General features: G+C 38.3%; 6 protein-coding genes, 3 long non-coding RNA genes and 2 other non-coding genes across 16 annotated transcripts; 8 read left to right on the top strand and 3 right to left on the bottom strand.

The window, feature by feature from the left end:
• Positions 1 to 4,958: 4,958 nt before the first annotated feature.
• On the top strand, positions 4,959 to 6,731 carry LOC127082106 (protein FAR1-RELATED SEQUENCE 5). The gene is made up of 3 exons (XM_051022334.1): positions 4,959 to 5,354; positions 5,473 to 6,644; positions 6,728 to 6,731. Exons 1-3 carry the CDS (start codon positions 4,959 to 4,961, stop codon positions 6,729 to 6,731), a joined length of 1,572 nt encoding a protein of 523 aa, XP_050878291.1.
• Positions 6,732 to 36,575: 29,844 nt separating this feature from the next.
• Positions 36,576 to 36,682, top strand: LOC127089450 (small nucleolar RNA R71). The gene has a single exon (XR_007791046.1). It is a non-coding gene; the product is annotated as a small nucleolar RNA R71 (small nucleolar RNA).
• A 2,969-nt stretch (positions 36,683 to 39,651) lies between these two features.
• Positions 39,652 to 40,629, top strand: LOC127086503 (protein NDR1). The gene has a single exon (XM_051027277.1). It carries the CDS (start codon positions 39,865 to 39,867, stop codon positions 40,498 to 40,500), a length of 636 nt encoding a protein of 211 aa, XP_050883234.1. The 5' UTR covers positions 39,652 to 39,864; the 3' UTR covers positions 40,501 to 40,629.
• Positions 40,630 to 72,836: 32,207 nt separating this feature from the next.
• On the top strand, positions 72,837 to 77,108 carry LOC127086501 (pentatricopeptide repeat-containing protein At4g04790, mitochondrial). Of its 2 annotated transcripts, none has more exons than XM_051027275.1 (9): positions 72,837 to 73,176; positions 73,332 to 73,379; positions 74,289 to 74,915; positions 75,402 to 75,578; positions 75,776 to 75,840; positions 76,091 to 76,198; positions 76,412 to 76,539; positions 76,633 to 76,711; positions 76,817 to 77,108. In XM_051027275.1, exons 1-9 carry the CDS (start codon positions 73,008 to 73,010, stop codon positions 76,979 to 76,981), a joined length of 1,566 nt encoding a protein of 521 aa, XP_050883232.1. In that variant the 5' UTR covers positions 72,837 to 73,007; the 3' UTR covers positions 76,982 to 77,108. The 2 variants fall into 2 exon arrangements, with proteins under 2 accessions (XP_050883232.1, XP_050883231.1); XM_051027274.1 differs by having other exon boundaries at positions 72,838 to 73,176; positions 75,402 to 75,581.
• A 71-nt stretch (positions 77,109 to 77,179) lies between these two features.
• LOC127086502 (protein CHLORORESPIRATORY REDUCTION 41, chloroplastic) lies at positions 77,180 to 77,936 on the bottom strand. Its single transcript, XM_051027276.1, has one exon. It carries the CDS (start codon positions 77,867 to 77,869, stop codon positions 77,255 to 77,257), a length of 615 nt encoding a protein of 204 aa, XP_050883233.1. The 5' UTR covers positions 77,870 to 77,936; the 3' UTR covers positions 77,180 to 77,254.
• Positions 77,937 to 79,206: 1,270 nt separating this feature from the next.
• Positions 79,207 to 99,001, top strand: LOC127086500 (zinc finger BED domain-containing protein DAYSLEEPER). Of its 4 annotated transcripts, none has more exons than XR_007789498.1 (8): positions 79,207 to 79,536; positions 79,639 to 79,704; positions 79,845 to 79,922; positions 81,641 to 81,714; positions 81,814 to 81,863; positions 81,942 to 82,078; positions 82,248 to 82,344; positions 82,434 to 82,839. XR_007789498.1 is itself a non-coding variant. In XM_051027272.1 (8 exons), the coding sequence occupies exons 6-8, from the start codon at positions 82,248 to 82,250 to the stop codon at positions 98,639 to 98,641; spliced, it is 723 nt and encodes a 240-aa protein (XP_050883229.1). In that variant the 5' UTR covers positions 79,207 to 79,536; positions 79,639 to 79,704; positions 81,641 to 81,714; positions 81,814 to 81,863; positions 81,942 to 82,078; the 3' UTR covers positions 98,642 to 99,001. The 4 variants fall into 4 exon arrangements, 3 of the variants coding, with proteins under 3 accessions (XP_050883229.1, XP_050883228.1, XP_050883230.1); XM_051027272.1 differs by lacking the exon at positions 79,845 to 79,922 and adding an exon at positions 98,427 to 99,001 and having other exon boundaries at positions 82,434 to 82,844; XM_051027271.1 differs by lacking the exon at positions 81,641 to 81,714 and adding an exon at positions 98,427 to 99,001 and having other exon boundaries at positions 82,434 to 82,844.
• On the top strand, positions 98,682 to 125,880 carry LOC127082103 (zinc finger BED domain-containing protein RICESLEEPER 1-like). The gene is made up of 3 exons (XM_051022332.1): positions 98,682 to 99,188; positions 125,384 to 125,751; positions 125,841 to 125,880. The coding sequence occupies exons 1-3, from the start codon at positions 98,682 to 98,684 to the stop codon at positions 125,878 to 125,880; spliced, it is 915 nt and encodes a 304-aa protein (XP_050878289.1).
• A 98-nt stretch (positions 125,881 to 125,978) lies between these two features.
• Positions 125,979 to 127,066, top strand: LOC127086499 (uncharacterized). Its single transcript, XR_007789497.1, has 5 exons — positions 125,979 to 126,062; positions 126,166 to 126,232; positions 126,302 to 126,636; positions 126,715 to 126,805; positions 127,006 to 127,066. It is a non-coding gene; the product is annotated as an uncharacterized LOC127086499 (long non-coding RNA).
• Positions 127,067 to 127,216: 150 nt separating this feature from the next.
• On the top strand, positions 127,217 to 127,961 carry LOC127086497 (uncharacterized). Of its 2 annotated transcripts, XR_007789495.1 has the most exons (3): positions 127,217 to 127,307; positions 127,508 to 127,597; positions 127,702 to 127,961. It is a non-coding gene; the product is annotated as an uncharacterized LOC127086497 (long non-coding RNA). The 2 variants fall into 2 exon arrangements; XR_007789494.1 differs by lacking the exon at positions 127,217 to 127,307 and having other exon boundaries at positions 127,402 to 127,597.
• LOC127086498 (uncharacterized) lies at positions 127,722 to 128,276 on the bottom strand. The gene is made up of 2 exons (XR_007789496.1): positions 128,090 to 128,276; positions 127,722 to 127,992 (listed from the first exon to the last, which is right to left on the bottom strand). It is a non-coding gene; the product is annotated as an uncharacterized LOC127086498 (long non-coding RNA).
• Positions 128,277 to 134,843: 6,567 nt separating this feature from the next.
• Positions 134,844 to 134,950, bottom strand: LOC127088653 (small nucleolar RNA R71). Its single transcript, XR_007790480.1, has one exon. It is a non-coding gene; the product is annotated as a small nucleolar RNA R71 (small nucleolar RNA).
• Between the last annotated feature and the right edge of the window lie 9,229 nt (positions 134,951 to 144,179).

Below are 144,179 nucleotides of genomic sequence, written 5' to 3'. Positions count from 1 at the left end.
TGTTGTGCTCTATTGGCATGAGCTATGATAAGATACATGCATGTCCAAACGATTGCGTTTTGTTTCGAAATGAGTATGCATCGTTAAATGAGTGTCCTAAATGCGGTGTCTCGCGATATAAGAACAAATTGTCTCCAGCAAAAGTCTTGTGGTATTTTCCTGTTATTCCGAGATTTAGACGCATGTTTCGTAGTGAAACCGATTCAAGACACTTGACCTGGCATGCAGATGAAAGAATTATAGATGGAAAGTATCGACATCCGGCAGATTCACCACAGTGGTTGAAAATTGATAATGATTATCCTGAATTTGGAGAAGAATCAAGAAACCTTCGCTTGGCATTATCTACTGATGGAATGAACCCACACGGTATCCAGAGTATCTCACACAGTACATGGCCTGTGATTATTATGATTTATAACCTACCTCCATGGCTATGTATGAAGCGTAAGTACATGATGTTGTCTATGTTGATTTCTGGACCTAAACAACCAGGGAATGACATAGACGTGTACTTGAAGCCCTTAATTGAAGATTTAAAGATTTTGTGGGAGACCGGTGTGGAGGTTTATGATGGATATAGGAAAGAAAGTTTCAACTTGAGGGCGATGTTGTTTGGCACAATTAATGATTTTCCAGCATACGGAAATCTATCAGGGTATAGCATAAAAGGTCAATGTGCGTGTCCTATTTGTGAAGATAAAACAGATTGGAAGCGCTTGGAGTTTGGTCAGAAGAATGTCTTTCTCGGTCATCAGAGATTCTTAAATTCAAATCATCACTACCGTGGATGGAGAAAGGCGTTCAATGGAGAGACAGAACAAGGCAGAGCTCCACATATATTGACGGGTGATCAAATTTTTGAAAAGGTGAAAGATTTGGATACTCAGTTTGGCAAGCCTTTTGCCCACACACTTATCAAAAGTGGGTGGAAGAAGAGGTCAGTTTTTTTTGAATTGCCGTATTGGAAGTCCTTGTATGTGAGACATTTTCTTGATGTTATGCATATTGAAAAAAATGTATTTGAAAGTGTTATTGGCACGTTACTCAATATACAAGGAAAGTCTAAGGATGGCCTTAAGGCAAGAAAGGACTTGATAGCGATGGGAATAAGAACTGAATTAGGACCCTTGAAGAAAGGAAAACGAACATATCTACCGCCTGCTGCTTATACTCTATCTAGAAAGGAGAAAAAAACATTGTGTAAGTTTCTAAGTGAAGTTAAAGTTCCAGAAGGGTACTCTTCAGATATTAGAAGACTTGTGTCTATGAAAGACCTCAAGTTAAAGAGTTTAAAGACCCATGATTGCCATGTTATAATGAAACATTTTCTCCCAATAGGTATACGTTCTATTCTTCCAGAAAAAGTAAGAAGCTCTATAACTAAGTTGTGTTCTTTCTTCAAGTCAATTTGCAGTAAGGTGATCGATCCTGCGATCTTACCAATGTTGCAAAAAGAAATCGTTATTACTTTGTGTGAGCTTGAAATGTTTTTTCCTCCATCATTTTTTGACATAATGGTACATCTAGTTGTTCATCTTGTGAAAGAGACACAATTGTATGGACCAGCTTATATGAGATGGATGTACCCTGTTGAACGTTATATGAAAATATTAAAAGGGTACGTGAAGAACCGAAGTCGACCAGAAGGTTGTATGGTTGAAAGATACATTGTTGAAGAAGCGATTGAGTTTTGTACTGAATATTTGTCTAATGTTCAGTCAATCGGACTCCCCAAGTCTCAGCTTGTCGAAAAGAAAGAAGGAAAAAATCTAATTGGAAATAAAATCGTGGCAGTATCAAGGGTCGAACGGGATCAAGTGCATTTGTATGTTCTGCACAATGAGAATGAGGTTGAGCCGTATGTTGAAATTCACAAGGATGTTCTCCGAGGTTTAAATCCCAATAGAAATGAAAATTGGATAGTACGAGAGCACAATCGATGTTTTATACCTTGGTTTAAGGATCATATTTATTCAAAGTATTATTCAGATCCCGCTTCAATAACAGAAAGGTTGAGATGCTTAGCATATGGTCCAAGTTTCCATGTTTTTTCTTATAGCGCATACGCGATTAATGGATACATATTTTATACCAAAGAACAAGATGATAAAAGTACTATGCAGAATAGTGGTGTCACCGTGGTAGCTGAAGCAATGCACATATCAAGTGTGAAGGACTTAAACCCCAAATTTGCAAATCTGTCGTATTTTGGTGTTATCGAGCGCATTTGGGTGTTTGATTATGAGAAGTTTCAGATTCCTATATTTGGTTGCAAGTGGGTTGAAAATAATAACGGCATTCGAATGGATAAGTCAGGATTTTTGCAAGTGGATCTTAATAGGGTGGGATACAAAGATGAGTCTTTTATTCTAGCCTCTCAAGCTAGACAAGTGTTCTATGTCAATGATCCGAAAAGTACGAAATGGTCTATAGTTCTTTTTTCCAACAAAGTAATTGATGAAAACACTGGAGATCAAGGTGATATTGATGTTGAGATTGAATCGTTTACCAGAAATGATCAAGATGAGAATATTATATCAAATGATTCATATATTAGAAATGATCATAATGAGGGTATTTGGATCAATCCAACCGTCCGTGTTGTTAAGAGACATGTAGAACATATTCCAACCAAGAAAAGAAAGAGAACTTAGTGAAAAAGGTACAGGTCAAATGATTTTAATTGTTTTCTTTATTATAGGTAAAATGGCTTTTATTACAGCAAATCGAGTCAGTTGCATCAAAAAAAAGGTATAAACACAATTATATGATATTTATGCATAGAAAATGTTAATTCTTGATCTTATACTTCACCTAACTAATTTTATGATATTTTAGGTTCATGCTATTGATATTGAACAAAAAGAGGTTGTTGCTAAGAAGACTGCGGCTAGCAAAAAAAACATACATCTCAGAGATGCTTTTGCTACTTAGTTTTATTTCTTTTTAAGTTATGAATTGGTTGTATATTTAGAATCTTTAGAAGTTAAACGATTATATATCAGTGGATTGTTGTATATGTATGGATTGTTGTATATAAGGCTTGTTGAATGCAATGTGTGAAAAAGGGCTTCAAATTATACAGTTTTAGGTGTACTGCTTCAATATACAGGTTGTCTAAAATAAATAAAAAAATATAGCGCTTTTTAAAAAAAAAATTAAATAACCACCCACTTTAGAGGGCGCTTTCCAAAATAAGCGCCCTCTAAACCCTTTAAATTTCCACTTTATAGGGCGCTTTCTAGTAAAAGCGCCCTCTAAACCCTTAAAAGTTTCCACTTTAGAGGGCGCTTTCTTTAAAAAGCGCCCTCTAAAGTAGCCCTTAAAGGGCTTAAAGAGCCACTTTAGAGAGCGCTTTCACCAGAAAAAAAAGCGCTGTCTTTACCTATGCCAGCGCCAGATTAGAGGACGCTTTAAAGCGCTGTTATAGGCTAAAAAAAGCGCCCTCTTTTCCCTTATTTGGCGTAGTGATAATTTCAAGCTATCTAGCGGGAAAGTCAAATCAAATACTCAATAAAGTTGCAATTCAAGTTGCACGGTATTGAGAAGCACTTTAACTCCACTGAGCACATTCAAATAAGACTATGATATCCAATCATAATATTCAAACGGAGAAGTTTCTCTTTTCAGGAAGAAGAAAAATCCCGAAGTCTAGTAAACTCATCATTCATCTAAACTCAACCTATCAATCAAGATTTAAAGTGTATGTTTGAGGAAGGCAGTTCTTTAAATTTTCACAGGCCATGTTTGTTTTGCGTGCCGTTGGATGAGGGCGGTTCTAAAACTGTCGCAGCCTCTGTTTCTTGGTCTGTAATTTTGCGCCATACGGGGAGGGCGGTTTTAAAACTGCCGCAGCCTCTGTTTCTTGGTCTGTATTTTGTGCGCTATAGGGGGAAGGCGGTTCAAAACCGTCACATTCTGTGACAACCGTCGTAATAAATGAAAGAGGACGGTTCATTATTATTACCTTTTCAACGACAATTCTCTTTTTACCTATAATATTCTTAACTATTTATTGCATTCGTTTTACTTTTTCTCTCCGTATAATAATTATCTAGGAATAATTTTGATAAAATACAATTTATAATATCTTGAATTTTGTAAGTGATTCTTAAAAAGGAATAAAAAAAATTTCAAAAAAGAAACATTTAAAAAGGAACGGAGTATATATATATATATATATATATATATATATATATATATATATATATATATATATATATATATATATATATATATATATATATATATATATATATAGATATATATATATTATATATATATATATATATATATATATATGAGATTAATTGGAATACACTATCAGTGTAAAACTATTTTACACTATCATCTAATTAAAACTATTCATTTTGACATATAAGCATGTAACTAAAAATAAATATAATAATAATTATTAAATCATAATAATAACAATTTCTCCACGTTTCTCTCTTTCACTTTCTTCTTTCACGTTTCTCTCACTCTCTTTCTCTTTCTTCTTCCACTTTTCTCTCACTCCCTTTATTTCTCATTCCAGTTACATCTATTATTTTTCCTCCACTCCATCCATCTATTCAAAATTGATCTTTATACTTTCACAAATTTTATCTCACAAACTATATTTGCAAATCTCTACATACATGAGGTTAAACCCTACACTAATAATATTTTCTTCTTTTTTATGATTGTCTGACTTTCCAATTTTTTCTTGTTTTTTTTTTCTTTTAATATTAAATTTAAGTAGACTAATTTATGAACTTATACTGATTGTTGAAACTTTATAAAATTTAAAGCAATGGTAGCTTGAGTTTTAACAAATAATATGGGATTTGATTAAAAGAGAAAGATATAAGTATTGTATTCAATTTTACTAGCTTTACTAATGCAATATTATTTTTGTTATCATGTTTAACAGTTGTGTAAATATTATTTGTATTATTATAACAGATTAAGAGATGCAAAACATACATGAAGATTCAACCATACTTAGCTCTGATGACATGCTTGAAAGTGTTGTTGGTATTGATCCTCTCAATAGCATACTACCAACAGAGCCTCCCTTAGAGCCATACGAAGGAATGGAGTTTGCATCAATTGAAGAGACGAGAATTTACTACATAAGGTATGCTAAGAATACAAGTTTTAGTTTTCGTATGGGTCGTGTTATTAAATCAAGAACAAATGGTATGATAATAGGTCGAGAATTTCTCTGTTCAAAGGAGGGATTTCAGGCAAAAAAATATGTGAAAGAAGAAAGTAATAGTATTATCGTACACGATGAAACAAGGGTAGGATGCAAGGCAATGTTGTATTTAAAGAAAAATGGAGAAATATGGATTGTTTTAAGATTTGTAAGAGAGCATAATCATGAACTATTTTCTCCTAAAAGTTCACAGTTTCTTCGAGTACATAGAAAGAAGACTAATGTGCAAAAAAAACTTATTGATGTGTTGCATGATTCTGGTTTAGGCCCTATCTGTCTTATGTACTGAAAGTGGTGGTGTTGATAATGTTAGATTTAGTCCACAAGATGTTATCAATTACTTAACTGAAAAGAGACAAAAAAAGTTAGAAAATGGAGATGCTCAAATGATGTTATCATATTTTAAAAGTTGTCAATTGAAGAATCCTGCATTTTTCTATGCATTTCAAATGGACGCTGAAGGAAGATTAGCAAATTGTTTTTGGGTTGATTCAAGGTCCAAAATGGCATATAAATACTTTGGTGATGTTGTTACTTTTGATCTGACGCATTTGACAAATAAATATAAAATGCCTTTTGTTCCATTCACAGGAGTTAATCATCATCAACAATCCATTCTTTTTGGTTGTGCTCTATTATGGGATGAAACTATAGAGAGTTTTTTTTTGTTGCTAAGTACTTGGTTAGAAGCAATCAGTGGAATTTCTTCTAAAACTATCATCACCGATCAAGATGTTGCTATTAGTAATGTAGTTGCAAAGGTATTTCTAAAGGTTAATCATCATTATTACATGTGGCATATTGAGAAAAATGTTCCTGAATACTTGAATCGTGTCTATCATGAACATGGTGAATTTAAAAATCAATTTTACAAGTGCATCCACCAATCTACCACTGTTGAAGAATTTGATTCTGATTGGGAAGCAATGATTGATAAATATGGATTACAAGATAATCAATGGCTAAACAAGACATTCTCCATTCGAGAAAAATGGATTCCTGCTTATGTACGTCACAATTTTTGTGCAGGAATGTCTACCACTCAAAGGAGTGAAAGTATGAATAAATATTTTAAGGATTTTTTGAATTCAAGTACTTCATTAAGCCAATTTGTGACACAATATGAAAAAGCTCTTGATGCACGTTACAACAAGGAAAGAGAGAAGACTTTCAAAACAAGAAATTCAAAGTCACTTTTACGAACTTTATATCCCATGGAAGAAGAAACTTCAAAAATTTATACAAGAAAAATGTTTAGAATATTTCAAGATGTTAACATAGCTTTGCATGACCCTCCACTTATAGCAACTAAAGGACGTCCGCAGACTTTGCGAATGAAAAGTAGTTTGGAGATGGTCAGAAAAGGTTCCTCTACTTGTAGTTATTGCATGAAAAAGGGTCATACTAAGCCTAAATGTCCAAATTTAAATCAAACAAGGTATCTTAAAATTACATGTACATGTCTTCTCATTTTTTTATCATGTTAATTTTATTCACTAACAACATACTTATGATTTTTAGGTGATAAATTCAATTTTCAAACTCTATTTTGAAACTTCTATATTGTTGGTTGATTAAGAGGTAATAGTTTTTTCTAATGTTACTAGTTTTGCTTATATTTATACTAGTGTTAATTTTAATAATTAATTGTCTTCATATTATAACTGAAGGTTTTTATTCAAGTCATGCTTTATCAAGCCTTTTAGAACAGGAAAATTCAACAAGTTGCTTCTATGCTCTTTGGAGACTTCATCGTAGCCTTATTTAAGTTGTTGACATTTTGCACTTACTATTTTACTCTACGGTTATTTTTGTGTTTAGATCAAATGGTCTTTTGTTGTTTTTTTTTTATGTTGGAGTCTATGAGGGATTAGAGAAACATTTCTCATTCTTTATAAAGTTATGTGCTTATCCATTTATTCTTAACTTTTGAATTTTTTTCAAATTTTGTCTAATATTGAATGTTTTTATGTAGAGAGATCGTTAATTTTTATTTTCTTTTTCATGCTCAATCTATAGAGATAATTTATTATATCTTTCTTTTTAATCAAATCTCATATTATTTGTTAAAACTCAAGCTACCATTGCTTTAAATTTTATAAAGTTTCAACAATCAGTATAAGTTCATAAATTATTCTACTTAAATTTAATATTAAAAGAAAAAAAAACAAGAAAAAATTGGAAAGTCAGACAATCATGAAAAAGAAGAAAATATTATTAGTGTAGGGTTTAACCTCATGTATGTAGAGATTTGCAAATATAGTTTGTGAGATAAAATTTGTGAAAGTATAAAGATCAATTTTGAATAGATGAATGGAGTGGGGGAAGAATAATAGATGTAACTGAAATGAGAAATAAAGGGAGTGAGAGAAAAGTGGAAGAAGAAAGAGAAAGAGAGTGAAAGAAACGTGAAAGAAGAAAGTGAAAGAGAGAAACGTGGAGAAATTGTTATTATTATAATTTAATAATTATTATTATATTTATTTTTAATTACATGCTTATGTGTCAAAATGAATAGTTTTAATTGGATGATAGTGTAAAATGGTTTTACACTGGTAGTGTATTCCAATTAATCTATATATATATCTATATATATATATATATATATATATATATATATATATATATATATATATATATATATATATATATATATATATTATATATATATATATATATATATATAGAGAGAGAGAGAGAGAGAGAGAGAGAATCCTTTTTTTCTTGTCTTAAACACTCAAGATATTTTATTAATTGAACTTTCAATAAATAATTTTTAGGGATAAGATTAAGACAGTAGGTTAAGATGAGCCTGGATAAATTCTGATGCGATCTTTTTATCCTTCTTTTATAATTTTTTTGTTTATTCTATTTTTTCACTATTTTATCTTAACTTTTTTTTGTAATGCAATTCTTTTTCAAGAACATATAATTTAATATTAATCACAATTTTTAAATATCCCAACCCATCTCTTCTTTTTTATTTTGAGTCACTTGTTCAACACTTTTCCTTTAGTCTCAGATGTACTAAAATTCTTGATAGAAGTCGTTGACTATTTTACGAACTGTGTTAAATTAGAGGCCTGAGCAAAGATCACATCATCCAAAATACTAAAAAAATTTAAAGGAAATATTTTGGCTAGGTATGAGATCCCTCATGATGGCGTGAAAGATAATGGAACACAATACATAGACAAGAATTTGAAGAAATTGCTAGAGGATGTGAAAGTCAAGCAACACTTCACATTAGTTAGGCATCTACAAACGAACGGGTAAAGGGAGCAGCAAACAGAGTTCTTATGATGGGATTGAAAAAAAAGGCTCGAAGCAGCTAAAGAAAACTGGGTGGAGGAACTCCTACATGTTCTTCCGGCCTATAGAACCACAAATTATTCAACAACATGAAAAGCACCCTTACGACTCACTTATGGGACTAAAGTTGTCATCCCTACCGAGATAGGGGAACTGAGTTGGAGAACAACGCACCTCTAACTAGAGGAAGACAAAGCACAAGACATTCGGGGAGAGTTAGACTTTCTAGAAGAAAATATAACCTTTGACGCTCTCACAAGTAACTTCCTGAAACAAACAACCATGGTCAGGTTCAACAAGAGAGTCCGACCTCGAGAGTTCCTTCCTAATGATATGATGTTAAAACATGCCAACAATGATGGAAATAATACCAAATGTGGGAATCTTGTAGGAAATGGGGAGGAACCATACATGATCAAGGATAGCACAGGAAATGGAGCGCACACTTTAGAGATCTTACATAGAGAATCAATCTCAAAGATGTGGAATGCTACCAAGCTCAAGCCGTATTTTAGCTAAGCCTTCCCCAAGTCGTACGGATGCGAATTGAAAATAATTATTTGATGTAATACAATGATAAGAGTAATGCAATGACTTTTGTTGAATTATATAATTTTGTTTTCCAAGTGAAGAACAATGATGTATGATTAACAAGGCGAACGAAGTCGCTGCTAGAACACCCCCTTCTTGGTAGTTAGCCACTATATAATACAGGCGAGGAAACACTGGAGACGTCAGTTTCGAACCAGGTTTTCACCTAAGGGCATAGAAGGGGAACTAACCTTTAGTCGGGCACGGTCCCAAGAGATGTCAAAGCAAAGCGAACATCCATCTCGTCCATGTTGCTGATGCATTGATTTAAAATCCTGGAAGACTATAAAATGAAATAAAATTGTGAAAGACCATGTGATGAAGTAAAATCATGGAAGTCTAGATGATGAAATAAAATTGTAAGAGATTATGATGGAATAAAATCGTGCAAAGTCAAATAGTGAACACAACTAAAAATGCACAAGGATGAGAGCGAATCTAAGCCATCTAATGGAAGAAAGTAGATTAATTATAAAGAAAAATCACGAGATATCAAAGAAATATTTTTACAATGAAACCAACAATAAATTATAAATATTAATCAGCAAGAGCAATAAGACTCATTCCTCATCACCCAGTAATTCCCCCTTCACGACTTCCTTCTCTAGATCATGTTCTTCCCGAAATCTCCACTTTGGGGGAAAATAACTCCACCTGATTTAAGCCATTTTGAAATGAATCATATGTTGCATGGATATTTTCATTGAGAAAGTCTCTGAGCTTCTTCTTCACCTCTTCCAAACGGTCTACATAAGCTCTCACCTCATTGAAACATTCATCTTTCTCTTTTTATAAGGCAGTCTCAACCTCCCTAACATTAGAAGAAGAAGAAGTCAGTGTTGGGCATGTGACTCCATACACAAGGGGGTGAATTGTGGATTTCAGAAAAATAATAGTATGAAAAAGTTTTATGATTATTTTTAGAGTTTAAAAACATTTTTAAAATGTTGTAGGCATTAGCTGAGGAAATTAAGAATGCAGAAAATAAGGAGTTAAGGGAAACATAAATAACACCAGAAATTATAGAGGTTAGGTAAAAAAGGAAAGTCATAATCCTCTCTCCAAGATTTGATCTTGAGAGTATCCAATAATGCTTAGGAGCTCTTTGTAGGTTAAACTCTTTGAACCCTCTTATACAAGGAAAAATGAAGTTTTTGGCTAACTTCCATCAAAATAACAAATAGTGGAGAGAAGTGGTTAGTCTTCCTTCCAAAAAAAAGCTTTTGACCATGTTGATCTCGAACCAAAGAAAGCGTTTGATCAGGCTGAGCTTACAAACTGAAACGGTGACTCAGAACCTAAATCACCAAACTAAAGCATTTAAAGGGTTTAACTTTAAAATAAAACAAACACTCATTTATGGATAAATTATTAAACCAATATAAAAATATTCCTTGGTGAATTTACAATTATACTTTGTCTAGAATACAAAATTCCTCTATAAACAATGTGACTTTCTCGAAAGTGCTACGGCTGAAATATGTGAGAAAAAGTTAAAAATATTTTTTAGAGAGAGAGGAGTGAGATAGAATGTTCATGTTTCTAGATGTGAAATTGTGAAGGGAAGAGACTCTATTTATAGGGTAGAAGTGAGCATAAAAAGGAAATATTCTTGAGAGAGAAAGTTGAAAGTATTTTAGAGAGAGGAATGAGATATAATGTTCACTTTTCTAGATGTGAAATTATAAAAGGAAGAGCCTTTATTTATAAGGTTGAGGTGAGCATAAAAAAGGAAATCTTGTTGGGCCAAAAATAATGTGTCAATTGATTGACACATTGCTCAAATCGATTGAAAGCCCAAAAAATTAGCGATTGTAAAAGTTAAACAGGAAAAAAAATATCCAGAGACGTTGTCGTTCATTAAGAAGTTGTCACTAACGTTTAAGGACAACTTTTGTAGTGACCCGGTCGATTAGGTATGAGTGTCAATCAATTGAATAGTATAACATTTGTCCAAAATCATTCAGACAGATCCTGATTCAATTCACACGACTCCAAAACATTTTTAGGGATATTTTCTTAAGAAGTAAAGGCTTAAAAATCTATTTGTGTGTGTGTGATTTATTCGTATAACTTAACGAAAATCCCTTTGTGTTTTTACAATACACAGTTCACTCAGACATGATAGAACGAGCTTTCACACTTCCTCTATTTTACACATTGAAGCTTAAGACTTTTCAAGTAAACCATTCATATGGACACTTTCTTGAATCTTCTTAAAGACGTGGCTTGATATTTATTCCAGTTGATTACCATCCTCATAGGATCAAACCCTAACTTCTACTTGCATCTTTAACCATTTTGTTATACTTTCTTGACTCAAAAATTGCATTTAGGTTGTAACAAAAAATATTCTACAAGTTTCTATTTAAGTTATCATCGTCAAGTTTTCATCATCAAAAGCATATTGACAAAGGAAAACCATGACGGATCTTTTTGGCTTTGATCACTAGTCTTTAATACCTTAAAAAACATGTTTCCACAGTCAGGGCTTCTCGAACTTCTCCCAACTCTTTCTCGGCATTGCTTAAAGTTTTTACCTTCTCTTCCAATTACCTATTATCATATCCCAAAATTTATCCTACCTCCTCATTCAATTCTCCTGCCTTATGGTTTTGTTCATTTGATCATGCATTTAGGTCATCCATCAACATTTTCATATTGTAACAAATTCAAGCCAAAGGTTCAATAATAATGGATTTATTCAGTTTAAGTGGATTTTTAAGGAAAATATTATTTGATGATTATTCGGGTTTATTTCCCATATTACTTGTACTACGAATCATCTCTTTATTTGAGATTCATGGTTATCAGAGGGATTGAAATGATTGTTACTTAGTTCGGAAGTTTGCTTGAATTCAAAGGAAAAGACAAAGTTGAAATAAAAGGAAGATTTCATTCATTTTATAGAAAATTCCTGGTACAATACATATGTATTGAGATACAAATCAAAAGAATGGATTACAAGGAGATAGGGTAAAAAAATACATCTTTTGGGTACATATGTCTTTCTGGTCAAATAGTTTACTTTTTGGTCAACTATTGACTTTTGGTTGATTGTTGACCATTGACTCGATTTTAACTCCAGAATTTTCCTAGACTTATTCTAAAAGCATTGATCAAGATATTCATCATCATTCATCACAAATTACTTATGTCGTGATTATGTCAAGTGCTAATTTTCAACAAATTATATCTTCCATCAAGCTTCACTTCCATGGTTTGTTCTTCACTTTTCAATGTTGCTTCAAGTTTTTTTTTCCACCATAATGCTCACTTTACTACAAGGAAAAAGTAGGATCAAGTTAAACATTCATATCATGAAGTAAAATCATCCAAAAAGTCATGAAAAACTCAAGGAAAGTTTGAAAATCATGCACTATGTAAAAAATTCAATACTTGTTTTTCAACACTTTCCAACATTGATTCATTCCCAAAAAAAATCAGAATTTGATCCATGAGTTTACACCATTCAAATGTGCTTAATTTTACTAGAAAATAACTTCTCAAAAGCACTTAAAGTTATGGATTAAGTCACTCAAAATTCAAGACAAAAGTGGTGAAAAACCAAAGGCAAAAGCATCTAAATTCAAGTTAATTACTAGTGACCCTTTGCCTTACATCCTAAATTGGTACTTATTCAAAATTCCAATACTTCTACCTCTAACTAACTCATTCCTCACAAAACCCTCAATTACCCAATTAACCCTTATCTACCCTAACTATCAAACTAACACAATACTTCCAAACAAACACAAATCCCAACTTCCATTTTTTCATTCAATCCTAACCATTCTTAACAATTAATCCAAGAGTTGAAATTAGTGATCTGAAACTAAATCCTAAATTAATTTCTCACCATTAATAAACCTCTTACTTGGATCACGATCCAATGGTGTTCATTCACTTGTCAAGCCTATATAAACATGTCATTTCCCACAATTTAGGGGGTTAACTAAGATAAATATTTGAATCATCTTTTTCCATTATTTTTCCTCGAGTTCTCTCTATTTTCTCCACTCCCTAATTATCACCAAAGTTCATATTCATCAACATTTATCAATTCACATTGAAGTTCTAAATTTGGTGGAACTTGGCCACAATCTAATTTCAACCAATCATCAAGCAAGTTTCAACAAGATCATCAACAATCATCATTCAAAGTTCATCAATTCAACCGTATTCATCAATATTCTACATTTAAGATTCATCTTCTATATTCATTCATCATCAAAAAAGTAATCATCAAGCTTGGAAGTTAATTGGATTAAATGAGCTTATTCTTGATATATTTCGAGTTTCTCTTCGGCACCCCGATTCTCAACACTAATCGGGGCAAACCTCTGCTTCGTCGGTAATCCTTAATCTCTTCCACACCCTTTCCATGAATTATGGATTTTTGTTTGTTGATTAATTTAAGCCACGGTTGAGAATTAGCTTATTGGAATAATCACTTATTTTGACATAGGACACATAAACATGAAAATAGTGGTTCCTTAATTCTCAAATATTATTAACATATGAATACATCACTAGAAGTGATTTTTTTTCATGATAATGCAAATCGATCGATTCTTTATACACTTTGCTCTTCGCCTTTTTGCCTGATTCTTTAACATTCATGGCTCATTTGCAAAATAACGTGTATGAGTGTAGTTTTTAGCGTAATGAATTAGCAGCTTCTTCCATTCTTCCAGGACTCCTTTATATAGGAAGTTAAAAGATCTGTTGGAGGGTAGAAATGGAAATGTAAATTGTAGTTGTCTCTTTGTGTAACAGTTTGCATATAGGAGACAAAATGGTACAATAGTATTGTCCTTAGCCTACAAAGTCAGCATAGTGAAGGGAATGGTGATCTTGTAAAATCTTGAAGGTTGGCAATCCTTCAGAGGCTCTTCAATCAGAGTCACAATCAGAAGCTTTAGCACAAACGTTCATAAGAATTGTTGCCTATAAGAGTATTCTAGAACTTGACAGTATATTGTAAAGCACTTGTATCTCTTCAGAGTCAGAGTGTGTTGATTCCAGAATATGATGATGTCATACGTCGGTGCTTCAGAGTCAGAACTTGTTAGCAAAAGCTACACACTAAATAAAAATCATTAGTGTACAAAATTGTTCTCTAAGAAACAATGCAATGTGATCCTCAAATATTATAAAAGCTTTAGTACCAAATCTTGTTCTTACAACTTTTGCAAAAGCTTCTCAAATATTTTGGATATGAAGTGTGATCCTCCAATACTTATGACTAACCTTGGTACACCAAATCTAGGGAAAATATTGTTCTTAAACATTTTAATTACCACTTGTGCAACATTTGTGTCGTACTCCAAATTTTGACCACCATTCTCCTAACCTAAGGTTTAGATCACTAACATGTCCAGAGCCCGTGTGAGTCATCTGATCAACCCCCAATGACCTAAAAAAGTCAAAATGTGGGTCATTTTGATTTTTCTGATCCATCTTGATTTACTGTTCATTTAGGAGATTCTGGGGTTAATTTAAATTAACATTTTGTTTTTTAATTAGGTTAATATTAATTAAATATTAATTTATTAATAAAACCAATTAATTTTTATTAGTTTGTAATTAATAGAATATTGACTAATTAGTTAATTTAATTAGATTTTTTGATTATTTTTAATTAGGTTAATGAGTTAATTAGGTTAATTTTATTATTATTGGTCAAATTTATTATTATTGTGTTTGAGGGTTTGTCAAGGGTTGACCGAGCCAACCCCAAGCCCAATCCAATTGGGTCAAACGAACAACCCAAGTCCAAGTCAACTGGGTCAATATTGACCCAAATCCACCACTGAATCGGGTCAAGTCCATGACCCGGATTCATCCCCAATTATCCTTAACCCTAAACCCTAATTGGTGCGCATGAGAAAAACTGAGTGAATCAAAAGCTTACAATTTTAATTCAATCAAAAATTTCCATTAATAAAATTCAGATTCATTACATATTACAATTTATAAAGGAATCTAACTATATACAATCAAATCCTAAAACCCTAATAGAATCAAAATCTAATTACAATCAAATCAAATCTAATCAGATTACAAATTACCTAAAACAATCAATCAATTTAAGTTTCTAAACCTAATTCTAACATATAAGTAACTAAACCCAATTCAAAAGAAGGAGAGAGAAAAATAGAAAAAAGAAACCTAAGTGCTAAATTGTTTCTGCAACAACTCTGAAACATTCACTAAAAGTTCCATTCACGTAGTAATTAGGGTTTCAAATTAAAATCCTAATTCCTTTGAGTTAGACCTTTAGCATTAATCAGAGACACCTGCAAAAGAAGAAAGAAGGAGAATAGAGAGGATAAACAGAGGAACCAGAGCAAGGAAAAGGAGAGGAGGGGGCGCAACTTAAATTAGACACGACATGAGAGGTAGGGTTTTTCTTTTGAACATTAAATATATGATGCTATCTGATTTTTGTTTGATTGTTATTTAGAATTTAGTTTAGGGTTTCAAAAAAATTGGTTTGTTTGATTTGGGGTTTGAATTTTTTATTAGGGTTAAAAGGGTTCTGATTTAAGGATTACGGGTTGTTTGATGTAATTTTGGGTAAGGTTTAGAGGTTTATGGGTAGGTAAGGGTTATGGTTCAGAGGTTGAAGATGAACATTCATCATGTTTATGATGAAGGTCTGGGTTTTAGGTTGAGAGAAGTTATTAGGGTTTATCAAGTTTAGGCTAGGGTTCATTAGGTTAGGGTTAGGGTTCGTAAGAACCTAGTTAAGGTTCATCTAGGTAGTGTATTAGGGTTATGGTTCTAATGGTTTAAAGTTAGGATTTCTGGGTTTGAGGGATTTTTAGGTTGGTTAAAGGTTTGCAGGTTCCGGTTGAGTATCAACTAGAAACCTGGGGATATTAGTGGTTTAGGGGGTGGTGTCTGGGTGGATTGGTGGCCGGAGGGAGAAAGATTGAGAGAATAAGAGAGAGTGTATGAGGGAACAGAGAGAGAGATGGGAAATAAATTAGAGCTTCTAAAGGGAATTTCTATTTATACCTCTCCCAAATAGATCCACGCCACGCTTATGTGGTTGATCCTAAGCTAATTGTCTCGCTGACTCACTTGGACCATTGTACGTACGTATGTATCGTGTTCCCTTGTTGAATTTGCATCACAATCCTTCGGTATACATACTGTGAACAGTAATCAACATTCCACATGAGCCTTCTGATCATGATCATGAGGTCCCGAGAGAGTCAATTGTTGACTTTCTCCCTTCGTGGGCTCTCTCCAACAGTGGGCCTCAATGAAAGTGAGCATCTCTCCCCTTGCTTTTCACACACCCAATCCCTTGCACATTACTATTATAGGGAAATATACACCCCTGCATTTTAATTATTTATTTAATTTCTTGATTTTATTTTCTTAATAAATTATTTTATTAGGTTAATTAAGTTAGGATTAATTTTAGTAATTCCATTTAAATAGGTTAATAACAAATTTTTATTAATTAAGGGTTTATTTTATTTTAATCAATAAATAAAAAATACAAAAACATGTTTTATAATTAGGTTTTTTAGGATAGTTTTATGATTAATTTTAGGACTAACATTTAAACATTATTAAGGTTAATTAGGGTTTAATCAAAATAATATTAATCTTTATTTTGCTAATTGATTTTGCTTAATATTTTCTCTATTAAAATTAATTATGCATACATAAAATTTAATTTAATTCTAATTAAATTAATTCTAACATCTTTCCAATTAACAAATTAACTAAAATTAAATCCACACATTCAAATCTTAAGTTTCTGCCCTTGTGCATTGAGACATTTTCAAATCAAATATTTTCTCTGCCCCCAATGTATTAAGAATCTTTTCAAGATCTAAAATCAAACAAACAAACAAACATTTTTTAGAAGAACTATGGTGCTCTGATCCTCCATTAAACATGAAGGTGCATAGGCATAGAGTCGTAGCACTCTAGCGAGTACAATAGCCAAAAAAAATTCTTTGTCCTTCTTCATTAATCAAACTTTTTTTCTCTGAATAATAACTTAATCCCTTGAAAATAAATACCTTAAGCAAATAATAAATAACATAAGCAAACATTCCCTTAGAAACACACACTAACCCCAGAACTAGAGAAGGATCCCATTGAGTACAATGGAGGTGAGGGGTGTCTAATACCTCCCCCTTGCTTAACCAACTCTCAAACTTTAGCCACTCCCCTTATAGGAGAGGTGATGACCTCTATCCATTTAGATACGTAATTTAATGCCACGAGTTTGTACTTGTTTCCCATTGAGGATGGGAAAGGACCCATGAAATCAATTCCCCAAACATCAAATACCTCTACTTCTAAAATGTTATTTAATGGCATCTTGTCTCGGCAGAAAATGTTTCTAGTGCATTAGCAACAGTCACAGTTCACGACTATAGCATGGACATCGTGCCATATGTTAGGCCAGTTAAGGCCTGCTTGAAGGATTTTAGGACATGTCTTTGATGTACTACCATGCCCTTCATAAGGAGAGGCGTGTTAGTGGTTCATGATACTCTGAATCTCCTCCTCGGGAACATAGCAGCGAAAGATAACGTCGGATCCTCTTTTAAAAATGAGGGGTTCATCCTAATATAATTGTTTTAAATCACGGAAGAATTTCTTTTTCTGTTGGTAAGTCATATCTGGAGGTAGGACCCACCAAAGTAATCTTGGCTTCGCATCTTTCTTGCTCAATAAGTATCTTATAGAAACATGGTCTATGTAAATAATGATTTTAGCTTCTACTAAGTAAGAACGAAATTTTTCAACAACGAATACCACAGCTAAGAAGTCCTTTTTGATTGTGTCATAATTCATTTGAGTTATATCCAGGGTTCTACTTGCATAATAAATGACATGTAGTTTCTTATCTTTCCGTTGTCCTAGAACAACACCTACGACGTAATCACTTGCATCGCAGATGATTTCAAATGGTTGACTATAATCAGGAGGTTGCATGATAGGGACATAGATCAAGGTGTGTTTAAGGAGATTAAATGACTCAAGGCATTTTTCATCGAAGATAAATTCAACGTCTTTCATCAAGAGATTGGTTAAAGGTTTAGTGATCTTGGAGAAATCCTTAATAAAACGTCGATAGAAGCCGGCGTGTCTAAGAAAACTTTGGACTTCTCTTACCTTCTTGGGTGGTTGGAGGTTCTCAATAACTTCTATTTTTTCTTTTTCAACCTCTATTCCTCTCTCATATACTATGTGTTCTAAGAATATACCTTCTTTTACCATGAAATGACATTTTTCCCAATTAAGGACTAAGTTAACCTTCACGCACCTTTCTAGTACTTTTTCTAAATTAGCAAGGCATTATTAAAAGCTTAATCTGTATATGGAAAAGTTATTAAAAAATACTTCCATGATATCATCTAGGAAGTCTATGGATATTGCCATCATACATCTCTGGAAAGTTGCGGAAGCATTGCATAATCCAAATGGCATTCAACGGTAAGCAAATGTTCCATAAGGACATGTGAAGGTAGCCTTCTCCTGGTCATCTGGATGACTTGGTATTTGGAAAAATCCTGAGTAACCGTCTAAGTAACAAAAATATGAGTTCTATCCAAAATTTCAAGCATTTGATCAATGAACGAAAGGGAGAAATGGTCCTTTCGGGTTGCTTTGTTTAGCTTTTTATAACCAATACACATTCTCCATCCATTATCTATGTGTTTAGATACATATTATCCCTTTTCATTATGAACTACTGTAACACCTCATTTCTTAGGTACGATATGCACTGGACTAAACCATTAACTATCTGAGATCGGATAAACTATTCCAGCTTCAAGCAGTTTCAATACTTCCTTATATCACCCATGATAGCATTAATCCTCCTTTGATGCTCTCTATATGCTTTAGAGTCCTCTTCTAGCATAATTTTATGCATACACACATAGGGGATTATCCCTTTCAGATCAGAAATATTGTAGCCTAAAGTAGTATGATACTTTTTTAACACTACCAAGAGTTTCTTAGTCTCGTCTTTATAATTCGATGCATACACACAGAGGGGATTATCCCTTTCAGATCAAAAATATTGTAGCCTAAAGTAGTATGATACTTTTTAACACTACCAAGAGTTTCTTAGCATAATTCGATGCATACACACAGAGGGGATTATCCCTTTCAGATCAAAAATATTGTAGCCTAAAGTAGTATGATACTTTTTTAACACTACCAAGAGTTTCTTAGTCTCGTCTTTATAAAGATCAACATTAACTATAATTGGAAGATCAAGCCATCCATATAGAAACTTGTATCTTAGATTTTTGAGTAGTACTTTAAGTTCTACGGAAGGTTGCTTAGGGCTTGGCATATGATCAAGTGTAAGTGCAAGACATTTTCTTAAGCTATCATCAGTATATGGGCGATCATATTCAGTCACCTCTTCTTCTAGCATAACTTTAGTTGGAAGTTTGATCAATCCCTTAATAGGTGTTGTCATACGGTGAACTGACTTTAATGTGTTTTTTAATTGCAATGTCGCGGTTAGCAAGAGTCGCCACCGACTTTTCTTTTATCCCATAAGGAAAGGTGGAAAAGAACAGGAAAGACCTTAATTTAGATTCTTAGGTTCGGGAGGTACATTATACAAAGGGAAGGTGTTAGCACCCTTTGTATCCATGGTTACCCATGGGCTCTTAATTGCTCAATCATTTATGTTTTTCTAGCTTGAAAAAAAAGTGTTTGAGAAATGTGTGGAAAATGTTTTGAAAAGGAGAATTTAACTTTGTAATGATTCTCGTATGAATGTATACAAAGTGGTTATCTCGTTTAGTTTTGAAAGTCGTTTAGAAAAATAAAACTCGACAATGATCCTAGTACGGATGTATGCCAAGTGGTGATTTTCTAAAAAGGATGTTTTGAAATGTGGGAGGTGCGTGCGAAAAATATTTTAGGTTATGAATAAGCAATTAAGAGTTATACCTGTCCGAGGTCTTTACGGGCATTTCCTATCCTTATGAGGGTAAAACTGTCCTTACTATTGAGAAGTAAGTAGTTTTATCCTTTGGATGTAGAAGGGTCATCGAAGGGTCATTGATCGGTCATCGAAGGCAACAGTTGTGAGGATACCTTAGCATTCGAAGGGACTATCATCATTTAACCGTAGGCTACACCGAAGGGTCATCGAGGGACAAAGGCAACATTCGAGGGACTATGATGATTTAACCGAAGGGTCTTTGCTAAGTGCATCCCCACATTCGCGGGACATGACCGTAATACCGTAATATCGTAGGGTAACAAAGAGAGGTCCAAGATCACTTATTTAAAGGCAAAGTCTTACAATTAATTAGATAGCCGTAATCGATTAAGTAATTAGGTGCACATTAAAATCGATGAAATCAATACATTAAAATCAGCTAGGTAATTTAGGGTGGGTCTCCACATTAAAATTAATACATCAAAATCAGTTAAGTGATGTAAGGTGAATCTCCATAAGGGTAGCCCACACATAAAGTGGGATACCTAGCCGGCCGTTTCCTCGGGAATATGTAAGCCTTTACACAATTCAACACACGGGTTAGAGCATCGAGATAAAGTACAATTTGAAAATTGCGCCACAAAATAAACACGACAGTCATAAACTCAGGCCAAATGATGCAGAATTATAATAAATCTTGGTTAGATAGACATAAGGCAGAACAGAAAAGAAACAAAACAGCCACTGTCCCATTCGCTCCTGCTTCGCCTAGCGAAGGCTTAGCGAGTGCTCGCTACAGGCTCGCTTAGCGATGTGCTAGCGAGCGGCTACGGGTTTTGAGTTTGACAGCAGCATGATCTCCGGAACCCTGAACTTTATGGCATTGAATTACAGGAATAGCATGGACAAACATTCAGGATATTCAGGCATACTTAAATTCACATGTGAAATCAAATTACATATCCGAAAATTTAATCATGATGCCTTATGTATGTAGAGATTACCGATTAAAAGCATAAAACAGTAGTGATGCGCAAACCTGTTTGCAACTGAGCTACGATGTTGAAAGGACTGACCACTCTTGGTATCGGATGGAGTTGGGCGGCGGTAGCTTCGGCGCGGATGAGCGACCTTCAGGGTTTCTTTACTCATAATATCCTAAGTTGATCTCCAGGGTTTCTATGCTAGGGTTTCCGTCCGTCTTCGTCCGTCTATTTTCGTGACTGAAGCTTGGCTATTTATAGTGATTGTGGTGACCTAACGGGCTCAGAATGAAGCCCGAAAATTCTGATACATCGCAAGCTTCGCTAGGCGAAGGATTTGCTCGCCTAGCGAGCAGGCCATTTGTGACCTAATGGGCTCAGAATGAAGCCCAACAATTCTGGTATTCGCAAGCTTCGCTAGGCGAAGGATTTGCTCGCCTAGCGAGCAGGCCAGTTTGAGTCATTTTCTGGATTGGGCCCCTTGTGAGTTGGGCCTTTGTTCTTTTAAGGTCAGTGCCTTGCAGAATAAGTTGGAGTGCTTCGAGAAATGTTTTGCAAGATTAATGGGCAAATTTTGGGGTATGACAGCTGCCCCTGTTCAATATTCTTGAACCGAGAGAGTTAGAATGGTATGTACGCCATTCGCGGTCTGGAGGTGGAAGATTATTGAACACTAGAATGCCCCAAAATTTTACACTTGTCGATTAGTCTTGATGGAGATGGGCTTAGAGATGCCATCGGGGAAGTTTGATGACGGAAGATCAGATGGATCATATGCTGCTGTGAATAAAGGATCAGGATGGATCGTATGCTAGATCGCATCCGAGTAGCAGAACGAGTTATCCATTAGGCTGGTGACTTCGCTGGGGAGGAAAGGTCAGAATGGATCGTACGCTAGATCGTATCTGAGTTGAAGATCCAAATGGGTCGTACGTTAGACCGTATTGGAGTTGCAGAATGAGCCGTACGTTAGGCTGTATCTGAAGCAGAAAGTAGTCATACGCTAGACTACACCCCGGAATGTACCGTACGCTAGGCAGCATCTGAGGATTTGAGTATCCAAATGGGTCGTACGTTAGACCGTATTGGAGTTGCTGAAGGTCAGAATGGATCGTACGTTAGATCATATCTGAGGCAGAAAGTAGTCGTACGCTAGACTACACCCCGGAATGTACCGTACGCTAGGCAGCATCTGAGGATTTGAGTATCCAAATGGGTCGTACGTTAGACCGTATTGGAGTTGCAGAAGGTCAGAATGGATCGTACGTTAGATCATATCTGAGGCAGAAAGTAGTCGTACGCTAGACTACACCCCGGAATGTACCGTACGCTAGGCAGCATCTGAGGATTTGAGTATCCAAATGGGTCGTACGTTAGACCGTATTGGAGTTGCTGAATGAGCCGTACGTTAGGCTGTATCTGAAGAAGAAAGTAGTCGTACGCTAGACTACACCCCAGAATGTACCGTATGCTAGGCAGCATCTGAGGATTTGAAGATCCAAATGGGTCGTACGTTAGACCGTATTGGAGTAGTTGAAGGTCAGAATGGATCGTACGTTAGATCGTATCTGGGTTGAAGGAGTCATATGTTGGGCTGAATCAGAATGAACCGTACGCTAGGCTGTATCTGATAATATTTGTTGTTGTATTCGCAATGAATATCCGGGGTGGGCTTAGAGATGCCACCATCAGGAGAATGTCAGAACGTTCGTCAGAATGGATATCCATCTGAATTCTATCTGAAAAATGTGTCTGAATCTTGGATGTGATCAGGAGGATAATTAACCTGAACAATAAAGTTAATTTCGTGCAATGTCATGATGCATGAGATGCAAACGTTGTATGCGTGCGTGTGCTGCGAAATGATGTAATGAATGAATGCTGCGTCTGAACGTTCTTCCAGGGGACTCCACTGGGGAAATAAATCTCAGTCTTCTGGTCGGAGATATTTGTATTGATGACCCTGTCTCAGCTGGGGGTATTTGATTTTTATCTGATGGCAAAAACATTCGGCAGAGCTTGGCCGGGGTAGAAAAGATGACCAGTTGGTCTAGTGATGCCAATTTCTTCGGGAGAATAACTGGCGTTGCCGGGGAATCGAATTAGCAACGGATTCATTGGGAAGCGTGATTAGACCTTCTCCTCGATCCTGAAGTCGTATAGTAATTGCTATTACTATTCTAGGCATGCATTTTTTGGTAAACATTGATCATATTCAAATGCATAAATCAATTCAAATTAAATCAATGGACATTTACGCAAACAAAACAGAAAAGTAAAAACGAAATCATCTTTTTGGAAATGACATTGTATTGATTTCGAAAAAGGGCCTATAAACAGGCAATTTGTGTACAAAGAGACAGAAATCCTAGTAAGAGGAAATTGTCAAGAAAACAAAGAGAAAGCTATGCAGAAAAAGTCCTATTGATATTAGCTCCGCTACTGTCATTATGTCTTTAAGCATCTCATCTCCTGCTGTCGGATGGAAGTAATTAGCTTGTTCAGTCCTTTGAACTTGGTGGAAGCTGACTGAGAACGGAACATAGTCATACGCTTTAATCCTTAATTTTTGCCTGGACCGCCTTTTCAGGTTTTCAGTCCACCAGAATACCCTTTTTTGCCCAAGCCGCCTTTTCAGGTTTTCGACTTGCCGGGTGTACATTTTTATATGTTTATCCCTAATTTTTGCCCGAACCCTCTTGGTTCGCCGGGATGCCCTTACTTTTGCCTAGGTACGTCGACCTAGCGGGTCTTTTTTATGCGTAGTATTTTTTGACTATGTCTGCGTTCACGGGATGCGGGAAATCCTCGCCATCCATCGTAGCAAGCATCATGGCTCCACCAGAGAATACCTTCTTAACTACAAATGGCCCTTCGTATGTGGGAGTCCATTTGCCTCTGGGATCACCTTGTGGTAGAATGATACGCTTGATCACCAAGTCGCCAAGTCGGTACACCTGTCTCTTGACTCTTTTGTTAAATGCCTGGGTCATGCGCTTCTGATATATCTGCCCATGACAAACAGCCGCAAGTCTCTTCTCATCAATCAAATTTATCTGATCGAGCCGAGTCTGAATCCATTCATCCTCATCTAAGCCCGCCTCTTTCATGATTCTTAGAGAGGGAATCTGAACTTCCACTGGTAAAACGGCTTCCATTCCGTAGACTAACGAGAACGGAGTTACCCCTGTCGAAGTGCGTACTGAAGTGCGATAACCATGGAGAGCAAACGGTAACATCTCGTGCCAGTCTTTGTACGTTACTATCATCTTTTGTATGATCTTCTTGATATTCTTATTAGCAGCTTCCACGGCGCCGTTCATCTTTGGCCGGTACGGAGAGGAATTATGGTGTTTTATTTTGAACTGCGTGCAGAGTTCAGTAATCATCTTGTTGTTCAGATTAGTACCATTGTCAGTGATAATTCTTTCAGGGATGCCATACCGACAAATGAGACTATTCTTGATGAACCGTGCCACCACATTCTTGGTGACAGAAGCGAATGAGGCTGCCTCTACCCACTTTGTAAAGTAATCAATAGCAACGAGGATGAAACGATGTCCGTTAGAAGCAGTAGGTTTAATCTCTCCAATCATATCGATGCCCCACATTGCAAAGGGCCAAGGTGTTGTCAACACGTTCAATGGAGCAGGAGGCACATGTACTTTATCCGCATAGATCTGACACTTGTGGCAGGTTCTGGAGTGATGGTGGCAATCAGCTTCCATGGTAGACCAATAATACCCTGATCTCAGGATCTTCTTGGCCATTGTATGTCCACTAGAATGGGTCCCGAAAATACCGTCATGCATGTCTTCCATAATCCTTTCTGCTTCTTTTTTATCCACACAGCGAAGCAAAGTTGAATCATGATTACGTTTGTATAATACTCCATTACTCAGAAAGAATTTAGCGGAGAACTTCCTCAGGAATTTCCTGTCATTGATGGATGCCCCTTTAGGGTATTCCGGAGCTTCTAAATATCTTTTTACTTCGTGGAACCAAGGTTTCTCCTGTACTCCCTCGGTATTAAGTTCATAACAATATGCTGGTTCATCTAATCGTTCAATAGTGATCCTGGGAGCTCCACTGTCCCATCTGACTCTGAACATAGATGACATGGTAGCCAATGCGTCTGCCAATTGATTCTCTTCTCGTGGAATATGTTCAAATGTAATTCCTTCAAAGTATGGGATTAACGTCATCACCCGTTCTCGATAGGGGATGAGATTCGGATGTTTAGTGTCCCATTCTCCTTTGATCTGACTGATTACTAATGCTGAGTCTCCATACACACTCAAAAACTTGATTCGCGGGTCTATAGCAGCCTTGAGTCCCAAAATACATGCTTCATACTCAGCCATATTATTGGTACAATGAAAACATAGTCTAGCAGTGAAAGGTGTATGGTAACCCCCGGGAGAAATGATTACAACACCAACGCCATTGCCCAATGCATTAGAAGATCCATCAAAAACCATAGTCCATCGGGATCCCAGTTCAGGTCCTTCATCCGGTCCAGGTTTTTCATAATCAGTAACAAGCATGACATCCTCATCTGGGAACTCAAAATTCATAGATTGGTAATCATCCACCGCCTGATGAGCTAAATGATCAGCTAGCACGCTTCCTTTGATTGCTTTCTGGGTAGTATATTGGATATCATACTCTGTTAAAATCATTTGCCATCTTACTATTCTTCCGGAGAGAGCAGGTTTCTTAAATATGTATTTGATAGGATCCATCTTAGAAATCAACAAAGTGGTATGATTCAACATGTACTGTCTTAGTCGGCGAGCAGCCCAAGCCAAAGCACAGCAAGTTTTCTCGAGCAGTGAGTATCTTGTTTCACAGTCGGTAAACTTTTTGCTAAGGTAGTATATGGCATGCTCTTTTCGACCAGACTTGTCATGTTGCCCCAACACACACCCCATTGAATTTTCTAACACGGTCAAATACATGATTAGAGGTCTTCCTTCAACTAGTGGTATCAGGATCGGAGGTTCTTGGAGATATTTCTTCATTTTGTCAAAAGCTTCTTGGCATTCATCATTCCATATCATCTCTTGATTCTTCCTCAGTAGTTTGAAGATGGGTTTGCAGGTAGCAGTTAAATGGGAGATAAACCGGGCGATGTAATTCAAACGTCCCAAGAAACCTCTGACTTCTTTATCTGTACGGGGAACTGGCATTTCTTGAATAGCTCTCACCTTAGCCGGGTCAACCTCAATTCCTTTACCACTGACAATAAAGCCCAAGAGTTTACCGGATCTTACCCCAAAGGTGCATTTGTTCGGATTCAATCTCAACCTATATTTCTTCAACCTCTCGAACAATTTGTACAAATGGTCGAGATGTTCTTCTTCAGTATGAGATCTGGCTATCATGTCATCCACATATACTTCTATTTCATGATGAATCATATCATGGAACAAAACCACCATAGCACGCTGGTACGTGGCCCCGGCGTTCTTTAAACCGAATGGCATTACTTTGTAACAGAAAGTGCCCCATTGCGTCACAAACGTAGTTTTCTCCATGTCCTCAGGCGCCATCTTAATCTGGTTATAACCTGAGAAGCCGTCCATGAACGAGAATACCTTGTGTTGAGCGGTGTTGTCTACCAGAACATCAATGTGCGGGAGTGGGAAGTCATCTTTGGGACTCGCTTTATTCAAATCTCTGTAATCTACGCACATTCGCACCTTACCATCCTTCTTCGGCACTGGTACCACATTAGCAACCCATTGAGGATAAGAAGTAACGGCTAGAAAACCGGCATTGAATTGTTTCATAACTTCGGCTTTGATTTTCTCAGACATTTCAGGACGCATGCGGCGAACCTTTTGCTTAACAGGACGACAATCTTCCTTCATTGGCAAACGATGCACAACTATATCAGTGTCCAGTCCTGGCATGTCTTCATAAGACCAAGCAAAAATCTCTACGTAGTCATGTAACATCTGAATCAATCTTTCTTTGATACTGTTTTCCAAGCCTGCTCCTATTTTGACTTCTTTCTTGTCTACTTCAGTACCCAGGTTTACAATCTCAATTGATTCCTCATGCGGCTGTGTAGTCTTTTCTTCTTGCAGTAACAGTCTGGCAAGTTCTCCAGGTACTTCACAATCTTCCTCACTTCCATCCTTGGCTTGGTAGATCGGATTTTCAAAGTCATAGTGAACAGTAGCGGAATTATTATCAAGAGGATCCAGAGTGGATACGGATCTGCAATTTGTTACGTGAGTGTGTGTAAGAAAGCATAGCTTGTTTGAAAGCTGACAGGAAAGATAAAGAGCGCAATATTTGAATGCAAAAAGTCCATTGATTTATTGAATGTGAATATGCTTATGAAAATGACAAAACCCTTAACAAATTAGCTATTGTGCCCCGGGCATAGACACAATGCTTTAAGAAGTTCAATAAAAAAAACTAAAAAAAATTGCAATACTAAATAGACAATAACAATTACTCCTGACTAAAGGTAATCGGGATAGTGTCTTCAGCCTTCCAATTATTGATTCCGTCACCAATTGTTGGGAAAATCCAGCTATCCAGGTCGCAATCGCTATTAGCATCTTCTACAGCATTGATTTGATCTTTGACCATCTTTTCAGAGTTAAATCCCAGACCAGATTTATCAGACTTGTAGGGTACGTTGATCAGTTGACCCCAACCAGTACGACCACCATTTTCGACCACAGCTTGAGCATCTTTCATAGAAATCATGGCAGGAGGAGCTCGAATAACCTCGGGCACAAGGGGAGTTGGCTTAAGGACAGGACTGGGCGGAGGAACCGCTTCAAATGACTGAGAAGGAGTCTCAAAGAATTCACCATCCATCTCAACGTATCTGAAGGTATGCACACTACTGACAATATACTCTTCTTCCCCACACACAGTGACGATCTTACCCTCTATTGGATATCTCAGCTTTTGATGGAGAGACGAAGCTACAGCACTTTCCCCGTGAATCCAAGGGCGTCCCAACAAGCAGGAATAGGTAGGACGAATGTTCATTACATGAAAGGTAGTGTCGAAGACTTGAGGTCCTATCTTGATAGGGAGAACCACTTCACCATGGACAACACTCTTCGCACCATCGTAAGCACGCACCACAATGTCACTAGGCTTCAGTTCAATGCTCTTGCAGTCAAGTTTATCGAGCACGGCTTTCGGTAGCACATTCAAAGAAGAGCCATTATCGATCAACACATGAGACAAGGTGATCCCCTTACACTCAATGGAGATATGCAGAGCTTTATTGTGATTCTTCCCTGCTGGTGTCAGGTCAGCATTGGAAAAGCCTAGGCCATTGTCAACAGTCAGGCTAGCAACATAGTTCTCGAACTGATCGACGGAGGTCTCCTGAGGTACATGAGCAGTCTTCAAGAATTTTATCAAGGCATTGGCATGAGATTCAGAAGATAACAACAAGGATAACATCGAGATCTTAGACGGGGTATGCCCCAACTGTTCTACCACATCAAAATCACTCTTGCGGATGATTTTCAGCACTTCTTCCATTTCTTGTTTGGCAACATCTTCAGTAGTAACTTCGACCGGTGTCTCTGACTGAGAAGGGTTAACTGGTTCCTTTCCCCGGTTTTCGGGGGCCGGAGGTTAGATCTCTGGAGAAAAGATCCTTCCGCTTCGAGTAATTCTACTAGTCCCAACAATGTCAACGTCACCAGAATTAGCAGAATTATTATCTTGCTTTACACCATGGATGTAAACATCACCTCCATAATTCCACGGAATGGCTTTGCTTGAGGAATATGGTATTGGGCCAGGTGCAGTAATGATTAGGGGAGCTACCCTGGGCTCAGCAGTAATCTTCACAGGCGCTCTAGTAGCGGTAATCTTCACTGGAACCTTGGACCTAACAATCACAGATACTTCTTCAATAGTGTTTTCCACCTTAGGACTCCTTTCAAAGAGAATTGTATGATCATCTATCAGCCGTTGAATACCATTCCTCAATTTCAGGCAATCATTGGGTCGGAATAGACAGAGATCGCAATTTTCAGCACAACCTGGAAATAAACCAGCTTGCAATAAATTCTTCTTGACGATCAGGAGAGAAGATGTTAAATCCGCTACAGTAGTAATGAGAGAATCGTCATCGACGGCATTAACAGCCTTGTCATGATTAGGCATAGGTGCAGTGATGACATTAGGAGTCTCCGGAGGCTCAAATTCAATTTCCCCAGCGTCGATCATATCCTGAATTTTGTTCTTCAACAACCAACAATCGTTTGTATCATGCCCGGGGCTATCGGAGTGATATGCACACCTGGCATTGGGATTATAACGAGGCGAAGTAGTGTTGACATTTGCAGGAGGACCTCTGAGAGTGATTAAGTTTGCCTTTAGCATACTTTGCAGTGCTTGTGCTAAAGTCATATTGATCTTGGTAAACTGCCTTCTTGGTCTGTCTTGTCTGTGCTGGAAGTTTTGAGCTGGCGGGGCTGCAATTGTAACTACTCCAATGGCATGGTCACTATTTTTCTTATTACGACTCCTTTGACCGTACACAGCATTTGATTCATTCTTCCCCTGATAGGACTTTTTGCTGCTTGCAGAGGTAGCCGCCTGTATCTTTCCACTTCGAATGCCGCTCTTCACCCGTTCACCTGTCAATATAAGTTCAGTGAAACCTGATGAAGAACTTCCCAGTAGATGGCTGTAGAATGGGCCAGTCAGTGTACCCATGAACATGTCTACTAATTCTCGATCAATCATAGGGGGTTTGACTCTGCCAGCCAAATCTCTCCATTTTTGGGCATATTCTTTGAAGCTTTCTTTAGATCCCATAGTCATATTCTGCAACTGTAGCCGAGTAGGCGCTAGTTCAGAGTTATACTGGTAGTGCTTGTAGAAAGCTGTTGCTAAATCAGTCCAGGTGCGGATGTTAGAACTTTCGAGCTGATAATACCATTCCAACTGAGTGCCAGACAGACTTTCTTGGAAGAAATGGATCCATAGCTTCCTATCAGGGGTATACGGCTGAATCTTTCTCACATAAGCTCTCAGGTGCATCTGAGGACAAGACGCACCATCGTACTTAGTGAAAGTGGGGATCTTGAATTTGCGAGGGATGACCACATCAGAGACCAGTCCCAAACTTTCGAAATCCAGACCGGGCGCCTTCTGACCCTCCATAGCTAGCATACGTTCTTCCAACAACTTGTACTTGCCATCTCTTGGAGAGTACTGTTCCTTCTCATAATCTTCATCGTCGTCCTCAGAGTTGAAGAGATCAACATCCTCCTCTCCTGAATCATTTTCTGTCTCCTCTTCTTGCTCTTTCGGAAGTCTAATCTTGACTCCTGCAGCCTGTCCTTTACGCCTTCTTCCCGGGTTAATGTAACTCACAGGTTTCGGGTCTTTCTTCTTCTCGAGCAAGAGAGCCTTCAGTTCTTCCTGCCCCTTGGACAAGCTCAGCATCATCTCCTGGAATTGAGCATTCTGAGCTTGGAGATCTTTGACAGTTTGTTCGAGAGCCATTTTTTTGTTTGCAATAGGAAGACCGTGAGAATATTGATCTTTTGGAATACCTGTTATGCAATGTTATGTTATGCTATGCAATGTATGAAATGTTTTCAAGGACTCCTGGAATTTAACTTTGCGTAAACCACCCAAAAGAGGGAAGCTTTTATTAATAATTTCTTTAATCAATGTTCATTACAAGGAAAAAATAAAAGCTCAAGTCTCCCAGGGGCGGCTTCTTTTTGGGCGAAGATAGGTATTGAGTCTTCGTTCCTCATTAAGCTGGCTGGTAAGCTCTAATACTTTCTTCCTTTCTGCAACAAACTGAGTCTCAAAAGTATCCCTTTCCTCTCTTAACTGGGTCCAGGATCTCTTTAATTCTTCAACATCGGTAGGCATATCAGGATAAGGAATGATCTGAGGAGTACCTCCTTCAACTTCTGGTTCAACAATCAATGGTCCGACCGCAAGATATGGCATGACAAGTTCACGAGCTCTGGCGCGTACCCATCTGAGATAAGGCTCCATAGGAATAGAATTTTTCTGTCCTAAAGTGCTTCTTTTCACCATGCCCCAAGCTCGTACAAACCTTTGACGGAGACCTTGAGAGTCGTCGTCATAGTCAAACACAGTGCCTTGAATAATTACCTCATGTGGACCATCTCTTCGAGCATACCCAAACTGACGTAGGGCTAAAGCTGGGTTATAGGTAATACCCCCTCTTATCCCCAGGAGTGGTACATTAGAGAATTCTCCACAACGGTCGATGAGGATAACATTTTCTCTGAGATTAGAACACCAACGGATGTCTGAATGGGAGAGTGTCATTATCCTTTGAGACCATTTCAGATTTTGATCATTCTTCAAGACCGATTGAGGAAGGTGCGAAATAAACCACCTAGACAATAAAGGTATGCAGCACATGAGAGTCCCTTGCCTTTTCATAGTACGAGTGTGAAGGGAATGCAAGATGTCTCCAAGCAAGGTAGACACAGGGTTATGAGTGAGAAATATCTTAATAGCATTCATGTCTATGAATTGGTCCGGATTAGGGAATAACACCAAACCATAGATTAGTAATGCTAGGACATCTTCAAAAGCATGGACATCCATGACTTTTAAAGATTCTCGGGCCTTATTTATCAGAAATTTGGCAAGTAAACCCTTAACTCCACTTCTTGTTACCCAATTAATTTCAATGTCGGACTTTGTCATGTGTAAAGCTGCGGCAACTTCTTCAGATTTCGGAATCTTTTCTAAACCACTGAAAGGTGTTTGATCAAGAATAGGTATCCCAAGTAACTTGGAAAATTCTTCTAATGTGGGTACCAACTGATAATCTGGGAAGGTGAAGCAATGATGTTTAGGATCGAAGAACTGGAATAGAACTCTCATCATATCTTCTTTGAAACCAGTGGTAACCAAATTGAGGAGAGAACCATGTTTCTTGATGAACTGAGCATGATCGGGAAGTTCTGACACTAAATCCTTGAGTTGAGGAGAGATTGCTACAAGATTAATCCGGATAGTCTTCCTGGAAGCCATAACCTGTTTAATAGAGCAAAGCTAAATCCCTAAGTCCTTGAAATGGTTAGTACAATGCCATGATGTTATAATGTTATGATGTTATGTAAATAACAAGCACCAAGCAAGTCACACAACAATCATTCCTATGTTTTAAGGCTTGCATGAGTTCCATAGGTAAATACCCTCCCCACTGAAGTTTGGTTGGTTCAACCTGTCCTAGAATAATAACCGGGTTCTAGAAGGATCTCTAATCATTGACCTTTCTTTAAGTCCACTTCAGTGCAACACCAAGTGGTTGACCGAAGCTTCCCTAAAGTCCAATCTCAAAGAGTGTAGTATCGAGTATCAACCAACCCCAGTCGGAACCGAAGTCAGTTATCTCACTACTTTCTAATGGCTAGGATGAGTCAATTAGGGTTCTAAAGGTCTGGTTAATGCTTTGATGACACCACGTGGAAGCCAAATTTTTTCTCAAGTAAACATGAGGAACATCAGGACATCCAAAGTGTCACATTAACCGTAGCCATCATTTTAACCATTCCAGTATACGCCGGATAGTCGTGATGATCTATTGCTACTTACCTAAGGTACACTAGATCCGAGTGTAGGATCTTTCACTCAACAATACCCTTAAAAGAAGGAACAATTAGGAAAACATACATGATTTTTTTAAGGTGACCTCTCTTTGTACGTCCCCAGCAGAGTCGCCAGTTCTGTCATACGGTGAACTGACTTTAATGTGTTTTTTAATCGCAATGTCGCGGTTAGCAAGAGTCGCCACCGACTTTTCTTTTATCCCATAAGGAAAGGTGGAAAAGAACAGGAAAGACCTTAATTTAGATTCTTAGGTTCGGGAGGTACATTATACAAAGGGAAGGTGTTAGCACCCTTTGTATCCATGGTTACCCATGGGCTCTTAATTGCTCAATCATTTATGTTTTTCTAGCTTGAAAAAAAAGTGTTTGAGAAATGTGTGGAAAATGTTTTGAAAAGGAGAATTTAACTTTGTAATGATTCTCGTATGAATGTATACAAAGTGGTTATCTCGTTTAGTTTTGAAAGTCGTTTAGAAAAATATAACTCGGCAATGATCCTAGTACGGATGTATGCCAAGTGGTGATTTTCTAAAAAGGATGTTTTGAAATGTGGGAGGTGCGTGCGAAAAATATTTTAGGTTATGAATAAGCAATTAAGAGTTATACCTGTCCGAGGTCTTTACGGGCATTTCCTATCCTTATGAGGGTAAAACTATCCTTACTATTGAGAAGTAAGTAGTTTTATCCTTTGGATGTAGAAGGGTCATCGAAGGGTCATTGATCGGTCATCGAAGGCAACAGTTGTGAGGATACCTTAGCATTCGAAGGGACTATCATCATTTAACCGTAGGCTACACCGAAGGGTCATCGAGGGACAAAGGCAACATTCGAGGGACTATGATGATTTAACCTAAGGGTCTTTTCTAAGTGCATCCCCATATTCGCGGGACATGACCGTAATACCGTAATATCGTAGGGTAACAAAGAGAGGTCTAAGATCACTTATTTAAAGGCAAAGTCTTACAATTAATTAGATATCCGTAATCGATTAAGTAATTAGGTCCACATTAAAATCGATGAAATCAATACATTAAAATCAGCTAGGTAATTTAGGGTGGGTCTCCACATTAAAATTAATACATCAAAATCAGTTAAGTGATGTAAGGTGAATCTCCATAAGGGTAGCCCACACATAAAGTGGGATACCTAGCCGGCCGTTTCCTCGGGAATATGTAAGCCTTTACACAATTCAACACACGGGTTAGAGCATCGAGATAAAGTACAATTTGAAAATTGCGCCACAAAATAAACACAACAGTCATAAACTCAGGCCAAATGATGCAAAATTATAATAAATCTTGGTTAGATAGACATAAGGCAGAACAGAAAAGAAACAAAACAGCCACTGTCCCATTCGCTCCTGCTTCGCCTAGCGAAGGCTTAGCGAGTGCTCGCTACAGGCTCACTTAGCGATGTGCTAGCGAGCGGCTACGGGTTTTGAGTTTGACAGCAGCATGATCTCCGGAACCCTGAACTTTATGGCATTGAATTACAGGAATAGCATGGACAAACATTCAGGATATTCAGGCATACTTAAATTCACATGTGAAATCAAATTACATATCCGAAAATTTAATCATGATGCCTTATGTATGTAGAGATTACCGATTAAAAGCATAAAACAGTAGTGATGCGCAAACCTGTTTGCAACTGAGCTACGATGTTGAAAGGACTGACCACTCTTGGTATCGGATGGAGTTGGGCAGCGGTAGCTTCGGCGCGGATCAGCGGCCTTCAGGGTTTCTTTACTCAGAATACCCTAAGTTGATCTCCAGGGTTTCTATGCCATGGTTTCCGTCCGTCTTCGTCCGTCTATTTTCGTGACTGAAGCTTGGCTATTTATAGTGATTGTGGTGACCTAACGGGCTCAGAATGAAGCCCGAAAATTCTGATACATCGCAAGCTTCACTAGGCGAAGGATTTGCTCGCCTAGCGAGCAGGCCATTTGTGACCTAATGGGCTCAGAATGAAGCCCAACAATTCTGGTATTCGCAAGCTTCGCTAGGCGAAGGATTTGCTCGCCTAGCGAGCAGGCCAGTTTGAGTCATTTTCTGGATTGGGCCCCTTGTGAGTTGGGCCTTTGTTCTTTTAAGGTCAGTGCCTTGCAGAATAAGTTGGAGTGCTTCGAGAAATGTTTTGCAAGATTAATGGGCAAATTTTGGGGTATGACAGGTGTCGATCGTTTAGATGCTAATTGTTTTATGTATTTGTCAATAATATCTATGAAATAATAGGTGTCATCTATAGTTGGATCTTTGAGAAATTGGTAAAGAATAAACTCAATTTTCTCTTCACCTACTTCGAATGTTAGTTTCCCTCGTTTTACATCTATTATCGCACCGACAGTGGCTAAGAAAGGTATACCAAATATGATAGGTATATTAGAGTCTTCCTTTATATTCATTACTATGAAATCCGTAGGAGTATAGAATTGGCCAATGCACACTAGAATACTTTTCAGCATTCCTACAGGGTATTTAATGGAGCGATTGGCTAACTGAAGGGACATCTTCATAGGTCTTAAGTATCATAAGTTTAACTTCTCACAAATCGAAAGAGACATTATACTTATGCTAGCTCCTAAGTCATAAAGTGCCTTGTCGATGACAAACTTTTCTATCACACATGAAATAGAAAAACTACCAGGGTCTTTCAGTTTTTGGGGCATGTTGTTTTGGATAATGGCGCTACACTCTACAGTGAGTTCCATTGTCTCGACATCTTCAAGTTTCTTTTTATTGGACACGGTTTCCTTTAAGAACTTGGCTTAAGAGGGAATTTGTGTAATGGCTTCTGTGAAAGTTATAGTAATATGAAGTTTCTTTGAAGATCTATGAATTTCTTGAATTGGCCCTCTTTCTTTGATTTGGCGAGTCTTTGAGGGTATGGTACTTTTGGTTTATAAGGAGGTGGAGGCACATATGACTTCTCTTTTTCAAAGGTATCATTGGTTTTGGTTGTCTCCTCATTATCAGCTTTTTGTGGTTCTTCCTGGCTCTCATTAGCCACTTTTTCTAGTTCGCTCTCAACTTTCCTATACACCGGATGTTCTGAAACTCATGGGTCAACAGGCCCATCTAGTTTCGTCCCACTTCGTAGTGTGATGGCATTATAATGGCTTTTAGGGTTGGGTCGAGGTTGGCCTGGAAATGTGCCAGCATGAGCAGTAGCATCCGCCTGTTGCTGGGCTACTTGAGAGATTTATGTCTCAAGCATCTTGCTATGTGTAGCCATCGCGTCAACCTTGTTCACCAATTGTTTCACCAGCTCATTTATGTAAACATTTTGGTTCATAAATTATTTATTTTGCTGGATTTGAGTTGCGATGAAGTTCTCCATTATAAGTTCCAAATTTTATTTTTTAGGAGTGGATGGAGCAGCGGTAGCTCCCTTTTTGGAAACTTTGAGGCGTTGTTGGTGATGGGATGGGAGAAAACAACGTCGTGTTGTTTTTGTAGGAAAAATTTGGATGATTTCTCCATCCAGGATTATAAGTGTTTGAATATGGATTTCCTTACGCATAGTTAACTTGGTTTGACACAGTCCTTGTAAAAAGCTGACAATCAGTGGTGACATGTCCTTGGATTCCATAAATCTCACAGTTATTAGTCACACCAGTTATAGTAGATGGATGGGTAATGGTTAATTTGTTGATCTTTTGAGTGAGTGCATCGACCTTAGCACTCACATGGTCTAAGCCATTTACTTCGAATATGCCTCACTTCTATAGTGTTTTCTCTACTTGAGCATGTTCATTTCCCCATTGATAATTGTACTGAACCATGTTCTCAATAAGCTTGTAAGCTTCATTAAAGGGTTTATCCAATAAATTGCCACCAACTGCAGCGTTTATGATCATTCTTGTGTTGTAAAGTAGACCATTATAGGATGTATGGATGATCAGCCATTTCTCTAGACCGTGATAAGGACATAGTCCCATCATGTCCTTATATCGTTCACAAGCTTCAAAAAGTGATTCTCCTTCTGTCTGTCTGAACGTAGTTATGTGATTTCTTAGCACTGTTGTTTTGCTCGGAGGAAAATATCTAGCTAAAAATGCATTTTTTAGTTTGTTCCAAGTGGTGATGGAGTTTGTAGGTAAAGATTGTAGCCAAGCTCTAGCTCTATCTCTTAGGGAAAAAGAAAATAAACGTAAGTGAATTGCTTCTGAATTTACGTTATTACTCTTTATCGTGTCTGCATATTGTACAAACACTGACAGATGAAGATTTTGATCCTCAGTGGGATTTCCTGAGAACTGGTTTTGTTTCACAATTTGTAACAGAGAAGGTTTCCATTCGAAGTTGTTCACCTGGATTACAGGTGAAACAATGCTTGAGTGTACCTCGTCTTGAGATGGGACTGCGAAATCCTTAAGAGGATGGTTATTTGGTTCAGCCATAGGATCAAATATGGCTCTAAGCTCTCATATTCGACGTTTGAGGTGAATGAAATGCTCGTTTCAGGAATAAGTTCTTCTAACTCGTCTCTAGTTGAGCGACTATTGGACATACATCCGATAGAAGGGAAAAATATAAAATACTTTAGTTTATACGTTTCTACAACAAAATCACAATATTAACTGTTGGTCCCCGACAATGGCGCCAAAAACTTGATGTGTGTTATTCACAAGTGCACTGAACAATTAATTATAGTATAAAAAATGTCGAACACATAGAGACCAATATCAACCTATTGTGATCTTTTGTCTCTTTGTAAATCTAAGGCTATCGAGAAATATTTTGTTTTAAGACGGATCTAAAAAACTAGTTTGGAAATTAAATTAAATGGAGATCGGAATGTAATTTTCGGGTGTCTTCGGGATTCAGATAAATTTAAGCACTTCGTTTGATTTTAAAAATCATTTTTGGAGGAATAAATAATTTAAAAACACTACTCATTTTCGCGTAGCCTGTGTTATGTTTCGAAGCCGTAGTTGTTTGTTGTCGCTCCGCAAGTTACAATTTCGAAACAATTTTTGAAAACCGATAAGTCCAATTAATTAATAAAGCGATGTCACTATTTTTAGAAATTAAAAACTCAAATTTTATGATCGGATACCGCTTTCACACTTTCGCGCTGAAATCGGTATCTGAGTGTTTTTGCTGTCGCGCAAAGCTTTTGACTTTTTGAAATAAAATTTAGAACCAAAAAATTATTTTAATATTGAAAATTAGTGTTGTTTATTTTACCGAATCCCACCGAAACGAAGGTCCTCACATCTCGAACTTTAAGAGCTTAGCCGAACATAATTACAAGAAACATATTGTTGTAAAATAAATTTATCAAACTAAACATAAAATAATTCAAGTAGAAACTTAATAAAAATAAAAACAGTAATATATATATATATAGAGAGAGATAGATATAGATATAGATATAGATATATAAGATAGCAATATCAATAAAAATAAAAACTCAAAACAATAACAACATAAATAATAGAAATTTAAAATTAAAGTAGAAAATTAAAGCAAGTAAGTAAAATAAAACCTGTTAATAATAGCTGAAATAAAATTGATTTTGGAATTAAAATTGTAAAACGATTCCGGCAAGACTGTTGTAATGTTGATCCAAGCACACCACAAATTCCTAATACTAAGATGCAGCAGTCCATCAATGTTAGAAACTACTGATTTTACAATAATGAAATTTTTACCTAAAAATAAATGTTGTAAAACTTGGATGATGAAAAACTAAGACTCATGGCTATTTATAAAGTTGGAAATTAATGAATAGAGTTTGAAGTCGTGTAGGAGTGAGAGAGATATCAGCAAAAATGGGAGAAGACTGAGTCTGACTGTTGTTATTTTTCTTGCGGCAAAGTCCATGGCGGATGTCATGGCCTCATGGCGAACGCCATGAGAGCAAATTTGGTAGAACGCGGGTTTGAAGGTCCATGGAGAACGCCATGGTCTCATGGCGAACACCATGAGTGCTGAATGTCACCCTTTTTGCTTTTCCTTTATGTTGAATTATCGTCATGACAAACTCCATGAGTGCAGAACTAGCCTTTTTTCTCCGTTCTTTGCCATTTCTGTCCTGATTTCTCGCACGGATGTTCCTTCTTGGAAAATACCCGAAACAAACACAATATACCAGCATAAAACCATAAAAAAGAAATAAAATGGACTAAAATTTCATGTGTATCGAGTTGAAAACATTATACGTTTCGTGGTTATCATGGATTCGAAGAACGAAAGAGTTTGAAATACTCATTGACCGACTCTCAATTGAGCGGGTTTTGCTGCGAAAGATTGCATAGAGATGCCACTAAGACTCAGTCGTCTTATGTTTGAGGAAGAGGAATCAAATCTTAACAGATTCAACAATGGAGACAGCGATTTCCCATTAAACGGTGAAGCGAGTGATTTTGGATGCCTTTATGGTTGATGAACTGAAGAAGGATCTGTTGAAAAGGGAGTTGAGATTCGAGGAAGAAGATAAAGAAACAAAGATCTAAACTTCTAAGAAATGAGATTTGAATATCTAAATTAGAGAAGATCTAAACGCAGGAATCAGATTTTGATTTGGATAAATGACACCAATATTTTATGGTGAAATCATAATTATTCAGTAATTGATAACGTAGTACTTGTTACAATTAACTTGAATTTCCACTATAGTAGAAAAAGAATTCAAATATAAGATTAACACTTCCATACCCAAATTAATAAATAGTAAAAACTTTTAATTGAATATTGAATAGCTCCTTTTAACCGGACTTAAATTATCTTTGTACTAAAGTTTAAATTACCTTCTTTTTTTTATACAAATTACACTCTTCTTTTAACCGGACTTATCTTACTATATTATGAATTACACTCTCTTTACCTGATAAATACCAAAGAATTTAAAGAAAAAAGTTAAAAATAATAAAATTGGGATCACACGGCAATAATGGCTACGTACATGTTGAGCTTGCATTACTCTGATTTAACCTACTAGTAGCATTAATATCCAGACAGAACTTTCTTTTTAACATTTTTCAATTTCAATCATAATATAAGACATAAAAATGAAAATGCACGTTCAAGTAAATGACGCATGAAAAACATGGAAACTTCCTAGTTCACATCCCAAAACCACAGATAAAACTAACCAACCCTTAGATCTTCCCAGAAACTAAATAAACACGCACCTTTTCTCTCTCACTTAAACTAGACAGTTCGTGTTTTCTAAGGTTCTTCCGACCACCTTAAAATGATGGCGAAACACGACAGCTGCTGTTCGTGTTGCTCAGGCTTTATAATAACCATGGGCCTAACTGCTCTCTTCATATGGCTCAGCATTCGAGTCGACGAGCCCAAATGTTACATCGACTATATTTACGTTCCTGCCCTTAACAAAACACTCAATTCCACTTCAAACTCCACTATCCTCTTCACTCTAAAACTCGTTAACCCCAACAAAGACAAAGGCATCCAATACGACGCCGTTCAGCTCCGTTTCGGTCTTTTCTTAGATCTCAACACTACTCGCTTACTCGGTAACACCACCGTCGACAGATTCTATCAGGGACATGAGAAAAAGGCTAGGAAGCCCGGCTCGGTGAACGGCGTTGGGAATTTGACGGAAACTGTTAACGGAAAGAGTCATATTCGGGTGGATTTTGGGACGGCGGTGAAGTATAAGATCTTGTTGTGGTATACGAAACGGGATCAGTTGTGGGGAGGGGCAAATGTGGAAATTGGAGATTCCGGTGAGAAAGTGTATAAGAAAGCTGTTAGACTTGGGAACTCGCCGGTGTTAGTTGAGTCCGGCGCGTTGAAACTGTACGGAGGCTATCGTGCGCTTCTGATATTTTGCGTTGGGTTCGCTGCTCTTGGGTTGACTTGACTTGGACGAAGTTTACTTATCATAGATGGACTCTAGTATTTGTACTTTTATTATATTATATTATATTTTATATGTATTATGTTTTTCTTTTTTTTAAGACGTAATATATATTTTAGTTTTTTAACTTAATTTAATTTAATGTTTTGTTTTAATTTTTTAATTAAAAATGATATAAGTTAGTTTTTTAATTTCGTTTCCTTTATCTTATTTAGTTAATTTGATCATAAAAATATTAAATTTTAATCCATGAACATAAATATGAGTCAATCATATGTATTTAAAATCTGATGAATTATTTAAATTAGGAGGATTTTATTTTAATCTTTGAAAACAAAAATTTGTATCAATCGCCGAGCTGTCACGTCACATCATCATAATTTATTATTTCTTTTGTTAGAAATTGACAGAAATAATCAAATAGTCCAACATAAATGAAATTAAGAGAATAATTCATAACATTTCTTAATTAAGAGACTGAAGCAGAATAATAAATTAAATTAAATGTCTGGATGATTAATTAAGACAAAATAACATCATGGTTAATCAAAACACGCCACCTACTCGTCTTCAACCTTGGCCATGCATCAGAACGAGACTACAAACCCTAATCCCGACTCCAACATGCCATATTCTTCCTCAAATAACTTCCTCATCTCTCCACCAAATTAAATGAAGTTTGAAACAAAAATGGAGTACACAAATAATATAACAGCATGTCATATTCAGTTTTCAAAAATGGACAAAGGAACAAGGAGAAAAGTGAGTATGAACATACGGGTTTAAACGTATCCACACATTAATCAAACAAAGTTGTACACAAAAATATGAGCCTAGCTCCATTATTCACTCAAGAGTGGATCTTTCAGATGCATATGAATGAGCTTAAGCATGATAAATGGCTAGCAGGAAGAAGCATAAAGTGAGGAAAACTTACCTAATGGAGAATGTCCACTACACCTTGGATTCTTGGAGAAGGAAGATGAACAAGACCAGTAGGAAGATGATGTGCAATGGTGAGTTAGGTAAAGGCTCAAGAGCAGCTTCAAAAATGGAGAAAAAATATATGAGAATGAAAAAGTTCATATCTGATATGCTTCTATTTTGCCTCTTTCCAACGTTCCTCTATAGGTTTTGAGAATGAAAAAACCTTGTATATGAGCCCTAAGTGAGGGCATAAGGGTCAACACACTTGGTCAAGTTGTTATCCCAATTTTGGACAAAATCAAAATGAGAGGGAGTAAGGTATGCACCCTGCATTTTGGATGTGTTTGAGGTGAGTTATGTGTCGTTTTAGGGAGTTGAAATGAAGTGGAATAAGGCCAGAACTCGTGGGGACTTGGGGGAAAGTGGAAAGAGGGGGAAGGACAAATGGAACATTTCCATATTTGGCCCAATTGAGGAAACATGTACATGCATGCAAAAGATGTACTGCTTGGTCATAAAAGGCATGGAAGGAGGTGTGGCATGCGTGTGGGAGAGCTATGTTATAAGCAAATGACAAAACAATGCACAAAATCAATGATACTCATGATATTGGGAATTAGGGATCAACAATGTTCAAACCATCATAAATCCATGGTTCCTTGGCCAAATGAAGAAAACTAGGGCTCTTTGGAAAGAGGAAAGGGAGATGAACAAGTTTCATGTTGAAGTCGAATTGAAACAAGGCTTTGAGGTCCCTCAAAAATGGCCACGAAAACAACAACTTGAAACTGCATGCATTCATGCAAATTATAGGTCATTTGGCAATTTTGAGGTCCTAACTTGGCAGCTCAATAACTTGCTCATTAAGCCATCAAATGAGAAACTTTTTGAAGCAAAAATGTAGAGGGGAATGTGATCTACAACTTTCATGTTGAAATAAAATTAAAATGAAACTTGCATCTAGGTGAAAAATGGCCATGAATTTGGTTGCTTGAAACTGACTAAACTCTTAACAAAATTTCACTAAGTATAAAACCAAATTATCAAGTTAAGGTCATGACTTTAGAAGATGATATTTTCAGTTGTAGTCAACCAAATGAGGATTTCTTAGAACCATTGGAAAGAGGAAACTTTGTGATACAATTTTCATGTTGAAAATATCTTAAAATGGAGCTTGAATCTGTGTGAAACATGGCCATGGAGTTGACTGAAATTATTTGTAAAATTGCCCAAAATAATAACCTTCCTTTGAAACCCTAATTCCCAATTTTGGTAACTTTCCATAATTCTTGATTTTTGAGGAATCTCTTGACTTTTCTTGATAAAATTTTAACCATAGACCATATTTGACTTGTGGAACACAATTTTGACCAAAAAAGTTGACTTTTTAATCTGCTCAGTTGACTTTTCCCCTATTAAATCAAACCATTGATCATCTGAGCAATTGAACTTCTTCTGAATAGAATTGATGGCCAATCTTCTAAACATAGACACTTAGGGACACAAAATACCATGGAATCAAGTCTTGCTCAAAAAATTAGAAATTAACTGATTTTATCACAAACCCTAATTTCAGTCCCAAAAGATAGGAGATGAGTGCAAATCTTCAAAAGCTTGATTCCCCTAGGGAAAATGGAAAAACTTGTGAGCAAATATGTCTTGTATAATGACAAGATGAAGATGAATAAAAAATGGGTCCATGGGTATGCCACACATCTGAGATAATCAACATTCCTAGCTCAGGGACCAAAGATATGAGAGTGTGATCAACTTCCATTCTCTTGCAATTCTCAATCAATTGATGAAGTAATGGACCATTTTAGATGTCTTAGGGCATAAGAAAACCCTTGTAGCTTGAGTGGTCATGAAGTTGAGGATATTTCACCCTCCTTGCATTGATTGTCACTTCTCTTTCTTCTAAAGCTTGAAGAAGGTCATAAGAGAGATGCCTTGATCCCATAACCATGGAAACAATGCTATGCATGAATGTATATGATGATAAAACATAAGTCAATTAGTGTTAAAAAGAAGAGAGTAAATTTTGCAACAGATGGGTCTGCATGGTTAGCAGTTAGCACTTCAACGATCATGTCAGTTCAATATTCAAGATAAATATAGTGAAACTGAAAATCACAGATTGTGTACCTTGCTTTTAGAATGCGAATTGTTTATATCTTGGATCGAGTATATTGGACTTGAAATGGATTGAATCTTGGACGATCTTTTGGTCAATTTTGAACAAATATATAAATCATGTATTGAATTTAAAATAATTAATTAAAATTTTAAAATTATATTAGATGAATTGAATTCATGAATAATTAATGGATTATATTTAATCCATTAAATGATAATTTTTATTATGAATGAATTAGATGAGTTATTGAATAAATAGATTGACTCAATGAACGAGTGGATCCAATTGTCACTTCTATATGTATAATAAGAAAACGTCTCCCAGCCATAACTAATAGACATTCAGAGGGTCCGATTCCAAAATAAAAAAGGAAGATCAGAAGAACTTCTTTGCTTTGCAACAAACCATCACATTTCAATAATGAATATTAAGAGTTTCCTTAAAGGTGAACGAAAACTTCAAAAAAGAATAAGAAGAAAAGTCTTATATGACACATTTTAATACTTCATTTGTTCTATAATGAGTGATTTAGTTGATCATTTCATATATATTAAGAAAAATGAATAAATAAAAGAGAGAGCATAATATTTTTACTAAAGTGTCTTTGTCAAATATTAAGAATGATAAAAATAATATTAAAGGATAAAATTTAAAAATTATATTAAAAATTAAAATAAATCATTTAATTTAGGACACTCTTTTATTTCAAATAAATCACTCATTATAAGAGTAACTAATATTAAGTTTTCTCAAAAAAAAAAATGAAAACTTCAACAAAATGAACAACATAATGTAACACAAAACATACATAATAATTGCAGTATCAACTTGTTTTTTAATAAACTATCCTAAACAAAAGATAACGTAATAATAATTAGACAAAACATACATAATAATTACATTATCAATTTTTTTAATATACATAATATATACTATACAAAAGAAAAGGATGATGCAGTAAAAATTTAAATTAATGATATCACATAATAAAATATTTTTATTAAATGAATACATCTCCATTAAATCCTATATATAATATCTATGCGAGTATCTTATAAATAAGATGGAGAGAATACTAAATAGTATATAAAAATAAATAAATAGAGAAGTGATTATGTGCCAGTTTGTTTTTACTTTAAAAAGATTATATAAAAAATTTGTATTTTTGAAAAAGATTCTATAAAACGTTTTTTAAGATATTATTTGTTTTTTTAAAATTGTTTTTTATAAATTAAAAGACTAATTTTGATATGCTATAAAATAAACATACATTATTGAAGATTAAAACACAGTCAAAATCGTAATTTTTTCAAAAACAATTTTTATGAAAAACTATTTGAAATAACTTAATTAAGTGATTTTTTAAAATTTCAATATTTATAAAAAAAGTTTCGATAAAATGAAAAAATGATAAAATATCTAAACATTTTAATAATAATTATTCAAACCAAATTTTTATTTGAAGTATTTATGAAAAAATTATTTGTAAACTTTTTTTACACCAAAATATGTAACATTATAAAAATGATTTTTTAAAAAGGCAAAACAAAAGGGTCCTATATTAAAAAAACACTAAAAATGTACTTGGAGAAATAATTGAAATTTTTTAAGAAATTTAATAACCAATTCAAATTATTCAATTGAAATTCATTTATTTTTAATTTTTTTTATTTGGATGGAGTATTAAAATGATTCATTGTTAAATTATTGATGTCATTTTCATAAAATTTAAAAAATTTAGGCCAAATTTAAAACATGAAAAATAAAGACCCATTTACAATTTTTTAAAATTATTAGAGATTTATTTACAATTTTTAAAAAAATTTAAAAATGAATTTGAATTTTTCATTAAATATGAGAAATATCTTGCAAAATTTAAAATTTTAATAAATAATTTAACATTTTAAATTTGGATGAGTAATTTCAAATTCTTTATTTTTGAAATTTCTTAAATTCAACTGAAATAAAATACGTTATAAAAATTTCTATATTTTTTATCCGAGCAATAGAATTGATTTTTTTTATCAAAATAACCCAGATTTTCAAACAAAATCTCTAAATAACTCACTTTTTAGATTATTTCCCAAAGTACTCCATTTTGAAGAGTTGGCGCCAGATGAATTGGCGTCTGCTCTTTAACTTAGAGAGGTGGCGTCAATTGGATTGGCTAGTGCACCTAGTGTTGTCAATCCAATTGGCACCTGTGTGTTAATTTACAAAGGAGACGCTAATTTGTCTGACACCTATGTGTGTTTCGTAATTTTTTTTGAAAAACAATGTACATTTTAGATAAAAATCGAAATCGGACTAATTGATATTAATATTAATATGTGTTTACACAAAAAGACTAATGTTGTTGACCGGGATGACCTAACCGACCTCCGGTCCCACATCCCTTAGCTACCCGAACGCGTGGCCCTAACCCACGTTGATGATTCACCAAGTGTTTGAGTATCCGAGGGCCCAGGAACATCACCGCCAACTACAGGAGATTGCCTAAGATATTCAGACAAATCTGTGTAGTCTTGTGTATGTATTAAAGCGCTACCGCCATAGCTGAGTTCATGACCCATGCCAGAGTAGTTAGGTTGTGTTTGAGTTATTGGAGGGCGACCGGGACGATTGAAGGGCGACATTGGTGTGAATGATGCGTTGAGGAAATGTTGAAATGATTGTTGTGGTGTTTGGTAGCCATATGGTTGATGCATGTTTTGATTTTAGGATGTTTGGGCTTCTTGACTATAGTATGAGGAGGGACGGTTAATGTTAAATGATCGTTGGGTGCTTTGGCTAAGGCGGTTATGGTAGGGTGATGTGTTGGGTGCATAACGATGTTAGGTGTCTTGATGATGATCTACTTGTTGGTGGTGGTACGGGGTATGCTCTTGGTATTGTGGTTGGGTGTTTGGCATGTTAGGATTGTAGGTTTGTATGTTTGTGGAACGAAAATTTTGATGGATATGGGGTTGCGAGTAACCGGTCTGACAATGTTCTTCGGGGTTAGATGTTGAACCTTCTTGTGTGTAAGTTACCTGGTATGGGTCGTATAGGTACATATCCTCGGAGAGGAGCTCAAATCCAACCGATATGTACCAAGCCATATAACTACGACTTGGTTTTTGTTCGGTTGGCATCACAACGTCAGTTAAGACATGGTCTTGTCGGTGCTTCCATTTTCGACACTCAGGTCTAGCGAAGCTTTGTCAAGGGTTAAAGTTCCATTGGTCATTAACTTTTCGTAGATGCCATTCTCCGAGGTTTGTCGGGGATTCTGGGATGTGTTGAAGCATACCGAACTGCAATTTAACACGATCACTATGATACATCTCCACATTGGTGAATCTTATGATCGGTGTGCATGCAGTCCAAACAGATGTGTCTTGTTTGTTGATTTCATGGTCATGATCCAAGTTTAGATATGGACGTCAAATGAACTGAAATGTGAACATATATTAGATTATAAATTTGTTAGAATAAATTAACAAATTATTACGAGTTAATTAGGTTAATGGCAATACATTTGTTGGTCTAAGGTGATCCAAGAGATTGTGATGTTGGGTAAGTGTATAAGACATCTGTTGTAACTCATACCACGTGTCGACCATCTACACCATAAAAGTAAATATGTTATTTAGATATAATAATCGGTAAAGCAAGTAAATATAGCCCAACTGTAACTTCTTATTCTATCTACATGTCTTAGTAAAGGTAAATACATAACATGTATACTAGAATCACTACCTTCGGGAAATAAAAATAAACCAATTAAAAGCATAATATAACACTTAGTTTTTATTATTTGAGCCTCTTCGATAGAATTTTCATCTAACCGTAAGCTATTGTAATATGCCTTAAGGCGTGAAGGGAGTATACCTTGACCTCTCGAGTTATCATCTAACAAGTCAACATCCAAGAGGTCCATGCAAATTGAATTTGCATAGTTGGTTTTACCATTTACTGCCTTACCCTCGATAGGCAGTCCCAATAATATGTAGACATCTTCTAACATTACGGTACATTCATCTGTTGGAAACCAGAATGTGTGTGTCTCGGGACGTCATCTTTCACATAAAGCAAGAATAAATTTAGCACCAACCGACCAAGACATTATTTTGATTACATGTCCAAAATAGGATAGTTTGACATAAGGTTGAATCACCGCGTTCATGTGAACAAATTCACGGACACGAGTTTGAAACCCAGAAACATCCTAACAAATAAACAATAAAATAAGTTACCGCATAAAAAATTGTGTTAGAAAAATAATACAAGAAGTAAACACTTACATAAGTTGCTATGTTTGCAATTGTGCCTATATGCGATTCACCTACAGTGAGTAGAGACATCGTGTCGTAGTGTTGCAGATGAAACAATGGTTGTTGCAGATGAAAGAGTGGCTATTGCATGTGTAGAAGTGATTGTTGCTGATGAAGAAGTGATTATTGCATGACTATATATAATGAGAGGCATGCATAAGTTTGCATGCATGGAAACTTGAGCATGTATGTTAGCGCCAATTGGTTTGGCGTGCACATGTACTTGATGCAAGCTAGCACCAAATAGACTGGTGCTACCTAGGTCATGGCAGGTTGCATGTGTCATACCCCAAAATTTGCCTGTTAATTTTTATATACTTTCAACAGATTCAAATGGGGTCTATTCATTCTTTAAAACATTAATCTCAAAGGAACAAAAATCCAGCGCACAGGCCACCAAATCCAGAAGATGACCTGAACTGTCATGCTCGCTAGGCGAAGCCCACGCTTCCTCCTTCGCTCCAGCGAACCTTGTTGATTTTGCTACTGGAATGCTCGCTACCTGCTCGCCTAGCGAGTAAGTACTAGTTGTGCTTTTATCCAAGTCTGGGAGTATTCGCTGGAACACTCGCTGAGTGCTCGCCTAGCGAACCCTTCGCTAGCTCACTCGCCTAGCGAAGCTTGCGGATATACAAAAATTCTGGGCCTGAATTGCCTTCAGTCTGAGCCCACCAAAACACAAAAATCAGCTATAAATTCCAGAACTTCATTTGAAAAAAGGAGATCAGAAAAACAAGGGAGAAAACCCTAGAAGCTAATTCAGAGAACTCATCGGCACAAAGGTTACCTCCGCCAACCCTATCAGGCATAAACCCTAAGATTGCTCTGCAAACCCAACGGTGTAACTCAACTTCGTTCGATCCCTCCAATCAGGTTTGCCCTATTCCCACTACTCTATGCTCCCAATTTGAAATTTCTAAATGTATGAGGCATTATGGTTGAATTTGGAAAGCCGAATATCGTTAGGTTTTGCATGTGGGTTTAGATGTGCATATATATGTAAAATAATACTTTGAATATTCGATTACGTAATTTCTGTAATGGATGCCATAGGGTTTGGGGTTTCCGAAATCGTACCAGTATCAAAGAAGAACCCAGAACCCGCAGTCGTTCGCTAGCACCTCGCTAAGCGAACATGTAGCGGGGGTTCGCCAGGCCTTCGCTAGGCGAGGCAGTAGCGAACATGACAATAGCTAATTTTTTCTGTTTGCATTCTGATCTGTTTTGTATTTGTTTAACATGTTTTCTATTGCGTTTACACGCTGTTTTCCTGACACTATTATTGCTATGATTCTTTTGTTCGGTGCAACTCTTGATTGCACCCCATCCTGTTATTCTAACATGTTTGCTGAGTTTTTGTAAGGGCTCTCATGATTCTCGAAGAGATAGCTCGGTATTCCACTTTATTTGTGGGATACCATTGTGGAGATTTATTTTGATTACTTGGCTAATTACATTGCCTTCGAATACGTGATCTTATCCCTCTTTTTATTGCCTTACGATATTACGGTCATGTCCCGCGAATGTGGGGATACCCTTAGCAAAGAGCCTTTCGATTAAATCATCATCATCCCTAAATAGATAAGTCATAGTCCCTTCGATCAAAAGGTCAATGTCCCTACGAGATAGACCTTGTCCCTCGAACGTTGCCTTCGAATATATGACTTTGTCCCTCAATGACCCTTCGTTGTAGCCTACGATTAAATGATGATCGTCCCTTCGAATGCTAAGGTATCCTTACAAATGTTGCCTTCAATGACCAATCGACGACCCCACGATGTCCCTTTACATCCAAAGGATAAGACTACTTACTTCTCAATAGTAAGGACAGTTTTACCCTCCTAAGGATAGGAAATACCTATAAAGACCTTGGTTAGGTATAACTCTTAAATGCTTGCTCACAGCTTAAAATACTTTTCACACCTCACACTTTTCAAAACATCCTTTATAAAATCACCACTTGGTATACATTCGCACCAGAATCATCACCGAGTTATATTTTTCTAAACATCTTTCAAAATCAAACGAGATAAACACTTTGTATACATTCGTACAAGAATCATTACAAAGTTAAACTCTCCTTTCAAAACATTTTCGAAACACACCACATTTCTCAAACACTTTCTCAAACAAGGAAAACATAAGTGAGTTAAGCAATTAAGAGCCCATGGATAACCATGGATACAAAGGGTGCTAACACATTCCCTTTGTATAATGTACCTCCCGAACTCAAAATATAATCAAGGTCTTTCCTGTTATTTTCCGCCTTTCCTTATTGGATAAAAGAAAAGTCGGTGGCGACTCTTGCTATCCGCAACATTGCTTTTCAAAGCAAAAACATAAAGTCAGTTCACCGTATCACAGAACTGGCGACTCTGCTGGGGATTCTTAAAAAGAGAGGTTACCTTAAAGATAAGATCACTTATGTTTTCGAATTGTTTCTTTGTCTGATTTACTTTTAAGGGATTGTTTGGGTATTCTATGCTTGAGTGAAAGATCCTACACCCGGATCTAGTGTACCTTAGGTAAGTAGCAAGAGATCATCGCGACTGTCCGGCGTATACTGGAATGGTTAAAATGATGGCTACGGTTAATGTGACACTTTGGATGTCCCGATGTTCCTCATGTTTACTTGAGGAAAAATTTGGCGTCTGCGTGGTGTCATCAAAGCATTAACCAGACCTTTAGAATCCTAATTGACTCATCCTAGCCATTAGAAAGTAGTGAGATAACTGACTTCGGTTCCGACTGGGGTTGGTTGATACTCGATACTACACTCTTTGAGATTGGACTTTAGGGAAATTTTGGTCAATCGCTTGGTGTTGCACTGAAGTGGACTTAAGGAAAGGTCAATGATTTGAGATCCTTCTAGAACCCGGTTACTATTCTAGGACAAGTTGAACCAACCAAACTTCAGTGGGGAGGGTACTTACCGATGGAACTCATGCAAGCCTTAAAACCTAGGGATAATTGCGGTGTGACGTGTTTGTGTTTGTTACTTACTTAACATCATGACATCATAACATCATAACATCATGACATCATGGCATTGTACTAACCATTTCGAGGACTTAGGGATTTAACTTTATTCTGTTTAATCAGGCTATGGCTTCCAGGAAGACCATCTGGATCAATTTTGTAGCAATCTCTCCTCAACTCAAGGATTTAGTGTCAGAACTTTCCGATCATGCTCGGTTCATCCAGAAACATGGTCATCTCCTCAAATTACCACCGGGTTCAAGGAAGATATGATGAAAGTTTTATTCCAGTTCTTCGATCCTAAACATCATTGCTTCACCTTCCCAGATTATCAGTTGGTACCCATATTAGAAGAATTTTCCAAGTTGCTCGGGATACCTATCCTTGATCAAACACCTTTCAGTGGTTTAGAAAAGATTCTGAGGTCTGAAGAGGTTGTCGCGGCTTTACACATGACAAAGTCCGACATTGAAACTAATTGGGTAACAAGAAGTGAAGTTAAGGGTTTACTTGCCAAATTTCTGATAAATAAGGCCTGAGAATTCCTAAAAGCTAGGAATGTCCATGCTTTCGAAGATGTTCTAGCCTTACTAATCTATGGTTTGGTGCTATTTCCTAATCCGGATCAATTCATAGACATGAATGCTGTTAAGATATTTCTTACTCATAACCCTGTGCCCACCTTGCTTGGAGACATTTTGCATTCCCTTCACACCCGTACTATGAAAAGGCAAGGGACTCTCATGTGCTGCATACTTTATTATCTAGGTGGTTTATTTCGCACCTTCCTCAATCAGTCTTGAAGAATAAGAAAATTTTAAAATGGTCTCAAAGGATAATGTCGCTCTCCCATTCAAACATCCATTGGTGTCCCCAACCCAAAGAAAATGTTATCATCATTGACCGTTGTGGAGAATTCTCTAACGTACCACTCCTGGGGATAAGAGGAGGTATTACTTATAATCCTGCTTTAGCCCTACGTCAATTTGGTTATGCTTGAAGAGATGGTCCACATGAAATAATAATCTAAGGCACTGTGTTTGACTATGACAATGATTCTCAAGGTCTCCGTCAAAGGTTTGTACGAGCTTGGGGCATGGTGAAAAGAAGTACTTTAGGACAGAAAAACTCTATTCCTATGGAACCTTATCTCAGATGGGTACGCGCCAGAGCTTGTGAGCTTATCATGCCATATCTTGCAATCGGACCTCTGATTGTTGAACCAAAAGTTTAAGGGGGTACCCCTCAGATCATTCCTTATCCAGATATGCCTACCAATGTTGAAGAATTGAAGAAATCTTGGATCCAGTTGAGGGAGGAAAGGGATACTTTTGAAGCTCAGTTATGTGCTGAGAGGAAGAAAGTATTAGAGCTCACCAGCCAGCTTAAGGAGGAACGAAGTCTCAATGCATACCTCCGCCCAAAAAGAAGCCGCCCCTGGGAGACTTGAGCTTTCATTTTTTTTTCTTGTAATGAACATTGATTAAAGAAATTATTAATAAAAGTTCCCCTTTTTGGTGGTTTACGCAAAGTTAAATTCCAAAAGTCCTTGAAAACATTTCATACATTGCATAGCATAACATAACATTGCATAACAGGTACTCTAAAAGGATCAATGTTCTCACGGTCTTCCTCCTAATCAGGAAAATGGCTCTTGAACAAACTGTCAAGGATCTCCAGGCTCAGAATGCTCAATTCCAGGAGATGATCTTGAACTTATCCAAGGGGCAGGAGGAACTGAAGACTTTATTGCTCGAGAAGAAGAAAGACAAGAAGCCTGTGAGTTACATTAACCCGGGAAGAAGGCAGTTTACCAAGATCAATATGACTTTAGCACAAGCACTGCAGGGTATGCTAAAAGCAAATTTAATTACCCTCAGAGATCCTCCTGCAAATCCCAACACTACTTCTCCTTGTTATAATCCCAATGCTAGGTATGCATATCACTCTGATAGCCCCGGGCACGATACAAACGATTGTTGGTTGTTGAAGAATAAGATTCAGGATATGATCGACGCTGGAGAGATTGATTTTGATCCTCCGGAGACTCCTAATGTCATCACTGCTCCTCTGCCTAATCATGACAAGACTGTTAATGTTGTAGAAGATGCTGATAGAGATTGCGACTTGGATAACTGGATTTTCCCTACGATTGGTGACGGAATCAATAATTGGAAGGCTGAAGACATTATCCCGATTTCCTTTAGTCAGGAGTAATTGTTATTGCTATTTTAGTGTTTCAAATTTTGTAATTTTTTAAAGCATTGTGTCTATACCTGGGGCACAATAGCTAATTTTTCAAGGGTTTTGTCATTTTCATAAGCATATTCACATTCAATAAATCAATGGATCTTTTGCATTCAAATATTGCGCTCTTTATCTTTCCTGTCATCTTTCAAATAAGCTATGTTTTCTTACACACACTCACATAACCAATTGCAGATCCATATCCACTCTGGATCCTGTTGATAATAATTCTGCTACTGTTAATTATGCCTTTGAAAATCCGATCTACCAAGCCGAGGATGGAAGTGAGGAAGATTGCGAAGTACCGGAAGAGCTTGCCAGACTGTTACTGCAAGAAGAAAAGACTATACAACCGCATGAGGAATCAATTGAAATTGTAAATCTGGGTACTGAAGTAGACAAGAAAGAAGTCAAAATAGGAGCAGGCTTGGAAAACAGTGTCAAAGAAAGATTGATTCAGATGTTACATGACTATGTAGAGATTTTTGCTTGGTCTTATGAAGACATGCCAGGACTGGATACTGATATAGTAGTACATCGTTTGCCGATGAAGGAAGATTGTCATCCTGTTAAGCAAAAGGTTCGTCGCATGCGTCCTGAAATGTCTGAGAAAATCAAAGTCGAGGTTATGAAACAATTTGATGCAGGTTTTCTAGCTGTTACTTCTTATCCTCAATGGGTCGCTAATGTGGTACCAGTACCAAAGAAGGATGGTAAGGTGCGAATGTGTGTAGATTACAAAGATTTGAATAAAGCAAGTCCCAAAGATGACTTTCCACTTCCGCACATTGATGTTCTGGTAGATAACACCGCTCAACACAAGGTATTCTCATTCATGGATGGATTCTCAAGTTATAACCAGATTAAGATGGCACCTGAAGACATGGAGAAAACTACGTTTGTGACGCAATGGGGCACTTTCTGTTACAAAGTAATGCCATTCGGTTTAAAGAATGCAGAGGCAACATACCAGCGTGCTATGGTGGTTTTGTTCCATGATATGATCCATCATGAAATAGAGGTATATGTGGATGACATGATAGCCAGATCTCATACTGAAGAAGAACATCTCAATAATTTATACAAACTGTTTGAGAGGTTGAAGAAATACAAGTTGAGATTGAACCCGAACAAATGCACCTTTGGAGTAAGATCCGGTAAACTCTTGGGCTTTATTGTCAGTGGTAAAGGAATTGAGGTTGACCCGGCTAAGGTGAGAGCTATTCAAGAAATGCCAGTTCCCCGTACAGATAAAAAAGTCAGAGGTTTCTTGGGACGCTTGAATTACATTGCCCGATTTATCTCCCATTTGACTGCTACTTGCAAACCCATCTTCAAATTACTGAGGAAAAATCAAGAGATAATATGGAATGATGAATGTCAAGAAGCTTTTGACCAAATCAAGAAGTATCTCCAAGAACCTCCAATTCTGATGCCACCAGTTGAAGGAAGACCTCTAATCATGTATTTGACCGTGTTAGAAAATTCAATGGGGTGTGTGCTAGGGCAACATGATGAGTCTGGTCGAAAAGAGCATGCAATATACTACCTTAGCAAAAAGTTTACCGACTGTGAAACAAGATACTCACTGCTTGAGAAAACTTGTTGTGCTTTGGCTTGGGCTGCTCGCCGACTAAGACAGTATATGTTGAATCATACCACTTTATTGATTTCTAAGATGGATCCTATCAAATATATATTTGAAAAACCTGCTCTCTCTGGAAGAATAGCAAGATGGCAGATGATTTTAACAAAGTATGACATCCAGTATACTACCCAGAGAGCAATCAAAGGAAGCGTGGTAGCTGATCATTTGGCTCATCAAGCGATTGATGATTACCAATCTATGAATTTTGAGTTCCCTGATGAGGATGTTATGCTTGTTACTGATTATGAAGAACCTGGATCGGATGAAGGACCCGAACTGGGATCCTGATGGACTATGGTTTTTGATGGATCTTCTAATGCATTGGGCAATGGTGTTGGTGTTGTAATTATTTCTCCCAAGGGTTGCCATACGCCTTTCACTGCTAGACTATATTTTGATTGTACCAATAATATGGCTGAGTATGAAGCATGTATTTTGGGACTCAGAGCTGCTATAGACCTGAGAATCAAGTTTTTTGAGTGTGTACGGAGACTCAACCTTGGTAATCAGTCAGATCAAAGGAGAATGGGACACTAAACATCCGGTCAAAGCGTATCATTCTACCACAAGGTGATCCTAGAGGCAAATGGATCCCACATACGAAGGGTCATTTGTAGTTAAGAAGGTATTCTCTGGTGGAGCCATGATTCTTGCTACAATGGATGTCGAAGATTTCCCGCATCCCGTGAACGCGGACATAGTTAAAAAATACTACGCATTAAAGAGACCCGCTAGGTTGACATATCTAGGCAAAAGTAAGGGCATCCCGGCGAACCAAAAGGGTTCGGGCAAAAATTAGGGATAAACATATAAAAATGTACACCCGGCAAGTCGAAAACCTGAAAAGGCGGCTTGGGCAAAAAAGGGTATCCTGGTGGACTGAAAACCTGAAAAGGTGGTTCAGGCAAAAATTAGGGATTAAAGCGTATGACTATGTCCCGTTCTCGATCAGCCTCACCAAAGTCAAAGGGACTGAGCAAGCCAATCACTTCCATTCGACAGCAAGGGATGAGATGCTTGAAGGCATAATAGCAGTAGTAGAATTTAAATCAATAGGACTTTTTCTCATAGCTGTTTTTTCTTTGCTTTCTTGACAATTTCCTCTTACTAGGATTTCTGTCTCCTTGTATTAAAATTGTCTGTTTATAGGCCCTCTTTCAAAATCAATACAATTTTATTTCCAAAAAGATACTTTTGTTTTACTTTCTCCGTTTTGTTCGCATAAACGTCCATTGATTTAATTCGAATTAATATATGCATGTGAATATGATTGATGTTTGCCGGTAAAAAATGCATAAAATAGAAATAGCAATTACTAAAAGACTTTAGGATCGAGGATAAGGTCTAACCATGCTTTCCAACAAATCCGGTTGCAAATCCTATTCCCCAGCAAAACCAGTCATTCCTAGAAGAAATTGGCACCACTAGACAGACTGATCATCTTTGTTATCCCCAGTCAGGTTCTGTTGAATATTTCTACCATCAGACATAAATCAAATATCCCCAGCTAAGAAAGGGTCATCGATACAAATGTCTCCAATCAGAATATCGGGATTTATTTTCCCATGGCAAAAAATTTCAGACACATAATTCATTCATACATCATTCCATAGCATATGCACGCATGCAATGTTCGCATTTATTTTCAAGAGCATAAAACATCTCATGCATCATAACATGGCATGAGGCTAACTTTTTTGTAGGTTAATTATCCTCCTGATACAGTCAAAATAAAGATTCATTCATACGGATCTTTATCAATTACATTCAAGATTCAGATACATCTTTCAGATATAATCCATATGAATATTCATTTTGACAAGCATTCTGATATCCTCCTAATGATGGCATCTTTAAGCCCATCCCAGATATTTATTGCAAATACAACATATACAAATATTATCAGATATAGCCTAACGTACAGCTCATTCTGATTCAGCCTAACGTATGGCTCCTTCAATTGTTCCAATACGGTCTAGCGTACAACCCATTTGGATACTCATCCCCTCAGATACTGCCTAGCGTATGGTACATTCTGAAATGTAGTCTAGCATATGACTACCCCTTTTATCATCAGATACAGCCTAACGGACGGCTCATTCTGCAACTCAGATACGATCTAGCGTACGATCCATTCTGATTTCTACTTCTCCAAATACAGCCTAACGGACGGCTCATTCTGCTACTCAGATACTACCTAGCATACGGTACATTCTGAAATGTAGTCTAGCGTACGACTACTTTTTATCTCAGATACAGCCTAATGGACGGCTCATTCTGCTACTCAGATACGATCTAGCATATGATCCATTCTGATCTTTCATCCTCAGATACAGCCTAATGGACGACTCATTCTGCAACTCAGATACGATCTAGCGTATGATCCATTCTGATCTTTCATCCCCAGTGAAGTCATCAGCCTAATGGATGACTCATTCTACTACTCAGATACGATCTAGCATACGATCCATTCTGATCTTTACTTCTCCAGATACAGCCTAACGGACGGCTCATTCTACTACTCAGATACGATCTAGCATACGATCCATTCTGATCTTTATTTCTCCAGATACAGCCTAACAGACGGCTCACTCTGTTACTCAGATACGGTCTAGCGTATGACCCATTCTGATCCTTATCTCATCAGGTTCAGCTCACCCTAATATCACCTAATGGATGACTCATTATACGGTCTAGCGTACGACCCAATGTGACACCCATGTCTTCAGATATGGTTTAATATACGATGCACTCTGAAGCTCTCATCATCAAACTTTCTGGATGGCATCTTTAAGCCCATCTCCATCAAGACTATCTTTTAATTAACAAGCGCAAATTTCCAGGGCATTCTAAGTGTTCAATAATCTTCCACCTCCAGATCACGAATGGCGTACATACCATTCTAATTCTCTCGGTTTAAGAATATTGAACAGGGGCAGTTGTCATACCCCAAAATTTGCCTGTTAATTTTTATATACTTTCAACAGATTCAAATGGGGTCTATTCATTCTTCAAAACATTAATCTCAAAGGAACAAAAATCCAGCGCACAGACCACCAAATCCAGAAGATGACCTGAACTGTCATGCTCGCTAGGCGAGCAAAACCTTCGCTAGGCGAAGCCCACGCTTCCTCCTTCGCTCCAGCGAACCTTGTTGATTTTGCTACTGGAATGCTCACTACCTGCTCGCCTAGCGAGTAAGTACTAGTTGTGCTTTTATCCAAGTCTAGGAGTATTCGCTGGAACACTCGCTGAGTGCTCGCCTAGCGAACCCTTCGCTAGCTCACTCGCCTAGCGAAGCTTGCGGATATACAAAAATTCTGGGCCTGAATTGCCTTCAGTCTGAGCCCACCAAGACACAAAAATCAGCTATAAATTCCAGAACTTCATTTAAAAAAAGGAGATCAGAAAAACAAGGGAGAAAACCCTAGAAGCTAATTCAGAGAACTCATCGGCACAAAGGTTACCTCCGCCAACCCTATCAGGCATAAACCCTAAGATTGCTCTGCAAACCCAACGGTGTAACTCAACTTCGTTCGATCCCTCCGATCAGGTTTGCCCTATTCCCACTACTCTATGCTCCCAATTTGAAATTTCTAAATGTATGAGGCATTATGGTTGAATTTGGAAAGGCGAATATCGTTAGGTTTTGCATGTGGGTTTAGATGTGCATATATATGTAAAATAATACTTTGAATATTCGATTACGTAATTTCTGTAATGGATGCCATAGGGTTTGGGGTTTCCGAAATCGTACAAGTATCAAAGAAGAACCCAAAACCCGCAGTCGTTCGCTAGCACCTCGCTAAGCGAACATGTAGCGGGGGTTCGCCAGGCCTTCGCTAGGCGAGGCAGTAGCGAACATGACAATAGCTAATTTTTTCTGTTTGCATTCTGATATGTTCTGTATTTGTTTGACATGTTTTCTATTGCGTTTACACGCTGTTTGCCTGACACTATTATTGCTATGATTCTTTTGTTCGGTGCAACTCTTGATTGCACCCCATCCTGTTATTCTAACATGTTTGCTGAGTTTTTGTAAGGGCTCCCATGATTCTCGAAGAGATAGCTTGGTATTCCACTTTATTTGTGGGATACCATTGTGGAGATTTATTCTGATTACTTGGCTAATTACATTGCCTTCGAATACGTGATCTTATCCCTCTTTTTATTGCCTTAAGATATTACGGTCATGTCCCGCGAATGTGGGGATACCCTTAGCAAAGACCCTTTCGATTAAATCATCATCATCCCTAAACAGATAAGTCATAGTCCCTTCGATCAAAAGGTCAATGTCCCTACGAGATAGACCTTGTCCCTCGAACGCTACCTTCGAATATATGACTTTGTCCCTCGATGACCCTTCGTTGTAGCCTACGATTAAATGATGATCGTCCCTTCGAATGCTAAGGTATCTGTCATACCCCAAAATTTGCCCATTAATATTTCAAGACATTTTTCAAGGCATTCTGACTCATTTTTATGACACTGATCTTAAAGGAACAAAGGCCCAGCTCACGAATGGCCCAATCCAGAAAATGGCCCAAACTGGCCTGTTCGCTACCAGCTCGCCTAGCGAACGTTACGTTCGCTACCAGCTCGCCTAGCGAACGTTCGCTACGCGTTCGCTACCAGCTCGCCTAGCGAGGCTGACAGACAACAAAAAAATTTCGGGCTTCGTTCTGAGCCCATTAGGTCATGAAAAAGGGCATTATAAATACCAGCACTTCAGTAATGAAAAGAGAACGCAAAAAGGAAAAGGAGAACCCTAGCAAGCAAACCCTAGCGCTCACAGACGGAAAACCCTGAAGGAAAAGCCGGCGGCCGCAAAGCTACCTCCGTCCAACTCAATCCGGCTCGCCAATTCAGCATTACCACTCCATTGCAAACAGGTTTGCACTACTATTATCACTTTATTTTCTTAATTTGCATGTGATACCGCTTTATGTTCGTAACTTGCATGTGACATTATAATTGAATTCATAAACATATTTGAGGTTTTGCATGTGAATTTAAGTGTGCCTGAATATTGTGAATGTTGAACCATGTAATTATGTGTTGGATGCCATAAGCCATGCTGCAGGTTGAAGTCATACTATTCTGAAATTCAAAACCCGCAGCCGCTCGCTAGCACATCGCTAAGCGAGCATGTAGCGAGTATTCGCTAGGCCTTCGCTAGGCGAGGCAGGCGCGAACCTGACAGTAGCCAGCTTTTCTGTTATGACTTTTCATTCATGTTTTATCATAGCCAGGCATTGTTTATTTGATCCTATTACTGTTGTGATTTCTTTTGCGGTGTAATCCTCGATTGCACCCTGATTTGGTATGCTAACCCGTTTGTTGAATTTTGCAAAGGTTCATATGTCCCAGAAAAAAAGACCGCCGTTAGGTCTTCCACTTTATTTGTGGGATACCCTTGTGGAGGCTCACCCTAAATTGCTTAATTAATTTTAATGTGTTAATTTTAATAATTAATTTTAATAATTAATTTTAATGTATTAATTTTAATGTATTATTTTTATGTATTGATTTTAATATGGAGATTCATCATAATCACCTAATTAACTTTAAAATGCGGCCTTTAAATATGTGATCTTGGACCTCTCTTTTGCCTTATGATATTACGGTATTACGGTCATGTCCCGCAAATGTGGGGATACACTCAGCAATGGCCCTTCGATTAAATCATCATAAAATAAATCATGGTCCCTCGGATGTTGCCTTCGAAAATACGATTTTGTCCCTCGATGACCCTTCGGTGTAGCCTACGGTTAAATGATGATCGTCCCTTCGAATGCTAAGGTATCCTTACAACTGTTGCCTTCAATGACCTATCGATGACCCTACGATGACCCTTAAACATCCAAAGGGTAAAATTACTTACTCCTCAATAGTAAGGACAGTTTTACCCTCATAAGGATAGGAAATGCCCATAACGACCTTAGGAAGGTATAACTCTCAATTACTGGATCATAACCTAAAATACTTTTTACACCTCACACATTTCTAAACTATTTTTTTAAACAATTTTCAAAACTAAACGAGATAACCACTTTGTATATATTCATACAAGAATCATTACAAAGTTAAATTCTCTTTTCAAACATTTTTCAAGCAATTCACCGACACTTTTTCAGACAAAAAGATAAGTGATCCAGCAATTAAGAGCCCATGGATAACCATGGATACAAAGGGTGCTAACACCTTCCCTTTGTATAATGTACCTCCCGAACCCAAAATCTATTGAGGTCTTTCCTGTTCTTTTCCACCTTTCCTTATTGGATAAAAGAAAAGTCGGTGGCGACTCTTGCTATCCGCGACATTGCGATAAAAAGCAAAACACCCCAAGTCAGTTCACCGTATGACAGAACTGGCGACTCTGCTGGGGACACTTTAAAAAGAGAGGTTACCTTAAAAAACAAGATCACTTATTTAAAATTGTCTGATTTACTTTTAAGGGATTGCTTGGGTATTCTTGAGTGAAAGATCCTACACCCGGATCTAATGTACCTTAGGTAAGTAGCAATAGATCATCGCGACTATCCGGCGTATACTGGAATGGTTAAAATGATGGCTACGGTTAATGTGACACTTTGGATGTCCTGATGTTCCTCATGTTTACTTGAGGAAAAATTTGGCATTCGCGTGGTGTCATCAAAGCATTAACCAGACCTTTAGAACCCTAATTGACTCATCCTAGCCATTAGAAAGTAGTGAGATAACTGACTTCGGTTCCGACTGGGGTTGGTTGAGACTCGATACTACACTCTTTGAGATTGGACTTTAGGGAAGCTTCGGTCAACCACTTGGTGTTGCACTGAAGTGGACTTGAAGGAAGGTCAATGATTGGAGATCCTTTTAGAACCCGGTTACTATTCTAGGACAGGTTGAACCAACTAAACTTCAGTAGGGAGGGTACTTACCTATGGAACTCATGCAAGCCTTAAAACCTAGGAATGATGGTTGTGTGACTTGCTTGTGCTTGTTATTTATTTAACCTCATAACATCATAACATCATAACATCATGACATCATAACATTGTACTAACCATTTCAAGGACTTAGGGATTTAACTTTGCTCTGTTTTGTATGAAAAAAAAAACAAAAAAAAACAAAAAAAAAACAAAAAAAAAAGTTTCCCTTTTCGGTAGTTTATGCAAAGTTAAATTCCAAAAGGCCTTGAAAACATTTCATGCATTGCATAGCATAACATAGCATAACAGGTACTCTAAAGGGATCAGTGTTCTCACGGTTTTCCTCCACACAGAAAAATGGACCTCGAACAAACTGTCAAGGATCTCCATGCTCAGAATGCTCAACTCCAGGAGATGATCTTGAACTTATCCAGGGGGCAGGAGGAACTGAAAGCTCTCTTGCTCGAGAAAAAGAAAGACAAGAAAGCTGTGAGTTACATTAACCCGGGAAGAAGGCTTAAAGGACAGGCTGCGGGAATCAAAATCAGAATTCCGAAGGATCAAGAAGAGGAAACAGAGACAGATTCAGAAGATGAGAATGCTGATCCTTTCAACCCTGAGGATGACGATGAAGATTACGAGAATGAACAGTACTCTCCAAAAGATGGCAAGTACAAGTTGCTGGAAGAACGCATGCTAGCTATGGAAGGTCAGAAGGCGCCCGGTCTGGATTTTGAAAGTTTGGGTCTAGTCTCCGATGTGATCATTCCTCGCAAATTCAAGGTCCCCGCTTTCACTCAGTATGATGGGGCATCTTGTCCTCAGATGCATCTGAGAGCTTACGTGAGAAAGATTCAGCCGTATACCACTAATAAGAAGCTCTGGATCCATTTCTTCCAAGAGAGTCTGTCTGGCACACAATTGGAGTGGTATTATCAGCTCGAGAGCTCTGACATCCACACATGGACTGATTTAGCAACTGCTTTCTATAAACAGTACCAGTATAATTCTGAACTAGCACCTACTCGGCTACAGTTGCAGAATATGACTATGGGATCTAAAGAAAGTTTCAAAGAATATGCTCAAAAGTGGAGAGATTTGGCTGGCAGAGTCAAACCCCCTATGACTGATCGAGAATTAGTGGACATGTTCATGAGCACACTGACTGGCCCATTCTACAGCCATCTATTGAGGAGTTCCTCATTGGGTTTCACTGAACTTATATTAACAGGTGAACATGTTGAAAGTGGCATTCGAAGTGGGAAGATACAGGCGACTATCTTTGATCCTCCGGAGACTCCTAATGGCATCACTGCCCCTCTGCCTAATCATGACGAGACTGTCAATGCTGTGGAAGATACTGATAACGATTATGACTTGGATAACATTTTCCCAACAATTGGTGACGGACCCAATAATTGGAAGGCTGAAGACACTATCCCGATTTCCTTTAGTCAGGAGTAATTGTTATTGCTATTTTTGTGTTTCAAAGCATTGTGTCTATACCCGGGGCATAATAGCTAATTTTTCAAGGGTTTTGTCATTTCATAAGCATATTCATATTCAATAAATCAATGGACTTTTTGCATTCAAATATTGCGCTCTTTATCTTTCCTGTCATTTTTTTCAAAACAAGCTATGTTTTCTTGCACACACGCACGTAACAAATCGCAGATCCATATCCACTCTGGATCCTGTTGATAGTAATTCCGCTACTGTTCATTATGACTTTGAAAATCCGATCTACCAAGCCGAGGATGGAAGTGAGGAAGATTGTGAAGTCCCTGGAGAACTTGCCCGACTACTGCAAGAAGAAAAGACTATACAGCCGCATGAGGAATCAATTGAAATTGTAAATTTGGGTACTTAAATAAACAAGAAAGAAGTCAGAGGTTTCTGGGGGCACTCGAATTACATTGCCTGATCCATTCCACACTTGACTGCTACCTGCAAACCCATCTTCAAATTACTAAAAAAAGAAAAAATCAAGAGATGGTATGGAATGATGAATGATAAAATCAAGAAGTATCTCCAATAACCTCCAATTCTGATGCTGCCAGTCGAAGGAAGACCTCTAATCATGTATTTGGCCGTGTTAGAAAATTCAATAAGGTGTGCTGGGGCAACATTACGAGTCTGGTCGAAAAGAGCATGTCATACACTGCCTTAGCAAAAGGTACCGACTGTGAAACAAGATACTCACAGCTCGAGAAAGCTTGCTGCGCTTTGGCCTAGGCTGCTCGCCGACTAAGACAGTATATGTTGAATCATACCACTTTATTGATTTATAAGATGGATTCTATCAAATATCTACTTGAGAAACCTGCTGTCTCCTGAGAGAGTTATCACTGATAATGGTGCTAAACTGAACTCTACACGCAGTTCAAAATAAAGCACCATAACTCTTCTCCGTACCGGCCAAAGACGAACGGCGCCGTGGAGGCTGCTAACAATATCAAGAATATAACAGTAACATACAAAGACCGGCAGGAGATGTTACCTTTTGCTCTTCATGGTTACCGCACTTCGACAGGGGCAACCCCTTTCTCTTTAGTCTATGGAATGGAAGCCGTTTTACCAGTGGAAGTTCAGATTCCCTCTCTAAGAATTGTGAAAGATGCAGGCTTAGATGAGGATGAGTGGATTCAAACTCGACTCGATCAGATAAATCTGATTGATGAAAAGAGACTTGCGGCTGTTTGTCATGGGCAGATATGTCAGAAGCGCATGACCCAGGCATTTAACAAAAAGGTCAAGAGACGAGTGTACCAAATCGACAACTTAGTTATCAAGCGTATCATTCTACCACAAGGTGATCCCAGGGGCAAATGGACTCCCACATACGAAGGGCCATTTGTAGGTATTCTCCGGTGGAGCCATGGTACTTGCTACAATGGATGGCGAAGACTTCCCGCATCCTGTGAACGCGGACATAGTTAAAAAATACTACGCCTAACAGATACCCGCTAGGTCGACGTACCTAGGCAAAAGTAAGGGCATCCCGGCGAACCAAAAGGGTTCGGGCAAAAATTAGGGATAAACAAATGTACAACCGGCAAGTCGAAAACCTGAAAAGGCGGCTTGGGCAAAAATGGGTATCCTGGTGGACTGAAAACCTGAAAAGGCGGTCCAGGCAAAAATTAGGGATTAAAGCGTATGACTATGTCCCGTTCTCTGTCAGCTTCAACCAAGTTCCAAGGACTGAACAAACTAATCACTTCTATCCGACAGTAGGAGATGAGATGCTTGAAGACATGATGACAGTAGTGGAATTAAAATCAATAGGACTTTCTCTGCATAGCTTTCTCTTTGTGTTCTTGACAATTTCCTCTTACTAGGATTTTTGTCTCCTTGTACACAGATTGCCTGTTCATAGGCCCTCTTTCAAAATCAATACAATTTCATTTCCAAAAAGATGCTTTTGTTTTACTTTATCTGTTTTGTTTGCATAAATGTCCATTGATTTGATTTGAATTAATATATGCATTTGAATATGATCAATGTTTATCAAAATACATGCATGGAATGGCAATAGCAATTACTACCCGAATTTAGGATCAAGGAGAAGGTCTAAACATGCTTCCAATGAATCCGCTACCAATCTTATTCTCACCAGCAAGCTTGTTTTTCCTTAGGAGAAATTGGCATTATTCCCCGGGCAAAGCCAGCTATTTCCCAGAAGAAGTCGATATCATCAGACAGATTGATCCTCTCTTTCATCCCTAGCCAGGCTCTGTTGAATATTTCCACCATCAGACCGAAATCAACAACCCCCTGCCGAGAAAGGGTCATCATTACAAGTATCTCCAATCAGTAGATGGGGATTTATTTTCCCCAGTAGAGTCTCCAAGCAGAACTTCTCATACGCATAACTCATTCATTACATCATTACAGCATACGCATGCATACAACATTCGCATTTATTTCTTGGCATAACACGAAACATCTCATGCATCATGACATGGCATGAAGCTAATTTTATTTTTCAGGTCAATTATCCTCCTGACATAGTCAAAACAAAGGTCTATTCAAACAGACATCTTTATCAATTACATTCAAGATGCAACTATATCCCTCAGATGCTACCTAGTGTACGGTACATTTCTGAAGTGTAGTCTAGTGTACGACTACCCCCTTTTTATCATCAGATTCAGCCTAATGGACGGCTCATTCTGCTCAGATACGGTCTAATGTACGACCCAATTAGACCTTCGTCTCCTCAGATGCTACCTAGTGTACGGTACATTTCTGAAGTGTAGTCTAGTGTACGACTACCCCCTTTTTATCATCAGATTCAGCCTGATGGATGGCTCATTCTGCAACTCAGATTCGATCTAATGTACGATCCATTCTGAACTCCAGCAACTCCAATGCGGTCTAATGTACGACCCAGTTAGCCATTCGTCTCCTCAGATGCTACCTAGTGTACGGTACATTTCTGAAATGTAGTCTAGTGTACGACTACCCCCTTTTATCACCAGATTCAGCCTAATGGACGGCTCAGTCTGCTCAGATACGGTCTAATGTACGACCCAATTTGACCTTCGTCTCCTCAGATGCTACCTAGTGTACGGTACATTTCTGAAGTGTAGTCTAGTGTACGACTACCCCCTTTTATCATCAGATTCAGCCTAATGGACGGCTCATCCGGCAACTCCAATACAGTCTATCATAAGACCCATTTGGATCTTCAACTCAGAGACGATCTAGCGTATGATCCCTTCTGATTTTTCATCCTCGGCAAAGTCATCTGCCTAACGAACAGTTCACTCTGATACTCAGATATGGTCCAGTGTATGATCCATTCTGATCCCTTATCCCCAGCAGCATATAGCATACTCAGACTCCCCAGCGAAGTCAACAGCATGATGGATGACTCATTATATGGTCTAACGTACGACCCGGTATGACACCCATGTCTTCAGATATCGTCTAACGTACGACACAATCTGAAGCTCTCATCATCAAACTTCCTGGATGGTACCTTTAAGCCCATCTTCATCAAGACTAACCTGTGATTAGCAAGAGCAAATTTTTGGGGCATTCTAGTGTTCAATAATCTTCCACCTCCAGACCACGAATGGCGTACACACCATTCTAACTCTCTCGGTTCAAGAATATTGAACAGGGGCAGCTGTCATACCCCAAAATTTGCCCATTAATATTTCAAGACATTTTTCAAGGCATTCTGACTCATTTTTATGACACTGATCTTAAAGGAACAAAGGCCCAGCTCACGAATGCCCCAATCCAGAAAATGGCCCAAACTGGCCTGTTCGCTACCAGCTCGCCTAGCGAACGTTACGTTCGCTACCAGCTCGCCTAGCGAACGTTCGCTACGCGTTCGCTACCAGCTCGCCTAGCGAGGCTGACAGACAACAAAAAAATTTCGGGCTTCGTTCTGAGCCCATTAGGTCATGAAAAAGGGCATTATAAATACCAGCACTTCAGTAATGAAAAGAGAACGCAAAAAGGAAAAGGAGAACCCTAGCAAGCAAACCCTAGCGCTCACAGACGGAAAACCCTGAAGGAAAAGCCGGCGGCCGCAAAGCTACCTCCGTCCAACTCAATCCGGCTCGCCAATTCAGCATTACCACTCCATTGCAAACAGGTTTGCACTACTATTATCACTTTATTTTCTTAATTTGCATGTGATACCGCTTTATGTTCGTAACTTGCATGTGACATTATAATTGAATTCATAAACATATTTGAGGTTTTGCATGTGAATTTAAGTGTGCCTGAATATTGTGAATGTTGAACCATGTAATTATGTGTTGGATGCCATAAGCCATGCTGCAGGTTGAAGTCATACTATTCTGAAATTCAAAACCCGCAGCCGCTCGCTAGCACATCGCTAAGCGAGCATGTAGCGAGTATTCGCTAGGCCTTCGCTAGGCGAGGCAGGCGCGAACCTGACAGTAGCCAGCTTTTCTGTTATGACTTTTCATTCATGTTTTATCATAGCCAGGCATTGTTTATTTGATCCTATTACTGTTGTGATTTCTTTTGCGGTGTAATCCTCGATTGCACCCTGATTTGGTATGCTAACCCGTTTGTTGAATTTTGCAAAGGTTCATATGTCCCAGAAAAAAAGACCGCCGTTAGGTCTTCCACTTTATTTGTGGGATACCCTTGTGGAGGCTCACCCTAAATTGCTTAATTAATTTTAATGTGTTAATTTTAATAATTAATTTTAATAATTAATTTTAATGTATTAATTTTAATGTATTATTTTTAATGTATTGATTTTAATATGGAGATTCATCATAATCACCTAATTAACTTTAAAATGCGGCCTTTAAATATGTGATCTTGGACCTCTCTTTTGCCTTATGATATTACGGTATTACGGTCATGTCCCGCGAATGTGGGGATACACTCAGCAATGGCCCTTCGATTAAATCATCATAAAATAAATCATGGTCCCTCGGATGTTGCCTTCGAAAATACGATTTTGTCCCTCGATGACCCTTCGGTGTAGCCTACGGTTAAATGATGATCGTCCCTTCGAATGCTAAGGTATCCTTACAACTGTTGCCTTCAATGACCTATCGATGACCCTACGATGACCCTTAAACATCCAAAGGGTAAAATTACTTACTCCTCAATAGTAAGGACAGTTTTACCCTCATAAGGATAGGAAATGCCCATAACGACCTTAGGAAGGTATAACTCTCAATTACTGGATCATAACCTAAAATACTTTTTACACCTCACACATTTCTAAACTATTTTTTTAAACAATTTTCAAAACTAAACGAGATAACCACTTTGTATATATTCATACAAGAATCATTACAAAGTTAAATTCTCTTTTCAAACATTTTTCAAGCAATTCACCGACACTTTTTCAGACAAAAAGATAAGTGATCCAGCAATTAAGAGCCCATGGATAACCATGGATACAAAGGGTGCTAACACCTTCCCTTTGTATAATGTACCTCCCGAACCCAAAATCTATTGAGGTCTTTCCTGTTCTTTTCCACCTTTCCTTATTGGATAAAAGAAAAGTCGGTGGCGACTCTTGCTATCCGCGACATTGCGATAAAAAGCAAAACACCCCAAGTCAGTTCACCGTATGACAGTATCCTTACAAATGTTGCCTTCAATGACCAATCGACGACCCCACGATGTCCCTTTACATCCAAAGGATAAGACTACTTACTTCTCAATAGTAAGGACAGTTTTACCCTCTTAAGGATAGGAAATACCTATAAAGACCTTGGTTAGGTATAACTCTTAAATACTTGCTCACAGCTTAAAATACTTTTCACACCTCACACTTTTCAAAACATCCTTTAGAAAATCACCACTTGGTATACATTCGCACCAGAATCATCACCGAGTTATATTTTTCTAAACATCTTTCAAAATCAAACGAGATAAACACTTTGTATACATTCGTACAAGAATCATTACAAAGTTAAACTCTCATTTCAAAACATTTTCTAAACACACCACATTTCTCAAACACTTTCTCAAACAAGGAAAACATAAGTGAGTTAAGCAATTAAGAGCCCATGGATAACCATGGATACAAAGGGTGCTAACACCTTCCCTTTGTATAATGTACCTCCCGAACTTAAAATCTAATCAAGGTCTTTCCTGTTCTTTTCCGTCTTTCCTTATTGGATAAAAGAAAAGTCGGTGGCGACTCTTGTTATCCGCAACATTGCTTTTCAAAGCAAAAACACAAAGTCAGTTCACCGTATCACAGCATGGATGGTCTTTTCCCTAATATGCATGGCTATTTGCACGCAACACAGAATCTCGAGGTCTGCACATATAAGGCTCCATATGGAATGACGCCCATGTTCAAAAAATGCATGCAGGCGCCAAATGGAATGGTGTTAGCTCTTGCATGCATGCCATGCCACATTCTATTTAATTGTCTTCCTCATACTTCCTGATACCAACAAAAATTCAAATTCATCGTCAAACCAACACCAATTCATTTGCACCCAAATATTTTATCAATGCTCACTGCAACGGTGAGACATATGAGTGTGATATATACAGTTTTTGTTTTTGAAACACCGATACTATCCAATTTACGATCAAGAGAAATTCAAATTTCTTGTATTTGAAAAAACGAATAGAGTCCTGCCTAGGATCTGGTCTTGTGTCACAAATCACATACCAAAATCCAATTTTTTTTCGAAAACAATCAATATAAATTTTACCCGCTAAAGGTACAGGACGATGGAGATGTTGAATATATGTTGTTAGTAACGAACATTCTGGTTGCAACTATATTGAGTTATATATTAATCTTCAAAAAAGTATACCATCTCAACAATCCTGAATAACTAATCAAGCTGAATCTGATGAATTTGGTTCAGAAGACTCAAATGAAGTCGACCTAGAAGCAGAAGCAGAAGTCAACGTTGTTGATAATGAAGAAGAAGAAGAAACCGAGACACATGGCGATCATATGTTGAATAGCAACGTTGAAGATGACGATCATCCAACGTCATTACCTCCAAGTCATGTATATAATCCACCGCAATATATGACAAACATGGACTTGCATGACGATGAAACATCCAACAGTGTTTTTTATAACCCGTATCCACGATCAGATGGTGAGTTAAAAGTGGGAGACATGTTCCGCATTAAAGAAGAATATGTGCACGCTATCAAAAAATTTCACATGAATAACTCTGCTGATTTCACCGTGAAACACACTGATTCGAGAAGGTATGTCATCGAATGTCGTAACATCCTTTGCAAGTTTCAATTGGCTGCGTCTCATAAGAAGAGAAACGATTCTTGGGAGATAGCTTCTATAGACCTACCTCACAGTTGGATTGCCACTAATGTTGTACAATATCACCGTAAATAAAGCGCTGCATTAATATGTCAAGACATTTTGCCGCTTGTTAACAAAGACCCATCAGTGCAGGTGAGTATAATAATATCTCATATCGTCACAAGATATAATTGTACTCCCTCTTAAAATAAAGTGTAGATTGCAAGGACAAAGGCGGTTGAACAGGTATTCGGTAACTGGGAGGATTCATACAAAGAATTGTCACGATTTTTATGGGCACTTAAAACATATGCACCAGGAACTGTTGCAATTATGGAGACATTGACAGCATTTACGGTAGACGGAACTTGTGTTGCTGGAAATAGAATTTTTTGGCGTTTCAGCCATGCATCAAAGGTTTTGCATTCTGCAAACCTATTATTCAAATTGATGGAACATGGTTATACGACAAATACAAGGGTACTTTGCTTATGGTTGTTGCATAAGACGGCAACAATAATGTCTTTCCTATTGCCTTTGCTCTGGTTGAAGGTGAAACCGCTGGGGGTTAGGGTTTTTTCCTTCGTCATCTCAGAACACATGTCGCTCCACAATCCAATCTCTGTTTGATTTCAGATAGACGTGCTGCCATTGAGAGTGCTTACAATAACGATGATAACGGATGGCATAATCCTCCTTCTATCCATGTCTATTGCATTAGACATATCGCACAAAACTTCATGTGTGCAATCAAAGACAAGAATCTTCGCAAAAAAGTGGTGAATATAGGGTATGCTTTAACTCACCCGTCATTTCAACATTACCGTGACGAAATTAGGTTGTTTAATGCAGAAGTAGGGATGTGAGTGGATAACATACCATTAGAGCAGTGGACAAGGGCATTTGGCCGAGGCTGTCGATGGGGCCACATGACAACAAATCTTGTGGAGTGCATGAACGGTGTATTCAAAGGCATTAGAAATCTAGCAATAACCGCATTGGTTAGAACAACCTATTTTAGGTTGGAATCTACATTCGCAACCAGAGGTGAAAGATGGAGTGCAGTGTTAATGTTAGGTCAATTATTCAGTGAATGTTGTATAAAAGTGATGAAAGAGGAAACTATTAAAGCTACCACACACGCAGTTACAATCTTTGACCGTCATAGGCAAAAGTGTACAGGAAACAATGGACCACAATGAGGGAAGGTCAAATTTATCCTATGATGTCAGACTAAACAGAAGTTGGTGCGACTGTGTAAAGTTCCAGGGCTTCCGTATTCCTTGCTCCCATGTCATTGCGGCATGCGCACATACTCGTCAGGACGCTTACAACCATCTATTTGATGTTTACAAGGTCATTATCGTCATGAATGTGTATAACGAAAGCTTCTCAGTGCTAACAATGGAGGAATATTGGCCTCCATATGAAGGGGACATAGTTTGGCACAACGATGAAATGCGAAGAAAGAAAAAAGGACGACCAAACAACACGCGTATTAGAACAGAAATGAATACGACTGATAAAATGATAAGATTATGTAGTATATGTCGTCAACCCGGACACAATAAGAACAAATGTCCCAATCTATGAGCAACCTCTGCATCATAATTTAGTACCTCCTTTCAATTTCTGTAACCTTGGATTTTTATATATTAATAACTTTTTGTTTCAACAAGGTTAACAACAAACATCACTCTAACATAAACACACTTAAAATCGAACAAGTCTAAATAAACAACACAAACAACAAATATCGAATACAGATGAAAATACTTAACCACAATATTAAAAAATAACATTTCTAACTGATTACAACAATCAAACTGATGACATCTGGTCCAAACATCATTTTTCTAACCTCCTTATCAATTTTTACTCGCACCCAACCAAATACACTATCAAGTCTCTCAATACTTCTTTTTTTCCCTTCTGGTATTTTTCTATCTAACCAACGAACCAACTCCCTCTTTAGTTGCTTGAAACGACATATGTTCCAGAAGAGCATCTTCATCGCAGGTTTGTCTCTCAAATAAATCATTTTTCCATAGCGGCGACGAATACAAAACATGTTTGCAATATGATGCAAAGAAGTGTGGAAAAATGAATCACACAATAACTCTATTACTGAGTCGTCAAACCAATTGGCGCCTCTCTCATATAGCATACATGATCATCAATTGGATCGGCAACACCATGTGCTGTAGTCAATTCAATTATCGCCCCCTCTTAAAATTAAGGGTATGCGCCAATTGGTTTGACACCTACGCCTTAACAATTATAAACTGGGGTAGATTAAAAATTTGTTTGAAAACTAAATTATTTTGAAAACAAAATTGAAAATGTGGGGTATTTGAGTAAAAAATTCAATAGAATTTGGTAAATCATTTTAAATTCATAAAAATAAAAAATTACTCACCATCATTTAAACTATTGAAAAATTCAACCCACAGCTTCAAAGAATACTAGTCATCCTCTTTCCATGAGTTTTCAGTCATAGATTGATGATCATTGAAGTAATTGCGTGATTCCATTTCCACATTCAAGAAAGAGAATCCTAATTCATTCAATTCAAATTCAAGTTCAAATGCGCTACTACCACATTATTCGAAATCTATGCGCTCCCTTTCGCTCACATTCACCCACCAAATTCAACCCTCATTCTTCTTCTTTTACTTCATCTTCTTCAACCCATTCCAAACCAGATGTCAATTCTATCCTCACAAGCCTTAACCTTCAACAAAACTCTGATTCAGGTACCCTTTTCATGCCACTAGTAACAACAACCACCGAAGTTGTTTCTGGGTATTCTAGATTTCCACTCATTATGCTAATGGGTATTGTTTTATTCTATTTGAGTATAAAAATATCATTTTTATTTGTTTCTGTTTTGGGTATTTTGTTGTTGCAGATGAATATTCTGAAGGGGTTTTTCAGCAAATTTCTTCTGTTTTCTACAGTAAGTGTTTGTTAAAATTCCTCTGAGAATATATAGTATCTATTTTGTTTAGGATGTGGTAGAAAACTCAATGAAGGTCTCAGTTCTGTAGCTTAACGTTATTTCAACTTTTTTTTCATCTCTTATGATTAGTTTGTGTTATGTTAGTATTTAAGGATTGAACCCTGGACTTGATTCTCAACCCTTGAAGTGGCCTAGACAATGTTGTCAAATAGAGACTATAATGGTACTATAGCCTAGCGGAATTTGAACAAAGCTCTGCTATTGTTCTGTGATTCGCGTTTTTGTGTGTCTTGTTGTCATATAGCGGGTTATAATGTCCTATGAAGCACGGACATCGGAACATGACACAATACTGACACTCCGACACTGATAATTTCAAAACCCTACAACACTGACACTACTTCATGTATGACTTCATTTATCCATCTATTATTAAAAAAAGTTAAAAATATTCTAATAAAAATTCATGTTTTTAATCTCTCATTGATAACAGTTTCAATACCTATTCAATCCTTTTAGATGTTTGGGAGAGTTGTCCAAAAAAATGTATAAGGTGTGTTAAGCGAAGAAAAAAACATTTTTTTAAACACTTGTTTGAATTGTCTGACACGTGTTGTATGAGTGTCATATGTCTATTGCACTTGTTTCAAAAAGTGTGGAAACAAAGAAAAACACCTATTTTTTTGGGAAACTTGTTTGACTTTTCCGACACATGTTGTACGGGTGTCATATAAGTGTCGGACACCGTGACACAACTACTCCTAGAGGTGTTTGTGCTTCATAGAAAATGCCGCTATAGGAATGTAGCGTAGTAGGATTTGAACAAATCACTATTTTCTGCGATTGACAACAACAAAACCAGCTCAACAACTTGAGATATTACTAGTGTATTGTTACTTATTTCAGGTGGTCAGTCAGTCCAGGGAGCTTATTCTGAAGAAACTGATGCCACTAATGAGTTTGAAAAAATAATGAATATATCGCAGTTGCCAAACACACCTCAAAGCAATATAGCATTGCGAAGGAAAGAGGCTTCTCGTGAAAAGAAAAGAAAATGCATATTCAATACTAATCAAGAACAACGTTTCCGCCGTATAGTTGAAAGCTGTGGGAAGATACTAGGAACTGAGGCTACCCTTGAGTTGTTTGATAAAGTTGAACGAAAACCAGGTGTGCCAGGATACGATGCATTGGTAAAAATATGCATAGGTAAAGCTAGGGAAGCTGAGAATAAAGACATTGCAATCGAAGAGATGGGGAAGGTTTTTCACCTTTTTGAGTTAATGAGGGAACAAGGTTTAGAGCTCGAAGAACAGACATATGGCCCACTTCTTATGTATACAATTGACATGAGTATGGTTGAAGAGTTTCAGTTTTTCTGTCAGGTCATCAAAGATGAGAATCCCGGTTCAACTGCAAGACTGGGTTACTATGAAATGATGATGTGGTTAAAAGTTAATGATGAAGAAAAGATTCAAGGTCTTTGTGATTATATTGCAGAGAACGATGGCGAGGACACTTTTGATTTACGAGGTTCGTGGATCTGTTATTGTGTTTTTTTGTCATAAACTGTTTCTATGAAGCTTGGTTCTATCTTTGAATTAACATATGTTGAGAAATTCATCTGTGTTTTTCACATTACACAGACATCAGTCTTATAATTTTTTGATTGTGTGAATAGAACTGTTTGGTCTGTGCTTTGTGAGGCCAATTGCATCAGAGTATTCTAATATGAATGTTTATGCTATTGTATATGTCATGTATGTGCTCAATCATAAACATGTTGAGACGACATAAATTAATCTAAATTGTATTCAAGTACACTTCTGTTATGCAGATCATTATTAAAAGTGTTCACGCCAAACATACATCATTAAAAATCAGTGCATCCAATATTTGGTGAAGAAACATAACTATTAACTTGATGCTGCTCTTTTATGCACATTGATGTCCAACAATAACATATATTTTGTTTCATGTAGTAACTTAGATGTTTACTTGTTTAAACTTATGTTGCAGAAAGTTATTTATTGGCTCTTTGTGAGAGTGAAAGGAAGGAGAATATTTTGGAGGTGTTGGAAATCATGGACATAAAAAAGCTTTCATCTGTTGACTCTGTAGCAAAGATATTTCAGGCATTGGGAAGACTATCATTGGAACCGGTTGCGGAGAAGCTCTTTTTTTATTACAAAACAAGTAGTATGATCATGATTTTTATCTTACCGTCACCTTTGGTTTAGAAAGAATAATGCATTTTTCTTACGACATATGAGCTTTTGTTTCTCTTGAAATTTATACTCTTAGGTTTAATATGCATTACTTGACACAAATTACGACTGCAAATATTGTTTTTTGGTAATTGTAAATTACAGAGATTTTCTTACACTTTGCAGATCATGAAGAGGATAGTATAACAAACTTCATTGCTAGTTATGCAATCAGCATTCAAGACTTACGGGTACGAAAATCCTCACGCCTGATAAAATTTTCTTAAGAAAATGATACTATTAAGTACTTTGCTTTATGCAGTTTGCTTCTTCCTAAAAGGCTAGAACTATATCACCAGTTTCACATCGTGTTACCTCAAACTTTAGTCATGATTGATGTTGTATGAAACCCAGTTTGCATGTTTCTATAAGCATATTGCAGTGATTATTTGTCGATTAACTTATTTGCATGATTCTAATTTATTGTTTGTGTTTTTGAAGGTTGAGGATGTCATAAAAAAGTTCAAGGATTTTCACGAAAAACTAAAAGTTTTACCTTCTTCCTCATCATATAACAAGCTCATTTTACATGGCTGTGCATTGCTCAAGGTATAATATTTTTTTGTGTTTTCTTGATTATAAAGTTACTTTCAGAACTTTGTCTTTAAGAAGAAAGGAAATCTAGTGAAGGTAATGAATACTAAGAAAACTTTTTCCGTCGAGAAACATGACAGACAATACACAGAAACTGCATCTATCAGTGTTCAGTTTACTCAATTGTTTACAAATCTGAATCTGCTCTCCCTCTCCCCTTGCATATAGGAGCACACTTGTTCTGATGAGGAGTTCGATCAATTGCTTCTGCTACTTGAGAAACTAAACCATACAACCTATTGGAACGATGCTTGCTGCAGAATCATATTGTGTTGTATTTGGAATAAGCGTTTAAGGTTTGTGTTCATTTTATATTTCACTTCCATTGATTCATTTCATCTAAAAAATATTATTTTCTATTCACTTATGTTCGTTTTGTTTTCGGTCAGTTCTGCTATTGACTTGTGTAAGCTCCTCAAGAATAAGTTGCAAATCGATGAATTGGTTATGAAAGTTCTCTTTCATAAGGTTAGCTCCTCCGGTTCACTTATGCGAATTTTATCAACTTTCAATTCAATGTTGATAAGAAGCATGACTATTGTTGACAACAAATTTTGATGTGCATGATTATAGGTATTTTCTCAAATAGAAGAGTCGGAGTCGAAATATTCGCAAACTGCCCTGGAGTTGATTTCAGAAATGAAAGATAAGCTTGGCCTTTTGCCTTCACAAAAATGTTATGATTCTCTGCTTGCTGCATGGTGCAACGCCAAACAAAACTCTCACAGTGCTGAATGAGTCTCCTTAATAAAAGATTGTATATGCAGTGTTCATAACTTTGATACTAATAACAATAGTTGCTGATGTACATACTATTTAATGATGATATTTTAATTTACAATAGTATCAGTTTTATCATTTAACATTTAAGTTTATATAATTAATCATTTTCTTAAGAACCGCCCGCAATACGAAGTTGAAACCATAGTGTCAAAGTGTCACTAAAACAAAATAATGTTCATTAGTAATATCATATTCTTATCACAAAGTTCACAACATTGTATATTGAGTTCAAAAGGAATAAGCAACAAGTATAGCTTGCCTGCATCTAGCCTTAGCTTGATCAAGCCTCTCCCCCAAAGTATCTTCCTTAACAGCAGCTTTCACCATAGCCAAATCCATTTCCATCAACTTCAAAACTCTAAAAAGTTCAACAACCATTCTCTCTTCAACTTTCCCTTCATCTCTCAAAACTTCTGCTTCTTCTCTCGCCCTTTCAGCAACGATTTCACCTACTTTTGCCAACAGTTCTGTTGAACCAAATTTATTCTTCATCATAAGTTCCTCCAACTTCTCCAGAAAATCAGCTACCACATACCCTATAGGCTTCTCAAGGTTAATCACTTTTGTCCTTTTCCAACCGATTTCAAAGTTCGGTGGCTCCGATTTCACTAGGTCGTTTTTCGGCCTTCTCCGTCTTATTATCTCTGATCTTCTTCTTTTCTCTAGTGGAAATGTTTCTGGACTGTTCATTGTAGTGTTTGTAGGGTCTGGTGTGGGAAAATCTGACTCAGAAGAAGATGAATTTAATGAAGTTGTGCATTTTATGGAGAAGTGCTTTTTGGTTTGAAAGTGATTATTGTGTAGAAGACGAGGTGCAGGATATGAGAGGAATGTTGAAGCCATATGTGATAGTTTGGAAGTGTTAGCAAAGGGAATGAAGGATAAGGCTCTTTCATTTTATGGTTGATTTTTAGTATATATATATATATATATATATTATATATATATATATATATATATATATATATATATATATATATATATATATATATTTACGTAGGAAAAAGAACATTTTAAGTAGATGCAATTTTTTTAGGCAGTGTGTAAGTCGTTTAATACATATTGAATAAATTTAATTTATATAAATCATCAGACTTAATTACATTATTAATTTTTCTATTTTAGCTCAATTAAAAAAAAAAATTCTATTATAAATTTATTTAATTTGGACCTTCATCCAAATTAATTACATGGACTAGGGTGATGTTGAAATTTTTTTACTTAACTACCCAACCAAATCAACTATTTCATACTAGGATGCCTTTTATACATGACCAATATTATTCACACTACACTGAATTATCATGATATTGTTGATCTTCTTAACTCCTCAACATAATTTTTTAAATGTGAATATTCTAACATTTCTAGTTCTATTGTTTTAACCATGTATATTTCTATTTAGTGTGGTGTTTGTTATCATTAGTAAAGCTCACTAATTGCCGAAATTGGTTTGCACTCCTCTTACTAATTTTCATATTAAATGGGTAGATTGAGTTACATCTAACAACCATTATTTTGCTATCATTCTTATTGAAATGCAAAGTTTTCTTGGTTTTCATAGCATAGTTTTTTACAACATCCCCAGTAAGAATTTTTGTAGTCAATGTCATGTACAACTCAATCCTTACTTCATCATCATATTTTGGGACATATTAAACTCGATAAATTTCATAGAATCCTCTTCACAATCTTCATTATCTGACGAGAGTATCTAAATCATCATAATCGTCACCATTGTCTTGAAAATCAAATACAGATTGAACTAGGCTATGGGTTTCCAGAATTTGCATGTGTAGAATCTTCAACTTGAACAAATGTTTTAGATGATATTTCACAAGTATATCACAATCCTCTTCCTTATTGGTAACTTGCGTCTCTCTCTCCCCTTCTCTCTCGAGAGAGGAGAGAGAGAGAGAGTTATTGGAACTGAATTGAGGGAATTGAAAATTTTATAAACATGTGTTATATCCTTTATATAGGATCATATTACTAACTAATTTCTATCTAGCAACCACATACACAACTAGCATTAACCACATGCATAACTAGCATTAACCACATACATAATTATTTGTAATCACATGCAGAACTATCACTAACCACATATTGAGCTATTAGGAACCACGTGCAAGAAACTATCAATAACCACATACAAAACTAACGCTGGACAGAATAAAGAAACCCAGCCCAAACCGACCAAACCATGTGGCCCCTTAGACACCGGTTCGGGTGAGTCGGTTTTTCGGTTTGACGGTTTGAATAATCTTGGGTTCACATGGGTTAAACCGGTCGGTTTAGGTTTGAATTTATGGACCCGATGATATCCTAAACCGACCGGTTCAGTAGAAATTATGTTATAGACCATAAATTCCTAAATCAACCGGCCGGCCCAACCAAAACCAAGACTCTCTCTCAGTCTCAAATCTCAATTCATTAGTTCCACTTCTTCGTGAGATTCATACGCACAAACAGCAACGTTACTCCGCTAGGGTTCATCATTCTCTCAGGTAATCGGTTGATTCTAGGGTTCATCCTTTCAATTTCCAGTTCGTGGTTTCATCGTTTAAGAACTAACTCTTTCTACCTTCCAATTTTTCGGTTGATGCTAGTTCGTGGTTTCATCGTTTAACGAAGAACCGTCGCCGTCCATTATTCAACCACAAATCACCACCGATGTAAGTTACTCCTTATCTTTCTTTCTCTCTTTCCCTCTCTTTCTCTCTGACTATGGTTGAAATGTTAAGTTTGGTTGAACTATTTCTGATGGGTTTGACTTTGTTTTGTTTTAACTCCGATTCTAAAACTGCTTCTTCAGATTGATTTTGTGAAGGTGATGTCGGTAAATATTGTTCCTACTCAGCTCGCCGACAACTTCCGGAATAAGAAGCCTGAGGTTTTACTCTTGGCCGTTATAAACTTCATGTTATCTATAGCTACTAATAACTAGCTGTTCAAATAAAAAGTGATTTTTAAAAAGTGATTTTTAAAGCTATAACTACTGCTATGAAGAATCATTAGTTACTGCTATGAAGAAATAATCATTTTCTTACACAAGTTTGAAATCACTTTTTTCAAGCATTAACAAATAGGCTCTTTATCATGCTAGTCTTGCATCTGACGGAAATAAGTTTAAGTTGTTATAGAGGAATATTTGTTTTTAGAATTAGTTATTTGTGATTGGGGCAAGTATTTTTGAACTACTGTTTTTGCAGCCTCATTGTTTCTGTTTTATTTTCTATTTATTTTGTACTTTCTTGATATTTCAATATGATTATAAAACTATTTCATTGTTCAGTTGTTTGGGTTGTGTGGCATTATTAGTTTTGAGTAAGCTAAGCTATACTTGATGGTTTGAGTTTTGTGGTATGGTTCACATTAGTTCTGGTTTTGTTTTGAATAGCTTTTATACTGATTATTATGGCTTGTTTGAATATTATGAGAATGGTTGGACATATCAAGATATTACGATGCTTAGGTGTTGGATCATAAGTCACACTTCATTTTAATAGTTGTTGCTTTTAATCCTAGGATTTAAACCTTTTAATTATAAATTTGAATTGAGGAATTCAATTTTTATATCTTCTCCGTTAGAGAATTCTTACTTCCCCCAATGTTGAAAACTTTGTTAGTTCATGTAAAGTTTATTATTCTCTTTTCTCATTTCATCTATTTGTATAGATATATAAATATAGATGATATACTTAAATTTTTACCTTAGCTGCATATTGAAATGTTTTTTTGTCAATGTCTGAACCTCATCAGTCTTTTTGATTACGTTATCTAGTAATTTATATGCTGTTTCTGTCATCATATTTGGTTTATAGGGTGAAAGTATGTGCAAATCAGGCCTAACATATGTTTATATGTACATCTTTTAATTTGAAATTTGCTTTACACAATAGATCTGTCCAACTGTAGTTTGTTTTGGAAGTCGTGTTATTTAATTTGAAATTTGCTTTAACACAGAAAAGATGTAGACTAACAACCAAGTTTGTTTACAAAGTCTTGAATATTCGATAAAAATCAAAAAAGAAATGAAAATTTTAATAATTATGAGGCATGGTCAAGAGTGATTTCAATCTTGGTTGTTTCTAATGGATATCTGGTAACACAATGTGCTGTTATTGTAACGAGGAACAATATTCTAAAGGTAATTGGATGAGTCCTGCCGCCAACGACCTAACTCAATCGAAGTATAAATCTGTGTCCAAAAACCGTTTTAATCCTTATACATCAGTTTAATACTTTGATAGTTTGTTAATATAAAATATTATTTGTAATTCTTGTCTGTTTGTAACTATTTTAAAATAATATTTATAAGTATTCCTCTATTTGTTTTGTATTCCTCTAAGGGGCCACATGGTTTGGTCGGTTTGGGCTGGGTTTCTTTATTCTGTCCAGCGCTAACACTCCCTATTCAAATACTTGTCTTTTTAAATTTCTTTTCGTTGAAAACATTGAACTTTCTAACCAGCATCACCCACCGACACAATTTCAAGGTAAGTGTCATAATAGGTATTCTCATATGAAGTGGCATTTAGGCTAAAGATGAGTTGTTAGTTATTTGGCTTGTACTGTATGCTTTTAGTGTGATAATAATTTGTTATGAAGGTGCCAGCTAATTGATCATAGCACGCAATGGGAAGAAGATAAATTTGAGTTTGGGTTGCCTACTCAACAACACTGTATGTCAAGAAGCAGTGGATGCATATCATTAAAATTTATTTCTAGTTCTGCTATAGTAGATGCAGTTCTTAAACATTTATCCTTTCATATAATGGCAGGAAAATTATTGGTGCGCGTTGGTATATTAAAGGATATGAAGTAGAATTCGGTAATCACACTTCTGGTACTAGTTTTCTGTAATCACACTTCTTTTTTCAAATGATTTTTCATCACTTTTTATTGCCAGATTATGGTTCCAGTCCCACAACTATTGGTTTAGAGGTTATTAATAGGCCCACAACTCTTGTTGTGAAGAGATTGATCTTTGAGACAGTAACCTTGAGGTGGAAGTTGAATCATTCTCTTTCGGAGTAACAGCTTCAGGTTGGTTTCTAACTGAGTTTTGATATTTATGCCTATAAATGAATTTCATTTACTGAGAAAGCTTGTTGGTTAAATATTCCATGTGTATTTCTCATCTCATCTTTTTCCTTCTGTTTTATGTTTCTAATTGACAATTCTTATTTTGTTGGTTGTGTTTTGGTACTGGAAGATGGAGCGCGGCAAAAGTAGCTTGCAAGGAGTTGGAGTTCCTAGCTTGCAAGGAGTTGGAGTTCCTAGCGGAGTTGTAGATCAAGGAGTGAGTCAAGGTAATGCCATCACCTGTCATTTTTATACTGAGTGTTTGTTTAATAAGTGATACATGTTATGCTGTCATTTTTAAATGTATGAATTATAGGAGCAGCTGCTGGTACTGCACTCCCTCCACTTCGAAAAAGGAAACTTAATGCTAGTGGTAGTAGAAAAACTTCTACTGTTTGGGAAGAGTTTAACATTTTACCGGATGAGCCTGAACCTATAGCCGCGTGTAAACACTGTCATAAAAGGTACCGATGTGACCCTAAAACACATGGTACTTCTAACATGCTAGCTCACTCGAAAGTGTGTTACAAAAACCCTGCCCTTTTGTTGAAAGACCCCAATCAGACAAACCTTGTAAGCGGCGAGGGTGGGTTTTTAGTTCCAACTAGTCAAAGGTTTAATGCTGCAGCCTGTAGGAAGGCCATTAATACCTTTGTTATCCTTGATGAACATTCCTTTAGAGTGGTTGAGGGTGTTGGTTTTAAGCAAATGTGTAAACAATTGCAACCTGTCATACGGTGAACTGGACCTTTTGTTTTTTATCGCAATGTCGCGGTTAGCAAGAGTCGCCACCGACTTTTCTTTTATCCCATAAGGAAAGGTGGAAAAGAATAGGAAAGACCTTAATTTAGATTCTTAGGTTCGGGAGGTACGTTATACAAAGGGAAGGTATTAGCACCCTTCGTATCCATGGTTATCCATGGGCTCTTAATTGCTCAATCATTTATGTTTTCCTTGTTTGAAAAAGTGTTTTGAGAAATGTGTGAAAAATGTTTGGAAAATGAGAATTTAACTTTGTAATGATCCTTGCATGAATGTATACAAAGTGGTTATCTCATTTAGATTTGAAAGTTATTTAGAAAAATATAACTCAGCAATGATCCTAGTACGGATGTATGCTAAGTGGTGATTTTCCAAAAGGATGTTTGAAATGTGTAAGGTGGGAAAAATATTTTAGGTTATGAATGAGCAGTTAAGGGTTGTACCTGTCCGAGGTCTTTCCCGTCATTTCCTATCCTTGTGAGGGTAAAACTGTCCTTACTATTGAGAAGCAAGTAGTTTTATCCTTGGGATGTAGGAGGGTCATCGTAGGGTCATCGGCTGGTCATTGAAGGCAACAGTTGTGAGGATACCTTGGCATTCGAAGGGACTATCATCATTTAACCGTAGGCTACACCGAAGGGTCATCGAGGGACAAAATCGTAATTTTGAAGGCAACATCCGAGGGACCATGATGATTTAACCGAAGGGTCTTTGCTAAAGGTATCCCCACATTCGCGGGACATGACCGTATTACGTAATCGGGGGGTAACAAAGAGAGGTCCGATATCATTTATTTAAAGTCCATATTTTAACGTTCATTAGGTAATTATGATGAATCTCCACATTAAAATCAACATATTAAAATCAATACATTAAAAATTAATACATTAAAATTAATTAGGCAATCAATATGAATCTTCACATTAAAGTGAAGTAATTTAGAATCCATCTCCACGAAGGTCTCCCACACGTAAAGTGGAGTACCTGGCCGGCCGCTTCATTGGGGATACGGAAGCTTTTACACCATTCAACACACGGGTTAGAGCATTAAGATAAAATATGTTTTGACAATTGCACCATAAAAATACAACATAACAGTCAGGAATTCAGGCCAAATGATGCAGAACCATGATTAGATAAACATAAAATGGACAACAAAGAGACAAAGCAGCCGCTGTCCTGTTCGCCTCTGCTTCGCCTAGCGAAGGCTCAGCGAATGCTCGCTGCAGGCTCGCTTAGCGATGAGCTAGCGAGCGGCCACGGGTTTGGAGTTTGACAGCAGCATGACTTCCGAAAACCTGCACTCTTATGGCATTTGATCCCAGACATAGCATAGACAATTATACAGGATGTTCATACTTAGATTCACATACGAAATCGAATTACATATCGAAACTTTAATCGGAATGCATCATGTATGTAAAGAATATCAATTGGAAACGTAAAACAGCGGTGATATGCCAACCTGTGTGCAATTGCGATATTGAAAGGGACTGATCGTTTGGATGCCGGATTGAGTTGGGCGGCGGTAGTTTCGGTGCGGATGGGCTGCCTTCAGGTTAGCAGGGTTTTTGCACCAGGGTTTCCGTCCTTCGTCTTGGTCTCTCCGTTTCGGTGTCCGTCTGTCTGTGTCTGTGTCGGTGTCGGTGTTCTCTCTTTTGGTCTGTGTGTTATTTTCGGGGCTGAGGAGCTGGTATTTATAGTAGTAGTGGTAGTGACCTAATGGGCTTAAAATGAGGTCCAAAACTTCAGATTTTCACAAGCTTCGCTAGGCGAAGGAATTGCTCGCCTAGCGAGCAAGCTATTTTGGGCTTTTTTTCTGGATCTGATGCTTCGCTGGGCGAGTGTCATGACGAAGTGTTCGCTAGGCGAAGGAATTGCTCGCCTAGCGAGCAAGCTATTTTGGGCCGTCTTTGGATTGGGCCTGTTGTGAGCTGGGCTTTCGTTCCTTTAGAGTCAGTGCCTTGCAAAACAAGTCGGAATGCCTTGAAAGATGCCTTGTAATATCAACGGGCAAATTTTGGGGTATGACAGCTGCCCCTGTTCAATATTCTTGAGCCGAGAGGGTAGAATGGTATGTGCCGTTCGTGGTCTGGAGGTGAAAGATTATTGAACACTAGAATGCCCCGAAAATTTGCGCTTGTCCATTAGTCGTGATGGAGATGGGCTTACAGATGCCATCCAGGTAGTTGGATGATGAGGGCTCCCGATTGCGTCGTACGTTAGACGATACCTGGAGACATGGATGTCATACCGGGTCATACGCTAGACCGTATAGTGAATCATCCATCATGCTGTTGACTTTGCTGGGGAGTCAGAGTATGCTATATACTGCTGGGGATGAGGGATCAGAATGGATCATACACTGGACCGTATCTGAATACCAGAGTGAGCTGTTCGTTAGGCGGATGACTTTGCCGAGGATGAAAAATCAGAACGGATCGTACGCTAGATCGTCTCTGAGTTGAAGATCCAAATGGGCCTTATGATAGACTGTATTGGAGTTGCAGGATGAGTCGTCCGTTAGGCTGTGTCTGATGATGAAAGGGGGGCAGTCGTACGCTAGACTACAATTCAGAAATGTACCTGTCACTAGGTAGCATCTGAGTAACAGAATGAGCCGTCCGTTAGGCTGAATCTGCTTCAAAGGGAGTAGTCGTATACTAGACTACCATTCAGAAATGTACCTGTCCTAAGGTAGCATCTGAGGAGATGAAGGTCTAACTTGGTCGTACATTAAACCATACTTGAGTTGTTGAAGATCAGAATGGATCATACGTTAGATCGTATCTGAGCTGAAGGTCCAAATGGGTCGTACGTTAGACCGTATTGGAGTTGCAGAATGAACCGTACGTTAGGTTGTATCTGAAAAAGAAAGTAGTCGTACGCTAGACTACACCCCGGAATGTACCGTACGCTAGGCAGCATCTGAGGATTTGAGCATCCAAATGGGTCGTACGTTAGACCGTATTGGAGTTGTTGAAAGTCAGAATGGATCGTACGTTAGACCGTATCTGAGCTGAAGGTCCAAATGGGTCGTACGTTAGACCGTATTGGAGTTGCAGAATGAACCGTACGTTAGGTTGTATCTGAAAAAGAAAGTAGTCGTACACTAGACTACACCCCGGAATGTACCGTACGCTAGGCAGCATCTGAGGATTTGAGCATCCAAATGGGTCGTACGTTAGACCGTATTGGAGTCGGTTGAAAGTCAGAATGGATCGTACGTTAGACCGTATCTGAGCTGAAGGAGTCATATGTTGGGCTGAATCAGAATGAACCGTACGTCAGGCTGTATCTGATAATATTTGTCGTATTTGCAGTGACTATCTGGGGTGGGCTTAGAGATGCCACCATTGGGAGGATGTCAGAACGTTCGTCGGATGGATTATATCTGAGAGCTGTATTCGAATCTTGAATGTGATCAGGGGGATAATCAGCCTGAAAAATAAAGTTAGATCCATGCAATGTCATGATGCATGAGATGCTTTATGCTCGCGAACATGGTATGCATATACATGCTATGAAATGATGTAAAGTATATGATGCGGAATGAAGTAAATGTGAGCATTGTATGCAGGTATGTAATATGAAATGATGTAATGAATGCACTATGCGTCTGAACATTCTTCCAGGGAACTCTACTGGGGAAATAAATCTCAGTCTGCTGGTCGGAGACATTGGTATTGATGACCCTGTCTCGGCTGGGAGACTTGACTTCTGTCTGATGGTAGAAACATTCAACAGAGCCTGGCTGGGGATGGAAGAGATGACCTGTCGGTATGGTGGTGCCGACCTCTTCTGGGGAATAATTGGTGTTGCCGGGGAATCGAATTAGCAACGGATTCATTGGAAAGCGTGTTTAGACCTTCTCCTTGGTCCTGAAGTCTCGTAGTAATTGCAATTTCCATTTCAGGCATGTATTTTTGATAAACATTGATCATGTTCAAATGCATATATCAATTCAAATTAAATCAATGGACGTTTATGCAAACAAAACAGAAAAATGAAATAAAAATTGCATTGATTTTTTTGAAAAAGGGCCTACGAACAGGCAATTCGTGTACAAGGAGACAGAAATCCTAGAAAGAGGAAATTGTCAAGAAAACAAAGAGAAAGCTATGCAGAAAAAGTCCTATCGATTTTAATTCCACTACTGTCATTATATCTTCAAGCATCTCATCCCCTGCTGTCGGATGGAGGTGATTGGCTTGTTCAGTCCCTTGAACTTGGTTGAAGCTGACAGAGAACAGGGCATAGTCATACGCTTTAATCCCTAATTTTTGCCTGGACCGCCTTTTCAGGTTTTCAGTCCACCGGGATACCCTTTTTTGCCCAAGCCGCCTTTTCAGGTTTTCGACTTGCCGGGTGTACATTTTTATATGTTTATCCCTAATTTTTGCCCGAACCCTTTTGGTTCGCCGGGATGCCCTTACTTTTGCCTAGGTACGTCGACCTAGCGGGTCTCTGTTATGCGTAGTATTTTTTAACTATGTCCGCGTTCACAGGATGCGGGAAGTCTTCGCCATCCATTGTAGCAAGTATCATGGCTCCACCGGAGAATACCTTCTTAACCACAAATGGCCCTTCGTATGTGGGAGTCCACTTGCCTCTGGGATCCCCTTGTGGTAGAATGATACGCTTGATCACCAAGTCGCCAACTTGATACACCTGTCTCTTGACTCTTTTGTTAAATGCTTGGGTCATGCGCTTCTGATATATCTGCCCGTGACAAACAGCCGCAAGTCTCTTCTCATCAATCAAATTTATCTGATCGAGCCGGGTCTGAATCCATTCATCCTCGCCTAAACCCGCCTCTTTCATGATTCTTAGAGAGGGAATCTGGACTTCCATTGGTAAAACGGCTTCCGTTCCGTAGACTAAAGAGAAAGGGGTTGCCCCTGTCGAAGTGCGTACTGAAGTGCGATAACCATGGAGAGCAAATGGTAACATCTCATGCCAGTCTTTGTACGTTACTGTCATCTTTTGTATGATCTTCTTGATGTTCTTATTAGCAGCCTCTACGGCGCCATTCATCTTTGGCCGGTACGGGGAAGAGTTATGGTGTTTAATTTTGAACTGCGTGCAGAGTTCAGTAATCATCTTGTTGTTCAAATTAGTACCATTGTCAGTGATAATTCTTTCAGGGATGCCGTATCGACAAATAAGGCTATTCTTGATGAACCGTGCCACCACATTCTTGGTGACAGAAGCGAATGAGGCTGCCTCTACCCACTTGGTGAAGTAATCAATAGCGACGAGAATGAAGCGATGTCCATTAGAAGCCGTGGGTTTAATCTCTCCAATCATATCGATGCCCCACATTGCAAAGGGCCAAGGCACTGTCAACACGTTCAATGGAGCAGGAGGCACATGTACTTTGTCCGCATAGATCTGACACTTGTGACAGGTTCTGGAGTGATGGTGGCAATCAGCTTCCATGGTAGACCAATAATACCCTGATCTCAGAATCTTCTTAGCCATTGTATGTCCATTAGAATGAGTCCCAAAAATACCGTCATGCATGTCTTCCATAATCCTTTCTGCTTCCCTTCTATCCACACAGCGAAGCAGAGTCGAATCATGATTACGTTTGTATAATACTCCATTACTCAGAAAGAATTTAGCGGAGAACTTCCTCAGGAATTTTCTGTCATTGATGGATGCCCCTTCAGGGTATTCCTGAGCTCCTAAATATCTTTTCACGTCGTGGAACCAAGGTTTCCCCTGTACCCTTTTAGTGTGAAGTTCATAACAGTGTGCTGGTTCATCTAACCGTTCAATGGTAATCCTGGGAGCTTCACCGTCCCATCTGACTCTGAACATAGATGACATGGTAGCTAATGCGTCTGCCAACTGATTCTCCTCTCGTGGAATATGTTCAAATGTAATCTCTTCAAAGTATGGGATTAATGTCATCACCCGCTCTCGATAAGGGATGAGATTCGGATGTTTAGTGTCCCATTCTCCTTTGATCTGACTAATTACCAAGGCCGAATCTCCGTACACCCTCAAAAACTTGATTCGCCAATCTATAGCAGCTTTGAGTCCCAAAATACATGCTTCATACTCAGCCATATTATTGGTACAATGAAAACATAGTCTAGCAGTGAAAGGTGTATGGTAACCTCCGGGAGAAATGATTACCACACCAACACCATGGCCTAATGCATTGGAAGATCCATCAAAAACCATAGTCCATCGGGATCCCAGTTCGGGTCCTTCGTCCGGTCTAGGTTTGTCGTAATCCGTAACAAGCATGACATCCTCATCTGGGAACTCAAAATTCATAGATTGATAATCGTCCACCGCTTGATGAGCTAAATGATCAGCGAGCACGCTTCCTTTGATTGCTTTCTGGGTAGTATACTGGATATCGTACTCCGTTAAGATCATCTGCCATCTTGCTATTCTTCCGGAGAGGGCAGGCTTCTCGAACATGTATTTGATGGGATCCATCCTAGAAATCAACAAAGTGGTATGATTCAACATATACTGTCTTAGTCGGCGAGCAGCCCAGGCCAAAGCACAGCAAGTTCTCTCGAGCAGTGAGTATCTTGTTTCACAGTCGGTGAACTTTTTGCTCAGGTAGTATATGGCATGCTCTTTTCGACCAGACTCGTCATGTTGCCCCAATACGCACCCCATTGAATTTTCTAACACGGTCAAATACATGATTAGAGGTCTTCCTTCAACTGGTGGTATCAGAATTGGAGGTTCCTGGAGATATTTCTTGATTTTGTCAAAAGCCTCTTGACATTCGTCATTCCACATCATCTCTTGATTCTTCCTCAGTAATTTGAAGATGGGTTTGCAGGTAGCGGTCAAGTGGGAGATAAATCGGGCAATGTAGTTCAAGCGTCCCAAGAAACCTCTGACCTCTTTCTCCGTATGGGGAACTGGCATTTCTTGAATAACTCTCACTTTAGCTGGGTCAACCTCAATTCCTTTACCACTGACAATAAAGCCCAAGAGTTTACCGGATCTTACTCCAAAGGTGCATTTGCTCGGATTCAATCTCAACTTGTACTTCTTCAACCTCTCGAACAGTTTGTATAAATGATCGAGATGTTCTTTTTCAGTATGAGATCTGGCTATCATGTCATCCACGTATACTTCTATTTCATGATGAATCATATCATGGAACAAAACCACCATAGCACGCTGGTACGTTGCCCCGGCGTTCTTTAAACCGAATGGCATTACTTTGTAACAGAAAGTGCCCCATTGCGTCACAAACGTAGTCTTCTCCATGTCCTCAGGTGCCATCTTAATCTGATTATAACCCGAGAATCCATCCATGAAGGAGAATATTTTGTGTTGAGCGGTGTTATCTACCAGAACATCGATGTGCGGGAGTGGAAAGTCGTCTTTGGGACTTGCTTTATTCAGGTCTCGGTAATCTACGCACATTCGCACCTTCCCATCCTTCTTTGGCACTGGCACCACATTAGCAACCCATTGAGGATAAGAAGTAACGGCTAGAAAACCGGCATTGAATTGTTTCATAACCTCGGCTTTGATTTTCTCAGACATTTCAGGACGCATGCGGCGAACCTTTTGCTTGACAGGCTGACAGTCCTCCTTCATTGGCAGACGATGCACTACTATGTTAGTATCCAATCCTGGCATGTCTTCATAAGACCAAGCGAAAACCTCTACATAGTCATGTAACATCCGAATCAATCTTTCTTTGACGCTGTTTTCCAATTCTGCTCCTATTCTGACTTCTTTTCTGTCCACTTCAGTACCTAGATTTACGGTTTCGAGTGACTCTTCATGCGGCTGTATAGTCCTTTCCTCTTGCAGTAACAGTCTGGCAAGCTCTCCAGGTACTTCACAATCTTCCTCACTTCCATCTTCGGCTTGGTAGATCGGATTTTCAAAGTCATAATGAACAGTAGCGGAATTATTATCCATAGGATCCAGAGTGGATACGGATCTGCAATTCGTTACGTGAGTGTGTGTAAGAAAGCATAGCTTGTTTGAAAGACGACAGGAAAGATAAAGAGCGCAACATTTGAATGCAACAAAGTCCATTGATTTATTGAATATGAATATGCTTATGAAATGACAAAACCCTTAACAAATTAGCTATTGTGCCCCGGGCATAGACACAATGCTTTAAGAAGTTCAGTTGAAAAATTAAAAATTTGCAATACTAAATGGACAATAACAATTACTCCTGACTAAAGGAGATCGGGATAGTGTCTTCAGCCCTCCAATTATTGAGTCCGCCACCAATTGTTGGGAAGATCCAGCTATCCAGGTCGCGATCACCGTCAGCATCTTCTACAGCATTGATTTGATCTTTGACCATCTTTTCAGAGCTAAATCCCAGACCAGATTTATCAGACTTGTAGGGTATGTTGATCAGTTGACCCCAGCCAGTACAGCCACCATCTTCAACCACAGCTTGAGCGTCCTTCAGGGAAACCATGGCAGGAGGAGCTCGAATAACCTCGGGCACAAGGGGAGTTGGCTTAAGGACAGGACGGGGTGGAGGGACCATTTCAAATGACTGAGACGGAGTCTCGAAGAATTCACCATCCATCTCGATGTATCTGAAGGTATTCACACTACTGACAATGTATTCTTCTTCCCCACACACAGTGACAATCTTTCCCTCTATTGGATATCTCAGCTTTTGATGGAGAGACGAAGCTACAGCACCTGCCTTGTGAATCCAAGGGCGTCCCAACAAGCAGGAATAGGCGGGACGAATGTTCATTACATGGAAGGTAGGGTTGAAGACTTGAGGTCCTATCTTGATAGGAAGGACTACTTCGCCATGGACAACACTCTTCGCACCATCGTAAGCACGTACCACAATGTCACTAGGCTTCAATTCAATGCCTTTACAGTCGAGTTTATCGAGCACGACTTTCGGTAGCACATTCAAAGAAGAGCCATTATCGATCAACACATGAGACAGGGTGATCCCCTTACACTCAATGGAGATATGCAGGGCTTTATTGTGATTCTTCCCTGCTGGTGTCAGGTCAGCATTGGAAAAACCTAGGCCACCGTCAACAGTCAGGTTAGCAACATAGTTCTCGAACTGATCGACGGATGTTTCCTGAGGTACATGAGCAGTCTTCAAGAACTTTATCAAGGCATTGGCATGAGATTCAGAAGATAACAACAAGGACAACATCGAGATCTTGGAAAGAGTATGCCCTAACTATTCTACCACATCAAAATCACTTTTGCGGATGATCTTCAGCACTTCTTCCATTTCTCGTTTGGCAACGTCTTCAGTAGTAGCTTCGATCGGTATCTCTGACTGAGAAGGGTCGACTGGTTCCTTTCCTCGGTTTTCGGGAACTGGAGGTGAGATCTCTGGAGAGAAGATCCTTCCGCTTCGAGTGACTTTACTAGTCCCAATAATGTCATTAGGATTAGCAGAATCACCAACTTGCTTTACGCCATGGATGTAAACATCACCTCCATAGTTCCACGGAATGGCTTTGCTTGAAGAATACGGTACTGGGCCAGGTGCGGTAATGATTAGGGGGGCTACCTTGGGCTCAGCAATAATCCTCACAGGTACTCTGGGAGCAGTAATCTTCACTGGAACTTTAGACCTTGCAATCACAGATACTTCTTCAATAGGGTTTTCCGCCTTAGAAACCCTTTGAAAGAGAATTGTGCGATCGTCCATCAGCCGTTGAATACCATTCTTCAATTTCAAACAGTCCTCGGGCCAGAGTATGCAGAGATTGCAATCTTCAGCACAACCTGGAAATAAACCAGCTTGCAATAAATTCCTCTTTATGATCGGGAGAGGAGATGTTAAGTCCGCTACAGTAATGATGAGAGAATCGTCATCGAGAGCATTAACAGCCTTGTCATGATTAGGCATAGGAGCAGTGATGACATTAGGAGTCTCCGGAGGCTCGAACTCAATTTCCCCAGCGTCGATCATGTCCTGAATTTTATTCTTTAACAGCCAACAATCGTTTGTATCATGCCCGGGGCTATCGGAGTGATATGCACACCTGGCATTGGGATTATAACGAGGCGAAGCAGTGTTGACATTTGCAGGAGGACCTCTGAGAGTGATTAAGTTTACCTTTAGCATACTTTGCAGTGCTTGTGCTAAAGTCATATTGAGCTTAGTAAACTGCCTTCTTGGTCTGTCTTGTCTTTGCTGGAAGTTTTGAGCTGGCGGGGCTGCGATTGTCACTGCTCCAACGGCATGGTCACCATTTTTCTTGTTATGATTCTTTTGACCATACACAGCATTCGATTCATTCTTCCCATGGTAGGACTTTTTACTGCTTGTAGAAGTAGTTGCCTGTAACTTTCCACTTCGAATGCCGCTCTCCACCCGTTCACCTGTCAGTATAAGTTCAGTGAAACCTGATGAAGAACTCCCCAGTAGGTGGCTGTAGAATGGGCCAGTCAGGGTACCCATGAACAGGTCTACTAATTCTCGGTTAGTCATAGGGGGTTTGACCCTGCCGGCCAAATCTCTCCATTTCTGGGCATACTCTTTGAAGCTTTCTTTAGATCCCATAGCCATATTCTGCAACTGTAACCGAGTAGGTGCTAGTTCAGAGTTATACTGGTACTGCTTATAGAAAACTGTTGCTAAATCAGTCCAGGTGCGGATGTCAGAACTTTCGAGCTGATAATACCATTCCAACTGAGTGCCAGACAGACTTTCTTGGAAGAAGTGGATCCACAGCTTCCTATCAGTGGTATGCGGCTGAATCTTTCTCACATAAGCCCTTAGATGCATCTGAGGACAGGACGCACCATCGTACTTAATGAAAGTGGGGATTTTGAATTTGCGAGGAATGGTCACATCGGAGACCAGACCCAAACTTCCGAAATCCAGACCGGGCGCCTTCTGACCCTCCATAGCTAGCATGCGTTCTTCCAGCAATTTGTACTTATCATCTCTTGGAGAGTACTGTTCATTTTCATACTCTTCATCGTCGTCCTCAGGGTTGGAGAAATCAGCATTCTCTTCCTCTGAATCATTCTCCGCCCCCTCTTCTGGGCCATTCGGGATTCCAAATTTGATTCCCGTAGCCTGTCCTTTACGCCTTCTTCCCGGGTTAATGAAACTCACAGCTTTCTTGTCTTTCTTCTTTTCGACCAAAAGAGCCTTCAGTTCCTCCTGCCCCTTGGATAAGCTTAGCATCATCTCCTTGAATTGAGCATTCTGAGTCTGGAGATCTTTGACAGTTTGTTCGAGATCCATTTTTTTGTGTAAGAGGTAGACCGTGAGAATATGGTCCTTTAGAATACCTGTTATGCAATGTTATGTTATGATATGTTATGTTATGCTATGCAATGCATGAAATGTCTTCAAGGACTTGCGGAATTTAACTTTGCGTAAATCGCCAACAAGAGAGAAATGTTTATTGCTAATTTTTTTGATCAATGTTCATTACAAAAGGAATAATACTAAAAATACAATGAAAGCTCAAGTCTCCCAGGGGCGACTTCTTTTTGGGCGAAGATAGGCATTGAGTCTTCGTTCTTCATTAAGCTGGCTGGTGAGCTCTAATACTTTCTTCCTTTCTGCATTGAACTGAGCTTCGAAAGTATCTCTCTCCTCTCTCAACTGGGTCCAGGATCTTTTCAATTCCTCAACATCGGTAGGCATATCTGGGTAAGAAATGATCTGGGCAGTACCTCCTTCGACCTCTGATTCAACAATCAATGGTCCGACTGCAAGATATGGCATGACAAGTTCGCGAGCTCTGGCGCGTACCCATCTGAGATAAGGCTCCATAGGAATAGAATTTTTCTGTCCTAAAGTGCTTCTTTTCACCATGCCCCAAACTCGTATAAACCTTTGGCGGAGACCTTGAGAGTCATTGTCATAGTCAAACACTATACCTTGAATAATCATTTCATGTGGACCATCTCTTCGAGCATGCCCAAACTGACGTAGGGCTAAGGCAGGATTATAAGTAATACCTCCTCTTATCCCCATGAGGGGTACATTAGGGAATTCTCCACAACGGTCGATGATGATAACATCTTCTCTGAGGTTAGAACACCACCGGATGTCTGAATGGGAGAGGGCCATTATCCTTTGAGACCATTTCTGATTTTGATCATTCTTCAAGATTGATTGAGGAAGGTGCGAAATAAACCACCTAGACAACAAAGGTACGCAACATATGAGAGTCCCTTGCTTCTTCATGGTACGAGTGTGGAGGGAATGCAAAATGTCTCCCAGCAAGGTAGGTACAGGGTTATGAGTGAGAAATATCTTAATAGCATTCATGTCTATGAATTGGTCTGGATTAGGGAATAACACCAAGCCATAGATTAGCAATGCTAGAACATCTTCAAAAGCATGGACATTCATAACTTTTAGGAACTCTCGGGCCTTACTTATTAGAAATTTGGCAAGTAAGCCCTTCACTCCACTCCTTGTTACCCAATTAGTTTCAATGTCGGACTTTGTCATGTGTAAAGCTGCGGCAACTTCTTCAGACTTTGGCATCTTTTCCAGACCACTGAAAGGTATTTGATCAAGGATAGGTATCCCAAGCAGTCTGGAGAATTCTTCCAGTGTAGGTACCAACTGATAATCTGGGAATGTGAAGCAGTGATGTTTAGGATCGAAGAACTGGAATAGGACTCTCATCATATCTTCTTTGAAACCCGTGGTAACCAAATTGAGGAGATGACCATGTTTCTTGTTGAACTGAGCATGATCGGGAAGTTCTGACACTAAATCCTTGAGTTGAGGAGGGATTGCTACAAGATTAATCCGGATAGTCTTCCTGGAAGCCATAACCTGTGCAACAGAGCAAAGCTAAATCCCTAAGTCCTTGAAACGGTTAGTATAATGCCATGATGTTATGATGTTATGATGTTATGATGTTATGATGTTATGTAAGCACAGACATGTCACACAACAATCATTCCTAGGTTTTAAGGCTTGCATGAGTTCTACAGGTAAGTACCCTCCCCACTGAAGTTTGGTTGGTTCAACCTGTCCTAGAATAGTAACCGGGTTCTAGAAGGATCTCAAATCACTGACCTTTCTTTAAGTCCACTTCAGTGCAACACCAAGTGGTTGACCAAAGCTTCCCTAAAGTCCAATCTCAAAGAGTGTAGTATCGAGTATCAACCAACCCCAGTCGGAACCGAAGTCAGTTATCTCACTACTTTCTAGTGGCTAGGATGAGTCAATTAGGGTTCTAAAGGTCTGGTTAATGCTTTGATGACACCACGCGAATGCCAAATTTTTCCTCAAGTGAACATGAGGAACATCAGAACATCCAAAGTGTCACATTAACCGTAGCTATCATTTTAACCATTCCAGTATACGCCGGATAGTCGCGATGATCTATTGCTACTTACCTAAGGTACACTAGATCCGGGTGTAGGATCTTTCACTCAACAATTCCCTTAAAAGAAGGAACAATTAGGAAAACATAGATGATTTTTTTTTTAAGATGGACCTCTCTTTATTAGTCCCCAGCAGAGTCGCCAGTTCTGTCATACGGTGAACTGGACCTTTTGTTTTTTATCGCAATGTCGCGGTTAGCAAGAGTCGCCACCGACTTTTCTTTTATCCCATAAGGAAAGGTGGAAAAGAACAGGAAAGACCTTAATTTAGATTCTTAGGTTCGGGAGGTACGTTATACAAAGGGAAGGTATTAGCACCCTTCGTATCCATGGTTATCCATGGGCTCTTAATTGCTCAATCATTTATGTTTTCCTTGTTTGAAAAAGTGTTTTGAGAAATGTGTGAAAAATGTTTGGAAAATGAGAATTTAACTTTGTAATGATCCTTGCATGAATGTATACAAAGTGGTTATCTCATTTAGATTTGAAAGTTATTTAGAAAAATATAACTCAGCAATGATCCTAGTACGGATGTATGCTAAGTGGTGATTTTCCAAAAGGATGTTTGAAATGTGTAAGGTGGGAAAAATATTTTAGGTTATGAATGAGCAGTTAAGGGTTGTACCTGTCCGAGGTCTTTCCCGTCATTTCCTATCCTTGTGAGGGTAAAACTGTCCTTACTATTGAGAAGCAAGTAGTTTTATCCTTGGGATGTAGGAGGGTCATCGTAGGGTCATCGGCTGGTCATTGAAGGCAACAGTTGTGAGGATACCTTGGCATTCGAAGGGACTATCATCATTTAACCGTAGGCTACACCGAAGGGTCATCGAGGGACAAAATCGTAATTTTGAAGGCAACATCCGAGGGACCATGATGATTTAACCGAAGGGTCTTTGCTAAAGGTATCCCCACATTCGCGGGACATGACCGTATTACGTAATCGGGGGGTAACAAAGAGAGGTCCGATATCATTTATTTAAAGTCCATATTTTAACGTTCATTAGGTAATTATGATGAATCTCCACATTAAAATCAACATATTAAAATCAATACATTAAAAATTAATACATTAAAATTAATTAGGCAATCAATATGAATCTTCACATTAAAGTGAAGTAATTTAGAATCCATCTCCACGAAGGTCTCCCACACGTAAAGTGGAGTACCTGGCCGGCCGCTTCATTGGGGATACGGAAGCTTTTACACCATTCAACACACGGGTTAGAGCATTAAGATAAAATATGTTTTGACAATTGCACCATAAAAATACAACATAACAGTCAGGAATTCAGGCCAAATGATGCAGAACCATGATTAGATAAACATAAAATGGACAACAAAGAGACAAAGCAGCCGCTGTCCTGTTCGCCTCTGCTTCGCCTAGCGAAGGCTCAGCGAATGCTCGCTGCAGGCTCGCTTAGCGATGAGCTAGCGAGCGGCCACGGGTTTGGAGTTTGACAGCAGCATGACTTCCGAAAACCTGCACTCTTATGGCATTTGATCCCAGGCATAGCATAGACAATTATACAGGATGTTCATACTTAGATTCACATACGAAATCGAATTACATATCGAAACTTTAATCGGATGCATCATGTATGTAAAGAATATCAATTGGAAACGTAAAACAGCGGTGATATGCCAACCTGTGTGCAATTGCGATATTGAAAGGGACTGATCGTTTGGATGCCGGATTGAGTTGGGCGGCGGTAGTTTCGGTGCGGATGGGCTGCCTTCAGGTTAGCAGGGTTTTTGCACCAGGGTTTCCGTCCTTCGTCTTGGTCTCTCCGTTTCGGTGTCCGTCCGTCTGTGTCTGTGTCGGTGTCGGTGTTCTCTCTTTTGGTCTGTGTGTTATTTTCGGGGCTGAGGAGCTGGTATTTATAGTAGTAGTGGTAGTGACCTAATGGGCTTAAAATGAGGTCCAAAACTTCAGATTTTCGCAAGCTTCGCTAGGCGAAGGAATTGCTCGCCTAGCGAGCAAGCTATTTTGGGCTTTTTTTCTGGATCTGATGCTTCGCTGGGCGAGTGTCATGACGAAGTGTTCGCTAGGCGAAGGAATTGCTCGCCTAGCGAGCAAGCTATTTTGGGCCGTCTTTGGATTGGGCCTGTTGTGAGCTGGGCTTTCGTTCCTTTAGAGTCAGTGCCTTGCAAAACAAGTCGGAATGCCTTGAAAGATGCCTTGTAATATCAACGGGCAAATTTTGGGGTATGACACAACCCCAAATGGCTATCCCTACTAGGAGGACCGTTGCTAGGGATTGTTTTCAGCTTTACCTAGCTGAAAAGTCACGTCTTAAAGCCTTTTTTAAATCTGATTGTACTAGGGTTGCACTAACCACAGACTGTTGGACTTCGATACAAAACCTTAGTTATATGGCCACCACTGCACACTTCATTGACACTGCTTGGAAGTACCAAAAAAAAAATTATTAGTTTCTCTTTAGTTCCAAATCACAAAGGTGATACCATTGGCATGAAAGTCGAGGACGTTTTGAGGGAATGGGGGCTTAGGAAAGTGTCTACAATTACCCTGGATAACGCAACAGCAAATGATGTGGCTGTGAGTTATTTGGATAGAAGACTTAAGAGAAAGAATGCTTTACTGGGTGTAGGTGATTATTTGCATATGAGGTGTGCTGCCCATGTCTTGAACTTGGTAGTGAGAGATGGTGAAAAAGAACATGAAGGGTCTATTGAATCAGTTCGCACTGCTGTTAGGTTTGTAAGGTCTTCTCCACAAAGAGCTATGAAGTTTAAGGAGTGTGTTGAACTTGCGGGCATAACTTGTAAAAAAAAACTTTGTCTTGATGTTTCTACAAGGGGGAATTCCACTTACCTAATGTTGGATGCTGCTGAAAAGTTTGAAGCTGCATTTGACAATATGATTGATGAGGATCCTGGATACATCGAATATTTTGACCTCCTTACCGGTCCACCCGGTTCTCAGGATTGGAAAAAAGTTAGGGCTTTTATGGTTTTTGTAAGACCCCAATTTTGGCCCTAAGATCCCTCATGGCCCATATCATATCATATCATGGCCTCAAGGATCATTGCATGCCCTAGCTTCCCTCCTAGTGGGTGGGTTGCCTTGTGAGTTTGATTCTTGATCACCAAGCATGTTTTGCATTTGTATATCATTGCTTTTCATATGTTTACTAACCAAAAAGTACAAAAATATTGTCATTCTAACCTTGTTACTTGCAGCTGAAGCAATCATCAACAATTAGGTCAAAATCAGTCAAAATCAGGCATTGCAGTGGATGGTGGCCATTCTTGCAGAATTTGGGCACCATGATCAATAATCAAGAGTTCATATGACTTATGACATCATTTGGAATCAAAATATCAAGGAATTAGGGTTTGGAATTCACCAGAAGGTGCTTCAGTCATCCAAAACCCTAGAAAGTCAAACTTGGTCAACTAAGCATTTAATCAGTGATTTGATGGTGGGATTTGGTCTGAGAGGTCTCATTCATGCCTATACAAGCTTCATATATCATGTCAAGCATCCACAGTGAAGAAAATAAAGTCAGACAAGAAATTTCCAAAAATAGAAAGTTGACCTGTAATTCAAATTTGCCAAAAATGGAAACTTCTTGATCCTAAACTTACATCATGATACAAGCTTCAAATGAATTTTTGCCCAACATGAAAGTTGAAGATCTTGTTCTCCCATTTCCAAAAAGTCCAAGAACACTCAATTCCCATGTGTGGTTGGCAAGTTATGACCAATTCAATCTCAAAAATTTGTGAACTTCAAAAGGCCATATCTCTCAAACCATTTGGCCAAATTTGGTGAGGTTTTTTCCAACAAGTCATATTTAACCTCCTCTTTCCAAAAATTCCATCCTCATTCACCAAAACTTCACCATTCAAAATGGCCTTTTTGGACTTGCATTATTTAATTTCAAGTGTAGTTAAAATTTGACTTTTCCAAATATTGATTTTTAAGCATTTTGGCCAATTGGAAACATTTTGAAATGTTATTTGAAGCATGCTTGAGGCCCAAACTCGGGCAGAACACACACCCTCCTTGCCACTTGGTGAAATTTAGCAAAATGGCAAAATTGGTTCATTTAAGCTAATGTTGATTAACACTTGATTAGGGAAGCTAAAACAGAAGTATATAACATCATTTTCTGTCCAAAAACCCTAGCAGCAACTATCAATTGCACACAGAAAAACTCTCACTCTCAAAAACCTCATTTCCATATTTTTGAAACTTTGGCTGAAAAATTCAAAAGAACCACGAGCTAGCTTTCATTGCTTCATCATCCATCATCGTTGTGAGCTGTTTCCAAGCATAAAACACCAACTGGAAGCTCTTTTCGAGCTCTGTTTTCTCCAAGTTCATCAATGGTGATTTTCAATCTGAGCTATTCCCAGGGTCTTTGAGCTACAAGCCTTTCTCCATTCATCATTTCAAAGCATAAGGAGCATCTGTTTTGACCTCTTGCAACCAGAAAACCACATTCCAACTCAGCTCTTCAAATCTGGTAGGTATTTCGATTCTCTCATTTCTTAAAACCATTACATGCTTCTTATAGATCTCCATTCCATGAGCATTTTGAGCTTTGATTCACATAAAATGGTTGAGTATTGAGTGAATAATTTGGTTTTTAAAGATTGATGTTCATATGATGTTTTGTTTGATTCTTCCATACGAGCTCGAATTAATGCAAATGGTTTTTGGAATCTTGTTGTACATGGCTTGTTGGTTCGATTGATGTATTTGTTACTCATTTCTGGAACAAATTTTTGCTGCACGATTTTGGAGATGATGATGAACACTGTGCATGCCAAACCCTAGATTTCCAGATTTCTCTCTTCCTGTTCACGTACGCATGAGCTCGTTTTACTGTACCATCGCCCCATGACCAATCAGAACATTTCCCTGGCTGAGCTTAAACGCGGCGTTTTGTTTAGTTGGGCCTATAATTGCAAAAATGCCATCGGTCCCATTATTTTAAATTAATTCATTTTATTAGTTCAATGTTTATTGCATTTTGGTTCAACAACTTACAAAATTCATAACTCATCCATTTTAATTCCAAAATTCATGGGAATTTCTGCATTGTGTTCATCTTGATGTCTAGTATTTTATCATGATTTTTCCAGAATTTTTGCATGATCGAATTTTTAATGGTATTAGGGTTTTGTTCATGTGTCATTATTTTGTACCCTTTGCCAAATCCTTTGTGAAATGATGATGCATTATCCAATGGCCCTGAAATTCTTTGTGCTCAAACTAGACTCATCCATGGTGATTTTAGTGTAGAGTTTGTGAATTTATCTTATCTGGTCATTGAGTTATGAATTTTTGAATTAGGGTGTGACAATTTGTGTCACACCATTGATATGCAACTTCATGATTTTTGATACCATGATTCCTGACCTCCAATTGATGTGAATTTTTGCATGAACCTACTCTTGTATGTCTAGTTTACATGTGAATTTTCTTGGAATTATTTGTGGCATTTTCAAATTGTTTGAGATTTTCTCCCCTGTTTGACCAAAATGTTGACTTGTGTGATACATGTTGCCATTTCATTTGTGAAATTCTCATACTTTATTGGATGAACATGAAATTTTACATGTGATTACTAGACATCTTAAGCTTTGCCATGGTGTTGATCCCATTCATTTATCATATGTTATCACTGATTTATGAATTTTTGAAGTTGATACATGTTTGGTTGACTTCTTTGAGCATGCTTAAACTTGCTTTGACTTTCTGATTTTCATTGACTATCTTCCCATGATCCAAATGAGCTGAAATTTGATATGCATGTCATGTTATGGATTATGATTGATCATGAATTATTTGATGATTTTTGGAATTGATTATGATTGGTTTTGAGCTAAGTCTTTCTGTTGACTTCTATGAGCTTTCATTTGCCATGCTTTGACTTCTTTTGCTTATGAAATCATGATGATGAATGATATGAATGTGGGACCAATTGAGTTTGCTTCTTGATTGTTTAAACTTGATTTTGGTTGAATATCACTTGCTGTTTGGACTTTCTCATCCTCTTTTGACCCTAGGCTTGTCCTAGTGGTCTTGTTGCTTATGTTTGAGTTCATGTTTTCAGGTTGAGAAGCAATTGCCTCAAAGAACTTATACAATTTGATTGAGCTTGATTGTTTATCATGAGCTAACCTCTTTGTTTTGTAGGTGGCTTGACTCATATGATTTGAGTCTTGTGCTTTGCACATTCATCTGATTATGTTGACTGTTAATTCTATTCTCATTTTACTTTGACTTTGAGTTGTGTACTGATTCTGTTTGACTATTTCAGGTATCTTTAGTTGCTTAGTTCTTTAAGAACTTGCTTTGCTTTGCTTAATAGCAATTTGCATTGAGGTATAATTCCTTATCTTCATGTAGTCTGGAAGACCTGGCCTGTTACTTGGCCAGGCAACTGTCTGAAGTCCTCCTTAAGAGGCAATGCTTGTGTGTGTTTACATTTGTCCCAAGCAGGAAAAGTCCTTTAAATAAGGCAATTGGTAGATCAAAGAGATAAGCAACCTATCTCCTACTATTCTGTGAGTCTTCTCCTTGCTCCCATTACATGGTTGTAGCATTGAGATCCAAACCCAAGATCTATAGAGTCTTATCTGTGGAGAGAGTTCCCACTTTCTGAACTCCCACACCTTCTGATATTCAAATGCTCTCCCTGACCAGGGATAAGAGCAATGAGGCACACCCCTCATATCCTTTCATCTGCTTCACCTTATCCCATCAATGGCAAGGTTAAGAGCACCATTGACCCTATTCCAGTTGGCTTCAATGCCTAACCCTTTGTATGAGCCTCATTGTTTGGTTATAGTGTGTGCTGAATGCTTTCATTGATTGATCACTTGCTTCATATACACATGTTTGCTTGCATGCTTTGTATACTCATCATCATTTATTGCTCATTAATGCATGATCATTACATTTGTCTCTGTGACATTATCATTGTTGTTTACCCATTGAGGACAATTGTAAGACCATCCATTGGCTATTGTTCCTATGATATGGAAGTGAGTATAAGACCATCACCTTGGCCACTCATCTTATCTTTGCTTGATGCATTTGATTGTATGTGAGGATGCAATTATAAGTCCCTGTAAGTCGACATTTGCTTTCCTATGATCACATGTTGCTTTGTTTGTTTGTATGTGAGGATACAATTGTAAGTCCCTGCAAGTTGGCATTTGTTTTCCTAGGATCATACTGTGGAGGTTAGAGTAAGCCCAGACAGATTGGCATCTGACATCCATGTTTGCTTTTCTTTGTTTATGTGAGGATGCAATTGTAAGTCCCTGCAAGTTGGCATTTGTATTCCTAGGATCATATGTTGGATATTGGTATAAGTCCAGACAGATTGGCATCCGGTATCCAAGTTTCTTTTTGTTTTAGGAGATTAGTGTAAGTCCATTGAGTGGCTTCTGATATCCAGTTCTGTTTTAGGAGATTGGTATAAGCCCAGTGATTGGCATCCGATATCCGCTTTTGTTGACTTTCTTGTTTGTTTGTTATTATCCATTGCTTATTCCAAAGGACACACTTGAGTCATCTTCTATATGATTTCAAGAGGTGAACCTTCTAAGAAGTTTTACAATCCATCTTCATCCATTCATCCTCATTATGCCCTAAACCTTTTCACACTTTGATTTCAAACTTGACATAGATATTGTGCAAACATCTTCATGTTTTCAAACTAAAAACCTGGACCCAAGTCCTTGACTTTTTTCAAACTCCATTTCATGATACTTCTTTGAATCAATCTTAATCATACTTTGACTCCACTTTCATAATCACAATCAATTAACTTCACTCATTCACTTGTTTTGGCTTTGTCCATTGTTAATCTTTTCATGCATTAGCCATAGGTTTCAATTATCATTGTGGTTGATGTAAACCTCACCTTATCTTTAGTGAGTCGACAGTAAGACTTCCGTACTGAAAACAGGGTTAACCCCTCTAGTACGTCGAAGCTATCCTCGCATGGTGGATGTTGGTCTTGGTCGAGTTTTCTCCCATTGATAATGAAAAGCCTCAGTGCTATTGTTTAAAATTGAATCCACCAACTTTTGGAAATCTTTTAGCTGAACTACGGCGTTTTGATCCTTACCTTTGATGGAAGGTACGTAGGCAACGGGTTCATCCGTTCAAACCCAATAATAAAAATTGTATATTCTTTTATCATCATCCCAATCATGTTTGCACAATAAATATTTCATAATAAATAACAATTTAGTACAACAAGTGTGAAAAGGGCTCCCTAGGAGTACCTAGGACGTAGTGGGTGCCTAACACCTTCCCATTGCGTAATTTACCCCTTACCCAGACTCTCTGATCTTTTTATTAGTTTTCTACGTGTAAAACTTCTTAGGCTTTTGTTCGCTTTTTAGCCAGTCCTTTGGATAAATAAAAGTGCGGTGGCGACTCGAAATCATTGTATGCTTTGCTTATGATTTAATCGATAGATCATATAGCGACGAATACACCGCTACAGAAAAGTGGCAACTCTGCTGGGGAGAGCGATCCTTGGTGGTATTGCCTACTTTTCACCCTTGTTGTGCTATATTGTTATCTGTTATATGACATATTTTTGTACAATTTGGGATCACTGTATTGATTGTAATGATTGAATTGCTTGATATACAATTGTTGTGTGCTTTGGTGATCTGTGAGATGAGTTCTATACCCGAACTCGAGTGCACTCTAGGATAGGAGAATGGCATAGTCTTGTTGACTGGTGTGGAGTATTCCTTAGCCAGTTGACTTGCGAGTCCTTTCACTTGGTGGAGGTCATGTTGAATTAATAATGTCACACAAGTTATTTGTGGTTAGGCATTATTCTTTCAATCATGTGCCGCAGAAGCCAAGGACCTTAGTTTACCAAACCCATCTTGGCCTATTTTTCGGAACGTAGTGCGGAGGTCGTTCAGATGTAAGTTCTGATGCGATTGTTACGCGATACTACACTCATGAGAGTTTCTCTTGAGAATATTTTTGGAATACGAGTATTCGTTCCTCCGATAATATTCGAAAGATGGAACGATGATTATGGGAACCTCTGATAGAACATGTCTGGCAGGTTTAAACCCTAGTACACTCCCTTTGGGTGGTTCTTAACCGAGACTCCATGCTCGTGACTCTCAGCAAACCCGTGATTCGTGGTTGAGTCGTTCAAACATTGTTAATATCAATGGAACCCGGATCAGGTGTAAAACCTAAATCCACCAAAGCGGCTGGTTGATATTAAGGATGTTTGAGCCGGTTCATGTACCGTTAATATCAATAGAACTTGGGTGTCGATAAGGTGAAAACCTAAATCCACCAAAATGGATGATTGATATTAGGGATACAATGAGCTTTCCCACGACCTTTGTTTGGTGTGCCTTGTTTGATCCTTGAGTGTGTTTGTTGCATTCATACATTCACGCATTCATCTGCACTTCATGTCATCAGAGAAAAAAAAAGAAAATTTTCAAGGAACTTAAAGGGTTTATTTGCAAAATTTTCAGACATGGAAAGACCGAAAAGGCATACAAAGAAGTACAGCTTTAAGCAGCCTGATGTAAAAGAGTTAAGGAATCTGACATCGTATGTATTAGATCCCTTGGGTTTCAAAGCTCGCTATGGGAAGCTCCTGCCTCTGCTCACCACTCAGGTTGATGAAGGTTTGATGAGTACCGTGGCTCAGTTCTACGATCCCTTGCATCATTGCTTCTTATTTCCGGACTTCCAGCTGTTGCCGACTTTGGAGGAGTATTCTCATCTCATTGGGATTCCGATTCTGGATCAAGTGCCGTTCAGTGGCCTAGAGAATATTCCATCTGCTCGAGAGATTGCTAGTCTGTTGCACATAGATGAAGATCTGATTAGAGCTAATCTGACTACCAAAGGCGGAATTCAGGGTTTTCCTTCCGAGTTCCTCATTGCCCAAGCTACCTTCTATGGGAAGGCCATGAGTGAGGATGCCTTTGAGGCTCTATTTGTGCTACTCATCTATGGATTGGTGTTGTTTCCCAACTTCGACAAGTTCGTGGACATGAACGCTATTAGGATCTTCTCAGTTCTTAATCCAGTTCCGACTTTGTTGGGCGATGCTTATGTCTCTTTGCACCTAAGGAATATGAAAGGTGGAGGAGTCGTTGTCTGCTGTTTACCCCTGCTGTACAAGTGGTTTATTTCGCACTTGCCGCAGACAGTTGCTTTCAAGGAGAACAAGGGATGTCTACGGTGGTCTCAGAGACTCATGTCTCTCACCAACGATGATATCACCTGGTATGATCGCGTGTATGATACCGTCCAGATCATCGATTATTGTGGTGAATTCCCTAATGTGCCTCTTCTTGGTACATGTGGTGGGATTACCTACAATCCTATTCTTGCACGACGTCAGCTTGGGTTCCCCCTAAAGGATAAACCTAATAGCATTCTGTTAGAAGGTGTGTTCTTTCAGGAGGGTAAAGATCCCCAAGGCCTGAAAGCCAGATTTGTCCGTGCATGGCGCAGTATCCACAAGAAGATTAGGAATGAATTGGGTCCGAAGAACTGCATTGCTTTGGAGCCATACACCTCTTGGGTCAGACAGAGAGCTGCCACCTACTTGATGCCGTATGATCATCCGAGACCTACACCGTTGGATGTGGCTGGGCCTTCAACCCTCCCTACCCAACGTGTAGAGGAGTTGAGAGAAGAAGACCTTTCGCGTGCTTGGATCCGTGAAAGGGAGGAATTGCTGCAGCAGCTCAAGGAGAAGGACGCTATGATTGAATTCCTCGAGCACCGAGTGATCGACGATCCGAACGACACTTGGACTTCTCTGCTTCCTCAGTCATCCAAATTCTGGAAGAGGAGATATGATCGATTTGCAAAGGAGAAAGCTGATATGGAAGCGGCCTATGAGAGAGAGATCAAGAAGTTGTGCACTTCTCGTCTTCCAGCATCCCGAGCTTCTAGGGATCCATAGGATGTCATTTACCTTTTCTCTTTGTAATGAATTAAAAATGCTGTATTTCTTTGTCTCAATATATTGAATGAAGTATTTTCCATGAGCAATTAAAATGTTTAAATATTCAAAATATTGCAAGTAATACCCTAAGGGTTCCTTGAAAACAAAGCATTTGCACAAGCATTTCATGCATCATTCTTGCATAAACAGGTACCCCTTTTGTTTCTGGTCTTCTGTTCCTAACCTTGTGTTCTTCATTTATTTTGAAGACAAGCTGACTCACCGGTATTATACGAGAGTCAACTCTGCAAGAGTCATGGAGCAATTGGAACAAGAGAACAGAGAATTGAAGGAAGAGGTCGCCAGACTTGGCGCTTTGATGGAGCAACTTCTTGCTGCCCAGAATCAACCTGCTCCGACGCCTGCAACTCCCGTTCAGAGGACGGTTATATCCGAAGTAGCTACTTCAACGGTGCCAGTCAGTGCTCATCAGCCTAATGCTATGCCTCCCGGTTTTCCTTGGGGGATGCCTCCAGGCTTTATGCCTGATCTGCCAGCTCCAACATTTGCTCAAATGCCGGCATCTAGCCCGGTCCCTGTTCCCGCTCCTCCTGTCGTGCATACCATGCCTAGGGTAGACGACACCATCTATCACTCTGAGGCATCTGAGGGCTCAGACGTTCATGAGAAGATGGATGCTATGAACGATCAATTTCTCGAGCTGAGAAAGGAATTGAGGACCCTCCGTGGTAAAGACCTATTCGGCAAGTCTGCAGCCGAACTCTGCCTAGTTCCCGGTGTCAAGATACCGATCAAATTCAAGGTCCCGGACTTTGAAAAATATAAGGGGAACACCTGTCCACTTGCTCACCTGGTCATGTACGCCAGGAAGATGTCAACACAGACTGATAATGATCAACTTTTGATCCATTATTTCCAAGATAGTCTGTCTGGTGCCGCACTCAGATGGTACATGAGCCTGGACAGTGCCAACATCCGATCTTTCAATGACCTTGGTGAAGCTTTCGTCAAGCAATATAAGTACAACGTCGATATGGCGCCTGACCGAGATCAACTCAGGTCCATGTCACAGAAAGATAAGGAATCGTTCAAGGAGTACGCCCAGAGATGGCGAGAGTTGGCAGCTCAAATCACTCCACCGCTTGAGGAGAAGGAAATGACCAAGATCTTTCTGAAGACTCTTGGCTCATTTTATTATGAGCGGATGGTAGCCAGCGCTCCCTCTGATTTCACCGAGATGGTGAACATGGGGATGCGTCTTGAAGAAGGTGTCCGTGAAGGACGGTTGGCCAAAGATGATGGTTCTTCCTCTAAACGATATGGGGCGTTTAAGAGGAAAGAAGGCGAAGCACATGCCGTGCAATCTCAGCCTAAACATAGAAGACCCTCTGTTCAGAGGAAGCTTGCACGTCGTGCCGGTCATCAGCACCAGGTGGCTCATATAGCACCTGTATTCAAAGATAATGCTCAGCAATATCAACATCAACAGTATCAGCATCAGCAGCAATATCAACAACCGCAGTACCAACAACAACAGCAACGTCCACAGCAACAGGCTTACCAGCCTCGTGGAAGTACAACCAATCAAGCTAACATGAATTATGATAGGAAGAGGGTCAGCTTCGATCCAATTCCTATGACATATGCAGAGCTTTATCCTTCCTTGTTGGAAAGGAAATTGGTTTCTCCCAGGGATCCTCCTGCCATTCCTGCAAATCCTCAATGGTGGTACAAACCAGACCAGCATTGTGTCTACCATTCCGGTGCTCCGGGCCATGACATAGAAAATTGCTTCCAGCTGAAGACTAAGGTGCAAGACCTTATGAGAAGTGGAATTCTGAGTTTTGAGGACTCAAGCCCGAACGTCACCAAGAACCCATTGCCGCCGCATGGGAAATCTGTGAATATGATTCAGGAATGCCTTGGGAAGTACAAGGTTAGATATGTCAGCCACATCAGGCAGTCGTTGGTTGATTTACATAAGATGTTGTGCCAGTACAGCTATTTGGAGCATAACCACGACAAGTGCCGCGTCTGTTCGGTTAACCGTTTGGGTTGCGACCAAGTCCGCAAAGAGCTTCAGAAGATGTTGAATGAGGGTACCATTGAGATTCTGCAGAATCGCAATGTTGATGAAGTCGAACCTGAAGTGAATGTCATCTCACCAGTGTTCAAGCTGCCTGAGCCCGTTGTTATTCGTTACAATAGCAACAAGCCTAAGGCTTCCCCTTCTTTGGTGATCAAACCTGCCGGCCCTGTGCCCTATTCATCTGATCGAGCTGTACCATTCCGGTACAATCCTGTTGCTGTCCAGGATGGGGTAGAAGTGCCTTTGCCTTCCACATCCGTGACCACTATCGCTGATGTAAGTGGGTTGACCCGAAGTGGTCGCGTGTTTTCTGCGCCTGCCAAAGCTTCTGCGGTTGTTTCTGAATCTGTTGAACGTCCTGTGGGAACTGCTGTTAGCATTCAGAATCCGGCACTTGATGTTGCCAAACCCTCCTCATCCGTACAGAAGACTCCTATTTCTTCAGTTGGCCCAAGTGGCATTGTTGATGAAGAATCTGATGAGATGCTGAGGCTCATCAGAAAGAGTGAGTATAATATTGTAGACCAGCTTCTACACACGCCCTCCAAGATTTCTATTCTTTCTCTGCTGCTGAATTCAGAACCCCATAGGGAGTCTCTGCAGAAAGTCTTGGACTTGGCGTATGTTGATCACGACGTCACCTTGGAGCAGTTTGATAGTATTGTTGCAAACATCACCGCTTGCAACACTTTGAGCTTTTGTGACGCTGATCTCCCTGAGGAGGGAAGAGACCACAACATGGCCTTACATATCTCAATGAATTGCAAATCTGATGCAATGTCCAATGTGCTGGTGGACACTGGATCTTCTTTAAATGTATTGCCGAAATCCACACTCTCTCGATTGTCATATCAAGGTCCTCCTATGAGGCAGAGTGGGGTTGTTGTGAAAGCATTTGATGGGTCGCGCAAGACCGTGATTGGGGAAGTCGATCTCCCTATCAAAATTGGACCAAGTGATTTCCAAGTCACCTTTCAGGTAATGGATATCCACCCATCATATAGCTGTCTCTTAGGCAGACCATGGATTCACGAGGCGGGCGCCGTGACATCCACCCTACACCAGAAGCTGAAATTTGTCAAAAACAAGAAACTGGTTGTAGTAGGGGGAGAAAAGGCTCTCCTGGTCAGCCATCTGTCTTCTTTCTCGTACATTGACGCAGAGGATGAAGTTGGAACTCAGTTCCAAGCTTTATCTATTGAAGAACCAATCGAGAAGAAGTCTCCTTCATTCACTTCCTACCGAGATGCGAAGCTGGCCATTGAATATGGTGCAGTTGCTGGATTAGGGAAAGTGCTTGAACTCGTAGACAACCGATCCCGGGCTGGCATTGGCTATGGTTCTGGGGCATGTAATGAGCAAGGTTTGTTCACAAGTGGAGGATTCATCCATGCTGATCAACCTGAAGAAGAGGAAGCTGCTGCTATCATTGAAGAAGATGCAAAAGACTTGAACAATTTTGTTATTCCTGGTGGTGTCTGCCACAATTGGGTCGCTGTGGATGTTCCTACAGTTATCCATAGATCAGAGTAAATTGTTCACTTTGTTTAAAACCCTTCTCCCATGCCAAAAGGAGAAGTGATGACATTGTTGGCAAAGCATATATACAATGATGTTTTCATTCAATTTTCGCATTGTTAAACATTTGTTTTTCCTTTGTTTTCACTTTTTGCTTTTCATTATGAAATCAGTGATCACAAAAAACCATAAAAACAAAAATAAAATCAAACATTTTTTCATCTGCATAATGATTTGCTTGTTCAAATTCTGAAGTTTTTCCCTAACCAAAATCATTATGCAGGTTGATCCTAAAACCCATTGAACATAATGATCCAACGCCATCTCCCAACTTTGAATTCCCTGTATTTGAGGCAGAAGAAGATGATGTTGAAGGGATTCCTGATGAGATCACCCGTCTCCTTGAGCATGAAGAGAAGATCATTCAGCCGCATCTCGAAGACTTGGAAACAGTCAACTTGGGGTCTGAGGATTGTGAGCGCTTGGTGAAGATTGGGGCACTTCTTGAAGAGTCTATCAAGGAAGATTTGATCAGTTTGCTACGAGAATATTCAGATATCTTTGCTTGGTCCTATGAAGATATGCCGGGTTTGGATACAGATATTGTGCAACATTTCCTGCCTTTGAAGCCTGAGTGCGTGCCGGTGAAGCAGAAGCTCAGAAGAACTCATCCAGATATGGCAGTGAAGATCAAAGAGGAAGTTCAGAAGCAAATTGATGCGGGGTTTCTGGTGACTTCTACATATCCTCAATGGGTGGCCAATATTGTGCCTGTTCCTAAGAAGGACGGAAAAGTCCGTATGTGCGTTGATTACAGAGATTTGAATAAAGCTAGTCCCAAAGATGATTTTCCTCTACCACACATCGACATGTTGGTAGACAATACAGCTAAATTCAAAGTCTTTTCCTTTATGGACGGGTTTTCCGGATATAATCAAATCAAGATGGCACCAGAGGATATGGAGAAGACAACATTCATCACACCTTGGGGAACATTCTATTATCGAGTGATGCCCTTCGGTTTGAAGAACGCCGGAGCCACGTATCAACGAGCTATGACTACCTTGTTTCATGACATGATGCACAAGGAGATCGAAGTCTATGTTGATGATATGATCGCTAAGTCCCGAACGGAAGTTGAGCATGTTGAGCATTTGTTGAAGCTTTTTCAGCGTTTGAGAAAGTTCAAACTTCGCCTGAATCCGAACAAATGTACATTTGGAGTCCGTTCCGGCAAGTTGTTGGGTTTTGTGGTAAGTGAAAGAGGTATTGAGGTTGATCCTGCAAAGGTCAAAGCAATACAAGAGATGCCTGCACCCAAAACTGAGAAGCAAGTCCGAGGTTTTCTTGGCCGCTTGAACTACATTTCCAGATTTATATCCCACATGACTGCCACGTGTGCGCCGATATTCAAGCTCCTCCGGAAAGATCAGTCTCATGATTGGACCGAGGATTGCCAGAAAGCTTTCGACAGTATCAAAGAATATCTGTCCGAACCTCCGATATTGTCTCCACCTGTAGAAGGAAGACCTCTGATCATGTACTTAACAGTTCTTGAAGACTCGATGGGTTGTGTACTCGGTCAACAAGATGAATCAGGGAAGAAGGAGTTTGCTATATACTACCTCAGTAAGAAGTTTACTGATTGTGAGTCTCGGTACTCTACACTTGAGAAGACGTGCTGTGCTTTGGCTTGGGCTGCTAAGCGTTTGCGCCAGTACATGATAAATCATACAACTTGGTTGATATCCAGAATGGATCCAATTAAGTATATCTTCGAGAAGCCTGCTTTAACTGGGAGGATTGCCCGTTGGCAGATGTTGTTGTCTGAGTATGATATTGAGTATCGAGCTCAGAAAGCTATCAAAGGTAGTATCTTGGCTGACCATCTAGCGCACCAGCCGATTGAAGATCATCAGTCTGTTCAGTATGACTTCCCGGACGAGGAAATTCTGTATTTGAAGATGAAAGATTGCGATGAGCCTACACTTGATGAAGGTCCGGAACCTGGTTCCAGATGGACGATGGTGTTTGATGGCGCTGTTAATCAATATGGAAATGGAATTGGGGCAGTGATTATTACTCCCCAAGGTCCACACATTCCGTTTACAGCAAGGCTAACTTTCGAATGCACGAATAACATGGCGGAGTATGAAGCCTGTATTATGGGACTTGAAGAATGCATTGATTTGAGAATCAAGTATCTTGATGTCTATGGTGATTCGACCCTGGTTGTCAATCAGATTGAGGGTGAATGGGAGACAAATCAACTTGGTCTCATCCCATACAGAGATTATGCAAGGAGAATTTCAACTTTCTTCACAGAAGTTGAATTTTATCATATTCCTCGAGAAGATAATCGGATGGCAGATGCTCTTGCAACGCTTGCTTCCATGATTGTGGTCAGATGGTGGAATGATGTCCCCAATATTACTGTGATGCGCTTGGACAGACCCGCTCACATATTTGCAATTGAAGAAGTGAAAGATGACAAGCCTTGGTATTTTGATATCAAGAATTTCCTCCAGAACCAGGTCTACCCGCCTGGGGCATCTGTGAAAGATAGGAAAACTTTGAGAAGGTTGTCAGGCAGTTTCTACCTCAGTGGTGAAGTGCTGTATAAGAGAAATTTTGATATGGTTTTGCTCAGATGCGTGGATAGACACGAAGCAAACCTGTTGATGACTGAGGTCCATGAGGGTTCATTTGGTACTCATTCCAATGGACATGCCATGGCTAAGAAGATGTTGAGAGCATGCTACTATTGGCTGACAATGGAGTCTGACTGTTGCAAGTATGTGAAGAAATGTCACAAGTGTCAAATTTATGCGGATAAGATTCATATTCCTCCGACACTCCTGAATGTGATTTCGTCACCATGGCCTTTCTCTATGTGGGGAATCGACATGATCGGCATGATTGAGCCGAAAGCATCCAACGGACATCGGTTTATTCTCGTAGCAATTGATTACTTCACCAAATGGGTTGAAGCCGCTTCGTATGCGAATGTAACCAGACAGGTGGTTGTGAAGTTTATCAAGAACCAGCTGATTTGCCGTTATGGTGTGCCAGAGAGGATCATTACTGATAATGGATCCAATCTGAATAATAAGATGATGGATGAGTTGTGCGCTGAATTCAAGATTGCACACCATAATTCCTCTCCTTACAGACCTAAGATGAATGGGGCTGTTGAAGCTGCTAATAAGAATATCAAAAGGATTATCCAGAAGATGACTGTCACGTACAAAGATTGGCATGAGATGCTGCCATTTGCTTTGCATGGATATCGTACGTCTGTACGCACTTCAACAGGGGCAACCCCTTTCTCTCTTGTTTATGGCATGGAAGTTGTTCTCCCAGTAGAGGTGGAGATCCCATCAATGCGAGTCTTGATGGAAGCCAAGTTGACTGATGCTGAATGGATTCAGAGTCGTTATGACCAATTGAATTTGATTGAAGAGAAGCGTTTAACTGCCATGTGCCATGGTCAGTTATATCAGCAGAGAATGAAGAAAGCATTCGATAAGAAGGTCAAGCCTCGTGTGTTCCGAGAAGGTGACCTCGTGCTCAAGAAAGTTTTGTCTTTCGCGCCCGATTCCAGGGGCAAGTGGACTCCAAACTACGAGGGTCCATATGTTGTTAAGAGAGCCTTTTCAGGCGGTGCTTTGATGCTTACAACAATGGATGGGGAGGATTTCACTCGTCCTGTGAATTCAGATGCAGTCAAGAGATACTTTGCCTAGAAAAAAAAGTATATGCAAATGAAAAACAGAATAGCTCGCTAAGTTGAAAACCCGAAAGGGCGGCTTAGGCAAAAATGAGCGTCTCGGTGGAGAACCCGCAAGGGTAATTCAGGCAAAAATTAGAGACTTGAAAAAGAGAATATTTGCATCCCGCTAGATTGAGTACCTCACCCTGGGGCAATCTAGGCAAAAATCAGGGATTTGGCAAGTAATTGCATCCTGACAAGACTTTCTGTTCGCCAGTCGTCTTTTCGTCAGAAGATTCTCGATTCGTCGTCAACCGAAGCTTCGAATACATCGAGGTTCAAATTGGTAGAGAAAGGATCATTATGTTCAATGTATCCCTCTTCCAATATATATCACTGATTTCAAACTTGTACAGATCTATGGAGTCTTGCCATTTGCAGGCTACCATTCCATCAAATCAATTTGAGCTTTTTATCCAATTATTTGCACTCTTATTTGTTTCAATTCAACAAATGTTTTGCATGTTTTAAATTGATAAAATGTCATTGTTTTAAACAAATCAAATTTTTCAAAATTTGTTGTTCTAAACGAAGTGAACATTCACAAGATTGAAAGGATACTCAAGAATATCTCAGTGCTCTCCCGAGGGTGGCATGATTTCCAACAGGTAAGACATTTGTTCATATTCCTGGTTTGGTTGTATCTTCTTTCTTCAGATCTTTGTTGAGGATGATTCCTCAAACAGAGTTGTTGGTGGGGTTGTTCCCAATATAGTCGCAAGCAGAGTGTTGTGGAAGACTTCGTTTTTTCTCCAGCAGCAATCTTCCTTAGCATGGGTGTTTTTCTTGTAGAAGTTTCGGCGGTTGATAGTTTGTTATCTTGGTGCCCCGTCACTTTCTCCAGTGGGTCGACATTCCCAGACTTTATTTGTCTCCTCAGCACAGTCATGAGTAGAGCTGTTATTGATATCCCCATCGGATTTGCGAGCAGAGTTGTTGTCACTCTTCCCAGTGCAGTTGCCAGCGGAATTGTCTGTTTCCTCAGCACGATCGCTTTCTTTTTTAAAGACTCGGTAAGTCAGTGGTTTGATACCCGGTACTTTACCTTTTTCCCCGGCGAAGTCGTCTGCGGAATTGTTGCTATCTCTCCATCAGAGTTATTCCCTCCAGCAGAGCAGGATTTATTTTCCTACTCAGTGGTTGATTTGGGTTGACATCCCAGTATTGCATCCATCTTTTCCTCAGCGTAGTCTGTAGAATGTTTGTTGTGGCAGTTTCGCCTGCTGAATACTCCTTCAATCCCCAGTATGGTCGGATGATGGCTCTAGCATCCAGAGAACGGATTAATTTCCTGACTGTTTGTGATCCCCAGTAGAGTGGCTTATATTGCAGAATCTACTTGTTGTGATCAGTTTGCTTTGTGTATTCTCCCCAAATGGAGTGGTTCGTTGCAGAATCTATTCGATTGATTTGTCTTCCCTCAGTGGTTTGTTCCCCAAGAGAGTAGCCGACAGTTTTCCCAGTAGAGTTGCTTATGCAGTTAGATTCTATTTGGATGATATCATTCTCCCTCAGTGGGTTGTTCCCCAGTGGAGTTGTGTGGTTTTGCTTCTACAGTAGTTCGTGTTTGTGCAACGCACTTTTTGTTTCTCAGTTAACACTGGGATCCCCTGCAGATATCTTGGGTTTTCTCTTGTTCCCCTACAGATTCGTCTTGGTGACTACTTTGCCCGTTGTGACTTTCTGTACCCTGATTGGGTTGTTTCCTGATATCTCTGATCCTCTGCTTCTTCAGCAGTACCCGCAGATCTTTGCTTTACAGCATGTGGATCTCCGCAGATTGGCTCTCCAGCTGGTTTTTCCCCTGGAAGTATAATACCGGACGTTTGATTCCTGAACCTGTTTGTGTTAGAATTGTCTGTTTTGTCAGCATTCATCAAACATAAATCACGCATATTCATGCATATTCATAAACATTCAGATATTCATGTTGCATTTCTTGCCATATATCTTTTGTTTGTCATGTCTCCTGCTATGGTGATATAGATCTCTTCACAGATCTCCCCAAGCAGATATCGGGTGTTTAAAATCTCTCCACATAGAGTCAACCCCATAAGCAGAAAATGTTATCTTTCCTTCTGCAGTTCCCCACTGAGATATATCCTCGTGGATGACGGTTTCTTCCGTTTCCTCCCAACACATATATTGGGATGGATTTTCCTATTTGAGTTACATCCTCATTAGGACATGTCTTGATTCAGTCCGTCTTTTCGGATTATTCCCGAATTGGCTATTTGTCAAATGTCTTGTGCTTCCCAGTGGGTTGTTCCCCAGCAGAATTTTTCGGGCCTCTACCCTCATACCGGTAGTTATAAGTCCTATTTTTCCTGGCTTTCTTGACAGAATTTGTGGTTAGACACCTTTTATTCCCCAGCCAGGGTTGTTGGTTTTCTACCTAACAGTCGGTATTTGTAAATCCTATTTTCCTGCTCTCCAGCAGTTTGTGGTTTGTTATCAACCCTATTTTGGTTTCCCGCGCGGATTTGTGATTTGTTCTATCCCCACGCGGAGTTGTTGGTCTTCTACCCTGTATTCGGTAGATGTAAACCCTAAATTTGTGGCTCTCTCCATCTAGTTCTTGATGCTGAGTTTCCTTTGCTCGGATGAGTTGCTCAGATCAGCACTTATATCCCTAGCAAGTCTGTTGTGGATAATTGCCGTATGCTAGCAATTTTATCCCCAGCGGGTCCTTTCACCTTTTGTCAGTGATTGTGTTCCCCGGATCATTGATTCTCACCAGTGAACCCTCAGCGAGTCTTCTGTCATTTACCCTTTTGTTGGTAATGTCTGTTGCTCCCTTGATTGGTCATCATTATATACCTAGTTTGGTATCCCGATGCCTTTCTTTTCGGTTGATTTATCCTTTATTAACCCAGTGACCGGTTGTGGATAATCTTCCATGCGAGTATATTATTCACGGTCTGCCGGTAATGAATAATATATCTCATGCACTCTTCAGTTGAAGCCTTTCGTGTTTTCTTTGTTGAGTAAGATTCGTTATTTCCCTCTGTGGAATCGAATATTTCTTAGTTGTTGGATAATTGTCGGATGCTTGCAATTTATCCTTTGAGTTGTCTTTCGTTTACCCGGATGCTTGGTATCGATTGTCTCTCTGTTTTGGATAGTCACCTATTATATACTTCGGTATCTCTGGTGTCTTTTCCTTTCGAGGATATTATTCACGGTCTGCCGGTAATGAATAATATGTCTCATGCGCTCTTTAGTTGGAATCCTTTGTTGATTTTCCCCAGCTGAGCAAGATTCGTATTCTTTGTAGAATCGAATATCCATCCTTTAACCAGTTTGTGTTTTGGATGAGGTGTGTTTTGGCATATATACCAACTCACGTTTTCGGTAGATCACCTATTATATACCCAGTAACCGGTATCTCTGGTGTTTCTTACCATGCGAGTTTATTATCTACGTTCTGACGGTAATAGATAATATATCTCATGCGAGTATTCTTATCCACGGTCTGCCGGTAATGGATATTGTATCTCATGCACTCTTTGGGTTTGTGTCCCCAGTTGAGTAAGATTCGTTTTCCCGTTGTGGATTCGAATGTCCATCCTGTAAGTCGATTTGCTTTTTCAAGCCCTCCTTTCGGATGATGAGTGTTTTGGCATATATACCAATTCACGTCTTTGGTTAGTCACCTATTATATACTTCGGTATCTCTGGTGTCTTTTCCTTTCGAGTATATTATTCACGGTCTGCCGGTAATGAATAATATGTCTCATGCGCTCTTTGGTCGGAGTCCTTTGTTGATCTTCCCCAGTCGAGTAAGTTTCGTATTCCTTGTGGAATCGAACGCCCATCCTATAAACAAGTCTGCTGTTCTAGCTTTCTTCAGGATGATGAGTGTTTTGGAACACAAACCAATTCACGATTTCGGATCTTATCCTATAAACAACCTACAACCCGGTTCAGGATAATCTTCCATGTGAGTATTCTATCCACGTTCTGACGGTAATGGATATTATATCTCGTTCACTCTTGGGTCAATCTTTTGATTGTTTTCTCCGCAGAGTAAGGTTCGTATTCCTTGTGGAATCGAATGTCCATCCTATAAACAAGTTTGTTGTTCTAGCTTTCTTCAGGATGATGAGTGTTTTGGAACACAAACCAATTCACGTCTTCGGATTTTATCCTACAAACAACCTACAACCCGGTTCAGGATAATCTTCCTTTGTGAGTATTCTATCCACGTTCTGACGGTAATGGATATTATATCTCGTTCGCTCTTGGGTCAATCTTTTGATTATTTTCTCCGCAGAGTAAGGTTCGTATTCCTTGTGGAATCGAACATCCATCCTATAAACAAGTCTGCTGTTCTAGCTTTCTTCAGGATGATGAGTGTTTTGGAACACAAACCAATTCACGTCTTCGGATTTTATCCTATAAACAACCTACAACCCGGTTCAGGATAATTTTCCATGCGAGTACATTATTCACGTTTTGACGGCTATGAATAATATATCTCCTGCACTCTTTTGTCGAATACTTTGTTTGTTTCCCCAACTGAGTAAGATTTGCATTCTTTACAGAATCAAATATCCATCCTATAAACAAGTTTGCTTTCGCTCTCTTCAGGATGATGAGTGTTTTGGAACACACACCAATTCACGTCTTTGGTCGGTCACCTGTTACATACCTACAACCCGGTATCCTTGGTGTTCCTTCCTGATTTTTGTTACCCTTATACCCGGTAACATCTCGTTTCTTTGGTGTTTCCCCAGTGAAGTTTCCTGTTGCTTCTCCCCAGGAGTCAGTTTGTGTCTTTCCAAGGGATTTATTTTCTTTTGGAATTCTTTTCCCCAGTGAGGTTTCCAGTCTGTTTTCTGTTCCCTAATCAGAGTCGTGTCTTGTTCACGCATTTCTTTTTTCTTACTATCCCCAACTAGAGTCTTGTTAGAGTCTCTGTTCCTGGTGAGTGTATTGCTCCGATGGATCGTCTTTTCTTCTGTGTGAATCATATTCCCCACAGAATTTGTGTCTTTTGCATGCATACATTTGCATCATGAGGTCTCTTAGGGACCAAAATTTGTCTCATTACTGTTATTTAAGTCCATTCTACCGCGTCGAGATGAAGATTTCTAAACTTCACTTCTCCGGCTAGAATGACCTTAAATAGGGGCATCTGTAAGACCCCAATTTTGGCCCTAAGATCCCTCATGGCCCATATCATATCATATCATGGCCTCAAGGATCATTGCATGCCCTAGCTTCCCTCCTAGTGGGTGGGTTGCCTTGTGAGTTTGATTCTTGATCACCAAGCATGTTTTGCATTTGTATATCATTGCTTTTCATATGTTTACTAACCAAAAAGTACAAAAATATTGTCATTCTAACCTTGTTACTTGCAGCTGAAGCAATCATCAGCAATTAGGTCAAAATCAGTCAAAATCAGGCATTGCAGTGGATGGTGGCCATTCTTGCAGAATTTGGGCACCATGATCAATAATCAAGAGTTCATATGACTTATGACATCATTTGGAATCAAAATATCAAGGAATTAGGGTTTGGAATTCACCAGAAGGTGCTTCAGTCATCCAAAACCCTAGAAAGTCAAACTTGGTCAACTAAGCATTTAATCAGTGATTTGATGGTGGGATTTGGTCTGAGAGGTCTCATTCATGCCTATACAAGCTTCATATATCATGTCAAGCATCCACAGTGAAGAAAATAAAGTCAGACAAGAAATTTCCAAAAATAGAAAGTTGACCTGTAATTCAAATTTGCCAAAAATGGAAACTTCTTGATCCTAAACTTACATCATGATACAAGCTTCAAATGAATTTTTGCCCAACATGAAAGTTGAAGATCTTGTTCTCCCATTTCCAAAAGTCCAAGAACACTCAATTCCCATGTGTGGTTGGCAAGTTATGACCAATTCAATCTCAAAAATTTGTGAACTTCAAAAGGCCATATCTCTCAAACCATTTGGCCAAATTTGGTGAGGTTTTTTCCAACAAGTCATATTTAACCTCCTCTTTCCAAAAATGCCATCCTCATTCACCAAAACTTCACCATTCAAAATGGCCTTTTTGGACTTGCATTATTTAATTTCAAGTGTAGTTAAATTTGACTTTTCCAAATATTGATTTTTAAGCATTTTGGCCAATTGGAAACATTTTGAAATGTTATTTGAAGCATGCTTGAGGCCCAAACTCGGGCAGAACACACCCTCCTTGCCACTTGGTGAAATTTAGCAAAATGGCAAAATTGGTTCATTTAAGCTAATGTTGATTAACACTTGATTAGGGAAGCTAAAACAGAAGTATATAACATCATTTTCTGTCCAAAAACCCTAGCAGCAACTATCAATTGCACACAGAAAAACTCTCACTCTCAAAAACCTCATTTCCATATTTTTGAAACTTTGGCTGAAAAATTCAAAAGAACCACGAGCTAGCTTTCATTGCTTCATCATCCATCATCGTTGTGAGCTGTTTCCAAGCATAAAACACCAACTGGAAGCTCTTTTCGAGCTCTGTTTTCTCCAAGTTCATCAATGGTGATTTTCAATCTGAGCTATTCCCAGGGTCTTTGAGCTACAAGCCTTTCTCCATTCATCATTTCAAAGCATAAGGAGCATCTGTTTTGACCTCTTGCAACCAGAAAACCACATTCCAACTCAGCTCTTCAAATCTGGTAGGTATTTCGATTCTCTCATTTCTTAAAACCATTACATGCTTCTTATAGATCTCCATTCCATGAGCATTTTGAGCTTTGATTCACATAAAATGGTTGAGTATTGAGTGAATAATTTGGTTTTTAAAGATTGATGTTCATATGATGTTTTGTTTGATTCTTCCATACGAGCTCGAATTAATGCAAATGGTTTTTGGAATCTTGTTGTACATGGCTTGTTGGTTCGATTGATGTATTTGTTACTCATTTCTGGAACAAATTTTTGCTGCACGATTTTGGAGATGATGATGAACACTGTGCATGCCAAACCCTAGATTTCCAGATTTCTCTCTTCCTGTTCACGTACGCATGAGCTCGTTTTACTGTACCATCGCCCCATGACCAATCAGAACATTTCCCTGGCTGAGCTTAAACGCGGCGTTTTGTTTAGTTGGGCCTATAATTGCAAAAATGCCATCGGTCCCATTATTTTAAATTAATTCATTTTATTAGTTCAATGTTTATTGCATTTTGGTTCAACAACTTACAAAATTCATAACTCATCCATTTTAATTCCAAAATTCATGGGAATTTCTGCATTGTGTTCATCTTGATGTCTAGTATTTTATCATGATTTTTCCAGAATTTTTGCATGATCGAATTTTTAATGGTATTAGGGTTTTGTTCATGTGTCATTATTTTGTACCCTTTGCCAAATCCTTTGTGAAATGATGATGCATTATCCAATGGCCCTGAAATTCTTTGTGCTCAAACTAGACTCATCCATGGTGATTTTAGTGTAGAGTTTGTGAATTTATCTTATCTGGTCATTGAGTTATGAATTTTTGAATTAGGGTGTGACAATTTGTGTCACACCATTGATATGCAACTTCATGATTTTTGATACCATGATTCCTGACCTCCAATTGATGTGAATTTTTGCATGAACCTACTCTTGTATGTCTAGTTTACATGTGAATTTTATTGGAATTATTTGTGGCATTTTCAAATTGTTTGAGATTTTCTCCCCTGTTTGACCAAAATGTTGACTTGTGTGATACATGTTGCCATTTCATTTGTGAAATTCTCATACTTTATTGGATGAACATGAAATTTTACATGTGATTACTAGACATCTTAAGCTTTGCCATGGTGTTGATCCCATTCATTTATCATATGTTATCACTGATTTATGAATTTTTGAAGTTGATACATGTTTGGTGGACTTCTTTGAGCATGCTTAAACTTGCTTTGACTTTCTGATTTTCATTGACTATCTTCCCATGATCCAAATGAGCTGAAATTTGATATGCATGTCATGTTATGGATTATGATTGATCATGAATTATTTGATGATTTTTGGAATTGAGTATGATTGGTTTTGAGCTAAGTCTTTCTGTTGACTTCTATGAGCTTTCATTTGCCATGCTTTGACTTCTTTTGCTTATGAAATCATGATGATGAATGATATGAATGTGGGACCAATTGAGTTTGCTTCTTGATTGTTTAAACTTGATTTTGGTTGAATATCACTTTCTGTTTGGACTTTCTCATCCTCTTTTGACCCTAGGCTTGTCCTAGTGGTCTTGTTGCTTATGTTTGAGTTCATGTTTTCAGGTTGAGAAGCAATTGCCTCAAAGAACTTATACAATTTGATTGAGCTTGATTGTTTATCATGAGCTAACCTCTTTGTTTTGTAGGTGGCTTGACTCATATGATTTGAGTCTTGTGCTTTGCACATTCATCTGATTATGTTGACTGTTAATTCTATTCTCATTTTACTTTGACTTTGAGTTGTGTACTGATTCTGTTTGACTATTTCAGGTATCTTTAGTTGCTTAGTTCTTTAAGAACTTGCTTTGCTTTGCTTAATAGCAATTTGCATTGAGGTATAATTCCTTATCTTCATGTAGTCTGGAAGACCTGGCCTGTTACTTGGCCAGGCAACTGTCTGAAGTCCTCCTTAAGAGGCAATGCTTGTGTGTGTTTACATTTGTCCCAAGCAGGAAAAGTCCTTTAAATAAGGCAATTGGTAGATCAAAGAGATAAGCAACCTATCTCCTACTATTCTGTGAGTCTTCTCCTTGCTCCCATTACATGGTTGTAGCATTGAGATCCAAACCCAAGATCTATAGAGTCTTATCTGTGGAGAGAGTTCCCACTTTCTGAACTCCCACACCTTCTGATATTCAAATGCTCTCCCTGACCAGGGATAAGAGCAATGAGGCACACCCCTCATATCCTTTCATCTGCTTCACCTTAGCCCCTCAATGGCAAGGTTAAGAGCACCATTGACCCTATTCCAGTTGGCTTCAATGCCTAACCCTTTGTATGAGCCTCATTGTTTGGTTATAGTGTGTGCTGAATGCTTTCATTGATTGATCACTTGCTTCATATACACATGTTTGCTTGCATGCTTTGTATACTCATCATCATTTATTGCTCATTAATGCATGATCATTACATTTGTCTCTGTGACATTATCATTGTTGTTTACCCATTGAGGACAATTGTAAGACCATCCATTGGCTATTGTTCCTATGATATGGAAGTGAGTATAAGACCATCACCTTGGCCACTCATCTTATCTTTGCTTGATGCATTTGATTGTATGTGAGGATGCAATTATAAGTCCCTGTAAGTCGGCATTTGCTTTCCTATGATCACATGTTGCTTTGTTTGTTTGTATGTGAGGATACAATTGTAAGTCCCTGCAAGTTGGCATTTGTTTTCCTAGGATCATACTGTGGAGGTTAGAGTAAGCCCAGACAGATTGGCATCTGACATCCATGTTTGCTTTTCTTTGTTTATATGAGGATGCAATTGTAAGTCCCTGCAAGTTGGCATTTGTATTCCTAGGATCATATGTTGGATATTGGTATAAGTCCAGACAGATTGGCATCCGGTATCCAAGTTTCTTTTTGTTTTAGGAGATTAGTGTAAGTCTATTGAGTGGCTTCTGATATCCAGTTCTGTTTTAGGAGATTGGTATAAGCCCAGTGATTGGCATCCGATATCCGCTTTTGTTGACTTTCTTGTTTGTTTGTTATTATCCATTGCTTATTCCAAAGGACACACTTGAGTCATCTTCTATATGATTTCAAGAGGTGAACCTTCTAAGAAGTTTTACAATCCATCTTCATCCATTCATCCTCATTATGCCCTAAACCTTTTCACACTTTGATTTCAAACTTGACATAGATATTGTGCAAACATCTTCATGTTTTCAAACTAAAAACCTGGACCCAAGTCCTTGACTTTTTTCAAACTCCATTTCATGATACTTCTTTGAATCAATCTTAATCATACTTTGACTCCACTTTCATAATCACAATCAATTAACTTCACTCATTCACTTGTTTTGGCTTTGTCCATTGTTAATCTTTTCATGCATTAGCCATAGGTTTCAATTATCATTGTGGTTGATGTAAACCTCACCTTATCTTTAGTGAGTCGACAGTAAGACTTCCGTACTGAAAACAGGGTTAACCCCTCTAGTACGTCGAAGCTATCCTCGCATGGTGGATGTTGGTCTTGGTCGAGTTTTCTCCCATTGATAATGAAAAGCCTCAGTGCTATTGTTTAAAATTGAATCCACCAACTTTTGGAAATCTTTTAGCTGAACTACGGCGTTTTGATCCTTACCTTTGATGGAAGGTACGTAGGCAACGGGTTCATCTGTTCAAACCCAATAATAAAAATTGTATATTCTTTTATCATCATCCCAATCATGTTTGCACAATAAATATTTCATAATAAATAACAATTTAGTACAACAAGTGTGAAAAGGGCTCCCTAGGAGTACCTAGGACGTAGTGGGTGCCTAACACCTTCCCATTGCGTAATTTACCCCTTACCCAGACTCTCTGATCTTTTTATTAGTTTTCTACGTGTAAAACTTCTTAGGCTTTTGTTCGCTTTTTAGCCAGTCCTTTGGATAAATAAAAGTGCGGTGGCGACTCGAAATCATTGTATGCTTTGCTTATGATTTAATCGATAGATCATATAGCGACGAATACACCGCTACAGTTTTCTTACAAACCTTCTATGAGGCAACCAAAGTGTTTTCAACTTCGCAAGAAGTGTCCTTGCATTTAGCTTTTCATAACTTGTCTTCAATTTTGTGTGAGCTTCAAGAAGCTTCATTTAACTTGAATTCTTATGTGGCTCCAATGATTTCACATATGAAGGTTAAATATGATAAGTATTGGGGGGATGTGGGAAAAGTGAATCATTTTCTTTACTATGGAGTGATCTTTGATCCTAGGTTTAAGTTTAACTATATTGAGTGGTCTTTTAATGATATGTATGGGCATTCTAGTGACCTTGCCAAGAAAAATATTGAATGTGTCAAAACTAGTTTGTTTAAACTATATAATTGGCATAAATCTGATCATGATAAGAATGTTGGGGCTAGTCCTTTAAGTGCACCAGGGAGCACTTCCCTTGGAGAAGCATCTTCCCAACCAAAAGAACCATCACCTTTTACAAGGGCTAATGCTTTTAAGAAACATCTGAAGGAAAAAGACACAATTGAAAATGAAAATGAACTAGAGAAGTACTTAGGTGACCCTTGTTGCGGGGAGGGGGAAAATTTTAGTATTCTTAATTGGTGGAAGGAAAATTGCACCCGTTATCCTATATTAGCAACCTTGGTTCGGGATGTGTTGGCAACACCTGTTTCTAGTGTAGCCTCAGAAAGTGCTTTTAGCACGGGGGGGAGGATTTTAGATATCTATAGGAGCTCTTTGAGTCCAGATATGGTCGAAGCGCTTATATGTACTAAAAACTGGTTGAAGCCTTCTGACAATGATCTAAATGTCCTTAATATGACTGAAGAATATGAGATTAGTGAATCAATTGTTTCAGGTACGTTATTAATGAAAACTTTGTCTCTTTTAACATTATTTTAAATATTTGTTAAAATTAAGCCTCTTGCTATATGTTTAACGTATGTTTAAACAACTTGTAGAGTTTCAAGTAGCTACTGGTGGAGCAGCTGCTCCTACACAGGCTGGGCCTGTTTAATTCTCGCCTAGGTATGAAAAATATAGTTTTGTTTTATGTCTTACATTGGTTTAACTATACTGATTTGATTTGATTTGCAGCTGTGAATTTTTGAATATTTTGGAGTCACTTTGTGATTCAATAAGACAAGCCTTTCTTTTTGGAGTCATTTTTTGAAACTAAGGATGGAACCGTTTCAGTAGCTACTGCGTTTGCTGGTCATCAGGAAGGTAATGCCTCTGCATAATGTTCATGGATCATTTGTTATGTTTATTTATTTCAGATTGTTGTTATTTATGAGAATCATGTTTATTTATTTCAGATTGTTGTTATTTCATATTGCTGTTGTTATGAGAATCATGACTCAGAAACTTTTTGGGCAGCCACTGCTGCTAGTTTCATAACAATTCAGTGTTCGAAATGTTACATTTTTTTGGTATGCTTCTGTTTTAATCTCATTCGCTTATGTGCTATTTTTTTATCTGAAATATGACTGTTTTTTTCACTCTTACAGACTTGGGGATTAACAAATCTATATTCATTAAGCCCAAGACATTTCACCTTACAGTACTAATGCTTAAGCTGTGGAATAAAGACAGAGTGGGGTATACTATACTATATGTTAGGTTTGATTATGATTATGATAATTGATTGGTTAAGCATCATTAATCTGTACCCTTAATCATCAATAATACAATTCAATTTTTTTCCTGTTTTGGATTTGAATGAACTCTTACTCAACCATTTTTCTATATACTTTTTTTATGCATAATGTTGATGAGATTCAAATTTTTTTGTTTTGCAGGCATATCAAGAGGAGACTGAATAGCTCAACCTTCTTGCTGAATGGAAGAGAAAGAAAGGTGGATTCAGAGCTACCATGTTTGTTTTTGGTGAGTACAAGACCATTGTTCTCAAAGTTTACCTACTGAAAAGAGGTTTCTATCAGTGGTAGCAAACCCTGTTAACCTTGTTTCTGTTATAGGAAACTTGGTGGCGGCTCAAGTTGCGACAGGAATCGGTTGGAGCGAGTTTGCGATTTCAATGTTTTCACTAGGAATGGTACATTATTTGCAGGCCAGGACTGTTCAAGAAAACTATAAAAAGGTTAAACATTACATGGTGGATCTACTCATTCCCTTTAACATTCCTTGGTCTAGCTTGTGCTGAATATGCTCATGAAGTGAAAACAAGCATGGCCTCTGGTTTAATGCTGCTGATATGTATTGTGTCTGTTTTGGTTTTTGTTTTTCTCATGCTAACTAATGTTGAATATGATAATGCTGAAGTTCTATCTAATTACACAGAAAGCTGCAATAAAGAAGATGGACATGAAAGCATCAAAAGAATTTTTTGCCGAGCTTAAGGTGTTAACGCGTGTTCATCACTTGAACTTGGTAATAGCTTATGAAAAGAATTTGATTTGATTTTATCTTTTGTTATAGAAATTGTTATGCACTAGCTCTTATATATACGATTGTTGATTGATGATCATCTATAGGTAAGGTTGATTGGATATTGCATTGAAGGTTGATTGGATATTGCATTGCCGGAATGGACTTGTCTCTTACAATATTGAAAAATGCACACACTGCTAGAGAACTAAAATGCACGCCAAAATTGGACTATACTTTTGAATTAGTAACTCCTGCAACTGCACAGCCTTGGTTTTTCACAAGTCTCACCGATGTATTGGACGTTGATTCACATGTAATCTTTTCCATCGATCTTTTGTATTTACTTTAATCCACTTAATCTATTTTTCACACTTTTTTGGCCCCATTGCAATTTCCTGTATTATATACAGTATGAAAACAAAAGATTCAAAGCTCAAAACAAAACTTCCAATTACGAAAATAATTTCAAGCATCTTGCTTCTGCAAATAAACCTTTTCTGAGACCAGTATCAGACATAATAACATATCATCTCTCTTACTATTACTATCCATGCATAATTTGTTGCTCTACATCCCCATTCATCACAGAACTGTGATGATGAACCATATACCACCGTCCATTATGGAACTCAAAGACATTTGTTACATTGAACGGCCCTGTATCCATGTCAGCAAGATAGATATAATATGAGTAAAAATTTAGAATACAAATGTTAACAATGATTGTTCAATCCATTTCCGAAAAATGCAGCAATTTCATAAGTTTTAAGATATATTGTTTTATTTTTTTGTTCATAAGTAAACTAAAAGTTTAAAGACTAGTATAAAATTGTGCTATTTAAATCCTAGATAAAATCCACTTGTGTTGGGTTTATTTTGGAATGAGCTCAATTATTTTTAAAACCGAATAAACCGCATTATGAAACCGAACCGAACAAAACCGAAACCGAAAATAACCGAATTGCAAACCGGTCGGTTTTGGTTATGTTTTTTCCAACCGATGGTTAGGTCGGATTGGGAATTTGGGCGCGAAAACCGATCCAACCCAACCGATGTCCACCCCTATGCAAAACTATCAATAGCCACATAATAAACTGTTACAAAACGATGTCATTACCAGATTATTCTTTCTTAACTTATATCATTACCCATTATATTCCTCCAACTCCTATTGCAACCTGTTACAAGTTGAGCGCATATATTCCCGCCGTCTCCAAACTTCAAGAGAGGATATCCCATAAGATATTCCATCTCTACCCCCTACATTGCTAGTGCTTGTATATTTTACAAATGACCTTCCAATCTCCTTATGCAAAGGTAAATGTACTTGTACTTATCTTATCTCCTCTTATGTGTTTTCTTGTCTTTTGTCATCAACTTTTAAATTCATTGTTGATGGCATAGATTTTGATGTTATTAATCAATATAGTTAGAGACAGGTTATGGAGGAGGAGATGAAGGTTCTAGAGCATAATGATACTTAGGATTTAGTTTCTCTTCATGCATGAAAATAGTCTATTGGATGCAAATTGGTGTATGCTGTCAAGATGAATCCATATGGCTCTATGAACCGTTTAAAAGCACGACTAGTTGCTAAAGGATGTGCCCAAACATATGGAGTTGACTACATTGATACTTTATTCCTCGTGGTCAAACTTTCATCTATTCGTATTATTATATCTCTTGCTTCCAAGCATCATTGGCCCTTGTTTCAGTTAGATGTAAAAAATGATTTCTTGCATGGTGATTTATAAAAGGAGGTGTATGGAGCAACCACCTGGTTTTGTTTCTCATGGGAAAAATGGACAGTGTGTCATTTAAAGAAATCATTGTATGACTTGAAACAATCACCCAGGTCTTGGTTTAGGAGATTCAGTGAAGTGGTTTTGACATTTGGAATGAAACGATGTCAGACTGATCATACAGTATTTTTTAATAAAAGCTATTGTAAAAATATTTTATTGTGGTGTATGTTGATGATATTGTAATTACGGAAATTGATAGCAAAGGAATTGACAAATTGAATGTTTTCCTTCAAATCAAGTTTCAGACAAAAAATTTAGGAGTCTTGAAGTACTTCTTAGGCAGCGAAATTTTGTATTCAAAGAAGGGGATTTTCCTTTCAGAAAGAAAATATGTTATGGATCTATTGAGTGAAATTGGTATGATGGGATCCAAACCATGTGAGACTTCTGTGGAGCCTAGAGTTCAGTTGAACGTAAATTGAACTTCTTTCTCGGATCTACAAAAGTATAGAAGATTAATGAGAAAACTGAATAACTTAACTATTACGAGACCTGATATTGTTTTTCCTGTAAGTGTTGTAAGTCAATTTATGTCTTCTCCAATTGATACTAATTTGGAAACAGTAATCTGCATTGTTAAAGATTTGATGAAAGCTCCAGGAAAGGGAATTGCGTACCAAGATCACGAGCATATGCAGTGGAGGCTTTTTCTTATTCAGATTTGGTAGGATGTTCAGTGGATCGGAAGTGTACCACATGATACTGTGTATTCTTGGGAGATAATTTAATATCTTGGAAGAGTAAGAAATAAGATATAGTAGCAAGATCAAGTGCTAATACAAGATTATGGCTCAAACTACTTGTGAACTGATATGGATAAAGCAAAGCTTGGGTGAAATGGGATTTGAGAATAATTGTCCTATGAAATTGTGGAGTGATAACTCGGTTGTCATACATATTACATCAAATCTAATCTTTCATGAAAGAACAAAACATGTTAAGGTAAACTGGCATTTTATCATAGAGAAGGTTCAAGAAAATCTCATATTGGCTTCCTATATTATGACAAGAGATCAACTAGTAAATTTGTTTACAAAGGCATTGAATGGGGTGTGTAGTGATTTCATTTGTAACAAGTTGGGCATGATTAATATATATATGATTCAACTTGAGGGGGAGTATTAAGAGTTATATTATAATATTATATTACTAGGATTTAGTATTAAGTATATGTGTTTGATCCATTTGTCTTTCTTATATACTATTCTTTTAACCTATTAATATAAATATAAGGGTCACTACTCATTGTAGTACATCTGATTGATTATTCATATTTTTTTTCTCTTTATACGAATTTCAACATGTTTCATTGGGCCCCTCATCTATTTCAACATATACTTGTCCAAATTCAACATGCTCGTTGCATTCTTCTTTATTGCAAATAATTTGGTTATCTATTAACTATATACTATATAGATATCACAATCATTAAACAATTTTAAATTTTCACCAAATTTTACTATAAATTTACACCAGATTTTACTACATCAGCATAACATCTATGTTGAGACGTCTAAGTCCACGAACAAATAAAAAATTTGAATGTTGTTACCACATACCCATGTTGGGCATAACACCTACATCTTATTCCAACTCATCTAATCCACTTTTTTACTTACATACGTCTTAATTTGTAATTTATCAACAGGAAAACTATTTTTTGGTTCATTATCTTATCTTAAAATTCATATTTATCCTCTAACTAAAAAAATATATTTCTTAACTCTACTAAAGTGTATATCTATTATAAACCTATAATAGTTTCATTGCATTGCATGCTATTACAATTTAGTCCTTCCACTAAAATATAATGGATAATCCTAACATGTGCCCTATAGAACATGTTAAGAATTAAATAAAGAAATTTTATCTTAGAAATTGTATATTAAATTTATTACAGATATATAATTAATTTTTTTCAAAAACAAACTTTCTAATTATAGGTTATAAATATAATTACACTATATCTTAGACATATTAATAAATAACAAATGTATCAATTAAAATACTTTCAAACCTCTCTTTGCATGACATGTGTCACATATCCATTAGTTTGCATGTCATTTCATTTCCCTCGATCTTCTCTTTTCAAATTTTGAAATTCAAAATAGTATTATTAATTATTCAGCTATGTTATTCATACACCACATCTTACACCAAATACATATACCGTATACACTGCTCACCGTATTTTATGGTGAACAATGTTTTTTTAAATTAAAAAAAAATATATGAACAGTGCGTGAACAGTGTATAAACAGTACATGAATAATATATGAACAGTACCCGAGAACAGTAACCGTAAACAGTGCCTTTTAAAGTAATGAAATAAAGTTGGTTAATGAAAGATAAAAAATTGGTTAATAAAGTGATGAAGTTGGTTAATACACGTCCAGATATTAAAAATAATTTGTATTAGTACACCAAAGTAGGTTAATAAAAAGTAAAAAGTTGGTTAATAAAATTATAAAGTTGATTAATAAACGTTCAGTTATCCAAATAAATGTTGAGCAGTCATCAAATTAAAGTTGGTTAATACAATATAAAAAGTTGATTAATCACACAAATTTATATCAATATCATTTAATTTAAAAATAAAAATAAAAATAAAATAATATTTTATTATATTTTATTTTAAAAAGTATATATTATTATAATATTTCACTATTCATGTATTGGTGAATAGTAAAATACGGTGTAGGTGTAGCTTTTGGTGTAGGAATATCATTTCTCTTAATTATTTTATTATCATTATTGATATTCTTTCTCTTTACTTTTAACTTGCCCCAATTCTCGATTTTTTTTTGAAATAACCATCTTTTTCCAAAAAAATCGAAAATAATCAATAATTCAAAAAAAATACCAAAATAATCAGGTTTTGAAGAGGATGCGTCAGATGAATTGGCGCATCCCCAATGCATTAAAAGGAGACGCCAATAGCATTGACGCATGCATTGGGCTCCTCACGAGGAGGCGCTAATGCTATTGGCGCATGCATTGACCCTCATAAGGAGGCGTCAATGCTCTTGGCGCCTAGGTGCAATGGTTGGTGTATGCTGATAACATGAAATAATATCACATTCTAGGACTCGATTTAATTAAATTATATTATTATTTACTTCAATTTGCTTCATTTTATTCGATATTACTCGGTATTTTCATTCTATTTATCTCAGGTAGCTTATTTGAAGCACAAGTGAAAAAGGAAGAAAAGGAGGTGCAAAAAGAAATGAAAAGAAGCAAATTCCACCAAGCCAAAGCCCAGTCCAAAAGCACAGGCGTTGCGCCTGTGACGAGCGTCACACAAGCTGTGACGAGCGTCACGCCATGTCTACTTGTGTTACGAGCGTAACACATGGTGTGACGGACGTCACACCATTCCCCTATATTTTTGGCTTCAGAAGCGCAACAAAGACGTTGAGGCCTATTGTTACGCTTGACCATTTGCAACGTGAAGACTCTTTACACGGAAGACCTTTGGAAACAGTTACAACGAGTGACCAATATAAATAGTAGTTTTTTGGCAAACCCTACCTCTCTCTTCTTCGCCGTTTTTCTTTTTCGCGCTTTTTCTCTTCCAGCAGTGCAAGCATATTTTACAGCATTATTTTTACAGTCTTTATATTTTTTCCTTGGCAATTTCTATTTTCTTTTCCAGCAATTAATTAATTTTCCGCACAATAATTTCTACACCGGAAACTATTGTGTACCTTTCACTAGATCTAACCTTACGTTAGACCCTAGATTTTTATTCCTTCATTTTTATTTTTCTGTCTGATTGAAGAATTCAAGAACAAATCCAACCGGTCTGTGGTGGATGTTCAAAACTGCTATTAATTACTCAGGTTCTTTAATTATTGTTTGAATTTATATATGCCCTGCTTTATTGTTGATTTATATTATTTGCCTGAGATGAATTTGTTTATGCATGATAATTATTTAGATCTGTTTAGCATGTCTGACTAATTTATTTAGGTATCGGTATGTAGAGTAAGCGGAATGAAGGAATCAAAACTAAGTTGGTTTAATTAAGTTTAAAATTAAAATCACTCTTTTCACGGTCTCAATTTACAGGTTTAATAACAAGGTTTTGTACGAAAGTAAAAGACATAAAGAAGTTAAAATCAATAGAACGAGAGTTTGAGTTTTTGACTGGACAGTGTAAATTGGACATTAATTCTAGATCAGGGCGAGAGCAATTTTTAGAGTTAATTAAATTCTAATCTTTTTCAAAAAGTATTTTTAAAGGTTGAATGTGAGGACGAGAGTTAAGCATTTGAATTTAATTATATAACCTAAGTCAACAGAGCGAGAGTTTGAGACAAGGGTGTTTAAACGATTAGTGTTTTCTTAAAAAGAGTTTCTACGGATTCTATTGTTTTCAAAAAGTGGTTTTTGACTTAACTAATAAGTGACAGCTACGTTAATATAAAATCATAGTTTATTCAACAAAGCGAGAGTTTGAGATAAGACTTTTAATCAATAGTGTCAACTGAAAAGATTTATTTTAAAACCAAGAAACCAACAAAGAATTGATTCCCTAATTATGACGAACTGCATACCGATATCCGTTTAGTTGATATTTAATTTAGATCCTATTTTTAGTTTTAACTTTTCCCCAAACAATCAAAGTATTACCCGCCTTAGCTTTACGAAGTAACCTTAGAAAACGGTATATCGATTCATAAGTCCCTGTGGGATCGATATCTTTTAAAACTACGCGATAGAACTGTGCACTTGCAGTTTGTACCCCAAATTCGACTCATAAAGTCGCGATCAAGTTGTTGGCGCCGTTGTCGGGGAACTTTTATTTAGTCGATATCGTAACTCTTTTGTTACGCTGTAGAGACTAAGGCTTATTTTTCTTTTCTTTTCTTTTCTTTCTTTCGTTGATTTGTATGCCACATACTCATTCACAAGGCGAGCCGTTCTACTTACGAATCAACGATATCGAACTATATCTCAGAGTCTTACGATGAATTCGGGAATATCGTGCTGCAAACAATCTCCCTCCTGTCGAACTTCCTGATCTCAAAAATCTTCTTCCTTCGCCGATACCCGAGATGGCAGAACCAGCTCGTGCTCTTCGAGATTACGCCGCTCCATCGCAAGATGAGCCGCATTCGAGTATTGCTCCACCCGCAATCGAAGCAAACAACTTTGAACTTAAACCTTCACTGTTGCAGGCAGTGCAACAGAACCAATTCTCTGGAAATCCTACCGAGGATCCAAACCTTCATTTATCCGTATTTGTCCAATACGTTGATACTGTTAAAGCTAACGGTGTCACTTCAGAGGCAATTCGACTTCGTCTTTTTCCTTTCTCGTTAAGAGATAGCGCTAGAAGATGGCTCCAGTCTCTTCCTTCCAACTCAGTCACCACATGGAACGAGTTAAAGAAAGTCTTTCTTGCCCGATATTTTCCGCCGAGCAAAACAGCTATGTTAAGAGCCCAGATAAATGGATTTAAACAGAAAGATAACGAGTCTCTTTTCGAAGCATGGGAAAGATACAAAGACATGATGAGACTTTGTCCACACCATGGTTTAGAGGACTGGTTAGTAATTCATACCTTCTATAATGGTCTCTTGTACAACACGAGGTTAACAATAGACGCCGCCGCAGGTGGTGCACTAATGAACAAACCTTATGCTGATGCTTACCAACTTATCGAAAGCATGGCTCAAAACCACTATCAGTGGGGAAGCGAACGAACAATGGTAGAAAAACCTCAAACGAAAACTGGCATGTACGAGATAAGTAACCTTGATCATGTTAACGCAAAAGTGGATGCTCTGGTCCAGAAAATTGAAAGTTTAAATGTATCACCCCCAGCCACCGTGGTTGCCATAACTCAGAATTGCGAAGTCTGTGGAATCCAAGGTCACACTCCTGCAGATTGTCAACTCCTAACAGGAATCCAAGCGGAGCAAGTAAACTATGCTCAAGGAAGCCCCTACTCGCATACCTATAACTCAAATTGGAAGAATCATCCAAATTTTTCATATAAGAGTAATAATGCTTTATACGCACCTGGACAATCTCCAAATCAAGCCCCAGCTATACCTCCGGGATATCAAAAGCCAATCCCATCTACACCTAACAATAACGCCCCTAGGAAATCCAACTTGGAAATCATGATGGAAAACTTTATAGCTTCTCAACAGCAAACCAATAAAGATTTCTTAAACCAGAATGTACACACTGGCGAACAAATTAAACAACTAGCAAGTAAAGTAGATGCCCTGGTTACCCATAACAAAATGCTGGAAACACAAATATCACAAGTAGCTCAACAACAAGCGCCTACTGCTGCCCCAACTGGTACATTTCCTGGACAGCCCCAACCTAACCCAAGAAGCCACGCTCACGCAATCATACTAAGAAGTGGAACGGAAGTGGAAGGACCGTCTGACCCAAGGATAGAAAACCAAAACTCTAAAAAGTCAACTGAGGAAGAAAATAAACCTAAGGAAAAGGAAGAGAGTAATAAGGAAACCGTAGAAAAGAAGGAACCTTATGTACCTCCACCACCTTATAAACCACCTATCCCTTACCCTCAAAGGCTTATTAAAACCAAAGATGCGGGCCAATTTAAAAAATTTGTTGACCTACTAAAACAATTAAACGTCACAATTCCGTTTACAGAAGCTATTACGCAGATGCCCTCATATGCCAAGTTCTTAAAAGAAATTCTTTCTAATAAAAGGAAACTTGAAGAGAGCGAAACTGTTACACTCACTGCTGAATGTGCGCTATAATCCAGAATATGCCTCCTAAACTCAAAGACCCGGGTAGTTTCTCTATACCCTGTCACATAGGAAAATTTGTCATCGACAAAGCCTTATGCGATTTAGGAGCCGGTATTAGTGTTATGCCTTTATCCATATGTAAGAAACTGGAAATGGGAGAATTAAGACCAACCAAAATGTCTGTGCAACTAGCAGATCGTTCCGTTAGATATCCTGTAGGAATTCTTGAAAACGTTCCCGTGCGCATAGGTCAATTCTACATTCCAACTGATTTTATAATTATGGACATTAGAGAAGATGAAGTTACACCCATTATACTGGGAAGACCGTTCTTAGCAACTGCCGGTGCGATCATAGACGTAAAACGAGGACGACTCACTTTCGAAGTAGGAGAAGAGAAAATTGAGTTCATTCTTTCCCAATTTTTGAAAGCACCTGCAATAGAAGATACATGTTACTTCATGGATATCATCGATGAATGCATAAAAGAAACAGAGTTAGAAAAAGACAAATCATCTGACTATCTTGTAGAAGACAAACTTAACCAATGTTTAGCAATAACACCGGACCCTACGCAATGCCTTAAGAAACCAACCCTAGACCTGAAAACACTTCCCAAAAATATGAGATATGAATTCCTAGACTTAGAACTTGAACGACCAGTGATAGTTAATGCAGACTTAGGAAGACTCGAAACAGAAAAACTCCTGCATATCTTAAGAAAGTATCCAACCGCACTAGGATACAACATCACCGATCTTAAAGGAATAAGTCTTTCTATTTGTATGCACCGCATCATGCTAGAAGAAGACTGTAAAACTTCTAGGGAACACCAGAGGAGACTAAACCCGATCCTGAGTGAGGTAGTGAAGAAGGAAATAACCAAGTCATTAGAGGCAAGTATCATATATCCTATATCTGATAGCAAATGGGTTAGTCCTGTACACGTAGTACCAAAGAAAGGAGGTATAACAGTTATTGAAAATGAAAAAGGAGAAACTATAACCAAACGAATCGAATCGGGATGGAGAATGTGCATTGACTATAGGAAACTAAACAAAGCAACCCGAAAAGATCATTTCCCTTTACCATTCATTGACCAGATGTTAGAACGATTAGCAAAACATTCTCATTTCTGCTATCTAGACGGTTACTCAGGCTTCTTTCAAATACCAATTCATCCTGATGACCAAGAAAAGACAACGTTCACGTGTCCTTTTGGTACCTTCGCTTATAGACGAATGCCGTTTGGCTTGTGTAATGCTCCTGCAACCTTCCAAAGGTGCATGATGGCAATATTCGCCGATTTTCTCGAAAACATCACGGAAGTATTTATGGATGACTTTTCCGTATGCGGACAAAGCTTTGAAGAATGCCTTGAAAACCTAGAAAGAGTTCTAGAGCGATGTGTAAAAGTAAACCTAGTACTTAATTGGGAAAAATGCCACTTCATGGTACAAGAAGGAATTGTTTTAGGACACATCATCTCGAACAGAGGAATTGAAGTAGACAAAGCCAAAATAGAGGTAATTGAAAACCTTCAACCCCCGAAAACTGTGAGAGAAGTACGAAGCTTCTTAGGACATGCCGGTTTTTACCGACGATTCATTAAAGACTTCTCTAAAATAACTAAACCTTTAACTGGGCTATTGATGAAGGATGCTGAATTCATATTCGACAATAAATGTTTAGAAGCATTTCAAACGCTTAAACAAGCATTGATCTCCGCACCCATAATGCAGACACCAGATTGGAATGAACCATTCGAAATAATGTGTGATGCCAGTGATTACGCTGTAGGTGCTGTTTTAGGACAACGAAAGGATAAAAAGCTTCACGTTATATATTACGCAAGTAGAACTCTAGATGAAGCACAAATGAATTATGCCACGACCGAGAAGGAACTCCTAGCAGTAGTATTTGCGCTAGATAAATTTCGTTCTTACTTGGTCGGAGCCAAAATAATCATTTACACTGACCACGCTGCTATCAAATACCTCTTAACAAAAAAGGATGCTAAAACTAGACTCCTAAGGTGGATCCTGTTGCTACAAGAGTTCGATTTGGAAATCAAAGACAAGAAAGGAACTGAAAACGTAGTAGCAGATCACCTCTCTAGACTTGAGAACCTTGAACCGGAAAGAACATCAATTAACGATGATTTCTCGTACGATAAACTTATAGCTACTTTGGGAGAAAATAACACTGATAAACAGGTAGAAACCACCTTAGCTATATCTGTTACACCATGGTACGCTGATCTCGTCAATTATTTAGCTGCCGGAATAGTTCCACCTACTTTATCCTACCAGCAGAAGAAACGATTCTTCTATGACGTAAAACACTATTACTGGGATGACCCCTTACTCTTTAAAAGAGGCCACGATGGTATTTTCCGTCGGTGTATACCCGAAGAAGAGGTAGAAAATATCATCCAACACTGTCACTCCGCTCCTTATGGTGGACATGCAAGTACATCCAAGACCTGCTCTAAAATCCTACAAGCCGGTTTTTATTGGCCAAATATATGGAAGGATGTGCATGCGGCTATTAAGAAATGTGATAGATGTCAACGCACAGGAAACATATCTAGACGTGACGAGATGCCACAAAAGGGCGTTTTGGAAGTAGAGATTTTCGACGTGTGGGGGATAGACTTCATGGGACCTTTTCCATCCTCTTTCGGTAACAAATACATACTCGTGGCAGTTGACTACGTCTCAAAATGGATTGAAGCTATAGCTTCTCCAGCAAACGACACGCGAGTAGTAACTAGACTCTTTAAGAATATAATATTTCCAATATTTGGTGTCCCAAGAATAGTAGTCAGTGATGGTGGATCGCATTTCATATCCAAGGTACTCGAAAAACTACTGTTTAAGTATGGCGTAAGGCATAGAGTTGCGACACCTTACCACCCTCAAACCAGTGGGCAAGTGGAAGTGTCTAACAGAGAGATTAAACAAATATTAGAAAAAACAGTCGCCACCTCAAGGAAAGACTGGTCATTGAAATTACCAGAAGCTTTATGGGCTTATCGAACTGCTTACAAAACTCCCATAGGGACAACCCCATTTAAGCTCATTTATGGAAAATCCTGCCACCTCCCGGTAGAATTAGAACATAAAGCCTATTGGGCTATTAAAAATCTAAATTTAAACTATAAGGCCGCCGGCGAAAAGAGAATCCTTGATATAAGCGAATTAGAGGAACTCAGAAGAGACGCTTACGAAAATGCCAGAATCTACAAAGAAAGAACAAAACAATGGCATGACAAGCGCATATCAAGGAAAATCTTCAAACAAGGCGATACAGTCCTTTTATTTAACTCTAGGCTAAAGTTGTTTCCGGGAAAACTACGATCTAGATGGTCAGGTCCTTTTCATATCACCAATGTCTTTCCTAGTGGAGCAGTAGAAATTAAAGGCAAATCTATGGAACCATTTACCGTAAACGGGCAACGTCTAAAACATTATCACTATGCAGAAAACAATGAAGATTCGTAAGTCTTGCACTTAGACGAAATGCCTCCAGAATTTATAGAGTATAATTAATAGTTTTTATGTCGAGCTTGCGACATTAAACAAAGCGCTTAGTGGGAGACAACCCACAAATATTTATATTTTTTTTATTTCTTCCTTAATTATTCTTTTAAATTTTGTTTAGTATTCATTCTTAATCTATTTTAATTTATTAAAAACTTTTCTCTTCTTCTTTCGGCATTTGGCCAAATCCTGACTAAAACTCTTGTTTTTCTTTTCTCTAGCTAACACTAACCTGGTGGGACAAATTGATCGTATGGGTATCAAATTCAGAGGGAAAACTCAGAAACAAAAGTTTGAGGAACTAGCCACGAGAGAGATGCTACCTAGTCTGTATGCTGATGACTGGGCAATGACTGCCCTTGGACTAAGAGAAAATGTCCTGTATTTGCTGAGTCAGATAGGGTGGGAAACCTCTCCTATCCGTAGACATTTCGTCACTTACCGAAGACTAACACTAGAATTCCTTAGCTCCCTGATCTACCTACCCAGCCATGGAAAAGGAATAAGCAGAGGTTTCATCCAGTTCAGAATGTTCAACATGGAGTACCAATTTAATATTCAAGACTTTACCAACCTTTTAGGTTTCCCTACCTCCCTTGATACATTCATAGTGAGCCAAGAAGAACTTTTTGAATATAGAGAACTTGAACACTTTTGGGGAAGCTTGACTGGAAATGACGATCCCGAGGAACATGAGTTTCTCTCTGGAAACATACATAACCCGACCTTCCGTTATTTCCATAAGATCCTGACCCACACCTTATTTGGGAAGAAGCCAAACAGTACCTCAGTTTCACGTGATGAACTCTTCATCATATTTTGTGCTTCCCAGAACCGTCCAGTAAACGGTGCCACTTTTATGTTGGAAAATTTTGACCACCTTATCCAAGATGAACGAGCACCAATTCGAATAGGCGGTTTGATAACCATGATTGGAAATGCTATCGGATTACGTCAGCCTATGCTTGACTTAAGCCCTTTTTGTGGCATTACGATTATGAGTATACCCTTCCTCTTCAACACTATGTTTATAGAAAACCTAGGATCTTAAGAGTTTGAGCTTATAATTAATAACCAAGTTCTTTGCCTTTTCACCTTGCCTAGTCCTAGGACTAGTGTTCATAACCGCAATAACTGGCTCTACAATCTGAACGCAACACCCTCTCCAGCTAGATCTACTGAATCCATACAGGACTATGAGATTTGTGATGACCAGATCCCTTATGCTGAATCTGACCCTCAGACACCATCTGGTTATTATGATATTGATCCTCCTCCTCAACCTGCCCCGACCGAAGAATCGGCGATACCCGATCTTAGACATCATATGCCCGGAGCTGATTATAACACCACCATTCAAGCTTTGATGTCAGAACAAGACGCCCTCAGAGAAGAGTTAGCTAACATGGGACAAGAATTTCTGGGATACATGAACAGTATGACAAATCAGTTTCACGAATTGCTATACCGTGTTAACTCCTTTGCTCCTCCGGCCAGAGATCGTGCAGATGGATAGAAGTTGTTTTTCTTAGTTATTTAGTTTTATTATTTAATGTTATTTCAAATTATGTTCGTATTTATTTCTCTTTCGCATTTTTTGTTGTTTTCTCCTCCAATGTTACATTATGATTATTTTATGAAGCTATTGATTTATTTTACTTTACTATGAATTATGCAATATCTAGCAATAATGCTCTCTACTGTATGCTACCTACATAACTTATTAAAGATATTTATATTATGGAAAGTAGAATAGCATGCAAGGCAATTTAAAGTATCACAATAGCCAAATAAAATAAACTGGAGCAAAACAAAATAATAAAAATAAATTACTATAATTATTATAAAGAACGCAAGCAGTAACGTGCCAGAAAGACTGTGTGACGAGCGTCACACGATCTATCACGGACGTCACGCCAAGTGCCTGTGACGCCCGTAACGCCCCTGTCACGAGCGTGACACCGTCTGACCTTGTTAACGTTACTAACCGTTGGGAGACGACCGTTACACCACTTCACCTTTTACCTTCCCATTTATTCACATTTACCCACATTTATTTACTTTTCAACCACTTCCTTTCCAACTTCCAATTTTTTTTCCTATAAATACCCACCATACCTTTCTTCATACACCACAAACCATTCTCTAAAATCAATTTCATTTCCCTTCTCCCCTAATTACCTCTTTCAAACCACTTATCGATATGGCGGGCAACCAAGCTTTCGGAAATATCATCTTCCGATCCGAAGATGATAATTATCAAAGGGAGCAGTTCGAGCGTTTCCAACAACGAGGTGTCACCTCTACCAGGTATCCTGATTTAACTTGTTTACAAGAATTAGGATTACTTCAAGGTATAGAATGGATGCTCCGTCTTGCTGATTTAACCTTTCTATGCACGCATAATCAACCTACCTACCCATCCCTAACCTTAGAATTCTTAAGCTCGTATTCGTACAACACCCCCACTGGTGAAGACGAGTACTTAACCGGTACCGCAACCTTCCGTATGTTCAATACCGAATACTCCCTATCCCAAAACCAATTGAGTACCATGCTACAGTTCCCCATAGAAGGTCAAGTCTACCCCAGAATCCCTCCAAACTCAAACTGGAAAACAGTTGCCGTCTTCGACCTCTTTAGGAAAATATCCGGTGTAGATGCCAACAACTGGGAAGAGCTCCTTGTTTCCCATATACATAACCCAACTATCCGGTACTTTATCCGCATCCTGCAAAACACAGTTTTTGGAAGACCGAACAACAGCAAAGTCAACGCAAAGGAATTATTCTTCCTCGAATGCGTCTTCGAACCGGATACTAAGGTAAACGCCGCCGCCTTCCTATTTCATCATATCCGCACCTTATGTGCTAGAGGCCGTCAACCTTTTGTAATTGGTGGATTAATCACCACCATAGCACTTGGCTTAAACCTAGGGGACCGACTCCAAAGTTTAGAATCTTTACCTCCCCTATTCATGGATATAAGCTACTGTCGGTCCAGCCGCCTAATTAAGAACAGAGTAGGCGGGAAATATTACCTTATGGTGAATAACCAGGCAGTCCTAAGCGTTGTTCTACCCAACATTGCCCTAACAGATGTCACCAACCCCAACCGCCACCTCTATGATCTGAATGCTCCCGAAGCTACCGAGCCTTCACATGCAAACCCGTCTACAGACGAGTTCGAAGAAATGGAGCAAGGTGATCATGCTCCTGCACAACAATCAGTCCCGCTCAACCCTTCCGATAATGCAGCTGGCCCATCCTCACGACGTCGTCGACGAAGAAGACCTGCAACCAACGACGACATCATGGACGCTATTGAAGGTATGCAAGCGCAGAATCTCAAAATGCTGCAAATGATGCGCCAAATGCAACAACAACAGGAAGCGAGGAATGCCATAACCGACCAGCGGTTCACTGATTTGCTTAGCAGGTTTGACAACTTAGAAGTACATCAACGATCACCAGGTCCAAGAACAAGAGGCGGCAGGCAGCATTAACTTTAGTTTCTTTTTCTTTTTTTTATTTATCTTTTGTTTTCTTTAAAACATTGGGGACAATGTTTCATTTAAGTATGGGGGGGGGGGGGGGGGGGGAACCGTGTTCTTTCTATTTTTCCTTTTTCAAGTATGTACCTTTCCTTTCATTGTTGATTTATTTTAAGTTAAGTCCCAAGTGTGAAAATTTTCTATTATCTATTCCCTCAAAATTTTCATGAGTCATAACAAAAATTCAACACACTCAGTAAGTATAAAGGTTGCTCATTTTATCGAACTTGAGACAAATTAAGACAAAACTATTACCGCCAAACACTCTAAACAAACCTCAACTTATTAGATCAGAAAGGCAACTGTTATACAAGTCCCTGGATTTTTAACTTTATAGTAACCCCGAGTAGTTTATACAAGAAGTCAGCACCATCTTAATAGCAAACTACGTGGAGGACCGATGAATATAAGTGAATGATTCCCAAAATAAAAAAAAAATAAAAAATAAAAATAAAAAATAAAAAAAAAAAAAAACAAATATATATATATATATATATATATATATATATATATTATATATATATATATAATATATATATATATATATATTATATATATATATATATATATATATCAGGAAATGCACTAATTAAGTTAGGTGATCCTTACCAGATCATTTAATCCAAAAGTTGCAGATCATACAAAAACATAATACGAAAGACCCATTATGAGTTGGTTCAGCAGGTATCTGGTATTGAACTTGGTAGGGAGGACTACGGTCCGATCCCCCGCAATTCGCAATGGGCTAAGTAACGAAGTTATCCGACTCATGTACCAGAGCTTCAAGCTAAAAAGGGGATCAGAATCACTAACCGGTCACTCCACTATGTGCGTGAAACGATAAAGGGCTTAATGTGATTTCGCTAGAATGAAAACGGGTGAAATAAGAGTAAAAGAACCAGGCTAGCTATAATAGCATGACTCGAA

Source organism: Lathyrus oleraceus, chromosome 5 (assembly GCF_024323335.1).
Source record: "Lathyrus oleraceus cultivar Zhongwan6 chromosome 5, CAAS_Psat_ZW6_1.0, whole genome shotgun sequence".
Taxonomy (NCBI): Eukaryota; Viridiplantae; Streptophyta; class Magnoliopsida; order Fabales; family Fabaceae; genus Lathyrus; species Lathyrus oleraceus.
This window is presented reverse-complemented; position numbering and strand designations above follow the sequence as displayed.

Bases quoted from the DNA above. Each gene is read 5' to 3' on its own strand.
- LOC127082106 (XM_051022334.1), top strand. From the start codon at position 4,959: ATGCAAAACATACATGAAGATTCAACCATACTTAGCTCTGATGACATG. The intron at 5,355-5,472 runs GTAAGAGAGCAT...ATTCTGGTTTAG, and splicing joins TATGGATTGTTTTAAGATTT to GCCCTATCTGTCTTATGTAC.
- LOC127086503 (XM_051027277.1), top strand. From the start codon at position 39,865: ATGATGGCGAAACACGACAGCTGCTGTTCGTGTTGCTCAGGCTTTATA.
- LOC127086501 (XM_051027274.1), top strand. From the start codon at position 73,008: ATGCGCTACTACCACATTATTCGAAATCTATGCGCTCCCTTTCGCTCA. The intron at 73,380-74,288 runs GTAAGTGTTTGT...TACTTATTTCAG, and splicing joins AATTTCTTCTGTTTTCTACA to GTGGTCAGTCAGTCCAGGGA. The intron at 74,916-75,401 runs GTTCGTGGATCT...CTTATGTTGCAG, and splicing joins GGACACTTTTGATTTACGAG to AAAGTTATTTATTGGCTCTT.
- LOC127086502 (XM_051027276.1), bottom strand. From the start codon at position 77,869: ATGGCTTCAACATTCCTCTCATATCCTGCACCTCGTCTTCTACACAAT.
- LOC127086500 (XM_051027272.1), top strand. From the start codon at position 82,248: ATGGAGCGCGGCAAAAGTAGCTTGCAAGGAGTTGGAGTTCCTAGCTTG. The intron at 82,345-82,433 runs GTAATGCCATCA...TATGAATTATAG, and splicing joins AGATCAAGGAGTGAGTCAAG to GAGCAGCTGCTGGTACTGCA. The intron at 82,845-98,426 runs CTGTCATACGGT...GTATGACACAAC, and splicing joins AATGTGTAAACAATTGCAAC to CCCAAATGGCTATCCCTACT.
- LOC127082103 (XM_051022332.1), top strand. From the start codon at position 98,682: ATGAAAGTCGAGGACGTTTTGAGGGAATGGGGGCTTAGGAAAGTGTCT. The intron at 99,189-125,383 runs GTAAGACCCCAA...TCACATATGAAG, and splicing joins TTAGGGCTTTTATGGTTTTT to GTTAAATATGATAAGTATTG. The intron at 125,752-125,840 runs GTACTTAGGTGA...ATCCTATATTAG, and splicing joins AATGAAAATGAACTAGAGAA to CAACCTTGGTTCGGGATGTG.